The sequence below is a fragment of the Ptychodera flava genome, chromosome 3, assembly GCF_041260155.1.
Source record: "Ptychodera flava strain L36383 chromosome 3, AS_Pfla_20210202, whole genome shotgun sequence".
NCBI lineage: Eukaryota > Metazoa > Hemichordata > Enteropneusta > Ptychoderidae > Ptychodera > Ptychodera flava.
The window spans coordinates 7693998-7831307 of record NC_091930.1 but is presented as its reverse complement, the minus strand read 5'-3'; the positions used below and the strand labels follow the sequence as shown (position 1 = coordinate 7831307).

Genomic DNA, 137310 nt, shown 5'->3' with positions numbered 1-137310 from the left:
TCAAAATATTCAAGTCATATACGTTGACGGCGTGCTCTTTACTACTGCTCTAAATACTGGTATTGGATTTTTGAGGCGTGCTGCAATAACGGTGCCATATATTCCTTTTTAAACATAAAATATGGCACGTTCTAAAACAATCATTAAAACATTTCAACTTCAAAAGTTGAGGAGGCTCCTTATTAGTACTACAAATACTGACACCACGGTTTCGAAGTGCATTACTATCTGCATTGACAACACCCCTGTTTAAACACAAGATAAGTTCTGAAAAAATCATCAAAACATTTAAGCTCTATACGTTGAGGGCGCCCTTTCTATTACTACTTCAATGACTGATACTGGCTTTCTGAATTGTACGACAATCAAGAGGCAGTTGTAGCATGAACGATGATTGTCACAGTACTGTGACTTTTTCGTGACGTAATTATGACGATCAACCTCCAAGGGGATGTAATCACAGCTGTTTACTTGAAAAGTTCGGGACGTGTTAACTATTCACAAAACTGAATGTATTTGAGGTCATGAAACCTACTTTGGAGGGGATTGTGTTTATTGTTCGTTGACAGTAACTGTGTCAGTCACAAAAATAGGTTTGTACAAGGGGGTAAAAAGCAACAAATCAGAAAGGCCCATTATAAGCTCTGTAATTGCTGCTCGAATTTTGACATACTCTTGAAGCATTATTCTTTCGTGAACAGCACAACATAGTTCAATTGCTACTTGGCAATTAAAATGTGTTGACGCGTCCTTGTCAGAAATTCATCCATGAGTTTCTGCATGGAAACTATTAAAATTAAACAGAATTGGAACAACGTATGCTAGAACTCACACAAAACGAGTTTTCAGATTTATAATACCATCAAAGCAACTATATTTAGTTTGACTTAATTGACGCAAACATTAAGGACAGCAGACGAGTTAGGCCAATGGGAAATCAGACCAGGATGACAGGGGTCGCCCCGGTCATTGTCATGAAGAGGGGAAATATGCCATGACACAAAATTACAGTCAAGCGTGAAAGATCGGTTTTGAATTCCTGGTGACCTTGTTTCAACAGTACTTTGCTTATAATCTACGGGATATTTGTCAAAGGTAGCTTGTTGAAGTCCAACGTTCTATGTCACCGGTAGGATAAAAATATTCAAATTTCACTTTTTTTGGCTAGGTCTGCATTACTGAGCAATTTCTGGCAATATAGAAGCACCCATGTATAAGGTTGAGCATTTCTGCTGAGTTAACTGTTGGCACAAAATAAAATTATTTCAACATAGTCCCTTGTGCAGCAACTAAATCAAACGATGGAATTCCTAGTTCAAGTTGACCTGGTTCTGCCGGTATACTGCTAAAACACCTGTCAATCAAGATTCTCAGCATCCAGAGGAGAGTGATGAACGTTGCACAATTGGCCGCCTTTTCGAAAACACCGACTTGTTATCTCTATAATCATTTGATGCACATACAACGTGTATATGCCTACTGCAAATATATACTTGCGTTTTTAAGGTCTGATCACTGTTCGATACACGATCATCAGTCAAGTGTCATGTCTCCATTTCTCGCCCAGTGATCATGCATATAGGTCATCAAAACAGGTCATGAAGGATAAAAACGACCGCCATTACTGAATGTCTAGAAACAAGCCACTCTCGCTGACGTGAATACTGAGAGTCCACCATAGTTTATGAAACCTCAATATTTATTTATTAAACCACACTCGGACAGCATGAGAGTGCGCTTCAATTTGACCTTGTATACAGAAGTCGACAGGAAGTCAGAGCATGGTAACTTAGAATTAAAGTTTGCAGCCGACCAGAAAAAAAGAAATAATACAGTTAAAACAAGAGAGGGACATAAAATTTGGTAATTTTAAGTTGTAAAAAAAGAACGTTTCTGTGTAATTTTCTTTCAGAACTTTACTTTGTTCTTCATATTTCAGGGCAGTCTTGAATTAAATAGAAATACGTATACTCACGCCCTGACCTATTTACATTTACGGCATGTTCCGCTGACTTCATGGGTCAGCGGCGGTCTTCAAAACATGCTGGGCAGTCATTCATGCCTGAGCTGGTGGGAACAAAATATCTATTGTGGCCACTCTGTGAATAGCGCCACAGTACCCGTATCTAACAACACAGGCCGGCTACTTTTCTATCAGCCTCGACTACATAAGCAGCTTCGTTTAACATGCCTTCGCTGGAAACTGGGTGCCCTCTAGGGCTTAAAACACATATGCCTTGCCCCCACATACATGTTCAGGTCCCTACAAATATTTTTAGCATAAATACTCCAATCATCCTGTAAAATAAACCTATTGTCCGTGTAACGGATAAAGCACCCACTACCTTTTCGAGTTTTAAGCATAATCCTCGACTTCGGCATTCTGAAAGACACCGATACTATACACTACATTACCATGCCCTGTCTGTTGCATTTTAGTTGGCCGAGCTGAGTCACGTGACTGACCAGAAATGCACATTAATAGATTATTTACATGCCGGGAATATAAATAATAATATTAACAAAGATTGAAATTAAAAAAATTAAAAAAGATTGTAATCAATCGCTAAAAATCTCCGGATTTGCATATTTCCTACAACGCACGTGACATGGGGTTGTACATCGTAGCGCAGCACGTCACTGTTCAGTGACTTTTTCGTAATGCAAGTTGTGGGGCCTCGTCGCCTTTGACGTCGGAAATTCGTGTAAATTCTGACAGTTTTCTTTGCTTTGCTTATAATCCTGGAAACAAATTCAGCCGTCCTGACCATGCCTCAACAGTTGGTGTTTATCTATCCTCTCAAACCGTTCCCGAAAGGGCATTATGATATTGTTATTGTTTATTTCAGTACTTTGTTAAACGGTCTGTTTACAGGTATTGTATTTGGAAGTACGATTCTTGAATCTCTCAGATAAGGACTGGATGTCTGTCCGACGACATTTTCGATTCCTTTATTTCTTCATCATCTTCAGTATTTCTTCAACATTTTTCTCCATTTTCGATTCCTTGATTTCTTTATCTGACAGCATTTTCAGTATTTCTGCAACATGTTTCTCTACGTTATCCACCCTTTCCTCCACTTAGGTTAACCTGGAAGTACAAATGGAACGAGGAATAAGAAAGAAATGTAAAAGGGAATTCGTAAAACTAGGGAAAGATGTGCATCGAAGGTAGAATACCCCTTATATATAACTTTGGACCCTTAAACTCTACACTAATTTACTAATTTGTAATTGTGTGGCGTTGTCAGAAGCTTCGACATTTGAAGTTTCCAGTGTCTTGTAATGATGGAAATCTCAAAAATTAACATAGGTATATCAGCTAATTTACTTTTATATCAATGTAAATCTCTCTTTGATAATTTGTATCTAAAATAACAGTATGATTAAAATGAGGCATTGGCATAAGGAATTGCCTCTCTGCAGCTGATGTAACGATGCTATGTCTTGATTTCCTGTCTTTAAGTTGTTTCTTGATCAAATAACTCTCCAACTCTTTCCTCTCAAACAAGATAACTTCTTCATCAATGCGGCGACCTCTTCGTAAGTTGACATCTGCACAAAATGCAGTTGCATATTGTCATCGGTCTTAACATCATTCATTCCATATGTACCCGTTAATTGCATTGACATAAATAATATTTGCACTTCCCGACTGCATACTGTTGTATGGATAAGTATGGATATTCAAGGTCTCGTGGTTAGGAGATTATTAGATGTGCATGATATGTAGAGAAAAAAATGGAAAGAGTAGACTTAAACTACAGTCATTAGTGTGTAAATCTAAGACATAGTTTTAAAGTGAAGAATTATTTCATCCATTCATCCTAGTCTGTATGATAGATCGACGAAAAACAAATTTTCTAAAGCTATGCGAATTTTTGTATCTCAGCTTTCCTTAAGCAAAATTTTTGATCTTAAAAAAATATGTCGAAAAGACACTTTATTAATTGTCAAAAATGATTTCAATAATTACGCCTCTGATAAAACTCGAAGGATCCTACTGGCAATTAAAGCTGCACCTGTGACGACAAAACACGACACGGGTATAATTGATGACTCTAACATCTCTGAATGTGGATCTAATTATAACTTTCTTTTGAAAATGAAGCAATACATCCTATTATTCAATAAACAAGCCAAATTTGTCGAACAATAAGACGGAATTTATTTTCTTGTCGTTCTACGACAACTCGCCTCTATGTGGTCAACTTTGGTGCGTCGGACTCTTTTGCGTCGATCTTCAGTATGCTCATAAATGTAAACAGACAGCATGGCGGCCGGTATTTCTCTCACAAATAAAATGTGTTTGACGTGACAATATCGTATAAATTAGTCATGAATATTATTGTGTGACAAATACACCCACTTGGCAAATTTTGAATCCTTGTCGTTTAGTTTTGTCGTCCATATTGGGGTTGGTATTCGTATAGACCCGCCTACGCCTGCACTTTCGAAGTACTGTGTACTTTCATCGGTGGACATACAGTTTCCACTGCAAAAAGAGGGTCAAGTATGTTGTCCAGACCTCCGGACGTTATGAAATGAAATCTATAGTTTCTTATACTGCGACGATGATAATCCAAACAATGAAAACACAATAGAATACCGCCTGTATTTTCCTAAGAAATTGCGTATATAATTTGCTGAAACAATGAACTCGAAGATAATCGCATTGCCGTGGGTTCCGTACTAAGCATTGTAACCAGGGTCGTATAAAAGTCCGGTAATTTATTTATTAAAGTCATATTGAAATATTCACGTGATAAGGCCAAAGTAATTAAATTCTTTGTTTTGCGTCCCCACCCGCTTAGGTTTTTAAGGTTTTCATGAAAAACACACACAGTGTATTTGAATAGGAAATTTTAGGACATGACCGCTTAGCTTTTCTGAACTAAAATTTTGTTACAATTTTTTATTTGCTGCAATCAAATTATATTGTGCTAATTTTCTTGTGTGTGTTTTTTAGCCGCTTAGACGCGTACCTTTTCCCATTTAGAGTGGACGCAAAACAAAGAATTTAATTACTTTAGCCTAATGTGACCGCGCAGCTATCGGCAAATGCCGTATGTGACTCATACCGGCCGTGGGGCTAACATCACATCGGTTGATACCGTGACAAACGATAACTTTAAATGGTACCCTTCGTGGCTTTATTTTTAGGTCACGCGTACGTCAGTCCAAGGCGGAAAACGTTTTCTTCCGCCTCCATGGTACTCATGGAGCCAGGAGGGAGCTAGTACCTCCATGCTATACTGCAAGCATTGTGAATATCTTGGTCAATGCATGCTCACTGTATTTCGAATGTCATTACAAACGGCTTTGCTAGGTCCAACATATTTGTCTTGCTTTATTCGAAATCGCAGCTGTCTTTCAAAGAGCATGGAGCTAGATCCATGTAAAGAGTAATATTAATTGGCTACACACAAATTGATCTAGTGTGTGCGTAAACAAGAAATTTAAGAATTTTAATGGAGGTGGTGGGTATGGCCGATTTGGCCCATACCCACCACCTCCAAATATGTGTGGGGAAAAGCTGTCATGCATAAAAATAGTGTTTATCTTAAAATATTTGGAGGTATTATTAGAAATATGGGTTATTTATAGAGAGATAAAGAAAGCGTACAATAAAACTGTCAGCCTGTCTTGATTGAAATATATCTTGCATGTAATCAAACAAAGACAAAAGAAATTGGAAATGATTGACAATCCAATTCGAAATAGGACAGAAAACGACTGAAAAAGGCTACACACACACGTTTTCGTACATACATACATGTGTAATAGTTTGCCCACTAAGTGGCTGGGTGCCTGCTCTACAAAACGAAAAGTAATGTTTAAAGAAAGAAAAAAGCCACAAAAAATGAAAACATGAACCACCATACGCTTTGATTAATTGTGAAAAAAGAGAGGAAATCTGAAACCAAAGTCGACCGGGATGGCGGTAGATAAAGTTGGTATAATCATTGCGCCTTTTTCAAATCACGCACGGGCGGGTGGGGTCCTCGAACGGGCACAAGCAACTGAAAAGAGAATCCAGAATGCACAATTACACGCAATTATGAACAAACGTCGATGTTCAACGTCTTTCTTTCCTTCATTTGACGAATTTATAACAGCTGTAGTTCTAGGCACGGACGTTTGGATCGTCGCTTCGCAAAGCCATAACAATATAACATATGAAGAAGGCGAGAAAGTGTGGTAGCCATGAATGCTCGAAAACAAATTTCAATAGGTAGTTTCGCGCTGAAAACTCCACGCCACTGCTCAAAAAACGTGGTCGATCAACGTTCAAATAAACATACTTCATCATTGATCCATTAATACTCAAAGTCTACCGTTAAGATCAAAAAAAAAAGATTTTGGGAGGCCTCTAAGCCTTGCCTCCTGACCGCTTGTCAGACAACGACCTGCTGTGAAGAGGTCATAACCATTGACCCCTTAAAGCGATTGGCCACAACGCCAGGTAAAGTAAATTCAAAAGTCAGTAAGCTATCACTGCCCTGAGCCCCAAACTCCGTAATTTTTGCGGTATCTTTTTCTACAATATTTCTTATTGAAAGTGCTTTCACACACATCACTGTGTTACTAGGATGACTGGATGATATTCTTTTTGGCTTCATCAGATTGACAGTTGTAGTAATTGTTAATCAGATTAAAAAAAATAGCAGTAAAGTTTTGGTCCGGATATCTCCTGGAACTAGTAAATTTCGGACACGGTTGCCCTCTACGATTATCTTATAAAAACTTAATTTTGAGCCCCGGACTACAAAGCTCTTTCTACTACTGCTGTTTATTAATTTATGTTTAATTTGTTTCAATGATTTCTGACTGTGTCTACGTGGTTTTATAATGTAAACAGAGCGTACTGATGTAATACCATTGATTGAACAACTCCTACTATACGTTTACGATCACATCATAATATTCCTGAAAAATACAGAAGTTGGGAAACGAAAAGGGGTTTATCGATATTGTTTTTCTGTTGACTTTATCTTGTGGCAAATTTGCAAATATATATAGCTTCACTTTTTTCTCAATTAAATTTACTTCATTTTCTGTCGTAAGTTAATCCAAAATAAGCATGAATGAATGCCCTGTTTAATAAACACTATTTCTATTTCTTCAGCGTTCAACATTGTCGCATGCCACTTTTGACATAGGCGTTATACGATACAGCCCTCCCCTTCTCAAATATTTATTGCCTGCGGTTACTAATAGTGCATGTTTTACCTAGCGTGGTACCTGGGGAGATACCAATACAATAGGGGGGGGGTGAAATAAGCTATCTGTAGATTTATTCCTAGTATTTCCCAGCACTGCCATCGATTCTGACTGTGGTTAAATAAAGGTCAGGCGACAAAGGAACCGTGAAAATGGACCAACATGGAAACAATACTTGCGGCCAAGAAAAGCCCGCCTTTTGCAATCTTGTTAGGTTTTACTTTTTGTCCTGATCTCACCTGATATCTAGAGCGTTCCACAGTTATACGGCCTGTACATCTAAAACCAATCGCTTTCAGGTGCATAGTTTGGGTGCCATTGTGATAAAATACGTAAGCCGGCACGCCAATCTTGACACGTACATACCTGTCGTGCGGAGGACCTAGACCTTTAACATTGTTATTAGAAAAAGGGATTTCAAGATCAACAATAAGAATTTTCAGATTCTTTACACCGTTAAAAAATGATCAATTTAAAAATTATTCAACTGATCTACAGATGGCATTACATGTATTGCCTCTGTAATTGGTTGGTTGGTGATTGCATTGGAGTAGCTAGAGTAGCACTGCAGTGTTGGATAAAGAGACCGTGAGTGCTGCAACTTGAGTTTAGAAGCTAGCTACCGTGGAGCACATCGCCACTCCCCTTGAAAGTCTTGGGCGGGACCAAGGCATGCTCTTGCAAAGTTTACTACCGTGTATTACAAATAACTTTTAATTTCTAGGCTTGCTTCCCAACTATTTATTTAGAACGATAACCAGAGTTTAGCTGAATATCTCGTTCGAGACCCTCAACATACCAGTACGTGATAGAATCTGGTCGCCGAAAAGTATTCCACGTAAGATTTGAAAGTGTTCTACTGTGAATATGATGCAGCGATGTGGAAGATTAACATCTCTTTTGTTAAGTAGTCGGCACAATTTATGATGATTCATGAGAAAGGTGTTTAACAATGTACTTTTTATCAAACGCGGCCGCAAGTGGCTCACTGTACGCATGCGTAGATACAACACGATAAGCTTAAAGTCTTGACGACATGGTCGCTGCCATTAAAATTCCACGATTCTGATTGCATCATTGTACTCCACGGCCAAGCTTCGATAGCTTTCCTATTGAGGATCAAGAATTGCAGGCAGTTAAATAAAACTGCTAAATCAAATTTAAAAATGAATATAAATCAAAAATCGTCCATATATTTTCATTTTGGATAAAACATATACTACTATGCGATAGAGTCAGTCGTGCAGGCGCTCAACCCGCGCTTGCAGTCGTCTTGTGTCAAGGCTCACCTGCCCGCTCAGAGCCGCCGGTGGCACAAAGTACGCTGCAGCGCGGAGTAGTCGGTCTCAGGAGCTGACCGCACGCTGGCTAGTACTAGGCTATTAGTACGTGTGACAAAGAGGTGTATCTTAAAAATAAATTGTTTATCTAAAACCCAAATACTACAAACTGTCACTTTATTGGAATGACAAGGCTGCTTGAGCTTATGGGCTCAGCCCCAGTGTGATGGTATTTGGTGAAAAGAATGTTTAAACTTTTCTGAAAAAGCGTAGTGATATTTTGGTTTCTTTATTGAAAAACTCATGCAAACAGGCATTCTTAAAGTAAATCCCGGAGAACGGTTGCATGATAAACATAAATATAAAACAGGGGCACACAATGGTGTATGGACGTCGGGTTGTGGATATTTGCTCACACCGGCGTGTGACAGTAACCCCCCTACTGCAAACGTCAATGCCTCTTGTTCAAAAACACCATTCTCAGGTAGTGGTTACTAAAATTAAACTGGCCTTTCAGACAATGAGATGATGCGGTAAGAACACAGTATAATTTATGATCACACTGTGAATACGCATTCTCTGTGATATTTGAGGCGTGTTGTCCTGTGGCCATAAAGAGTGAACATTAAGAGATAAAAAGTTAGCAAGGGTTTCGAGCAGAGTTCAGTCATTCTTAAATGAACTTACTATTTTTTTTCTCCCAAAAGAGACTGGCAAACCTCTAATAAGCTCGCTAGTCCATTGTTTTTCATATGGTAAGTACTGTCAATGAACTTCTGACCATTTTTCATCTGGTTACAATGGATGATTTAAAATAAACATCCATTCAGTCACCATTCTAAACCTAGATTGCATCGAGGTCATATATCTGTGTGCGTTGAGTACTGTAAATAAAAGACACGAAGCGTAGCGTAGATGAATATGTAAGAAATAGGTCAGCGTGTATCTACCATTACTCAGAAACGAACTGACAAGACAGTTTACCTAAGTGAAAATCGAAAAGCACCATTGAATCTGTCGGTGTCTTGAGTGTGTTTTTTTATTCCGGCAACGGTAGAAAGGTTTGTTTGTCATTAGCATATTTGTAGCCATGTTGACATCATTTAAACAAATACCATATATCTGATCATACATCTGCCACATACAAAAAGTGAAATGTGCAGCAACCTTTAAGTTTTTAACTCAAGTGTTCACACACGTGAGCTTATGTCGCACATTCTCGGCGAGCCAGAGCATAATTTCTTCTGCGCTGACCTGCGCAAAAATCCACCTCTGGTAGATTACGCTAGGAAACCGCAGAAGTGTGAGTGGAGGTAAATTCATTATTCATGAGAATATGTCATCAGAGTTAACCAATCACGAACATGTTTTACAAAGTCATGTCGGGTCGTAAACGACAGACGAGGTCCTCGTTGTCTGCGTGTACACGATCAATTTATCAGGTTCTGCGATTCTCCGGTTCCGTTGCATCTCTTCCGATATATGTTGCATTAAATCCGACAGTTTTCAAAAGTTTGACAGTTTTTCTGTCATGATCGAGAGCAGCGCCGACACCATGGAATACTATGGCTTTGGTATGAACACAAGAGACGGCTTGCAGCGAGCCCGGCCAGGTCCAACTTCAACGTCGTTAAATTAACATTCCCGTACGCGTACACGTGAACGCATCCGGCTGAACTGCAAACCCATAGAGGAAACTAAATATCTTGGTTTGATTCTGTTGTTAGCCTAACTTTTTAATGAATTAATGATCAAAATAATCAAAAGCACCCTTCTAACGTAGTGGTTACTAAAATTAAACTGGCCTTTCAGACAGTGTGATGATGCGGCAAGAACACAGTATAATTTATGATCACACTGTGAATACGCATTCTCTGTGATATTTGAGGCGTGTTGTCTAGTGCCCATAAAGAGTGAACATTTAGAGATAAAAGTTTAGCAAGGGTTTCGAGCAGAGTTCCGTCTTTGTTAAATCAACTTAAAGCGCAGTGGTCGTCGCGCTGCGCATCCTCCTGAGGGGGTCCCCCTCTGTTGTAAACAAATCCAAGAACACCGCACATGTTACGGGTTGATTGTAATGTTTGCGATATTGACGCTTGTTAAAATGGCGGCTGATCTGTCACAAGTATACCAACTAACCAAATGTAACACGCGATAAAAGGTCAATTAATCTAAGTTAAATATCTGCTGAATATTGAACAATAATTGCACGCTGGATTATCACATTTGCTCATGATTTACTTGAATCAGTTGAATGGGCTCGGCTACTGTTATCGCTCGAGCCATAGAGCTAGACGTACGCATGTACGTATGTATACGCCAACAGACTATCAATGACCGGGCTCTAGTTTTCGACATCGCTAGCAAGGACGAGAGCTTTCATTTCAAGAGGCCCGACAGGAGTACAAAGACAACAACCCAAACTACAGAAATCTACAGCTCGCAGAGCAATGCCCGCTGCAGCAAGAAGCATCTCTGCATGTGTTCCGTTCCGTGGTCTTTATGAACGTCCGTGTCAGACCGGGTATAAGCTTATGGCGCGCTACACTGCTGTGGAGAATCCAACTCAACTACAAAGTTTACCCCGTTTGGGGTGCAAACGAGAATTCCGAGTACAGGTATCAAGTCAAGCGAAGGACCTTTCATAGGTCTTCTTGTTATGTGGGGGTTATCTCACTTGAAAGAGGATTCAGACCTACCCGGCAATCAGGAGGTACAACAACGACGTTTGCCCATCACCGGTAGGCCTACACCAGCTAGCGGTTGGATCACTGCCATGACCGTGCACAGGACCGGGGCACAGGATCTCTCGATACGTCTATGCATGGTGTAGCCGTGCAATTTTCATGCCAAATGCCGCGAAAACCCGCTCGTTTTGTCTATTGTTTCCTGTCATTTTACTATTTCTTACCACGTAATACTAGGAGAAGTAAGACATGGTGATCAACAGTTGGTTGTGGGCCAAGTCGTCGCGGGCCGGTACTTTGTGGGACCGGATTCTCTATATCCGTGTACGTCAACGCGGTGACCGTCTCCCAACAACATCTCCCGTGTCCTGCTCTGGCTTGCCGATCATGGTCTTGAGTGTAATTTTTGTGTAAGGCATTGTGCTTGTTGCTGGTCTACATATATAGGCAATGTTGATCATTTTAGTTATGTATTTTTACTGTGGGGGAGTGCTCCCATCTCACTCCTATTGAAGTTGAGAAGACTTATGTTTACAAAAATTTATGTTTATCAACAAAAAATCACGCACGCGCAGCGCGACGACCACTGCGCTTTAATAATTTTGTTTCTTCCAAAAGAGACTGGCAAACTTCTGATAAGCTCGCTAGTCCATTCTTTTTCATATTGTAGGTTCTGTCAATGAAATTCTGACCATTTTTCATCTGGTTACAATGGATGATTTAAAATAAACCTCCATTCAGTCACCATTCAAAACCTAGATTGCATCGAGGTCATATATCTATGTGCGTTGAGTACTGTAAATAAAAGACACGAAGCGTAGCGTAGATGAATATGTAAGAAAAAGGTCAGCGTCGTATCTACCACTACTTAGAAACGAACTGACAAGAGAGTTTCCCTAAGTGAAAATCGAAAAGCACCCATTGAATCTGTCGGTGTCTAGAGTGTCCTTTTTTGATTCGGCAACGGTAGAAAGGTTTGTTTGTCATTAGCATATTTGTAGCAATGTTGACATCATTTAAACAAATACCATTTATCTAATCATGCATCTGCCACCAAATACAAAAAGTGAAATGTGCAGCAACTCTTAAGTTTTTAACTCAAGTGTTCACACACCTGAGCTTATGTCGCACATTCTCGCGAGTCAGAGCATAATTTCTGCTGCGCTGACCTACGCAAAAATCCACCTCTGGTAGATTACCCTAGGAAACAACAGAAGTGTGAGTGGGGTTAATTAATTATTCATGAGAATATGTCATCAGAGTTAACCAATATCACGAATCTGTTTTACAAAGTCATGTCAGGTCGTAAACGACAGACCAGGTCCTCGTTGTCTACGTGTATACGCTCGAACTTTCAGGCTCTGCGATCCTCTGGCTCCGTTGCATCTCTTCCGATGTATGTTGCATTAAATCCGACAGCTTTCAAAATTTTGACAGTTTTTTCTGTAATGATCGAGAGCAGCGCCGACACCATGTGAATAATATGGTTTCGATATGAACACAAGAGACGGCTTGCAGCCCGGTCACACTTCAACGTCGTTAAATTAACGTTCCCGTACGCGTATACGTGTACGCACCCGGCTGAAGTGTATAAACCCATGGAGCAAACCAAATCTCTTGGTTTGATTTCGTTGTTAGCCTAACTTTTGTAATGAATAAATGAAACCTAATCTGACTTGAACAGCTGTGCAATTTGCCGAGGACTGTGGTTTCAGCTGTAGAGACGATCGGCAGCCTAGCGCACATTTGTATAGTGGAGCAGTTGCACTTGCTCGAATGAAATGGCCCCAATATTTTAGCCTAGATTGCTTTACCGTCCGCTTGCCTCCGTACCTCCGTCCCCACTACCGTCTTGTCTCGTGAGCACTATTTCGAGCTGGAGTTGTAAAAACTGCTCATTTGAATGTCAATGGTCACCAACTGAGACCATGACGTCAACAGCGTCCCTTCTAAAGTCAATCACTGAAAATGACCCTCTCATGATGGCCTATGACTTAGTTGGGCAGAGCTGCAGTGTCTACACAATTACATATTTGACGTCATATTAATTAGCTCTGCCCAACCAAGTCATAGGCCAATCATGATAGGGTCATTTTCAGTGATTGACTTTGGAAGGGACGCTGTTGACGTCATGGTCTCAGTTGGTGACATTGACATTCAAATGAGCAGTTTTTACAACTCCAGCTCGAAATAGTGCACACGAGACTAGACGGTAGTGGGGACGGAGGTACGGAGGCAAGCGGACGGTAAAAGCTATCTAGGCTACCAATATTTATACCATTCGTACGTTTCTAGCTTCCTGTGTACCTACAGCAGGTAAAGAAAGCTTTCAGTATGAACCTGAATGAAGTGATCGATACATAAACGTTATACATAATTTGTAGTAAAGGAAATTTATGATCAATAGTTTTGACCAATGGGTTTTACACAGCGGTGTTGTTCTATGCTGGGTCGGCAATAGCTGTGGGTCAATAGCTGTGGTGTTTTCAGACGAATTCCTGCCTTTTACGGGCTGGTTTTGACTTTTACGATTTTAACCCCGCCACCACAGCTCTGGGATATTCCATAGACTAGCGTCCAAATCCGCCGCAAGCACCCTTTGCGCAAGTTTGTTCGACGATATTTCGAAAAAGTTTCCATCCAAATTACACATTGCCAACACTCATCGACAGCTTGGTTATTAGGGACTCACCACGACCAGAAATCCGCTCAAAATCACTGAAATATTACCTATTTTCTAGCCTACCCGATATGACTACCCGGGACCGCCATTTTGCTAGCGTAAAACTGTTCGTCGAGGCTCCATGCAACACGTCTCTACAGTGACGTAGGCGGTGACCTCTTCAACTTCTTAACGCAAACTGAGAGATTATGGCCGGCACCAGCGCCCATTGAATAATCACAAATCCTAGGACTGAACTTTTTCCCAAAAGTACAAGTTTTGATTTCAGTTTTGTGAGACAGGCAATGTCCATAAGACGAACGATGGTCATCGATATCACACGATGAATCACTCATTAGCGAGATTTACTGGACCAAAGTTGGCAAGCATGCTATGCCAATTGATGATACAAGGTTAAAACAATATTGAAAGTCATTTAGCATTTTTATGTCAGCTAATTTATAATTTGCATCTCTAACGAGCTTTCACTGTTTGGCATATATAGCTTAAAGAACCTGACCAAAGGCAACTTCACTTGCTGTATAAGTGGTGATAAATGAGAGCAGTCAAAGGAATTAAGTATTTCTCCAGACCCTCCAGCTCACCGGCTTGGCCTGTGGGCCAAGACATTCAACCAACGATCTACGCAACAGCCTACCACTTTACGTACGATAGCGCGACGATCAGTTGATGTTTAGTTAGTTCTTCAATTATTGTATGTGTTGATATTTATATGCCCACAGACCTATGGAACAGGTCTAATTGGCCTTCACAGTAGTATGTGCACCTATTTAAGTACTGTTTTTGTGGTCTCGTTTTCTACAATATTCTTACATGGAAGTGCTTTCACGCATTATCACTGTGCTACTTGGCTGACTGCATCATATTCTTTTGTGTCTTCATTAGAAGGACAGTAGTAGTGATTTTTAAGTGGCAATTTGAAAATAGCACAAAAGCTTTGGTCTGGATATCTTCCTTGAACCACTAAATTTCGGACACGGTTACCCACCGCGATTATCTTATAAAAAGTTAATTTTGAGCCCCGGACTACAAAACTCTTCTACTGTTGTTTATGTTTCATTTCTTTCAATGATTTCTGAATGTGTACAACGTTCACGTGGTTTTATCACGTAAACAGAGCGTTCGAATGTAATACAATTGAATTGAACAACGACTACTACTATACGTTGGCGACGACATCATAATATTCCTTATACAAGAAATACAGTTGAGAAACGAAAACGTGTGTCACAATATTATTTTTCTGTTGACTATATCGTGTAGCAAATCTGCAATATATATAGCTTAACATTTTTCTCAGTCAAATTCACTTCATTTTCTGTCGTGAGTTAATCCAAAATAAGCATGAATAATTCCCCATTTAATTAGAAGTATTTCTATTTGTTTTGTTCAAAATTGATAGCGCCTTCAGTGTTCAACTTTGTCGCATACCACTGTTGAGAGAGGCGATAAACGACACAGCCCTTCTCTCCACAAACAATTATTGCCTGCGGTTACTAATAGTGCGCTTTTTTTCCTAGCGTGGTACCTTGGAGATACAATACAATAGAGGGGGTAAAATAAGCTATATGTAGAACTATTCCTAGTATTTCCCTGCACTACCATCGATTCTGACTGCGGTTAAATACAGGTCAGGGGTCAAAGGGAGAGAGAAAACGGACCGAGATGTAAACAATAATCCCGCCTTTGCATGCTTGTTAGGTTTTACTTGTTGTCCCTATCTCGCCTGATGTCTAGAATGTTGCAACAGTTACACAGCCTGTACATCTAAAACCAATCGCTTGCATGTGCGTAGTTTGGGCGCCACTGTGATAAAATACGTAAAACGCCACGCCAATCTTGACGCGGACAGATCTGCCGTGCGATGGACCTAGAGCTTTAACGTTTTTATGAGAAAAAGGGATTTCAAGATCAACAATACAAATTTTCAGATTGTTTACATTGTTAAAAACTGATCAAAATTATTTGTTCTGGTATTACATGTATTGCCATTGTAATTGGTGGGTTGTTGATTGCATTGAAGTAGCTAGTGTACTAGGTTGCACAAGAGACTGTGAGTGCTGAAACTTGAGCTTAGAAGCTAGCTACACGTGGAGCACATCGCCATTTCCCTTGGAAGTCTGGGCTGGACCAAAGACATAATCTTGCAAAGTTGTTAAAGTTTTTGAAAGACGAACAGACAAGCGACCAAAGACTAGCATTGTTGATACCTCATCGTTGTAGACCACAGACTTGTACCAGAACAGCTTATACTTGTTATCCGTGATATTTGCATAGCATTGTAGAGCAAAATATTGCCCTGACAAGCAAGAATGCGGTACTTTGACAGTTATTCTTCGGCAAAATATGAGCCGATGAACGGCCGTTCTCAAAACAAGCTATACAGTGCTCTGTCTCTTGACTTGGAATGATCGAAACACGAATTTTAGTGATATGGTGAGAATGTGACCTATCTCATTATGTCGGAACATATCATCGAACAAAACAGTGAAGTTATAAAAATGCTAAATCAAGTTTAAAATGAAGATAAATCAAAAAGCATCAATATATATTTTCGTTTTGGATAAAACATATCGCATTTTCGATAGCATCAGCCGTACGGGCGCTCCACGCGCGCTTGCAGTCGTCTTGTGTCAAAGCTCACCTGCCCGGTCATTACTGCCGGTTGCACAAAGTACGCTGCAGCGCGGAGTAGGCGATCTGAGGAGCAGGCCGCACGCTGGCCGGTACTAGCTATCAACAATTGTGACAAAGGGGTGTATCTTAAAATTTCTTTCTCTAAAACCCAAATACTACAAACTGTCACTTTAGCCTCTTGTTCAAAAAACACCCTCCTCAGAGAGTGGTTACTAAAAATAAACTGGCATTTCAGAGAGTGTGACGATGCGGCAAGAACACAGTATAATTTATGATCACACTGTGAATAAACATTCTCTGTGATATTTGAGGCGTGTTGTCTAGTGGCCATAAAGAGTGAACATTAGAGATAAAAGGTTAGCAAGGGTTTCGAGCAGAGTTCCGTTTTTGTTAAATCAACTTAATAATTTTTTTTCTCCAAAAGAGACTGGCAAACCTCTAATAAGCTCACTAGTCCATTGTTTTTCTTATGGTAAGTACTGTCAATGAACTTCTGACCATTTTTCATCTGGTCACAATGGATGGTTTAAAATAAACCTCCATTCAGTCACCATCCGAAACCTAGATTGCCTCGGGTCATGTATCGGTGTGCGATGAGTACAGTAATAAAAAGACACGAAGCGTAGCGTAGATGAATATGTAAGAAATAGGTCAGCTTGTATCTACAATTACTCAGAAACAACTGACAAGACAGTTTACCTAAGTGAAAATCGAAAAGCACCCATTGAATCTGTCGGTGTCTTGAGTGTGCTTTTTTTGATTCAGGCAACGGTAGAAAGGTTTGTTTGTCATTAGCATATTTGTAGCCATGTTGACACCATTTCAACAAATACCATATATCTGATCATGCATCTGCCACTAAATACAAACAGTGAAATGTGCAGCAACTCTTAAGTTTTTAACTCAAGTGTTCACACACGTGAGCTTATGTCGCACATTCTCGCGAGCCAGAGCATAATTTCTGCTGCGCTGACCTACGCAAAAATCCACCTCTGGTAGATTACGCTAGGAAACCGCAGAAGTGTGAGTGGGGGTTAATTAATTATTCATGAGAATATGTCATCAGAGTTAGCCAATCACGAAACGTTTTACAAAGTCATGTCGGATCGTAAACGACAGACGAGGTCCTCGTTGTCTGCGTGTATACGATCAATTTATCAGGTTCTGCGATTCTCCGGTTCCGTTGCATCTCTTCCGATATATGTAGCATTAAATCCGACAGTTTTCAAAATTTTGACAGTTTTTCTGTCATGATCGAGAGCAGCGCCGACACCATGGAATACTATGGCTTCGGTATGAACACAAGAGACGGCTTGCAGCAAACCCGGCCCGGTCCCACTTCAACGTCGTTAAATTAACATTCCCGTACGCGTATACGTGAACGCATCCGGCTGAACTGCAAACCCATGGAGCAAACTAAATATCTTGGTTTGATTCTGTTGTTAGCCTAACTTTTGTAATGAATTAATGATCAAATAATCAAAAGCCCTTCTCAGGTAGTGGTTACTAAAATTAAACTGGCCTTTCAGACAGTGTGATGATGCGGCAAGAACACAGTATAATTTATGATCACACTGTGAATACGCATTCTTGTGACATTTGAGGCGTGTTGTCCTGTGCCCATAAAGAGTGAACATTAAGAGATAAAAAGTTAGCAAGGGTTTCGAGCAGAGTTCCGTTTTTGTTAAATCAAATTAATAATTTTGTTTCTTCCAAAAGAGACTGGCAAACTTCTGATAAGCTCGCTAGTCCATTCTTTTTCATATTGTAGGTACTGTCAATGAACTTCTGACCATTTTTCATCTGGTTACAATGGATGTTTTAAAATAAACCTCCATTCAGTCACCATTCAAAACCTAGATTGCATCGAGGTCATATATCTATGTGCGTTGAGTATTGTAAATAAAAGACACAAAGCGTAGCGTAGATGAATATGTAAGAAATAGGTCAGCGTGTATCTATCACTACTTAGAAACGAACTGACAAGAGAGTTTCCCTAAGTGAAAATCGAAAAGCACCCATTGAATCTGTCGGTGTCTAGAGTGTGCTTTTTTGATTCCGGCAACGGTAGAAAGGTCTGTTTGTCATTAGCATATTTGTAGACATGTTGACATCATTTAAACAAATACCATATATCTAATCATGCATCTGCCACCAAATACAAAAGTGAAATTTGCAGCAACTCTTAAGTTTTTAACTCAAGTGTTCACACACGTGAGCTTATGTCGCACATTCTCGCGAGTCAGAGCATAATTTCTGCTGCGCTGACATACGCAAAAATCCACCTCTGGTAGATTACCCTAGGAAACAACAGAAGTGTGAATGGGGTTAATTAATTATTCATGAGAATATGTCATCAGAGTTAACCAATATCACGAACATGTTTTACAAAGTCATGTCAGGTCGTAAAAGACAGAACAGGTCCTCGTTGTCTACCTGTATACGATCGAACTTTCAGGCTCTGCGATCCTCTGGCTCTGTTGCATCTCTTCTGATGTATGTTGCATTAATTCCGACAGCTTTCAAAATTTTGACAGTTTTTTCTGTCATGATCGAGAGCAGCGCCGACACCATGTGAATAATATGGCTTCGATATGACACAAGAGATGCTTGCAGCCAGTCCCACTTCAACATCGTTAATTAACGTTCCCGTACGCGTATACGTGTACGTACCCGGCTGAACTGCAAACCCATGGAGCAATCTAAATCTCTTGGTTTGATTCCGTTGTTAGCCCTAACTTTTGTAATGAATTAATGAAACCTAATCGAACTTGAACAGCTGTGCAATTTGCCGAGGACTTTGGTTTCGGCTGTAGAGACGATCGGGAGCCTAGCGCGCATTTGTATATTGGAGCAGTTGCACTTGCTCGAATGAAATGGCCCCAATATTTATACCATTCGTACGTTTCTAGCTTCATGATTATACCTCAGCACGATAAGAAAGCTTTCAGTGTGAACCTAAGTGATCGATACATAAACGTTTATACATAACTTGTAGTAAAGGAAATTTATGATCAATAGTTTTGACCAACGGGTTTTACACAGCGGTGTTGTTCTCTGCTGGGTCGGCAATAGCTGTGGGTCCATAACTGTGGTGTTTTCAGACGGAATTCCTGCCTTTTACGGGCTGGTTTTGATTTTTGCGATTTTAACCCCAACGCCACAGCTATGGGATATTCCATAGACTAGCGTCCATATCCGCCGTAAGCACCCGTTGTGCGAGTTTGTTCGACGGTATTTCGAAAAAGTTTCCATCCAAATTACATATTGCCAACACTCATCGACATCTTGGTTATTAGGGACTCACCACGACCAGAAATCCGCTCAAAATTCACTGAAAAATTACCTATTTTTTAGCCATACCCGATATGACTACCCGGGGACCGCCATTTTGCTAGCGTAAAACTATTCGTCGAGGCTCCATGCAACACGTCTCTACAGTGGACGTAGGCGGTGACCTTTCAACTTCTTAACACAAACTGAGAGTTTATGGCCGGCATCAGCGCCCAATGAATAATCACAGATCCTAGGACTGAATTTTTTCCCAAAAGTACAAGTTTTGATTTCAGTTTTGTGAGACAGGCAATGTCCATAAGACGAACGATGGTCATCGATATCACACGATGAATCACTCATTAGCGAGATTTATGTGACCAAAGTTGGCAAGCATGCTATGCACATTGATGATACAAGGTTAAAACAATATTGAAAGTCATTTAGTATTTTTATGTCAGCTAATTTATAATTTGCATATCTAATGAGCTTCAACTGTTTGGCATATATAGCTTGAAGAACCTGACCAAAGGCAACTTCACTTGCTTTATAAAGTGGTGATAAATGAGAGCAGTCAAAGAAATTAATATTTCTCCAGACCCTCCATCTCACCGGCTTGGTCTGTGGGCCAAGGCATTCAACCAACGATCTACGCAACAGCCTACGACTGAGCGCGACGATTAGTAGTTGTTTAATTAGTTCTTCAAATCATTGTATGTTTTGATATTTATATTCCCACAGACCGATGGAACAGGTCTAATTGACCTTCACAGTAGTATGTGGACCTATTTAGTACTGTTTTTGTGGTTTCGTTCCTACATTATTCTTACATGGAAGTGCTTTCACGCATTATCACTGTGTTACTTGCTGACTGCATGATATTCTTGTGTGTCTTCATTAGAAGGACAGTAGTAGTAATTTTTAAGTGGCAATTTGAAAATAGCACTGAATTTCGGACACGGTTACCCACCGCGATTATCTTATAAAAAGTTAATTTTGAGCCCCGGACTACAGAACTCTTCTACTGTTGTTTATGTTTCATTTATTTCAATGACTTCTGACTGTGTATAACGATCACGTTGTTTTATCATGTAAACAGAGCGTATGAATGTAATACAATTGATTGAACAACGACTACTACTATACGTTGGCTACGACCTCATAATATTCCTGATAAAGAAATACAGTTGAGAACGAAAACGTGTGTCACAATATTATTTTTCTGTTGACTATATCGTGTGTCAAATCTGCAAATATATATAGCTTAACATTTTTCTCAGTCAAATTCACTCAATTCTCTGTCGTGAGTTAATCCAAAATAAGCATGAATGAATGCCCTTTTTAATTAGCAGTATTTCTTTTTATTTTGATCGGATTGATAGCGCCTTCAGTGTTCAACATTGTCGCATACCTCTGTTGAGAGAGGCGATAAACGACACAGCCCTTCTCTCCTCAAACAATTATTGCCTGCGGTTACTAATAGTGCGCGTTTTACCTAGCCTGGTACCTGGGAGATACTAATACAATAGAGGGGGGTAAAATAAGCTATGTGTAGAACTACTCCTAGTATTTCCCTGCACTGCCATCGATTCTGACTGTGGTTAAATACAGGTCAGGCGACAAAGGGAGAGAGAAAACGGACCGAGATGTAAACAATAATGCCGCCTTTGGCATGCTTGTTAGGTTTTACTTGTTGTCCCTATCTCGCCTGATGGCTAGAACGTTGCAACAGTTACACAACCTGTACATCTAAAATCAATCGCTTTCATGTGCGTAGTTTGGGCGCCATTGTGATAAAATACGTAAAACGCCATGCCAATCTTGACGCGTACAGATCTGCCGTACGATGAGCTTTAACATTTTTATGAGAAAAAGGGATTTCAACATCAACAATACAAATTTTCAGATTGTTTACATTGTTAAAAACTGATCAAAATTATTTGTTCTGGTATTACATGTATTGCCATTGTAATTGGTGAGTTGGTGATTGCATTGAAGTAGCTAGTGTAGCTCTGTAGGTTGCACAAACGGACAGTGAGTGCTGAAACTTCAAGCTAGCTACACGTGGAGCACATCGCCATTTCCCTTGGAAGTCTGGGGCTGGACCAAAGACTAATCTTGCAGAGTTGTTAAAGTTTTTGAAAGACGATCAGACAAGCGACCAAAGACTAGCATTGTTGATACCTCATCGTTGTAGACCACAGACTTGTACCAGAACAGCTTATACTTGTTATCCGTGATATTTGCATAGCATTGTAGAGCAGAAATGTTGCCCTGACAAGCAAGAATGCGGTACTTTGACAGTTATTGTTCGGCAAATTATGAGCCGATGACCGGCCGTTCTCAAAACAAGCTGTGAAGTGCTCTGTCTTTTGACTTTGAATGATCGAAACACGAATTCTAAATATATGGTACAATGTGACCTATCTCATTATGTCGGAAAATATCATCGAACAAAAACAGTTAAGTTATAAAAATGCTAAATCAAGTTTAAAATGAATTTAAATCAAAAAGAATCAATATATATTTTTGTTTTGGATAAAACATATCGCATTTTTCGATAGCATCAGCCATTCGGGCGCTCCACGCGCGCTTGCAGTCGTCTTGTGTCAAAGCTCACCTGCCCGTCACTGCTGCGGGTGGCACAAAGTACGCTGCAGCGCGGAGTAGGCGATCTCAGGAGCTGGCCGCACGCTGGCCAGTATAGCTATCAACAATTGTGACAAAGAGGTGTATCTTAAAATTTCTTTAACTAAAATCCAATATTACAAACTGTCACTTTATTGAAATGACATCGCTGCTCGAGCTTATGAGCTAAGCCCTAGCGTGATGTTATTTGGTGAAAAGAATGTTTACACATTTCTGTAAAAGCGTAGTGATATTTTGGTTTCTTTATGGAAAAAACTGATGCAAGATAGAAATTGCAAAAAGTCATTTTTAAAGTAAATGCTGGAGAACGGTTGCATGATCTACAAAAAATATTTAACAGGGCACACAATGTGTATGGACGTGGGTGTGAATATTTGCTCAGATTTGCGTGCGACAGTAGTCCCTTCACTGCAAAAGTTAATGCCTCTTGTTCAAAAAACACCCTCCTCAGAGAGTGGTTACTAAAATTAAACTGGCCATTCAGAGAGTGTGACGATCCGGCAAGAACACAGTATAATTTATGATCACACTGTGAATAAGCATTCTCTGTGATATTTGAGGCGTGTTGTCTAGTGGCCATAAAGAGTGAACATTAAGAGATAAAAAGTTAGCAAGGGTTTCGAGCAGAGTTCCGTTTTTGTTAAGGTGGAACGCACCTCGGGGACAGACATTCGGACTCTCAAACTTTTACAATTCTCTTCTGATATACCACATGTGGGGGTTCATTTTAAAGCTCTTGGTGAAAGAAAACTTTTCACCGGCTTAGTTTTTCGAAATTCAAATTTTTTATTTTTCTCCATAGAGTTAACACAGGGATGGCGGCCATTTTGAATTTCTAATATCGGTAAATCTTGGGTAATTTGTTTCTCTATTACCAAAATTTGCACGGTGACCCCTATTTTTATTCTTGATTTTGAAAGAGAATGATTGAAAGATTCCTTGAGGAAAGTTAGAGCAAAAGTTTAAGTCTTTCACTTTCGAGGTGCATACTACCTTAAATCAACTTAATAATTGTTTTCCCATAAAGAGACTGGCAAACCTCTCATAAGCTCGCTAGTCCATTCTTTTTCATATGGTAAGTACTGTCAATGAACTTCTGACCATTTTTTTCAGCTGGTCACAATGGATGGTTTAAAATAAAACCCCATTCAGTCACTATCCAAAACCTAGATTGCCTCGAGGTCATATATCTGTGTGCATTGAGTACTGTAAATAAAAAGACACGAAGCGTAGCGTAGATGAATGTGTAAGAAATAGGTCAGCGTGTATCTACTGACAATGAAGACAGTTTACCCATGGATGTAAAAAATAGACATTCATGGCTTACCTAGTGGAAGCGAAGAGCACCCATTGAATCTGTCGGTGTCTGCAATTTTTTGATTTCGACATTGGTTGAAAGGTCTGTATGACATAAGAATATTTGTAGCCATGTTGACTTCATTTAAGCAAACAAAATATATCTGATCATGCATCTGCCACCAAATACAAAAGTGAAATGTACAGCAACTCTTAAGTTTTTAACTCAAGTGTTCACACACCTGAGCTTATGTCGCACATTCTCGCGAGCAAGAGCATAATTTTGCTCCGTTGACCTACGTAAAAATCGAGCTCTGGCAGATTACGCTAGGGAACCGCGGAAGTGTGAATGGGGGTTAATTAATTATTCATGAGATATAGTCATCAGAGTTAGCCAATCACGAATCTGTTTTACAAAGTTATGTCGGGTCGTTAACCATAGAAAAGGTCCTAGTTGTCTGTGTGTATACAATCGAACTTTCAGGCTCTGCGATCCTCTGGTTCCGTTGCATCTCTTCCGATATATGTTGCATTAAATCCGACAGCTTTCAAAATTTTGACAGTTTTTCTGTCATGATCGAGAGCAGCGCCGACACCATTTGAATACCATGGCTTCGATATGAACACATGAGACGGCTTGCAGCAAACCCGGTCCTGTCCCACTTCAACGTCGTTAAATTAACGTTCCCGTACGCCTATACGTGTACGCACCCGGCTGAACTGTAAACCCATGGAGCAAACTAAATCTCTTGGTTTGATTCCGTTGTTAGCCAACTTTTGTAATGAATTAATGAAACATAATCGGACTTGAACAGCTGTGCAATTTGCCGAGTCTGTGATTTCGGCTGTAGAGACGATCGACAGCCTAGCGCACATTTGTACAGCGGAGCAGTTTGCACTTGCTCGAATGAAATGACCCAATATTTATACCATTCATACGTTTCTAGCTCCATGCGTACCTACAGCACGATAAGAAGTTTTCATTGTGAACCTAAATGAAGTGACCGATACATAAACGGTTTATACATAACTTGTAGTAAAGGAAATTTATGAAATTTATGTTTTGCCCGACGGGTTTTACACAGCGGTGTTGTTCTATGCTGGGTCGGCAATAGCTGTGGGTCCATAACTGTGGTGTTTTCAGACTGGATTCCTGCCTTGTACGGGCTGGTTTTGACTTTTACACCACAGCTATGGGATATTCCATCGACTAGCGTCCATATCCGCCCCGCCGCCACAGCTATGGGATATTCCATAGACTAGCGTCCATATCCGCCGCAAGCACCCTTTGTGCAAGTTTCTTCGACGGTATGTCGAAAAAGTTTCCATCCAATTGCACATTGCCAACACTCATCGACAGCTTGGTTATTAGGGACTCACCACGACCAGAAATCCGCTCAAAATTCACTGAAATATTACCTTTGTACTAGCCTTACCCGACATGACTACCCGGAGACCGCCATTTTGCTAGCGTAAAACTGTTGGTCGAGGCTCCATCATGCAGCACGTCTCTACAGTGACGTAGGCGGTGACCTCTCATCTTCTTAACACAAATTGAGAGATTATGGCCGGCATCCGCGTTCGCGACGACATCATAATGTTCCTGAAAAATACAAGAAATACAGTTGAGAAACAAAAACGTTTGTCACGATATTATTGTTCTGTTGACTTTATCGTGCGTCAAATCTACAAATATATATAGCTTAACATTTTCTCATTTCATATTCTGCCGTGTGTTAATTTAAAATAGCATGAATGAATGCCCTTTTTACTTAGCAGTATTTTTATTTATTTTTTCGGATTGATAGCGCCTTCAGTGTTCAACATTGTTGCATACCACTTTTGACAGAGGCGTTATACGACACAGCTCTTCTCTCCTCAAACAATTATTGCCTGCGGTTCCTAATAGTGCACGTTTTACCTAGCGTGGTACCTTGGGAGATACAAATACAATTCGGGAGGGGGGATGAAAGAAGCTATCTGTAGAACTATTCCTAGTATTTCCCAGCACTACCATCGATTCTGACTGTTGCAAATCAAGGTCAGGCGACAAAGGTACCGTGAAAACGGACCGAGATGTAAACAATAATTGCGGCCAAGAAAAGCCCGCCTTCTGCATGCTTGTTAGTTTTTACTATTTGTCCCTATCTCACCTGATATCTACAACGTTGCAACAGTTACAAGGCCTGTAATCTAAACAATCGCTTTCAGGTACGTAGTTTTGGCGCCATTGTGATAAAATACGTTAAACGCCACGCCAATCTTGACGCGTACATACCTGCCGTGCTGTGGGCCTAGAACTCTAACATTTTTATGAGTAAAAAGGATTTCAAGATCTACAATAAGAATTTTAAGATTGTTTACATCGTTGAAAATTGATCAAAACATTCAATCTACAGATGGCATTTTGTACAAAATATTTTGTTCTGGTATTTCATGTATTTCCTGTGTAATTGGTTGGTTGGTGATTGCATCGAAGTAGCTAGTGTAGCTCTGTAGTGATAGACAAAGAGTGCTGCAACTTGAGTTTAGAAGCTAGCTACTAGTAAAGCACATCGCCTTTTCTCTTGAAAGTCTGGGGCGGGACCAAAGGTATGATCTTGCAAAGTTGTTTAGTTTTTGAAAGCTGATCATACAAGCGACCAAAGACTAACATTTCCTTCACCGTAGTAGGCCACAGACTTATACAAGAAAACCTTGTACTTGTTATACGTTATTTTTGCGTTGCATCGTGGAGCAGAAATATTGCCCTGACAAGCAAGAATGTGGTACTTTGACAGTTATTCTTCGGCAAAATATGAGCCGATGACCGACCGTTCTCAAATCAAGCTGTACAGTGCTCTGTCTCTTGACTCTGAGTGATCGAAACACGAACTCTAATGAAGGGGTGAGAATGTGACCTCTCTCATTATTCGGAACATAGGAATAAACAAACTATAACGCCTTATTACCAGCTATGCAGAAGTGTTAAAACTTCAGATCACAATGAAAGCAACAATGGATGAAATTTATGAAACTTTGAAAGCGATCGCTACAGTGCTTACGTTATTGTCATATCATCGCACAGGCTAAACATCAATGAATGCCAGGTTGTCTTTCATCGGGGGATAGTCTCTCCCGGCATTTTCACGCCCGAGTGGGTGTGCATATGAGTTAGACGAGTCCAGCTGACCAATTACCTCCTACACTTTGTATTTCGAGGAAAATTTGAAAACATCTCACTATCAGTGAGAATATATCAACATAAATGCCTACATTTAAGAGATTACCAGTCGAAAGCATGGACATGGAATCAAGGAATTGACGCATATCACAATGTGTCATGAAAAGATTCATGAGTTTTCCCAAACTGTCAAAAGCCGAGCTCTGAGTAAAAATCATTATTCCCTTGTGTTTCCAGCTTTGAGTGGCTAAAATCGAGTTAAGGTGCTAATTACAAACCTTCGTTTTGAATATTTGAATAAAGATAATTTATGATGATTTGTACAGTCACTGAGCTCAAAACCGGTAATTACCGTGTATTGCAAGTAACTTTTAATTGCGAATCTTGCTTCACAACTATTTAGGACGATAACCAGAGTTTAGCTTGTTATCTCGTCCGAGACCCTCAACACACCAATACGGGATAGAAGCTGGTCGTCCTAAAATATTCCATGTAAGATTTGAAAGTGCTCTACAATTAATATGATGCAGTGACGTGGGATATTTACATCTCGTTTTTTAAGTAGTCGGCACTATCTATTCTGGTTCAAGAGAAAAGCATTTACAAAGTACTTTTTTTATCAAAGGCGGCCGCAAGCAGTTCACTGTACGCATAGGAAGGTACAACACGATAAGCTTAAAAGTCTTCATGACATGGTCGCTGCCATTGGAATTCTGATTGCATCATTGTACGCCACAGTGTAGCTTCGATAGCTTATTCTTTTAGGAGCAAGATTTGCAAGCAAGAAAGTTCCTAAACTTCAAAATTCACTTTAAAAATGAATGTAAATAAAAAAAGCATCAATACATATTTTCTTTTGTGATGAAACATATCACAGCATTCGATAGCTTCAGCCGTGCGAGCGCTCTACGCCCGCTCGTAGTAGTCTTGTGTCAAGGCTCACCTGCCCGGATACCGCCAGTGGCACAAAGTACGCTGCAGAGCGGAGTAGTCGGTCTCAAGGAGCTGACCGCACGCTGGCTAGTATTAGGCTATCAAAACATGTGACGAAGAGGAGTATCTTAAAAAATACTTTATTCAAAACCCATCTACTACAAACTGTCACATTATTGGAATGACATAGCTGCTCGAGCTTGCGAGATCAGCCCTAGAGTGATATTATTTGATGAAAAGAATGATTGTTTAAAAACATTTCTGAAATATTTTTGGTTGCTATATTGAACTAAAGTGTTGCAAGATTGGAATTGCAAACAGGCATTCTAAGTAAGTCCCAGATAACGGTTGCATGATGGTAATATGTACTACAATATTCCCTGCTTTATTAGAGAATGCAAAGCTGCAATTTTTAAAAAAATAATGGACATTATCTGGATGGTTCAGATGACATATATGACCAAAACTTACAAGGATGTTGGACGCTTCAATTGATCAGTAACACAGGCTGTAGATTCGATTTAGTACCACGAGAATATTCACGTGTTTTAAGACCGGCCCGAGAGGGCATCCACTTTCCCCGCCATAGCATTTTTAAACGAGACTATAGTCAGGGTTGGTACAAAAGGGTATGATGTCAAATACAGGTTGTCGTGACTCATTGAGTGACCACAACATATATCTATAGTTACCACAAGCTCAGACATACATGGTTGCCCATAGCGTATTTTGTAAACACCCACTGACAGATGAAAGTTAAATGTTAAACAACGATTTTGGTAAGTGTAAAAAGACATTTATATAAGTCACAGAGGACAAAAACGTATATCTATCTGACATTTTAAAATCAGCATTTTATACAGATTTCGCCATTTTTAGTTACACTACCACTTTGAGAATAGTTTGGAATCGGAGTGGATCATTTAGTTCATTCGTGCCGTAAGATTTGCTTCAATAAATTTATTCCCAAAAGTGACCGACAAGCTTTAATAAGCTCACTACTCAATTGTTTTTTTTCATATGATAAGTACTGTCAATTAATTTCTGACAATTTTGTCACCTGGTCAAAACGGATGCTTATAATAAACCTCGATACAGTCACCATCCAAGGCCTATATTGACCCGAGGTCATACATCTGTGTGCTTTGAGTATTGTAAACAAAAGACACGAAGCGTAGCGTAGATGAATATGTAAGAAATAGGTCAGCGTGTATAGACTGACACAGAGTAAGATACACAGAGTGGCAACACCTATTGTTTAAGGCGTGAAGCGGTTACGTAAGCAATCCATGTTTGCCTCGCCTCACGAAGCTCTTGGCTCTCTTTTCCGAAGAGTGCCGACCATGCACCTTTCGGTAATTTTCGGATTTTCACCAATTGTTAAGCGAAAGTATGTTCGACAAAGTTTGTGTTGTTGTTGTCGTGTGGTGCTGATCGGAATTGATGTGCTGGCAAAAACGGGAGTGTTTTGAGCTTCAGGAAAGTGGGTGTCACCGTTTTAAAAATTCCTCTCATATTTTTATGAATATATAATGAGTGTGTTTGAACAAAATTTGAAAGTCTTTTATCGATACTGTCTGGTTTTACTCAATGGCTTACGGTCAGTCATACCGTCTTTTACACGTGCGTCAAAAAAGGACATGTTTATGAAACTGCTGGCGTGTTATGTTTTGATTGGCGTGAAGCAGTGTTTCTGGCCTGAGAGCTCACAAAGTAACTATGGTTGCTACGCGACTGGCAGTACGATGCCATCTCGTCGTATGTTTCGCATAATCTCGTGTAATTATCAACCACAAACAAAGCCTCCAAAAAGTTTAACACCTTTGAAGCTCATTTTAATATGAAAAGCCAATAGTCTACTGAGACGACCATGGAACAAAAGGCATGCAAGTGTTGCCACTCTGTTTATGTTACTCTGTGATACTGACAATGAAGGCAGTTTAGCTAAGTGGAAGCTAAAACCACCCATCGAACTTGTCGGTGTCTTTAGTGTGATTTTCAGATTCGACAACGGTTGAAAGGTATGTTTGTCACAAACTTACACTTTTCTGCTCATTGACATATCTGTGCCAATGTTGGAATTCTGATTCCATCATTAAACGCCCCTTTCCAGCTTCGATAGCTTTTCTTTTTAGGAGCAAAATTTGCAAGAAAAAAGGTCCTAAACTTCGAAATTCACTTTAAAAACAATATAAATAAAAAGCATCAATGCATATTTTCTTTTGTGATGAAACATATCACATATTCGATAGCTTTAGCCGTGCGAGCGCTCTACGCTCGCTCGTAGTAGTCTTGTGTCAAGGCTCACCTGCCCGGTTACCGCCAGTGGCACAAAGTACGCTGCAGCCCGGGGTAGCCGGTCTCAAGGAGCTGGCCGCACTCTGGCTAGTATTAGGCTATCAAAACCTGTGACGAAGTGGAGTATCTTAAAAAATACTTTATTCAAAACCCATCTATTACAAAGTGTCACATTATTGGAATGACATAGCTGCTCGAACTTACGGGATCAGCCCTAGAGTGATATCATTTGATGAGAAAAGAATGATTGTGTAAACATTTCTGAAATATTTTTGGTTTCTGTATTGAACTACAGTGATGCAAGATAGGAATTGCAGACAGGCATTCTAAGTAAATCCCGGATAACGGTTGCATGATGGTAATATGTACTACCATATTCCCTGCTTTATTAAGAAATACAAAGCTGCAATTTGTTTTAAAATAATGGACATTATGTGGATGGTTCAGATGACAAATGTGACCAAAACTTACAAGGATGTTGGACGCTTCAATTGATCAATAACACAGGCTGTAGATTCAATTTAGTACCACGAGAATATTCACGTGTTTTAAGACCGGGCCCGAGAGGGCATTCACTTTCCCCGCCATAGCATTTTTAAACGAGACTATAGTCAGGGTTGGTACAAAAGGGTATGATGTCAGATACAGGTTTTCGTGACTAATTGAGTGACCACAACATATATCTATAGTTACTACAAGCTTAGACATACATGATTGCCCATAGCGTATTTTGAAAACACCCATTGACAGATGAAAGTTAAATGTTAAACAACGATTTTGGTAAGTGTAAAAAGACATGTATGTAAGTCACAGAGGACACAAACGTATATCTATCTGACATTTGAAAATCAGCATTTTATACCGGTACTTAATACAGATGTCGCCAGGTTTAGTTACACTACCACCTTGAGAATAGTTTGGACTCGGAGTGGATCATTTAGTTCATTCATGCCGTAAGATTTGCTTCACCACATTTTGAGTTGGATTTTTTATCTCCTGAAACCAGTCGACTTGCGATTAAACCACGTAAGCTCCCACTTTATATACTTTAAGGTTCCAACACGAAAGAAATGGCTGCTTAATAGAGGCTTTTGTCAAAAGTGAACAAAAATACAACAGAGGCACACAATGATTTAGGGACGTGGAGGTGTGAATAGTTGCTCAGACGGGATGCGACGTTAGTCCCTCTAGCGCAAAAGATAATGACGCTTTTGTCCACAAAACACCCTTCTCAGAGCGTGGTTACTAAAATTACACTGCCCTTTCACAGAGGTGACGATGCGGCAACAACACAGTACAATTTATGATCACATTGTGAATAAGCATTATCTGTGACATTTGAGGCGTGTTATCCTGTGGCCACAAGAGTTAACATTTAAAAACAAAGGTTAGCAAATCTTTCGCAGAGTTCCTTTTTCGTTAAATCAAGTCAATAAATTTATTCCTAAAAGTGACCGACAAAGCTTTAATAAGCTCACTACTCAATTGTTTTTTCATATGATAAGTACTGTCAATTAATTTCTGACAATTTTGTCACCTGGTCAAAATGGATGATTTACAATAAACCTCGATTCAGTCACCATCAAAGACCTATATTGACCCGAGGTCATACATCTGTGTGCTTTGAGTATTGTAAACAAAAAGACACGAAGCGTAGCGTAGATGAATATGTAAGAATTTAAATACGTCAGCGTGTATATACTGACAATGAAGACAGTTTACCTAAGTGGAAGCTAAAACCACCCATCGAACCTGTCGGTGTCTTTAGTGTGATTTTCAGATTTCGACAACGGTTAAAGGTATGTTTGTCACAAAACTTACACTTTTCTGCTAATTGACATATCTGTAGCAATGTTGACCTCATTTAAACAGATACCATACATTTGAGTATGCGTCTGCCACCAAATACAAAAAGTGAAACGTGCAACAACTCTTAAGTTTTAAATTGGACAAGGGAATTCAAGAATAATCATAATATACTCAATGGAGTTTTGAGAATAATACAAAGAAAAGACTAATATCGTTGGGAATGTAGTCATTTCAGCCTTTTTGCCTCTAATATTTTTATTTTCGATCCTCAAAGATATATTTGTAATTTTTTTGCCTTTTTGATTTATTAAAAGTTCTAAATGTTACTTTTCAATAACAAGACAAACCCCTGATATTTTTCATCCTACAAACAGCTGCAATCAAAGCCTCCTCGTCCGTTAGTGACAGTCTTTGACGAAATGTTATTTTTGTGCCGGAAGAACCTGTATGATATTAATAATAAATGTGTAGTTTCTTTTATGAATTGAAAACGAAGAACACCTTAATGAGTTCAAATTAAAGTTACAAAATATACAAATTTCTTAAAATACCGTCAAAGTTAATTTTAAAAAATGTATTTCACAGTGTATTTATCTCTAGCAACCAAATCGATCTTTTTACATATCATACTCAGTCGTTGTACAAGTCATGTACGTTGACACTGAACTGAGCGTTATTTATGTGTATTTCCAGCGAGTAAGTGAAAAAAATTCACAACAAAATTTATTGTGAGTTTAGATATAAGCGGACAATAAACCCAGCTCTTGCTTTTTGTAATAAGTCGACCGTTTAATGGACATGCGCACTAGCGAGACATCGTCAAAATATTTCGTGTTTGTATTTTTGTTTTGAATCAAGAAAAAAAATCCTTCTGAGTATTCTTCTGCTACAATCGCCCATAGTTTAGAATGCGAGTGAGACACCAGCCTGTATCGCTATGCTTCTAGTTACTGACGATGCCCCAGCAATTTGTTGGTGGTAAACACCACTTTAAAGAATTCAGAATGGTTAACGTGACATATCAAGGCTCGAAATTAGTCTTATAGTCTGAGAGGCGATGATTCGTTGGGAACTGGAAGGTGGGTAACATTCATGAGGGTGGTGCTGTTGATAGTTTGTGTGAATGTATCCTTGCAGCATGGTCGAAGGTGTCAGCGGTCTAGGGTCGCCATAGCAACGACCGCTCGGCATCGCCAGACTGCAGCAATAGGAACCTCTGTGTCACAGTGTGAGGCTCTTTCTCTAAAATCCCCATAAAAAACAGGAAACAACAACAACAAACATCAACACCTAAAATAAAATCAAACAAAAACGCGATAAACTATACCGCAGCATTTCCAAAAATCCGACGAATTCCTTTCCCCATTCGGCCAAATACGACCAAGGTTTCACAGGCGAATCACTAGCGACTGTACTGGCATTACTAGCCAACCGAGGAGAGAAACAACAAACAACCGTAATCTTTCTACGCGTATCTCATCATATAACAACAAAATACAACGACACGTTTTAAGTGAATAACGCTTCAAACGAGAGACAGACATGCCTCGTTTGCATACAAGTTGAGAATATTAACCTTTGAAAGAGTGCGAATTCTGAAGTACCAGAAAAAAGTCAGCAAAAACAGACAAGTCCTACATTATTATATTGGCTGCAGTCGAACCCTATGAATGGGCGAACCTATAACTGCAACTGGATTCAACTTCAAACTTTGCAATGCTGCTTCATGAAGAGTTTCTTCCGCTTATCAAGTGCTACGTTCAGCACAGTATTTAATGGCATTTTATCAAATAATCACACTTTCAATTTTGATGTCGACTTTTTCGAATTTTCCCTTAACATCTTTCTTTATCCTTAACATTACACTCATCATTAGTTTGTGATATAGCTAGCTGGCTTAGTCATTATCTGCCACGTTGACGTGACGATTCTTGAGGCGACGTAATTCGTTTTCTTGATTACTATCAGACGACTTGACGGGCCCTTTACTAGCACTATAGTTAATGTCGTTATCTGATTGTAAGTGGTAATCTATGGTAGCGTGATTTGGTTTTGGTGTCATACTTTCTACCTCTTCGTTTGTCTCACTGTCGTTAGCGTCATATCGAATCGACTGGAGTTCTTGAAGTCGGTGTGGTCTCCCATTGTGTGTATTGCACGGTACTCGATTTTATAAACAACCTTGTGATGCTACCTTACATCTCCTAAATATGTTAATCGGTAGTTAACTGGAGAAACTTGCTAGCTAATTCTGACATAGTATCGATATGGATGGGCGAAATTCATATTTTTCCCATGTTTGTCCTTACTTGCAGCCATATTACCTTTACTTTCTAGTAATGCGCCGTATAGTTTACAAAAGGCATGTTCGTGTGCGATTTTTCAAAGAGTGGGCACTGGTGGGGCGGAACAGTCAATCTTTACAGTTGGCGGGCATGAAATTTCAGTGGGCGGAGAGTATGGGAAAATAGGTAGAGGGAGAGGAATGCAGTGGTTGATCTACTGGGTAGATTTAGCGCCTAACATAGAGGGGAGGAATGTCTTAAGGTCACTTGCACAGTTTTGCGGTGATATTGGTTGCCACACACGTACGCCTGATCAAAAGATAGTGCTGCGCTCATAATTGTGTACAATTATTTTTTATGTCGGAATATGGACATCTAGTGATCCCTGGGGAATTTCAGTGGTGTGGAAGGCAGTTGTGAGCTTGAGACGTTGTGGGGAGGGGCAGACCATAGATACCGGTAGACAGGGGCATAACAACTCAGTGAGAAGGCATGTCTTCCGCATATGCCAGTGGAAGGCAGCTACGAACAACTCGACTTTCCCTACAAAATTTAGTCAAGGTCAAAAATATGTAAAATATACAGCTTACGAACAATGTTTTGTGATGATTTTGTAAAACTGAACGAAATTTAAAAGGTGCCAAAATTATCTATTACGTCACATGATCTTGTAACCTATATACATTAACAACCGACAAAAGAAAAATCTTAACTACAGAAGCTACATTAACAAATGCACACAGACAAAAATAACTAAAAACAGTAAAGACTTTACGTATTGAATTTTCACCTTAGGCCCGGGTAAAAACATAAATCCCCCGGGTAATAGAATCACCTTTCAGACAGAAGATAGTGACAGCGCCTCAGAAAGATCGACACAATGGACAAGATTTTAGGTTGGGTGTGTGAAACGGGTTTGAAAAGCTTTCACACGAATCAATTCCGGCGACGTTTTGTTACTATAATAAAACTTTCATTTTAAAAGAGCGTGGTGATGCGCAAGGAACACATAATTTATGGTTGCACTGTGAATGAGAACTCTTCTGCCAAATATATAATTAGCTTCTGAATGGCGTTAAAATGCAGACTTGAGAGACGTCCCGTAACATACAATCTAGTGTTAGAGAAGTATAATGTCAATTTGTCTTCCTCAACGTTAAAACGACATTCATAATAAAATGAAAGAAAATAACAATCATCGTCTTTTTCTAAATCACGTGAGTTCCTGTCATAAGTGTTTAGTTACTATGATCGCGCGTGACGAAGACAGTATAATAAATAGCTGCTCAGCGGATGACTGCAATCCCGCCAAATATCTAATTTGCTTATGAATTGCCGAGATATGTACATAAATAGGTTACGCTGGGTCCATTCAAGTGGCAGAGTGGTACTACAAGTATGATAGCCATATCATCGTAAGTGTCTTACAGAATTCAGAGTGAATATCAGAACATCGATGCTGAGGATGGCTGGACAGCGCACTGTGATTTCTTGATTGCTTAATTTTGAATAAGGTATGCAAATCTCTATCTTCTATCCCAATCAACTGTATTGTTCGCCTGACAATATTGTTGTTTAAGCAAACTCCTGATTAGGCGCCGTAAAATAAATTCTTTGTTTGCCGTCCGCGTGCGGGTAGGTTTTTGGACGAAATATGAAAAACAAACACAGTACAGATTGTATGCTCGAAAATACGACGCGTTGTGTCCTTCCCTTGTTGGCAATGTCGCAGCAATTTACTTAAATGTCGCAAACCGCAAATGTCGTACGATCGTTTCGATACAAATCAGATAATCTATCGTAAAGGGGTACATCAACCGCTGTACGTAAAGTGTACATGTGCACCTCCTGTTGTAGCGGACTGCAGTACACCGTAAGTGAAGATCGATCGACCATTTCACAAGTTTATTTCTCCCTCAAAGTTTCCAAATCGGCGGAAGTGCGCGATATTGGCTTGGTCTCCATACAAGACGGATCGAAAACAATTCTTGACTGGTTTAGCTTCAAATAAGGAACGGAACTGAATTTCCATCAGCTTCTGCGCGTTCCACGATTGATCACGACCTTGGATCTGTACATGGGCAAGCAGTTACCGCCGGTGAAATGTTCGTTGTTGAATGCTCCAAATAGTTCGTACGCAGTATAAGTTGATCTTACTTTGAACATTTTTTGTGCTAAAAACGATGGGTCATTTTATACGTCTGGATTAGAATTCAGTTTTCAAATTTCAAAAATAGCAATGGCCATTCGGCATTGCTGTCTGGACAAGCAGAATATTCAGCATTTTAGTATGATCACTTAACGTCATTTTTCTTTCATTAGCCTAATATGCAAAAATTTGTCTGCGTTTTCGGCAAGAAAGATGAAATTAACACCTGCTAGTGTCATAATGCATACAGAAAATCACACTAATTCATATGAATTTATGGCTCAGACTACAAGTTGTAACAATGAACGCGCATGCAGTAACACAATTTGTCCGATTTTCAGGCAGCGGTGTTCGACGTCGCGCGCGCAGCTATATATAATAACAAACCTGACACCGAGATCAGCGCTATTAGAATTCGGATAAAAGACTAGTTGATACACAAAATTCAGAATAAATAGCCTTTAAAGTTACAGCTAATGGAGCATTTAACTCAACAGAAACAGTGCTCAGGACTTGTATTTATTTGACACTTAAAAAGGTGGATTTGTACTCAAGGCTGTTATGATTTGCTCAGCTACCCACTCTTCTCACTGCAAATATTCTAATTGTATGGAAGAGATAGTAGTTTTACCTTTTATCAAGATGTTTAGCATTTGTTTTCTGAGTGACAACTATACTTTGTTATACTCAGTAACTTTTGCAGTTTAATATGTGGAATTTTCAGGTTTTGCAAGAACACCTTTTTGTTGTAAGCTTACCCCAACATTTCGAAATTTATAGTTTTTCGTTGGTACTATATAGACTTTACTTCTCGGTAGATAAGCTTGACAGATGCCGTCCAAGATATGCTTCTCCGATTGTATAAATGCCCTGGACTACTCTTTGGTCGTTTTGTCCTCCTGCCCTGTCTGTTGTATTTTTCTCTCTTGTCCTTCCCCGTATTATTTTAGAATGGGATTTTAAACTAAGTTTCAAGCTTGGTTTTGATCACATGGGGTGTAGTCAGCTGGCTTAATCTTTATCCGGCGCTTTCACGTTTCTTGAGTCGACGTTACTAGATTTAATGATGATTTTAAGATGCCTCGGGGGAGGGGGGGTCTCATAGCAGTACATTAAATGTTGGTATCTGATTCTAAGTGGTAATCTGTGGTAGAATGATTTTGGCTTGATGTCATGTTGTACACGTCATCGTTTGCCTCATTGTCGTAAGCTCTATATTGAGTCGACTGGAGTTCTAGAAGTCGGTGCGTTGTCTCAATCGTGCGTATTTCACTGGACTTTATGAACAACTTTATAATGCGACTTTGTATCTCCTAGATGATCTAAACGGTAGTTAACTGGAAAAACGTGTGAGCTTATTCCCTAGCGTCTCAATATGGATAGGCTAAATTCGGACTCTTTCTCTTTCTCCCACTACCATTGCTGGATTGTGAAATAAAGTGTATTGCCTACTTTGAACTTGGCAGGCCCGCGCACTTTCTTGTTGTGATTTTCCATTATGTGTTCTATGTGTATTTTTTTGGCATACTGCATTTGGAAAATTGCACTGCATTGCAATACGGATGGTACACTTGCTGAGATGAAAGTAGACTGTAGTACATGATGTAATAATTCTCATTATTATGTATTTACCACATTTTACTTTTATCAGAGTGCGCTTGCTGTAAGTATATAACAAGAGAAAGGGACTACTTTTAATATATGTGTTAATGTGGTTTAGCTTAAGGATGGGTTAATGACGATTCAATGATACGTAACATATATTTTATGGAACTGGTAATCGTATGCAAGAAGTATGTAAAAATAACTTTTGTTAACTCAAAAAGCTATTTGACATGTGATAAATATTGGAAATGTATTCGCGATATTATGTTAACATTGGATTTGTCATGATTGAGAATATTACAGTGTGGGTTACTTAATTAGAGGTTTTTATCAGCTGATGGCATCTGGTCCGATCTTTCCAATATTACGAATGGCTTACACCGGATTGTTGTCAAACAAGAACCTAAGGGCAAAAACTACGATAAAGAGGTTAATAACTCTATTGAGGGTTATAGAGTCGTATGGTTGCTTATCAGCAATTTTCATGATTTTGTTCTTGACAGTAAAGAATGACAACTTGCCATGAAATTATTTGAATCCTTTTCAACTATACTTTGTTATACTCAGTATATATATATGACTCTAACGTTTCATAAAAAGTATATGACATACGTAATAAGCAGACTTCTAATGTAATGAGTAGTACTAGAAGGAATTTCCCTATGGTGACTGAAGCAATTAACAGTTGACATGAAACAGGTGTACTTGATAGTAAATCAGAGATGCTCTCTGTGCAGTGTTTCGGTCAAAAAATGTTATTTTCTCGCGCGCTTGTCCGATGCTTGACACTTGGTATGCTTGTTACCAGGGTGAACCTAGACTCCTAATCTCGTGAATATTATAAGAAATAGTTTCCCCTGTGCGATTGTATTCTATCAACAGTTGACAACAAGCAGGTCAACACTAAACTCCTACCTTTGTGAACACTTGGAGAAAATCAGAAATGTTGTCTCTTATAAAACCACTTCAGAAATAGATTTGAACTGCAAGCATGCTTTAATGTAAACATAACGAAGTTTTGCTTTGTGCAGTTTGAGCTTAAATGTTTCGATTTCCAAACGCCTGTTCAGCTTTCGTTTAGTCACAGGTACTTGTAATATATGTAGTTTTAGATTCCCCAATCAACAGAAATTTCGCCAGAACAGAGAGTTTTATACCAAATATACGACAGAGACACACGCTGGTGCACAGATCTGGATCAATGAATAGACGCTCATGCTGGAGTGGGAGGCTAGTGTCTCGGGTGCAAACAACACCTTAAATGAGAGAATGGTAAAAAATACAGAACGATCATTTTGAGAAATGGTTGCAACGCTTTTCACAGGAAATCGTTAAGACTCGTTCTGAGTTTCTAAAATTAAACTGTCTTTCAATAGAGCGTGATGATGCAGCAAGGAAACGTAGGAAATATGCTTCTACTGTCAATAAGCATTCAATTGAAGTGTGTTTCCCTGTGACTATAAAGTGTGGATTTAGAGAAGTAAAGTACTTTTAAATCCCAATACAACAGAAATTGTTTATACACGAGTGCAAGCATATGGGACAGAGACACATATTAGTGTACTGACGTGGAGGAATGAATAGATACTCAGGCTGGGCTGGGGGGCTAATGCCTCGGGCGTAAACAACAACTTAAATCAGAGAGTGGTAAATCATATAGAGGAATTGGTTGGAACACGTTTCACATGACATTGTTAGGGGTTAAGTTGCTTAAATTAAACTGTCTTTCCAGTGAGTGTAATGATGCAGCAAAGATATAGTGTGAGTTATGATCCCACTGTCAATATGCATTCTCTTTGATTATTTAAGTGTGTTTCCCTGTGACGTATTATTTATCAAGCTGAGTTTGATTCTTCTTTTGACGATTTATCAGTAACGCCTTTTACCTTTTTCAATCAAAATTGATTTTTCATGCTGTTCTTGGTCCTTTATAAGTCTTGCATCGTGATTCTGAACAAAGTCTTAATTGTGTGTCTGTGTAATACCAAATTTGGCCGCCACGGCACATTGTGCAGAGGTCAAAGAAACCCTAGACGGTTTTAAGACTTTAGTGATAAGCAAACAATAAATTAAGATGCAGCCTTTCGGTTTGTCTAGTGACGTTATGGTGTGTGCACAATCCAACATTGTAGGTAAAATGTTTTGTTTGTGTTTACTACTGAGAAAGCGGCTCTGAAGATTGCTGCTGCTAAATAAAGTCACTCAACTGAATATATCCATTAGGATGTGGCGACGGCCTCGGCAGATTAACTTTAGATCATACTTGACGATAAATATTTGCAAATGTTTTAAGCAGCCTTCCATCTACTACATCAAGTCAGTACAGTCATCCTTATATGAGAATGGCAAAGCTCTCAGAAACTGTCTAGGCCACCATTTCTCCTATGAGCGTTTTGTATGAACTTAGGATGATTGTGTTATCTTGTCAGGAAAGAAAACTTCAGAAACCCCCGAATCAGTCACTGCCCTTGGACATCTATTGACCACAGGTCATATATCTGTGCGATTTTTCGGTCAAAAACGTTATTTTGTCTTAAATCGCTTGTCCGATGCTTGCACTTGGTATGCATTTTACCAGGAATGAACCTAGACCCCTAATCTCGTGAATATTATGGGAAATGATTTCCCCTATGTGACTGTATTCTATCAACAGTTGACACCAAACAGGCCAACACTAAACTCCTACCTTTGTGAACACGTGGAGAAAATCAGAGATATTGTCTTTAGAACCACTTTAGAAATACATTTGAACTGAGGATTATAGGATGTTATAGGATGATTTTTTACTATCCGGAAGAGCAGTTTGTCGTAAGCGAAGCAAAAACATTGACAACGGGCGACGTCGACGTAGCCACAGTTACGTGTGGTTCGATAGACGCTACGCCGTGGCCGGCGGCTATCATGTATCGAACCACCGTAACTGTTGGCGCAGGGGAGCCAATTGAATTGTTTACATTTCAGAGACGTTTTGCCAGTAGTTTTCTCACAGGAAATATCCTGTTTAAAATACTTAAGAATATTTAGAAAGTCATTTTGCGTGCAGTTTACTCTGTGCTTGTGTGTCCTACGCGCTACTGATAACAGTGAGCACTTGTGTGCCCCGGTGAACACTGGAATTTGATCGTTCAACAAGTTACGTTTGCCGTATCTTATGGTAAAATCCTAGACTTGGTTCAAGTCTGTGATTTGTGAATGTTTGAGTGGAGTGAACGCAATGATTTGTATTTTGCTTTCATGTGAAACGCGCGCGTGAGTGGACGCGATGAGTAGGGTGAACGCGATGAGTGGAGTGAACACTATACAGCGGAGTTTTACCCGGAATCACAGACTTGGCTTTCTTGCAGGGTTTGCGTTGCTATAAATTATTCATGAGATGACGTTTTCTTTACTCATATATTATTCATAAGATGACATCACTAAATTTTACACATTGGGAGGAGTTACCAATTGACCCAAACGGGACGTGCATAAAACTCAAATGGCGTTGTTGACAAAATGTCGAGTGCGATCACTCCCACAAAAGTCAGCACGACCCCTGTTGTATCACCGAAAACGCGTGAAAATATCTGTGTTGTTTGTGGGGCCCATGTTGCAAAATGCAAAAATCGTCGCCGGTTATTCAAGGATGGAAAAAGACACCGTCCTTACAGTTGTAGCCTGTTCTCTTACGTGCCCAAAGCGATGGAAATCAAAACAATGTGGGGCGACTTCGTATGTCAGTGATTTTCCGCTGCCGGTTGGTGCGCAGACAAACACATCTTTTCCCTCAATGTAACTCTCAACAAGCTTTCTTTGGTAATCTCGCATGATTAGCGATGCATGGTCGACCGATCAGTTGTAAAACGCGGTTGATGTACGAACTTGATGCCATTATTCGCCCAGATATAAAACGTACTCGATGTCTAGCTTTGCACGGAGATGACAACGAACTTTTTAATGCATGCAGAGGTTTATTAGCATGCGTTCTTCTTATTGGCCAGAATAACGGCGGGGCTGTCAATCATTTTGTATTTGCTCTACGTCACTGTGTACACAGTCCGTCTCACCGCCTGTACTTTGCAAGAAGTCCAAGTCGGTGAATCCGGCAGAAACTAACTCACTACTGCGCAGACTCAAACGTGATGCATTCAATCGCTGGGAAAACCTGGCGTGAGCTGCCAAATTCCGGATAGGTTTGTACGAAATAGGAGAGACACAAGAGAAACTATTATAAATGATTTTATTTTTTTGAAATTCACCGACTTGAACCAAGTCTAGTAAAATCCCGTAAAATCTTTGAACTGTTATTTGTATCGATCATTTAGAAGAATGTCAAGCTCAAAAAGTATAAAAAATTAAAGCGTTCCATTTTCAAAGTTCTCTTCGTTTGACTATCTATAGTATGTTGCTACGTATGTGTGAGCGATCGCGAGCAGAGTTTGAGCTCCCCGACGTTACGTTCCTCAGACGTCATACTGGATAAACAAGTAAACAATAGTTATGCCAAGCAAAATAGAGGGTGTGGCGGCGTTGAACAATGAAAAGTGAAAGCTGATTTGGTGCCCCATTACAGCGATGTCAATGTTGTATAACTCCGCAGGGTCGAGCTGAAGCTTTGACGGGACATTCAAGTAGTACGCTCGACTAATCGTCAATTCTCTCGATGAATGATGCAAATAAAGGATAGAACATATGTAATAATAACAGAACCCCATTGCCCATAAGTGCAATCGCGCCGTGCCAACGGTATTTGCATTCGTGTATCTCGCTTCGTTCGTGAAAGGACTGTTGCTGAATACACCGCAGGACTCGTGCAAATACCGCTAGCACGGCGCGGTTGCACTCACATGTCATGGGGTTCTGATATCTCTTTACACGAACTCTGTACTTGAAGGAGTTCGTGGTATTATTTATAACATTCTGCATTTCGCATCGAACACTGTAATTTCCAACGCAGACATTTGTATACTTCGATAGAATCATATAAACATATAATATATAGTCCCGTACTCCCATTTTGTACTACTTACCAGTTTTTATAGTATAGGCCTTTAATCTATCTATCTATCTATCTATCTATAAATATATAAATAAGTATGTAATATACATACACACACATAGACACAGACAGACAGACAGACAGACAGACACATATACATACATACATATATATATATATATATAATATATATATATATATATAATATATATATATATATATATATTATCACCATCATTGTTGATGAAAAAGGGAAGTGTGGTACACAAAATACCTTTGTGTCTATCCACTGAGTTAAATCACAAATACAAACAAGCAGAGCGCGTTGAGTACAGGTCAAAGAAGCTGTTAGACGTTTTTACGACTTTAATTATAAGGAAAAATTAACTCAAATTTGATCATGACCTTGGTTTAGTCGAGTGATTCATGGTTATATGTACAATGAGACATTAGGGACTGGTCAGTTCTTCGGCCTGGGGGGGGGCGGTGGATTCATGGGGGGGGTCACCCTGTTTTTGACTTTGGTGATAGGGGGGGTCACCATGTTTTTGAAATGCCCATAGGGGGGGTCAGTGTGTTTTTGAATTTCGACACAGGCTCATCATTGCCTAAAATGCATCGTGTCAGCCACAAATTTCATCTAGTTGCATTTTTCGGCGCGCCCTTCGGGCGCGTAACTTTAACAATCAGACATATTTTTTAGCAAGCCCAACTTTAACATATCAGGCATACATATATCAGAGATATATGTATGTTCAATATTTTTCAGCGTGCTCTTTGAGCACATTACTTTAATATATCAGACATTTTTCAGCACACCCTTCCTGTGCATTACTTTAATATACAAGACATATATCAGAGATATCAGGATGTTTTATATTTTTCTCCGCGCCCTTCGGGCGCCATACTTTAATAAATCAGAAATATATGCCAGAGATATCTTGATGTTTGCTAAGTGAAAGTGTACTATTATGAAATCTGCATTTCATATGAAAAGCATGACAAATTCCTGATATTTTTCTGTTCTCTCTATGAGAATTCAGTATGAGAAAGCAACATGCACAAATATCAATGTTACAAGAAAAGGTCATCTCAGACTCTGCACACATCAGATTTGGCTAAAATGCCTCTCTATGGTTCCTCAGGAGATTTTGGATGGCTGGCAAGTCTTAACACCCATCAAAGTTTTTGATTTACTGCTTTTTCCTGTTTGATATTAATGATTGACATCCATTTCTGTACAACAGTTCAGTACATCTGGTTAAGCATAGAAAGTGTGAAATACATTCACAGCTCATTCAAAATGTACTGTATTCAAACTTTAAGATTGACACTTTGAAATTCCTATCTTACAACTGACATGCCAACAATTTCATTAAAACACAGAATGACTGTTAAAATATAAATGTATGTAAAATATTATATATATATAATATATATATATATAAATATATATATATATAATATTACATATATATATATATTATATATATATATATATATATATATATATATATATATATATATATATATATATATATATATATATATTACAGTATTATATTATTACATATTACAGTTGTCGCGTGCGGGGGGGTCACCCTGTTTTCAAAATTTGGAATAGGGGGGTCAGCCACTTTTTGACGTCGGCAAAAAATAATCCACCGGCCCCCCCCCCCAGGCCGAAGAAACTGACCAGTCCTTATCAGCAACATTTCTTGATTTGTTGTGTATTGAGAAAAAGATTTCAAAATAGCTCTGCATCTAAATCCAGTTGAAATCCAAATGAAATATCCTATTAAGTGTGACTAAGGACGCAGAACGAGACTGCAAAATCTCTTAGAAACAGGCTAGCCCACTCTTTTGATATGGCAAGTACAGAAAATGAACTTAGAACTTTTTTGTCATCTGTTTCCGAAAGATTACTATAAAAGTCGAGAATCAGTCGCCATCCTACCACCTCGAGGTCATATATTTGTGTGGTTTGAGTGTTTTAGATAACACAAAAAGTGTCATGATCTTCCAAACCGGCGCAAAGAAAATTAATATTTTACGCTCTCGATATATTCGCGTACGTGGACGCGATGAATCCCACGCAATTCCTCTCGACAAGAGCAATGGGGCGCCACGAAATGCCAGCACGGTATCTAAAACATGGTCTTGCTAGTTTACAGATTTTAAAATTTTACTCAGCAACTTATTTTTCTCATGGAGGTATTCTGCGAACTACCCATTTTCTGTGCATCAACCAATCGTAAAATTGAGCTACTAGTGCCGTTTTTATTTATTCCTAGCATGGGTTTAAAACAAAAGAATTGTAGCACGGGCACGTGAATTTGTACTTTTGCATCTGTTCTAATGTTGGTAGAAATCAAAGTATTGTATTTTATCTTTTTGTATTCTCCATGGCGTCTGTATCCGACAGACACGATACTGTATAAATGAACACATAACTCACAGAAAAACAAAAACAAAAAAAACTATCAACGAAGACCGACTCAGGCACGGGCAGACTCACAGACTTATGTATCTATCAGTGGCTAGGCCGTATTCAAGAAACAAGATCAAGTTCTACGTGAACACTAGTCGTCAGTTTCAGCTTCAAGTTATGACAGAAGTGTAGCGTAGATGAGTAAATAAGAAACAGTGGCTTGGTCCACCAATACAAAAAGATAAATGACAGAGACACAAATGTTCTACAGACCCCAAAGGGAATAAGTTTATGCTTAGGCAGTGAGGTGATAGGTGTACAAAATCTTAAGGAGAGAGTGGTTAAGCGTACAGACAGATCATTATGAGAAATGGGTTGGAAGATCAGTCAGGACAGTTACTAAAACTACTTTTCACAGTAAGTGGCGATGCGACAAGCATTCAGTGTTATTTATAATTTCAATGCAAATGTGCTCATTTGTGATAATTGAAGTTTGTTTCCCCTTTGCCATGAAAAACGAAATTAAAATTAATGCTTTTCAAAATCGATGAGCCGCTGTGCCCAAATACCTCATTTGCATGTGAATGGCATGAACATGTACTTAAGAGACGCTGCCAAGGGACGGGAAACATACTGGTGGTAGAGTAGCATACGTGCTTTGGTCCTTACATCGTGCATTTGTTACACAGGTCCGTGCGATTACCGAGACCTCTGTGCTGGGGATTGCTTGACGACTGACTGCGATTTTAAAAACAGGTATGCTAAGTTATTTCTACCTATCAACGTTTGCTAAGGCGCTGAGCACACAATAATTAACTTTACACCAATGTCTATATAATGAGATGTATTTAAAACAAGTTGAATTTGAGTGGCCGAGAAACGTAAGACATCCAGATTTCTAAGTCGACATACAAATAAACTTGAATGTTAGTTTAACCGAACATGAAAGATAATTTCTTTTCGTAACTGACACACCATTATAAAGGTATCACTGCCAAGGTAAACGTGTTCGTCAAGACGCAAACCTAACAAATTTACATGACAGCTTATATTTTGCCACGTACTCTCGTCAAACAATGGCATCTCCTTAATGTTGTCATTTGGAAACTTCTGTAAAGATTCATCCCTAACTTGAATATTTGCATTCACACTTGCGAGCATTTAAGTACATTTTGATTCCTTCAGAATATTGCAAGTACGCATCTAAATAAAGGGGAATTAAGCGATTTCCTGTGGGTGTAACTGAACGCCATCTCCCATGTCTCATTAACTGATGAGAAGTCACCGCAGGTTGTGCTGCTCTGGTAGCCCCTTCATTTTGAATTAAGTATCTTAAGTGTGCATATTTTAACTACTACAATCAGCTTCTCAGGAACAAGCTCCCTTTTTCAAGTTTAACTGAGATGTTTATCAGTGTGTACTTTTGAAATGACGTAGAAGCAAACAAAGGCTTAAAATATAGGCCTATTAATCCATCCAAAGCCCAATATTGTCAAATAATGTTCAAGATATGTGATTTTACTTGTTCTGGCAGTGTGAAACTGAATATCTCTCATTAGGGCCTATCTGTTAAGCATATAACACGTTTACATTTGTCACAACAGACAAAAACACTATCGGAACTAATTTGGGATAATTTGATAGTAAACTGCTGTCGGTTTAATGAACAAATATAAGTTCATCTGTGTTTTTTTTTACTTTCTTTTTTAAGCATGTTAGTAATTTGTAATATGGCAACATTCCCCTGTAGGGCACCAAACACGTTTGAGAAATTTGAAAAATATAAAGACCAATATATCTAATTAGTTCACATCGTGTTTTTTAAAGTTTTTCTTCTTCGTCGGTGAGGTCATGGAGTTTTCGTGAATGGCGTGCTGATTTAAAAAGTGGCGCGTTTCAGTTACAATTCCTTCCCCTACCATAAAAACACTCTATGTGATACCCGAGTGATGTGACCAAAAAACTAACCTATTAAGAATGAGGATATACATGTAGAAAATGAATACGACTAACATCAAGAATCCGTGACAAATCGCGACCAATGTGTTTACTACATCGAGATTTCAAGAAAGGAATTTGAAAATAAATTTTTCTCGTTGATTTTAGTGGTGAGCTACAATCTGTCGCATATTGAAATATACTATATTTCTATTTTCTATTTGCAATATAAATTTATCATTTCGAAATAAGCATATTGGTGCCACTGGAATCCGTGACAAATCACGGCCAATCTGTTTTCAATAAAGGAATTCGAAAATAGATTTTTTGTTGATTTTCATGCTGGGCTAAAATATGTCGCATATTGAAATACACCCTATTTCTTTTTTTCTATTTTCAATATCAATTTATCATTTCGAAATAAGCATTATGGTGCTACTGCGTGGCAGAAAGCGGCCAATCGCCCTTTCCAGTTATTATCAGAGTGGGTAAATTGAAAAATAGGAATGCAGGCTATTTCCTATTTTCAATTTGGTGCAGACATGCGTAATGACATTTAGTGGCGCAAAACCAGGCAGCAGAAGGAGTCCGACGTAATTAGATAATGATTACATTGTAACAAAACTGTATCATGCGAATTGAACAGATTTTGACGTTAAGATACACTGACCCTTGAGGTATGTGATGACGTAATTAGCTCGAAACGAGAGATGGCAGATCCCCTATTCTAACTTGAATGACAGTCTAGGGCACGTGATCTTTTTCCCTCAATGGACCGCCAAACTAAATTTCGTACAGGCATTGCATGCACGAAAAGTAATAATTACGCTACACAATGAAAAATGGACTCCAAAATCGGACATTCTTGAAACGAAACAACGTTTCCTTAAGTCTGAGACCGTCGATAGTCGTTTGCGCCATTTCGTACCCTTTTTTCTCTATTTCACGGACAAGTGATAGGGAATAAAAAACAGTGACTCCCTCCCCGTGATTTTAGACCACGCATGGATAAGCTTACCCATTTCCCCCGACAGTGACACCACCAGGTGCATTCCTGACTCGCGCCTTCGGCGCTACGCTTGCGGCCCAGTCCCGGGCCCCACCCAGACCCCGTATGTGCGAGAGACAACAATAATAGAAAAGGAAAGGCACAATGGGCTATCGATAGTCTAAGTTTTGTTTACCCCGTCCCAAACAGGCCATGACAACAGTTGGGCGCTTTGACAAACTGTACCAAGAAGAAAACATCTCTCCCAGGCATTGTTTGGTTTGAAAGATTTATTGACTCGCACATAGCAGACCATTTTGGTATACGCGTTGGATGTCTCATCTTCGCTTGCCAAGGCCTGCTGTTCGGGCAGCTGGATGCTTCCCGAAATCAGTAGTTAGTGGAAGACTCCTGTCTGGCTAACGAGCCATGCGAGCGGACGATGTGGATGTCTAGGCGCTCACAGGAAAAGCTGGGTAGCTATGCTTGTTACGCAAAATTTCAAAATACTCCTTACTTGGATCTGGGTTCTCAAGAAAAAGACGCCCTTATAATAGTGCGAAATATAGGAGAAATATGAACCAGAAAAACAGTACCTAATTAATTAAGAGTCAGTGAAATAATTGCAGATACAGTTACAACCATGTCAAGACCAATAACATTGTCTTGACACATCAGTGTAATCTTTGTTGTTGTCTGACAGCTGACCACCACTATTACAGTCTTGGGCAACAAGACACCTTACAGAAAAAAAAAACGTGTTCATGATGATGCCCTTATTAAATAGTCACATTTTCACCTCAGCGCTAAAATGGTTGTACGTGTAAGAACATTGTTTACCATATTTCAAAGTGTTATTCTAATCCTTTATTGATAAACCTTTGCAAAAAGTACATGTTTTCACGGGCCTAGATGGTGAACAAAAAACTCACGCTTTTCCACTGATGATTTTGAGAATACGTGTGGGTATCGGAATTTCCACTAGAGAACCACACTAAGGTGAAGAGCAAACCTGGCACCAAATACGAATCCACTTCCGGGCTGATGATTCGATGAATGTATTTACAGTCACAGTCCCTCCGAGGGGCTGTGTTACAGTGTAACAATTACCGTGCGACGCACCCTCTCTGACGTCTGCGTGAGCAACGCAGCATGCCACTGTGCATGTCTGCACCACATTGGAAATAGTAAAATACCTGCATTTCCTATTTTCAATTACGTCGGGCTGGTGAGTGAACAAGGCTTCGCGTTGGCCGCAATCTGCTAGCCGGAATTACCATTATGCTTATTTCGAAATGATACGCTTATATTAGAAATATGAAATAGAAATATGGGTACATTTCAATATTCTATAGATTTTAGCGTACAAGAAAAATCGACAAAAAATCTATTGTCAAATTTCCTTATTAAAATTTCGTTGCGGTAAACAGAGTGGCCGCGTTTTGTCACGGATTGTTTGGACCTTTTAATGTGAAGTGACCGTCGTCCTGCATGTAATCTTGAAAATAGAATTTTGAAACTCCCTTGGGACTGTACGATCAATTTGACAATACGATTTCACATAAAAGTAAATAACGTACGTAATAAGCAGACTCCTAATCTCGCGAATATTATAGGAAAGAATATCAATTGTGTGACTGTATTCTATCAACAGTTGACATGAAACTCTAAGCTTTACAAACACTGAAAGAACTTGAGATGTTGTCTTGTATGGAGAAATAATCTGGAATTGTACGGATCATTTCAGTCAATCGTTCAGGAATATTCGCTTTTTTGCATTTTGATCTACATTTGTTTTCCATTTCAAAATCCTGTCGAATTTTTGTTTAGTCACGGAAACTTGCGATATATGTACTTTTAAATCCCAATACAACGGAAATTGCTCCTAAACAGAGGGTTTATACACGAGTGCAAGCATATAGGACAGAGACACATTAGTGTACAGACGTGGAGGAATGAATAGATACTCAGGCTGGGGTGGGAGGCTAATGCCTCGGGTGTAAACAACACCTTAAACAGAGAGTGGTAAAAGCAAACAAAACGATCATTTAGAGAAATTGGTTGGAACACGTTTCACATGAAATCGTTAAGAGTCGTGCAGTTGCTAAAATTAAACTGTCCTTTCAGTGAGTGTGATGATGCAGCAAAGATACAGTGTGAGTTATGATTCCACTGTCAATATGCATTCTCTTTGCTTATTGAAGTGTGTTTCCCTGTGACGTACAAACAACTTATTTATCAAGCTGAGTTTGATTCTTATTTTGACGATTTATCAGTAACGCTCTTTATCTTTACAATCAAAATTGGTTTTTCATGCTGTTATTGGTCCTTTATAAGTCTTGCATCGTGATCCTGAACAAAGTCTTAATTGTGTGTCTGTGTAATACCAAAATTTGGCCGCCAGGGCACATTGTGCAGAGGTCAAAGAAACCCTAGACGGTTTTAAGACTTTAGTGATAAGCAAACAATAAATTAAGATGCGGCCTTTCGGTTTGTCTAGTGATGGTATGGTATTTGCACAATCCAACATTTAGGTAAGATGTTTTGTTTGTGTTTACTACTGAGAAAGCGGCTCTAAAGGTTGCTGCTGCTAAATAAAGTCACTCAACTGAATATCTCCGTTAGGATGTGGAGACGGCCCCGGCAGATTAACTTTAGATCATACTTGACGATAAAGATTTGCAAATGTTTTAAGCAGCCTTCCTTTCTGCTACATCAAGGCAGTACAGTCATCCTCTATGAGAATGGCAAAGCTCTAAGAAACTGTGTAGGCCACCATTTCTCCTAATAGCGTTGTATATGATTTTAGGACGATTGTGTTATCTTGTCAGGAAAGAAAACTTCAGAAAACCTTCGAATCAGTCACCACCCTGGGACATCTTTTGACCAAAGGTCATATATCTGTGCGATTTTTCGGTCAAAAACGATATTTTCTCTTAAGTCGCTTGTCCGATGCTTGACACTTGGTATGCATGTTTCCAGGGATGACCTAGGCCCCTAATCTCGTGATGTTATGGGAGTTAATTTCCTCTATGTGACTGTCTCCTATCAACAGTTGAAACCAAATAGGTCAACACTAAACTCCTACCTTTGTGAACATGTGGAGAAAATCAGAGATATTGTCTCGTATAAAACCACTTTAGAAATACATTTAAACTTCAAGCATAAATTAATGTAAAAATTAAGGAAGTTTTGCTTTTGCATATAGAGCTTATTTTTTTTAATGTTCAAAAACCTGTCGAATTTTCTTTTAATCACAAGTACTTGCAATATATGTACTTTAACATCCCTGATCAACAGAAATTGCGCAAGGAAAGAGAGTTTTATGCAAGCGCACAAGTAATATACGATAGAGATACACAACGGTGTACAGACCTTGATCAATGAATACATGCTCATGCTGTGGTGGGAAGCTATTCTCTCGGGTGCAAACAACACCTTAAATTAGAGAATGGTAAAAAATACAGATCGATCATTTTGAGAAATGGTTGGAACGCTTCACACATGAGTTCGTTAAGGGTCGTTCTGAGTTTTTAAAATTAAACTGTCCTTTCACAGAGCGTGATGATGAAGTAAGGAAACGTATGAATTATGCTTTTACTGTCAATGAGTATCCTCGGTGATAATTGAAGTGTGTTTCCCTGTGACCATAAAGTGTGAATTTAGAAAAGTGAATTTTTTGAAATCGAAGAGCACAAAAGTATGAATAACTTATTTGTAAAAATTTGTTTGATTATTCTTTTGGTAATTTACCAGTGACGCATTTTTTCTCTTGCAATCAAAAACGATGTTTCATGCCTATTATTATCGGTCATTCAAAAGTCATTTATTACTGCTTGAATAAATACTTAATTTTGTTTACATTAATTCAGTGCAACATAATATAGCAAGACGATATCAATGCTGTTGTATGTAGATTGTATCACTTTAGTTTGATGCAACAGACTGCATTGTGTTGTAATTGTGTTCGTCCATTGCAACAGATGCCAACTCTAATAATTCGACATGGTATTTATTGGACCATGCAGAAGAATTTGTTCAAATGTACCTGAAATTATTCTTCTTTCAAGCTAAGGCCCGTAATAATCATTCCATGTTCTTTTTTGTTTTTTTTTTTTTTGTTTGTTCATTTTTTATTTTTTTGTGCACTCACGCTGGTTGGCCACATCGAACCAAACGAGCCAAGATTTATTGTCGCCATGTTTGACCTTTTAAATGTGAAGTGACCTCCGTCTGCCCGTAATCTTGAAAATAGAATTTTGAAACTCCCTTGGGACTGTACGATCAATTTGACGATAAGATTTAACATAAAAATATATAATATACGTAATAAGCAGAATCCTAATCTCGCGATTATTATAGGAAAGAATATCAATTGTGTAACTCTATTCTATCATCACTTGACATGAAACAGATCCACACTAAATTCTAAGCTTTACAAACACTGAAAGAACTTGAGATGTTGTCTTGTATGAAGAAATAATCTAGAATTGTACGGATCATTTCAGTAAATCGTTCAGGAATATTTGCTTTTTTGCATTTTGATCTACATTTGTTTTTCATTTCAAAAACCTGTTGAATTTTTGTTTAGTCATGGAACCCTGCGATGTATGTACTTTTAGATCCCAATATTGGAATTGCTCCTAAACAGAGGGTTTACACGAGTGCAAGCATATAGGACAGAGACACATATTAGTGTACGGACGTGGAGGAATGAGTAGATACTCAGGCTGGGGTGGGAGGCTAATGCCTCGCGCGTAAACAACACCTGAAATCAGAGAGTGGTAAATCATTTAGAGAATTTGGTTGGTACACGTTTCACATGAAATCGTTAAGAGTCGTGAAGTTTCTAAAATTAAACTGTCCTTTCAGTGAGAGTGACGATGCAGCAAAGATACAGTGTGAGTTATGATGCCACTGTCAATATGCATTCTCTTTGCTTATTGAAGTGTGTTTCCCTGTGACGTACAAACAACTTATTTATCAAGCTGAGTTTGATTCTTATTTTGACGATTTATCAGTAACGCTCTTTATCTTTACAATCACAATTGATTTTTCATGCTGTTATTGGTCCTTTATAAGTCTTGCATCGTGATCTTGAACAAAGTCTTAATTGTGTGTCTGTGTAATACCAAAATTTGGCCGCCAGGGCACATTGTGCAGAGGTCAAAGAAACCCTAGACGGTTTTAAGACTTTAGTGATAAGCAAACAATAAATTAAGATGCGGCCTTTCGGTTTGTCTAGTGATGGTATGGTATTTGCACAATCCAACATTTTAGGTAAGATGTTTTGTTTGTGTTTACTACTGAGAAAGCGGCTCTAAAGGTTGCTGCTGCTAAATAAAGTCACTCAACTGAATATCTCCGTTAGGATGTGGCGACGGCCCAAGCAGATTAACTTTAGATCATACTTGAAGATAAAGATTTGCAAATATTTTAAGCAGCCTTCCTTTCTGCTACATCAAGTCAGTACAGTCATCCTCATATGAGAATGGCAAAGCTCTAAGTAAATGTGTAGGCCACCATTTCTCCTAATAGCGTTGTATATGAACTTAGGACGATTGTGTTATCTTGTCAGGAAAGAAAACTTCAGAAAACCTTCGAATCAGTCACCACCCTGGGACATCTTTTGACCGGAGGCCATATATCTGTGCGATTTTTCGGTCAAAAACGATATTTTCTCTTCAGTCGCTTGTCCGATGCTTGACACTTGGTATGCATGTTTCCAGGGATGAACCTGGGCCCCTAATCTCGTGATGTTATGGGAGTTAATTTCCTCTATGTGACTGTCTCCTATCAACAGTTGAAACCAAATAGGTCAACACTAAACCCTACCTTTGTGAACACGTGGAGATAATCAGAGATATTGTCTCGTATAAAACCACTTTAGAAATACATTTAAACTTCAAGCATAAATTAATGTAAAAATTAAGGAAGTTTTGCTTTTTGCATATAGAGCTTATTTTTTTAATGTTCAAAACCTGTCGAATTTTCTTTTAATCACAAGACTTGCAATATATGTGCTTTAACATCCCTGATCAACAGAAATTGCGCAAGGAAAGAGAGTTTTATGCCAGGGCACAAATAATATACGATAGAGATACACAACGGTGTACAGACCTTGATCAATGAATACATGCTCATGCTGTGGTGGGAAGCTATTCTCTCGGGTGCAAACAACACCTTAAATTAGAGAATGGTAAAAAATACAGATCGATCATTTTGAGAAATGGTTGGAACGCTTCACACATGAGTTCGTTAAGGGTCGTTCTGAGTTTTTAAAATTAAACTGTCCTTTCACAGAGCGAGATGATGAAGTAAGGAAACGTATGAATTATGCTTTTACTGTCAATGAGTATCCTCGGTGATAATTGAAGTGTGTTTCCCTGTGACCATAAAGTGTGAATTTAGAAAAGTGAATTTTTTGAAATCGAAGAGCACAAACGTATGAATAACTTATTTGTAAAAATTTGTTTGATTATTCTTTTGGTAATTTACCAGTGACGCATTTTTTTCTCTTGCAATCAAAAACGATGTTTCATGCCTACTATTATCGGTCATTCAAAGTCATTTATTACTGCTTGAATAAATACTTAATTTTGTTAACATTAATTCAGTGCAACATAATATTACAAGACGATATCAATGCTGTTGTATTGTAGATTGTATCACTTTAGTTTGATGCAACAGACTGCATGGTGTTGTAATTGTGTTCGTCCATTGCAACAGATGCCAACTCTAATAATTCGACATGGTATTTATTGGACCATGCAGAAGAATTTGTTCAAATGTACCTGAAATTATTCTTCTTTCAAGCTAAGGCCCGTAATAATCATTCCATGTTCTTTTTTGTTTTTTGTTTCTTTTTGTTTGTTTTTTTTTTTTGTGCACTCACGCTGGTTGGCCACATCGAACCAAACGAGCCAAGATTTATTGTCGCCATGTTTTGACCTTTTAAATGTGAAGTGACCTCCGTCTGCCCGTAATCTTGAAAATAGAATTATGAAACTCCCTTGGGACTGTACGATCAATTTGACGATAAGATTTAACATAAAAATATATAATATACGTAATAAGCAGAATCATAATCTCGCGATTATTATAGGAAAGAATATCAATTGTGTAACTCTATTCTATCATCACTTGACATGAAACAGATCCACACTAAATTCTAAGCTTTACAAACACTGAAAGAACTTGAGATATTGTCTTGTATGAAGAAATAATCTAGAATTGTACGGATCATTTCAGTCAATCGTTCAGGAATATTTGCTTTTTTGCATTTTGATCTACATTTATTTTCCAATTCAAAAACCTGTCGAATTTTTGTTTAGTCATGGAACCCTGCGATATATGTACTTTTAGATCCCAATATTGGAATTGCTCCTAAACAGAGGGTTTATACTCGAGTGCGAGCATATAGGACAGAGACACATATTAGTGTACGGACGTGGAGGAAAGAATAGATACTCAGGCGGGGTTGGGAGGCTAATGCTCGGGCGTAAACAACACCTGAAATCAGAGAGTGGTAAATCATTTAGAGAAATTGGTTGGAACACGTTTCACATGAAATCGTTAAGAGTCGTGAAGTTTCTAAAATTAAACTGTCCTTTCAGTGAGAGTGATGATGCAGCAAAGATACAGTGTGAGTTATGATTCCACTGTCAATGAGCATTCTCTTTGATTATTGGAGTGTGTTTCCCTGTGACGTACAAACAACTTATTTATCAAGCTGAGTTTGATTCTTCTTTTGACGATTTATCAGTAACGCTCTTTATCTTTACAATCAAAATTGGTTTTTCATGCTGTTATTGGTCCTTTATAAGTCTTGCATCGTGATCTGAACAAAGTCTTAATTGTGTGTCTGTGTAATACCAAAATTTGGCCGCCAGGGCACATTGTGCAGAGGTCAAAGAAACCCTAGACGGTTTTAAGACTTTAGTGATAAGCAAACAATAAATTAAGATGCGGCCTTTCGGTTTGTCTAGTGATGGTATGGTATTTGCACAATCCAACATTGTAGGTAAGATGTTTTGTTTGTGTTTACTACTGAGAAAGTGGCTCTAAAGATTGCTGCTGCTAAATAAAGTCACTCAACTGAATATCTCCATTAGGATGTGGCGACGGCCCGGCAGATTAACTTTAGATCATACTTGACGATAAATATTTGCAAATATTTTCAGCAGAATTCCTTTCAGCTACATCAAGTTAATAAAGTCATCCTCATCAGACACTGATAAAGCTCTAAGTAAATGTGTAGGCCACCATTCCTCTTAATAGCGTTGTATATGAACTTAGGACGATTGTGTTATCTTGTCAGGAAAGAAAACTTCAGAAAACTTCGAATCAGTCACCACCCTGGGACATCTTTTGACCAAAGGTCATATATCTGTGCGATTTTTCGGTCAAAAAAGATATTTTCTCTTAAGTCGCTTGTCCGATGCTTGACACTTGGTATGCATGTTTCCAGGGATGAACCTAGGCCCCTAATCTCGTGATGTTATGGGAGTTAATTTCCTCTATGTGACTGTTTTCTATCAACAGTTGAAACCAAATAGGTCAACACTAATCTCCTACCTTTGTGAACACGTGGAGATAATCAGAGATATTGTCTCGTATAAAACCACTTTAGAAATACATTTAAACTTCAAGCATAAATTAATGTAAAAATTAAGGAAGTTTTGCTTTTTGCATATAGAGTTTATTTTTTTTAATGTTGAAAAATCTGTCGAATTTTCTTTTAATCACAAGTACTTGCAATATATTTACTTTAACTTCCCTGATCAACAGAAATTGCGCAAGAACAGAGAGTTTTATGCCAGGGCACAAATAATATACGATAGAGATACACAACGGTGTACAGACCTGGATCAATGAATACATGCTCATGCTGTGGTGGGAAGCTATTCTCTCGGGTGCAAACAACACCTTAAATTAGAGAATGGTAAAAATACAGATCGATCATTTTGAGAAATGGTTGGAACGCTTCACACATGAGTTCGTTAAGGCTAGCTCAGTTTTCAAAATTAAACTGTCCTTTCGCAGAGCGTGATGATGCTGTAAGGACACGTACGAATTATGCTTCTACTGTCAATTAGCATTCTCCGTGATAATTGAAGTGTTTTTCCATGTGACCATAAAATGTGAATTTAGAAAAGTGTTTTTTTTTTTTTGAAATCGAAGAGCACAAACGTATGAATAACTTATTTGTAAAAATGTGTTTGATTATTCTTTTGGTAATTTACCAGTGACGCATTTTATCTCTTGCAATCAAACACGATGTTTCATGCCTATTATTATTGGTCATTTATAAGGCATTTATTACTGCTTGATTAAATACTTAATTTTGTTAACATTAATTCAGTGCAACATAACAAGACGATATTATGCTGTTGTATTGTAGATTGTATCACTTTAGTTTGATGCAACAGAGAGCATAGTGTTGTAATTGTGTTGTTTATTGCAACAGATGCCAACTCTAATAATTCGACTTGTATTTATTGGACCATGCAGAAGAATTAGTTCAAATGTACCTGAAATTCTTCTTCTTTCAAGCTAAGGCCCGTAATAATCATTCCATGTTCTTTTTGTTTGTTTGTTTGTTTGTTTTTTTTCTTCTGCACTCACGCTGGTTGGCCACATCGAACCAAACGAGCAAAGTTTTCTTGTCGCCATGTTTGGACCTTTTAAATGTTAAGTGACCTCCGTCTGCCTGTAATCTTAAAATAGAACTTTGAAAACTCCCTTGGGACTGTACGATCAATTTGACAATACGATTTCACATAAAAGTAAATAACGTACGTAATAAGCAGACTCCTAATCTCGCGAATATTATAGGAAAGAATCAATTGTGTGACTGTATTCTATCATCAGTTGACCTGAAATTCTAAGCTTTACAAAAACTGAAAGAACTTGAGATGTTGTCTTGTATGAAGAAATAATCTGGAATTGTACGGATCATTTCAGTCAATCGTTCAGGAATATTTGCTTTTTTTGCACTTTGATCTACATTTTTTTCCATTTCAAAAACCTGTCGAATTTTTGTTTAGTCATTGAAACTTGCGATATATGTACTTTTAAATCCCAATACAACAGATATTGCTCCTAAACAGAGGGTTTATACACGACTGCAAGCATATTGGACGGAGACACATATTAGTTTACGGACGTGGAGGATTGAATAGATACTCAGGCTGGTGTGGGAGGCTAATGCCTCGGGCGCAAACAACACCTTAAATCAGAGAGTGGTAAATCATTTAGAGAAATTGGTTGGAACACGTTTCACATGAAATCGTTAAGAGTCGTGCAGTTGCTAAAATTAAACTGTCCTTTCAGTGAGTGTGATGATGCAGCAAAGATACAGTGTGAGTTATGATTCCACTGTCAATGAGCTTTCTCTTTGCTTATTGAAGTGTGTTTCCCTGTGACGTACAAACAACTTATTTTATCAAGCTGAGTTTGATTCTTCTTTTGAAGATTTATCAGTAACGCTCTTTATCTTTACAATCAAAATTGATTTTTCATGCTTTTCTTGGTCCTTTATAAGTCTTGCATCGTGATTCTGAACAAAGTCTTAATTGTGTGTCTGTGTAATACCAAAATTGGCCGCCAGGGCACATTGTGCAGAGATCAAAGGAACCCTAGACGGTTTTACGACTTTAGTGATAAGCAAACAATAAATTAAGTTGCGGCCTTTCGGTTTGTCTAGTGATGGTATGGTATTTGCACAATCCAACATTGTAGGTAAGATGTTTTGTTTGTGTTTACTACTGAGAAAGCGGCTCTAAAGATTGCTGCTGCTAAATAAAGTCACTCAACTGAATATCTCCATTAGGATGTGGCGACGGCCCAAGCAGATTAACTTTAGATAATACTTGACGATAAAGATTTGCAAATGTTTTAAGTGGCCTTCCTTTTTGCTACATCAAGTCAGTACAGTCATCCTCATATGAGAATGGCAAAGCTCTAAGAAACTGTCTAGGCCACCATTCCTCTTAATAGCGTTGTATATGAACTAATGAAGGTCGTGTTACCTTGTACGGAAAGAAGACTTCAGAAAACCTTCGAATCTGTCACTGTCTGTCCTTAACACGATTGGAACTAAATTGGGATAATTGGATTGGCAGAATTTCTCAAGAATTTTAGAAATTTCTCTAATTTTACACCATATTTGCTGACCATCTTTAAAATTTTATACAAAATTTACGATGCTGTTGAAATCTTATGAGTAAGAATCAGTGCATGATAGTATCTAATGCAATATTGTTCAAAACATATGAACAATATTCACATTTGAATGAAAATATGAGAGTTTGTCTGTAGTTTCTTCATTACTGAAACACTAGTAATAATCTCAGTTTGTCATTTTTCCTCGACCAAAATGAAGCTTTTCGATTGATTTACAGTTAAGTCAGTCAGGGTCTTTTAAAATGTGCCCTGACTCAATTTAATGTTTATGAAGCCTTAAATTCATGAAAAAGTCAGGGGCATTTCAAAAGTGCCCTGACTCAAAATTCGTCAATTAGAGAAATTTTAAGCATTTTGTCTCGTTTCTTAAGTACATTTACACAAAAATGAACTTATTTTCATAAAAATGAATCTGATGAAAGGGGTATGCAATAATCGTTGTGTTTTCGTAGTTTTGTCCGATGAGAACAATATTTCAAATTTTGCACTATTCTATCATTTTGTAAAATTTCAGCTGTAAAAATTTCGATTTCGTTACATTTTCCTAATAATTACTCTCATCCAATTTTCCCAAATTAGTTCCAATCGTGTTCCTTGGACATTCATTGGCCCAAGGTCATATATTTGTGCGATCTTTCGGTCAAAAACGCTATTTTCTCTTAAATCGCTTGTACGACGCTTGACACTTGGTATGCATGTTTTCAGGAATGAACCTTGACCCCTAATCTCGTGAATATTATGGGAAATATTTCCCCTATGTGACTGTATTCTATCAACAGTTGACACCAAACGGGCCGACACTAAACTCATACCTTTGTGAACACGTGGAGAAATCAGAGATATTGTCTCGTACAACTGAGGATTATAGGATCTTATAGGACGATTTTTTACTATCCGGAAAAGCAGTTTGTCGTCAGCGAAGCAAAAACATTGCAACGGGCGACGTCGACGTAGCCACAGTTACGTGTGGTTCGATAGACGGTACGCGATTGCCGCCGTGGCCAAGGCGGTTATCATGTATCGAACCACCGTAACAGTTGGCGCAGGGGAGCCAATTAAATTGTTAACATTTTCAGATACGTTTTGCCAGTAGATTTCTCACAGGAAATTTCCTGTTTAAAATACTTAAGAATATTTAGAAAGTCATATTTGCGTGCAGTTTACTATGTGCCTGTCTGTCCTCCTCGCTACTGACTACAGTGAGCGCTTGTGTGCCACGGTGAACACTGAAATTTGATCGTTCAACAGGTTACGTTTGCCGTATCTTACTGATAAAACCCCGTAAAAATCTTTGAACTGTTATTTGTATCGATCATTTAGAAGAATTTCAAGCTCAAAATGTATAAAAAATTAAATACGTTCCATTTTTAAGTTCTCTTCGTTTGACTATCTACAGTATGTTGCTACCATGAGAGAAAATGCCGAGAGAGTTTGACCGGTTGACCTCGCTGTTAATTTTATGCAGGAAATTACAATAACAATGCTTGGTCGAATGACGCAGTGCCTTGAGGGTGGGATCGCCAGTGGTATAGGGGGAGGAGTACCTTCCCGATGGTGATAAGTGGTGCGGATTACCGTCGCCTAGGTGACTGGCGTTGCAAATACCTGGACTGAACCCACGCGTGGACTGAACCATTTGGTTTTTTTTGGGTGTCGATGGTACTTTGACAATAAAAGTAAAGATGCACAGATATCGAGTTTATTGTCTTGTTTATGAGCGGCCAGTATTTCCAACAGCATGAATTACGTGCATTTGCCCTAGAAGAAATAAATAATTTCGAATAAAACATCGCGAATATAACCACATTCCTTAAGCTCGACGTACCCCAAAGAACCATGAAATCGCCCGACTTTCGATTGAAGAGATGAGTTTTGCCAAACCGCGTATACAGAAAAAGTGGCAGATGACTTTATTTTTAGAATCATAGACAGTATAGCGAGATGTAAAAAATGTGAAAGAGGTCCCCATCTAACTATCCTAAATGTTTTTGTGTCGAGTTTGTGTTTGATTCGTTTCGAAAATGTGTTCCTACATTCTTATCCGATTGTGTGTGTTAATAAAAATGTTTGTTTCGCTTTGGATATTTGTAGAGAAGTTTGGATTAGTGTGTACGGTAATGTTTTGTTTGTGTGGGGAAAGCTTATGGCGAGACGCAGCCGGACCTATGTTGTTACAAAAGTTGATAGAGTCGTTTCGAAACCCGGTTGTGGTTTCTCATCAGTCGCGGTGTAGATTCTTTCCTTAGTTTGTGTTTGTGAAAATTTATTTTAATGCATTTTAGTGGTCTTGCTTTTCGATTAGCGAGGCAAGTATATTAATTTTTGGTCACGTTGTGAGTCCGTTTGGTGGTTCGGTTTGTTTGTTCTATGTTTCTTTACTTCGGTAAATTTTGTTTTGACTGGTGTGTCTTTTAGATTTTTGCGGAGGTTTGTGAATTTTTAGGCAATAAGTACCACTGGGGGTACGGATTTTATGTTTATTGGATCAAGATACTCACAAGTATCCTGGTTGATGTGCTTGTTCCCGGGGCTTGTTCTCGTTTACTTTGTTTACTGTTTGTTCTGGCTTGTTGTGTATAATACTGAGCGTTGCGTAATTGCCTTTCGCATTCGAGTACGTAATCGTTTGTGTTGACAATGACGAAAACCCGACCCTTGTCGAGGGTTTTTTTTCCGAAATTGTCTATTGTTTGCAAGCTGGTTTATCGCGATTCTTTAGCACGCGACATGTTTTGTTTCCTTGTTTGAAAGGGTATCTCTAGAAGTGCGAGTTTAGCAGCTTCAGATAGCTTTCAAGTTTTTGGTGTTTGTTGTTTGTTGAGCCCAATTTGACTTTTCTTTGAATTTGTGTTGTTGCGATTGTTTGTGTCTCACGATGTAGCGTAGTCACATTTTACGACTTTATTTGTTGAAATCCTGAGGTGGTTTTATTCTGTTTGGTTTTGTTGGCGTCCGAATTAATTTTAAGGCCTTTGCCTAATACTATTTTTCGGAGTTTCATAGTTTGAGCGATGATAGGTTGTTGTTGAATTTCATGTTGTTGTCGGCTTTTCTTTGGAAATAGCTGATTTATTTCCACGGCCATTTTTTCTGTCACGTTATTTTTATGTGTACGATTTTTGTTATTTCTTTTAAGTGTTTGTGAGTATATATCAAAACTGATAAATGATTTATGTTTTCACATGGGTTCACAAAAAGTTTCGCCCCGGTGTTCATTTTTGGCCCAGGAATTCCATCTACCCACCCTTTACAGAGTAGTAAGCTTATGGGGCAAGTAAATATGGATGCGCCGGTGCGATTCAACGATCAACCTCTATATCGCATCGAAAGTCAACAATTTTCGGCACGGACTATGATTTTATAAGTTTATACACAGTCCCTCGTGGATAGAGAGACTGTTGTTTATATAAAAATTATAAGGCGCGGGTATTATATATTGACTGATTACTGTAGCTATAGATAGGGATGTTAATGGGAGACTTCAATGCTCGCACTGCAGAGCACAATGATTTCATTTCAAATGATACTGAAATGTATGTACCAGTCGGTAATTTATATACTGTGGATGCAGACATAGATGATCGTCATAACTATGACAAAGAAACTAATGAATATGGCTATAATTTACTTAATCTATGTAAATCAGTGTCTTTTAGAATTTTAAATGGTCGTAAAACATCTGATAATGACGGTAACTTTACATGTATAACTCATAACGGTGCTAGTGTGGTGGATTATGTTTTAGTGTCGCATAATATTCTCAATAATGTGACAGATTTCAAAGTTGCTTGTAGAATTGAATCTGACCATATGCCACTAGAAACAGTATTTGTGTTGAATCAAGACATAAAGTGGGATGATACTGATGATCGGGATAAAATGCAACAATATTGTAGGTACAACTTTTCAAGTGCAATGGGTATTGAGTTTAAAGCCAATTTTCTTGCTGGCAATTACGATTCCAAAATCCAAGGCATTTTAACACATCTTGATGAATCGGATGTGGATGGAGCCATTTCAAAGTTCAACGACCTCTTTTATGATTTATTACCAACAAACATTCATTCGAACAGACCAACAATCCAGAAACGTGACAATGACTGGTATGATAACGACTGCAAACGCGAACGAGCAAAACTACATAGACTTTTAAGGCGCTTCCGCCTTACTAGATCCATGCAGGATTTGACAAATTTTAAGCTACAGAAAAAAGTGTATAGAGATATGTTAAAAACGAAAAAAGATATTTATAGAAATAGCAGAATTGTAGAGATAGTGAAGGCTGCCGAAAATAACGATAGTAAAAAATTCTGGGGATTTATCAAATCTTCGAGGTCAACAATTCCATTATCAATTAGTCCTTCTGAATGGTTTGATTATTTTGAGTCACTGTTCAACCCTATTGATGATGGTAATACAACTTTTGAGTATTCTGAATTGTGGGATCATTTCGAAACTACAATTAATAATTTTGCTGGGAATAATTTTGCATCGGTTCAAGGGGAAGATCACGATTATAGTGAAATTTTAAATTCCCCTTTTACTATTGATGAAGTGGAGAATAGCATAAAGAATCTGAAAAGTGGTAAGTCGCCTGGTTCGGACGGCATCCCTCCCGAATTTTTCAAGTATTGTTGTGACGAATTATGTAGTTTATTGTGTAACCTCTTTAATGTTATTTTTAGCTCAGGAAGATTTCCTAGAGCATGGAGGGAAGGCATCATTTTTCCTATTCATAAGAAAGGGTCGCGTGATTCGGCCAGTAACTACCGTGGTATTTCTTTGCTTTCTATTACTGGCAAAATTTTTACAAGAATGCTATTTAACAGGTTATCTAAATGGGATGATATGTGTAATTATAGACGGGAAGAGCAAGCAGGCTTTAGACCTGGTTACTGCACAATAGACAATTTATTTATATTGCATACACTTATTCAAAAGTTTTTGACAACAAAGAGGGGTCGTTTATATTGTGTATTCATAGATTTTGAAAAGGCGTTTGACAGGGTTAACAGAATGGCTATGTTTTACAAACTTTGTAACGCTGGTATAAACGGGAATATGTATCGTATATTGTACTCTATGTACCAGGAAGTAAAATCATGTGTCTTGACTCCTTCGGGTATAACTGACTTTTTCAGTTGTCCCGTTGGTGTTAGACAGGGTTGCATTTTGTCACCTTTTCTTTTTTCTTTTTTCATCAATGACTTGCATGAGGAGTTACGTACAGATCATATTTTAGGAGATGATGTTGGATGTGCAGTCGGTCTTGTTAAACTCTTCTACCTTTTATTTGCAGATGATCTTGTTCTTATGTCCTACAATGCGATTGGATTGCAGAGATTAATTTCAAAGTTGAAAGTGTATTGTGATAAGTACAAATTGAGGGTTAATCTAAATAAAACTAAAGTAGTTGTATTCAGGAACGGTGGCACACTTAGACGTTATGAAAAGTGGTTCTATGGAAACCAGGTTATTGAAACCGTTCCATACTATGTATATTTAGGATTAAAATTATCATCTAGAGGTACTTGGTCAAGAGCTGTAGAACAGCTTTCAGACCAGGCATCAAAGGCTCTCCATTCATTAGTGATTAATTTAAAGAAACTGGGTCATGTTCCAATACATCTGTGTTTTAAGATATTTGATGCAAAGATTATTCCGATTCTGCACTATGGTAGTGAATTATGGGGCTATATTGAAGCACCAACCATAGAGAAAATACACATAAAATTTTGTAAATTTTTACTCTCTTCTTATTCATCACATATCCATGCCTCAATAAGAGGCGAATTGGGTCGGCCAACGTTAAGGGCCATCCGATTGGTTAGAATTGTCAAGTATTGGTTAAGGATTTTAAGGATGCATCCAAATCGCTATGTTGTTCATTGTTATCGTTTTCAATGTAAACTGACTGATGGTAACAAGGAATGCTGGGTAAAGAATTTGAAATCAATTTTATTGTATTATGGATTTGGGGAGGTGTGGTATAATCAAGGGGTTGGGAATGAACCCTTGTTTATTAATTGCTTTCGTCAGCGATGTCTTGATATCGATTTTCAGAACTGGTCTGACGAAGTTGATTCTTATAATAGACTTGTGACTTATAGGTTATTTAAGACAGACCTTGTACTTGAGCCATATTTAAAAATTGAAATGAAAATGGTTTTTCGATTAGCACTTTTGAAATTTAGAATATCTGCCCATTCATTGATGGTGGAAAAAGGTAGACACTTAAATATACAAAGAAATGATAGAAAATGTCCAATATGTCTTGATCTTATGGAAGATGAATTTCATTTTTTATTTATTTGTCCGCTTTATGAAGATTTGAGAGAACAATATATCCCTAAGTATTACACACAGCAACCGTTATCTCAGTATAAATTTATTCATTTCATGAGAAATAGAAAACCAGATGTTATTAGGAACACTGCTCGATATATATTTTATGCGTTTCAAAAGAGACAACTGTTTCTAAATGAGACCGACTGTACTTAAAAACTTAAATACTTAAATATTTTCATATACATTTTGTAGTTCACGTTAAAGTTCATGTTGATCCCCTGACCGTCAGCGTACTAGAATCTTGTATTTTGTTTTTCTATACTGTACATTGGGCCGGTGGCCTGTAGTGCTTTAATAAAGAACTAACTAAAGGTAGCATTCAGGACGGGCAGCGACGGGCAGTAATTAGTAGGCAAAACCACGGTCCCTCCACAGAGGGACCGTGGCAAAACAGGTGGTTTTCACCGTGGGCAGAACTCGGTGCAATGATACTGAACATTAATAGTTAGCCTGTCACCTTGAAGGTAATGCTGTAGGTGAAACAAGTAAGCTTACTTCAAACGCACGATGGTACAAACATTCCTACCTCCATGGTACAAACAACACCACAAGTGAAACGTACACATAGAAATACACGCGTTCCTACGTTGTGCCCACCCGGGCCACGCGATTAAAATATGACTGATACTGCTGGATAGTGTTAATTGGGTCGGTAAACAGTCAATTAATAGTTTAATTGACTACCTGGTGATTGGCAGGTCGTGTCCAACGACGCATATGCAAAGCAGGCCAAAAGACAAAAGCCCCCAAAGTTATTGACAGCTGGCCAGGGGTCACCATGAATACGTAATGAAGCTTCACTACGCAGAAACTGCGTAGTCAAGCCCTTCTTAAACGGTCAAACTCTCTCGGCATTTTCCGGCATGATGTGTGAGCGATCGCAAGCAGAGTTTGAGCTATCCGACATTCCTCTGACATCATACAGGATAAACAAATAAACAATAGTTAAGCCAAGCAAAATAGAGGGTGTGGCGGCGTTGAACAATGAAAAGTGAAAGCTGATTTGGTGCCCCATTACGGCGATGTCAATGTTGTATAACTCCGCAGGGTCGAGCTGAAGCTTTGACGGACATTCAAGTAGTACGCGCGACTAATTGTCAATTCTCTCGATGAATGATGCAAATAAGAAATATAACATATGTTTAATAATAACAGAACCCCATGGCCCGTAAGTGCAAATGCGCCGTACCAGCGGTATTTGCACTCGTGTATCTCGCTTCGCTCGTGAAAGGACTGTTGCTCAATACACGGCAGAGACTCGTGCAAATGCCGCTAGCACGGCGCGGTTGCATTCACATGTCATGGGGTTCTGTCATCATTTTACATGAACTCTGCACTTGAAGAAGTTTGTGGTATTATTTATAGCATTCTGCATTTCGCATCGAACACTGTAATTTCCAACGGATACATTTGTATACTTCGATAGGATCATATAAACATATAATATATAGTCCGTACATCCATTGTGTACTTATTACCAGTAACACGATTGGAAATATTTTGGGTTTATAGGATTTGAAAAGTTTGTCAAAAATTATTGAAAAATAAGGCACCAGACCATAATTTGTTTCTAAGACTAAGGTAAAATTCTTAATTTTGTTCACTCTACTTGGCAACAAAGTTAAGTTAACTGCTTTTTACTAAATCTAGTCAAATTTGCTTTTTTGCAAATGTAAATACAGTGAAATAAACAAAAAATTTGCAAACTGTACTTATCATATAATTCTGCAGAATGTTTTGAATCTTACAAATTTTGATCCTTTACCTGTTTTTGATATATCACGGTTGTCAAATTGCGATTTTTCGAACAGTTATAACCACTACTTTGTTGACTGCTGATAGTACATTGTAAACTCTCCTATTTTGCTAAACTGTCATTTTCATTGTGTGGTAGATGTTCAGAAAACTAAGGTATTTCATACTTTTGATGTTAGTACCTCAATAAGGCAAAGTAAAATAGTTAAAATTGTAACTTTTTTATTCTATCTACTTAAAAAATACAAGGAGTTCAAGTAGCTGGTGAAATATTTGTATAAAAAAGATATTTTGAAATTGAAAAGTTGAAAATGTCTAAAAATTGTTCATGACAACGCTACCTTACATTTTCAAGGCCACCTTGAACATGACCCTCTATTTTTCAAGGCCACCTTGCAATGCCCCTCTATTTTTCAGAGCCACCTTTGACATGACCCTCTATTTTTCAAGGCCACCTTGAACATGACCCTCTATTTTTCAAGGCCACCTTGGACATGACCCTCTATTTTTCAGGGCCACCTTGGACATGACTCTCTATTGTTCAAGGCCACCTTGGACATGACCCTCTATTTTCTCAAATTACCAAAACTTGGGGAATGGACAAAACAATAATGACAATTTCAAAGAAAAACAATATTATCTGTCATTTTGAAATGGTTAGAAATCTATTTATTGTGCAAATTTATCAAAAGTGTCGGGTACCCTATAGCTGAAAGTTACAATATTACAGATTACCCTTAAAAACATGTGAATTGCAAAAACAGAAGAGTAGATGAGCTTAAATTTACTGAATAAACCAATATTACTACAATATCCTATTATCCCAAAATATTTCCAATCGTGTTCAGTTTTTATAGTATAGGCCTTTAATCTATCTATCTATCTATCTATCTATCTATCTATCTATCTATCTATCTATCTATCTATCTATCTATCTATCATCTATCTATCTATCTATCAATCTATCTATCTATCTATCTATCTATCTATCTATAAATAAGTATATAATATGCATACATACACACATACAAACACAGACAGACAAATATATATGTATGTATATATATAGATACATAAGTCTATGTGAGTCTGCCCGTGCCCGAATCGGTCTTCGTTGATAGTTATATATATTATATATATATATATATATATATATAATATATATATATATATATATATATATATATATATATATATATATATATATATATATATATATATATATATATATGTATTTAAACCTTTATCACATGAACTGGCCCGAATTCCCACCTGTGTGACGTAGAACAGGACGGATAAGAAATCCGAATTACCCCTGTTGTACGTCATCAACCGGAACTTTTTTCTTGCATGGTACCGTTCATTCATGCGGGTCGCGACGTGAACATAGACCGATTTGTCGTGATCGATGCCGTGCTCTCATGACACTTTTTCAAAAAGGTGACCCGATAGATCCACACATGGAAACATAGAAGGCATGTCCAGCGAAATTTTGAGTCGCTAAACTATAGCTGTTCCCGAGAATCGAATGGGGATACCGCCGATCCAGTATAGTCGCCACGTAAGGCTCAATGTGGACGTCGTACCTGGCGATCCCGGTTGGCGATAAACCTGAAATCCTCACCTCAACGGTAGTTCAACTGAATAAATGAGTACAGCATAATCTTCGGGAAAGCGACATTCAGGCACAAGCATAACGTTATTCGAATAACAATGATAAATTTCCTTCATCATACAAAAAATTCGTAAATTCTTGCTTGGAATCAAACCTGTAGCGCGGCGTAAGGCTTTAGCGCTATCGAAGACATCAGCTGTTGAGCTGTATCTGCAGTGCAGCGCTGTGGAATCCGATGTACTTCGAAAGTTGACTCAGACAACACTCAAAACAGAGTTTCCGTAGAGTAAAATTAGGATGTATCTACGGGTGAGATATATGTCACTGCAAACATCAAAGTCCTTAAGACAAAAACATTGACGACCGAGATCGGGATTAACGAGTTGACACCGGCATGGCAGAGACCGGTGACGGCAGCGTTGTGGGCATAAACATGCAATGCGGTACACTCAGTGTGTCATCGAACGGAATCTTTCGCGCTTGCCACGGTCGTAAACTTGTGTGATATTTTGAAAAGCCACGGAATTTCTGAGAATGAGAATTACTGTTTCGATCGTGTCGTTTCATTTACTTCATAAATCTATTTGTAAATATTCTGAATAACTCTGAATACTATGGCTATCCGTCGCTAGCACGATTATGTCCACAGTACCGATTGCCGACTTGCCTTGGCATCGGTACAGCGCGAGACAATGATTGACAGGTTCACGTGACAGAATCCGTACGTCTGGTTGGTGGAGACACCATTTTCATGTAGCAAATTTCACCTTGATGGGATTTATGAATGAAAGTATCTCCTGGGTGACGGGCCGCTTTACTCTTTAAATGAAAGTAATCCGCGTAAGTAAAACACAAATCGCGACGAAATTCATGCAATTTGTTACGATAATTTTGATCCATCAGGTCAAAAGAAAAATAAGAAGACTGTTCATGTGATAAATATATAATCCCATGGTATTTTTCTCTGTTTGACGTCATCGTATACTCGTGTTTTTCGCGGAGCCGCACAACTTCTCGCCTTCGGCTCGAAGTTGTACGGCTTCGCGAAAAAACACTCGTATACGATGACGTCAAACAGAGAAAAATACCATGGGATTATATATATATATATATATATATATATATATATATATATATATATATATATATATATATATATATATATATATATATATATATATATATATATATATATAGTATGTCTATCCACTGAGTACAATCACAAATACAAACAAGCAGAATGTTGAGTACAGGTAAAAGAAGCTGTTAGACGTTTTTACGACTTTAATTATAAGGAAAAATTAACTCAAATTTGACCTTTGGCTTAGTCGAGTGATTCATGGTTATATGCACAAGAGATATTATCAGCAACATTTCTTGATTTGTTTTGAATTGAGAAAAAGATTTCAAAATTTATCTGCATCTAATAAAGTTGAAATCCAAATGAAACATCATATTAAGTGTGACTAAGGACGCAGAACGAGACTGCTAAATCATTCAGAAACAGGCTAGCCCACTCTTTTGATATGGCAAGGACTTTTTGTATTCTGTTTCCGAAAGAGTACTATAAAAAGTCGAGAATCAGTCGCCATCCTACAACCTCGAGGTCATATATTTGTGTAGTTGAGTGTTTTGGATAACACAAAAAGTGTCATGATCTTCCAAACTTGCGCAAAGAAAATTAATATTTCATGCTCTCGATATATTCGCGTACGTGGACGCGATGAATCACACGCAATTCCTCTCGATAAGGACAATAACAATGGGGCGCCGAGGAATGCCAGCATGGTATCGAAAACATGGTCTTGCTAGTTTACAGATTTGAAAATTTACTCAGCAACTTATTTTTCTCATGAAGATATTCTGCGTTCTACCCCATTTTCTATGTATCAACCAATCGTAAAATTGAGCTACTAGAGCCCTTTTTAGTAATTCATGAGCACGGATTTGTACAAAAGAATTGTACACGGGCAAGTGATAATTCAAGTTCAACTTTTGTATCTTTTCTAATGTTGGTAGAAATCAAAGTATTGTATTTTATCTAATTGTATTCTTTATGGCGTCTGTGTCCGACATAGGCATGATACTGTATTAATGAACACATTAACTCAGAGAAAAAACAAAACAAAAAAATATCAACGAAGCCCGACTCGGGCACGGGCAGACTCACGTATCTATCAGTGGCTAGGCCGTGGGGCCTAGCCACCGTTCCGTATTCAAGAAACAAGATCACTAGTCGTCAGTTTCAGCTTCAAGTTATGACCGAAGAGTAGCGTAGATGAGTAGGTTACAAATAGTGGCTTGGTCCACCAATACAAAAAGATAAATGACAGAGACACAAATGTTCTACAGACTCCAAATGGAATACGTTTATGCTTAGGCAGTGAGGTGATAGGTGTAAAAACAACATAAGGAGAGAGTGGTAAAGCGTACAGACAGATCATTATGACAAATGGGTTGGAAGATCTGTCAGGACAGTTAAAAACTACTTTTCACAGTAAGTGGCGATACGACAATCGTTTAGTGTTATTTATAATTTCAATGCAAATGTGCTCCTTTGTGATAATTGAAGTTTGTTTCCCCTTTGCCATGAAAAACGAAATTAGAATTAATGCTTTTTCAAAATCGATGAGCCGCTGTGCCCAAATACCTCATTTGCATGTGAATGGTTTTAACATGTACTTAAGAGACGTTGCCAAGGGACGGGAAACATACTGGTGGTAGAGTAGCATACATGCTTTGGTCCTTACATCGTGCATTTGTTACACAAGTCCGTGTGAATACCGAGACCTCTGTGCTGGGGATTTCTTGACGACTGACTGCGACTTTAAAAACAGGTATGCTAAGTTATTTCTACCTATCAACGTTTGCTTAGGCGCTGAGCAGACAATAATTAACTTTACACCAATTTCTATATAATTAGATGTATTTAAACCACATTGAATTTGAGAGGCGGAGAAACATAAGACATCCAGATTTCTAAGTCGACATTCAACTAAACTTGATGTTAATTTAACCGAACATGAAAGATAATTTCTTTTCGTAACAGACACACTATTATAAAGGTATCCCTAACAAGGTAAACATGTTCGTCAAGAGGCAAAACCTAACACATTTTACATGACAGCTTATATTTTGCCACGTACTCTCGTCAAACAATGGCACTCCTTAATGTTGTCATTTGGAAACTTCTTTAAAGATTCATCCCTAACTGAATATTTGCATTCACACTTGCGAGCATTTAAGTACATTTTGATTCCTTCAGAATATCGCAAGTACGCATCTAAATAAAGGGGAATTAAGCGATTTCCTGTGGGTGTAACTGAACGCCATCTCCCATCGTCTCATTAACTGATGAGAAGTCACCGCAGGTTCTGCTGCTCTGGTAGCCCCTTCATTTTGAACTAAGTATCTTAAGTGTGCATATTTTAAACTACTACAATCAGCTTCTCAGGAACAAGCTCCCTTTTCAAGTTTAACTGAGATGTTTATCAGTGTGTACTTTTGAAATGACGTAGAAGCAAACAAAGGCTTAAAATATAGGCCTATTAATCCATCCAAAGCCCAATATTGTCAAATAATGCTCGAGATATGTGATTGTACTTGTTCTAGCAGTGTGAAACTGAATATCTCTCATTAGGGCCTATCCGTTAAGCATATAACACGTTTACATTTGTTACAACAGACAAAAACACTATCGGAACTAATTTGGGATAATTTGATAGTAAACTGCTGTCGGTTTAATGAACAAATATAAGTTCAGCTGTTTTTTTTTTACTTTCTTTTTTCAGCATGTTAGTAATTTGTAATATAGCAACATTCCCCTGTAGGGCACCGAACACGTTTGAGAAATTTGAAAATATAAAGACCAATATATCAATTAGTTCACATCGTGTTTTTAAGTTTTTTTTCTTCGTCGGTGAGGTCATGGAGTTTTCGTGAATGGCGTGCTGATTTAAAAAGTGGCGCGTTTCAGTTACAATTCCTTCCCCTACCATAAAAACACTATGTGATACCCGAGTGATGTGACCAACAACTAACCTATTAAGAATGAGGATATACATGTAGAAAATGAATACGACTTACATCAAGAATCCGTGACAAATCGCGGCCAACCTGTTTACTACAACGAGATTTCAAGAAAGGAATTTGAAAATAGATTTTTCGTTGATTTTAGTGGTGAGCTACAATCTGTCGCATATTGAAATATACTATATTTCTATTTTCTATTTGCAATATAAATTTATCATTTCGAAATAAGCATATTGGTGCCACTGGAATCCGTGACAAATCACGGCCAATCTGTTTACCGGAACAAAATTTCAATAAAGGAATTCGAAAATAGATTTTTTTGTTGATTTTCATGCTGGGCTAAAATATGTCGCATATTGAAATACACCCTATTTCTTTTTTTTCTATTTTCAATATAAATTTATCATTTCGAAATAAGCATTATGGTGCTACTGCGTGGCAGAAAGCGGCCAATCGCCCTGTCCAGTTTATTATCAGGCTGGCGTAAATTGAAAATAGGAAATGCAGGCTATTTCCTATTTTCAATTTGGTGCAGACATGCGTAATGACATTTAGTGGCGCACAACCAGGCAGCAGAAGGAGTCCGACGTAATTAAATAATGATTACATTGTAACAAAATGTATCCCGCGAAGTGAACAGATTTTGAAATCAAGATACACCGACCCTTGAGGTATGTGATGGCGTAATTAGTTGGAAACGAGAGATGGCAGATCCCCTATTCTAACTTGAATGACAGTCTAGGGCACGTGATCTTTTTCCCTCAATGGACCGCCAAACTAAATTTCGTACAGGCATTGCATGCACGAAAAGTAATATTACGCTACACAATGAAAAATGGACCCCAAAATCGGACATTCTTGAAAGGAAACAACGTTTCCTTAAGTCTGAGACCGTCGATAGCCGTTTGCACCATTTCATAGCCCTTTTTTCTCTATTTCACGGGCAAGTGATAGGGAATAAAAAACAGTGACTCCCCTCCGTGATTTTAGACCACGCATTGATAAGCTTACCCATTTCCCCCGACAGTGACACCACAAGGTGCATTCCTGACTCGCTCCTTCGGCGCTACGCTTGCGGCCCCAGTCCCGGGCCCCACCCAGACCCCGTATGTGCGAGAGACAACAATAATAGAAAAGGAAAGGCACAATGGGCTATCGATAGTCTACGTTTTGTTTACCCCGTCCCAACCAGGCCCTGACAACAGGTGGGCGCTTTGACAAATTGTACCAAGAAGAAAACATCTCTCCCAGGCTTTGTTTGGTTTGAAAGATTTATTGACTCGTATATACATAGCAGACCATTTTGGCATACGCGTTGGATGTCTCATCTTCGTTTGCCAAGGCCTGCTGTTCGGGCAGCTGGATTCTTCCCGAAATCAGGAAGTTAGTGGGAGACTCCTGTCTGGCTAACGAGCCGTGCGAGCGGACGATGTGGATGTCTTGGCGCTCACAGGAAAAGCTGGGTAGCTATGCTTGTTACGCAAGATTTCAAAACACTCCTTACTTGGATGTGGGGTTCTCAAGAAAAACGACGCCCTTATAATAGTGCGAAATATAGGAGAAATATGAACCAGAAAAAAGTACCTAGTTAATTGAGAGTCAGTGAAATAGTTGCAGATACAGTTACAACCATGTCGAGACCAATAACATTGTCTTGACACATCAGTGTAATCTTTGTGATTGTCTGACAGCTGGCGACCACTATTACAGTCTGGGGCAACATATGTAACTTTTGGGAAAAGAGTGTTCATGATGATACCCTTATTAAAATAGTCACATTTCACCTCAGCGCTTAAATGGTTGTACGTGTAAGAACATTGTTTACCATATTTCAAAGTGTTATTCTAATCCTTTCATGGATAAACCTTTGCAAAAAGTACGTGTTTTCACGGGCCTAGATGGTGAACAAAATACTCCCGCTTTTCCATGATTTTGAGAACACGCTTGGGTATCCAAAGTTCCATTAGAGTACCATAATCAGGTTTATTATCCCTTTGTGAAGAGCAAATCTGGCACCAAATACGAATCCACTTCCGGGTTGATGATTCGAGGAATGCAATGTACAGTCACAGTCACTCCGAGGGGCTGTGTTACAGTGTAACAATTACCGTGCGACGCACCCTCTCTGACGTCTGCGTGAGCAACGCAGCATGCCACTGTGCATGTCTGCACCACATTGGAAATAGTAAAATAGCCTGCATTTCCTATTTTCAATTACGTCGGGCTGGTGAGTGAACAAGGCTTCGCGTTGGCCGCAATCTGCTAGCCGGAATTACCACTATGCTTATTTCGAAATCATACGCTTATATTAGAAATATGAAATAGAAATATGGGTATATTTCAATATTCTACAGATTTTAGCGTACAAGAAAAATCAACAACAAATCTATTTTCAAATTTCTTTATTAAAATTTCGTTGCGGTAAACAGAGTGGTCGCGTTTTGTCACGGATTCAGCGTATACACTAAAACTAGACTGTAGACATAGATTTTGAAATGTATTAACAATCAATTTTTTCGGCGATTTGACGAGTCTTTAAAATAGGTCAAAGGCAAAAGGCAACACGCGAAAGTAAATTCTGACGCTTCAGGTCCAGAGACTGTGACCGTATACTCCTGAATGGTAGACGGTCATAAGTGTAATGTTGAATCAGATGTTATTTGAATAGAAGAGATTAATAGTGACAGAGAGCTCTTCAAAAACCACGCAATGCACAGACACAGAAATAGTTTCAGTAGGTTGTCATACTGTACGAATTCATGGCTATCCATTGAATACTATGTTAACAGAATACGGAACATTTCGGCAAAATTGGTCGACCCAAGGGCAGACTACGTGACCCACTGCGATCAGTTTGATTCAAAATTATAATTTTTTGCTTTTGTTGAACAAAAGAATTCCGTTGTCATGTAGACATGGTATAAATAGTCTATCTCTATTTATAAGTTTCCTCGGTAACAGAAAACTGACCATTGACATAAAGTTAAACTTTGATCATTACACGCCTTAATAGTCGCGCCAGCGGCTTACTGACTACGCATGCGCTTATTCATAATATACTATGCGAGTAACCGGAAGTGTACCCTTCTTTCATGGGCGCCGCCATGTTTTTTTTTGAGTGCTGGTAAATAAACAAAAACGAAACAAATTACTATTATATAACATGCCTTTTATAAAAATACCTCTTTTATTAGCAGTAAATGTTATTATGCACCTTGTCGCTGATACAAAATATCGTTAATATAGATAAAGGGAGAAAACTGTCGTGCATATGAACGGGGGCATACGCAAAGAATGCTGGGATTGAATTATAGAAGAGCGCCCCCTGTGTCAATAATTAGATTCAAAAATTGCCAGTTTTTAGACGGAACGCTATAGTTTTCAGCTTGCAAGTGGAAGGTGGGCAGTGCGGTTACCATTGAAATGATAATGATTGCATAATACGTCCCTTGTTTATCGCAATAGGCTGTTATCATTGTAAAAATTGCCAATTTTTGTCCAAATTTTTACACGCTACAGAAAATCTATACCTGCCCTGCTGCAGGGTTTGACGTCGTGTACGTACGTGAACTGCTTTCATCAGAGGCAAACTGGGCATAGTTGTCATATAAACGTTTATGAAGTAACAATTACAGTTTATCATGAATCAATACAAATAACATTGCCAATCTTTAATAACCCCTGGCGCGACACCAAGGGCTGAGCCCTATATAATATTAATATCAAGAGATCGGTCGGAAAATGAGTAAGGATCGGATCATAGTCGTGTGCGATTGTAGTAATCACGCCCTTGCACTCGCAGAAAATTCAACTCTATGTTGATGCATGGCATTCACTTTCTCATGCTAAACACAGACGCTTTTTAAGTTTGAAATTAATGTTCTGCCTTAGTTGTCTTAGTGACCAGCAAAACGAGTGTTTGCGTTGTGGCTTGCCAACATCCCGTGCATGTGACTGAAAAACGTGAAATGCATTGCCATTGGACCATGTCAAAATGTCAGAAAATAAAACTTCCAGGCGTAATTTAAACTATTGCGAGTTACTGAAGTATCGCTCAGAGAAGTGCTTAGCACTCACAGCAGATCGGAGTAGATCTGTCAACACTCTTTACTCTAAGGACAGTAAAAATTGCGCACCTGTATATTGCAAGTCATGAGTGAAAATACAGCGTGTCCTCACAATAACTGTAGGAACTATATGGTTTGGGAAATGCCAATTATCTCCTTTTGTACTGTTTAAAGCAACAGGAAACTACCTTCATGTTTAAGTTAACCGTCACTAGTAAAGTCAGCCAAAAATAGAGACGAACTTTATCTCGTACCGCTGTATAAGCCGTTGATGCTATATGTGTACACGGCTAACAGCGTGCGTTTGGGCGTACTTTCCTCGTCAGGAGAACGTCCGATGAGGGCGAGCTTCTCATGAATGTTCTCGTTCTTGACGGCCTAACGACACATCCTCGCTTGGCAGTACTACGAACAAATGTGATTCTAGTCACGTCGACAGCAATTGTCACGAAGGAGATCCTGTTTCTATAGTAGTAGACATTCTAATCATCGTTTATCATAAGAATTACCCAATATTACGATGATAACGTTTGAAGTATTTGTATAACAGTTTAAACTAATAATTTATAATAATAGTAATTATTAATTAACAGCGACTTTTAACTTGACCTAATCTTAAAACTGAAAAGGTCATTGGAAAGTTTAGGTCATCCTTTATATGTCCAGAGTGAGGAGAAAATGTATGTACATTCAAACAGTCGGAGAAATGTACTTTTCCGAAACGCAATAGAAATTCAAAATTAATCCGGAACCTGTTTAATGTACTCTTTCACAGTAGTCCGGCAGCCAGTGGGGTAAACCTTGCTTTGTGGTCTTAAGTTTTTCTTGGTGGATTTCGTTTGTCAAGACCACCACAAAAAGAAATATAATTACTGGCCCTCTGTCAGCATTGAGCAATTGAGAAAATTAGCATAATCAAAATGGCCGCCAGCTTATTGCTTTTTGTATGAGAAAGAAGACTCAAATGGCTTTATACATACTGTAACTTTATTTTTCTCGTTTAATCACCAAGCAGTTGCTGACGGCAAACAGGAACATAAATATTGGCATATATAATTTGAAAGCATGCTAATTTGCATAATTTCAAGATGGCGGCTAGCTGTAAACATGTCCGGCAGCCAGCTGCCAGTGGGGTAAACCTTGCTTTGTGGTCTTAAGTTTTTTTCTTGGTGGATTTCGTTTGCCAAGACCACCACAAAAAGAAGTATAACTACTGGCCCTCTGTCAGCATTAAGCAATTTGAGAAAATTAGCATAACCAAAATGGCTGCCAGCTTATTGCACTTTGTATGAGAAAGAAGACTCAAATGGCTTTATACATACTGTAACTTTGTTTTTTCTCGTTTAATCACCAAGCAGTTGCTAACGGCAAACTGGAACATTAATGCTGGCATATATTATTTGAATGACATGCTAATTTGCATAATTTCAAGATGGCAGCTAGCTGTAAACAATTCTTTGTTAAGCGTAACTCTACATTATTATCATTAACTGTACTTTGTGCAGTTATTTTAACACAGTAGCTTTTACGTCACTGTTTTAATAGTTGCACGTACATAAACTTCTTTTTCTGTTGCAAATTTAATGTTGATAATCAGACATGTAAGCAGCCGACTAGTTTAGCCTTCGTCCATTGTCGAGTACTAGTCTGTTTACTTGTAAAAAGATATAAACTGATGCCGACAGTGTTCTCGTAATTGTGTTTCACTCTGCCAAGAGCCTCTGTTATGTTTCTGAGTAAGTTAGTGATCTTTATGCCTTGGCTAAAACCAACCTGAGTTGTGATTTTCTAACCGAAACAATGATTAAGTAAGGTGGAAACTTTTTCCTAGCTCGACTATCAATGAATTTTATGTACATTTAAGAAAAAAAAACGTTGTGATTTACACTACTTTGAGGTTGATATGGATTTTGCTGACGTCACATTGAATCCATGATTAGTCACACTTTGTGTATCAGAAAAAGACTATGGGTTTGGAGTACAATGACTTATAGAAGATATTTCCAAAGTTACTTGGGTTCTCTAAAGGTAAAAAGGGGAAGGCGGCTCAACACACCATACTATTTTTGAGGATGTTCAGTTTTTTCGTATGTTACTCTTAATATGTGTATTTTGGGGGGGGGGTTAATTTATTTTTGGATGTACTATGACGATTCGTCGTTCGGTCTGTAGTGTCAAAATCATTTGTGATCCATTTTAACGTGCATTTCGAAACTCTTAAATGTGAGTTCTTCTTCAGTCTTTTAATGTTGTTATCCTTATTTTGTTCGTGTATGACCTCTAGAATTACATTTGTTCATTTAGTAACGAAACTATTATTGATATATTTGGATCTGAATCCATCAGTGTGAGATGAGATGTATATTTGTATTGTCTGTGTATGGCCTGTTTTCCTTTTGACGTTGTTGATCTCTCTTGTTCTTTATTTTTGTGTAATTGTTTTTTTTTTTTCTCTTTTCGTTGATCCTTTGCGTTGATTTGGCTATTACTACAAGTAATTCATCTTTTAAGTTTTGTTTCTCTTGTATGCTATTATTGGTTTTTCAGGGAGCAAAAACTGAAGACGTTCATCGCTTTCAATTCTTTCATTTATTTTTATTTATTGTTAGTGCTTTTATATCGTTTGTTCTAATTTGTGGACTGTATTTGGTTGCGTATGTATATTAGTTTTATTATTCTTGATTTTCCCTAGTTTGAGGTACGATTCGCACTTTGTGTGTCCAACTTCCTTTTTCTGATTGTGCGATTTCTGTGGTCTTATAACCTTGTTTTTTTGTTTTTGTTTTTTTTTTGTTGAAAATTCAACTTTCTTGTCAAAGTCTTGGTTATTATTATATGTTGTTACACGGACATATCTCAGCAATTTACCTTAATTAAACCAGTAAAAATACTTTTTTGGGTCGCACAAGTTTCTGGCTAGATATTGAAATGGTCCGTTATTTTGGTGTGAGTTTATGTGTCGAGAATTCTCCCTTTATTGTATCATTGACTTTGTAAATCATTAATGACACTTTGAGGAGAATACTCTATTGTAAATTTGAAAGTTCAGTGTAACTTATTGATGTTAGCCATAAATTCACATTAGCTCAGTTTCTGTTCCCATATAGATCACGAAAACATCATCTCTGAATCGTTTTCCAAAAGGAATGTCTGCTTCTGTGTAGTTTAATGACCTCAGTTTCAAGGTTGTAGAATGTTGTATCAGCCATTTCCGGCGAAAGTGGTGAACCAGGCTATATGCCACAAATCTGTTGGTAGACTTTCTGTTAAATTCAACCGTGTTATGTTGCAGAATTATTGTTGGTAATTCTTTAGTGGAACGCTTCGATCTTTTCTTTATATTTTACAGCTGTAATTGATAGTTGATACTGAATCAAGTGCGTTTGTGACAGCTTGCTTCAGTTTGTGGAGTATTTGTGTACATCGAGGTTACATCCAGAGTGACTACTAATGCATTATATTGTATTGTTATCTTGCTTAGTTTGTTGGTAAAGTCCGTTGCGTCTTTAATGTACATTGGCTGGTTATGTACAATCAGTTTTAAGAACTAGTCTATATTATGTATTCCGATATTTTGTGTGTTGGGCTAGAGCAGCCATAAATAATTTGGACCGTGACGACAAATGAATTTGCTGATGCTGTTGACTTTTTGAATTTGGATACTGCGTTGGTGTGCATATTATGTGTATTCAAGCGATCATGATATTTGAACGTATCTTTTGTCTATTTGTTTATTTTAGTACATGTCCGTGTAGTTTTCTGGTTGTGTTGTTGCTGTCATTTACATGCACTTTTGTATCGTAATCTCTTTTGGCTCAAAAGTCTGTGACTTTCTTCAAAGTAATCTGTTTAACTTGATATTGCTATTCCATTTCCCCTGTCTTTATCTAATGGTTTAATGCTAATGTTATGGTTCAATTTGATAGTGTTTTGATGGCATTTTTTCTGCCTATGTTATGTTAGATTTGGTTGTATTGAAATGCATTTCGGAATTTTCCAGTGATAAATTTTAAGCCTATAGTCAATGTTATTTCAGGAGTTAATAGTTCAACACAATTGGAACTAATCTGGGATAATTGGATGGTGACGTAATGTCGATTTAATCTTCAAATGTAATCTAATCTGCTTTTCTTTTATATTACACACTTGTTTTTATGAGTAATTTGCGATACTGCAACATTCAGCTATATGGCATCGAACACTTTTCAGAAATTCGCAAAATATGAAAATCCAATTATCCCAAATTAGTTCCAATCGTACTGTTCATATTCCGAGAGATATTTCAATACATTTAGAGTTCTTAGGGATTTGTATTTGGTATGCCTGTTTGCGTCTTATTTTTTGTTTGTTTCTTTAATTAATTCTTTTCTTTTGCTTCCATTATCAGAGAAGCTTTCCTCAATCTGTTAAATTTTCTCTGTGTGTATTTTGAATATGATGGCCTGGCCATCGTATTTCAATGATAGTTCTTTGGCTGAAAAATTTGGTGGCCCTGAAAAAAAGCCCTTTGGTTCTGTTTGGGGAAGTATTTTTTTGCACGTAACAACTTATATTTTGAGTTAATGTGTAAGTTGTTATTTGACTTCTTCTTCGAAACGTCCGAGGAGCTTCTTTGCTTGTTGCATTTGGTCTCTTTCTGTTAGAGATTGTATTCCTTGTAAGACTGTTGTGGTATTTTCGTTTGCCAGTTATTGGACCGGTTATATTTATGTTCGGGCATGTGTATTATGTTGAGAGAGCTGTATGAAACACGGAGCCTACTTTTACCTCGTTGTAGACTTTTTGTTTCGCCATAGTATCCCAACACTGTGTCCAAAATTATAGAAGACGAAAATATTAAACATATTACGAGTTACATAGGAAAACAAAGAATATCCGCAAAAATAGTATGGTGTGTGGAGCTGCCTTCCCCTTTGCCGCACCAATTAATTTAGCATTTATCGTAGCATTGTTTATAATCTACTTTAGTACAGTTCAAGCTTTCCTATAAAATATGGTTTATGTGTTAATTTATGTAAATTAGTATTTAAATTTATTCATCTATTATTACTCACCTTTTTTAATTTAAGCACTGATAGAAATGTGCTTTTACTAGCAGACTTTAACAATATAAAGCCTACTTCTACTGCTTCCAATGGTAATTTGTGATAATATTGTATTAATTTATGCAAATTAGTATTTAAATTTATACAGCTATAATTACTAACCTTTTTTTAATCGAAGCACTAATAGAATAATCGCAATCATATCAATCTATAATCCAATGACAGTAGGTCAGAATTTGTAAGACAATAGTTGTAAACATAGACACAAATGTGCTTTTACTAGAAGACTTTAACAACATAAAGCCTACATCTACTGCTTCCAATGGTAATTTGTGATAATTTTGTGTTAATTTATGCAAATTAGTATTTAAATTTATTCATCTGTGATTACTAACCTTTTTTTAGTTGAGGCAATAATAGAAATGTGCTTTTACTAGCAGACTTTCACAATATAAAGCCTACTTCTACTGCTTCCAATGGTAATTTGTGATAATTTGGCGGCCATTTTGTTTATGCTAATTATCTAAAATTGCTCAATACTGACAGAGATCCAGTAACTATTTTTCTCACTTTGGTTATCTTGACTAGCAAAATCCGGTTTAAAAAAACCTTAAGACCCTAACACAAGGTTCAGCACAAAAAGTGGATTTGGCTGCCGGACTACAGCAAGGTCTACCGGTATCGATCTTTTTACTGTGACAGTACCGCAGCCATGCAAGAAACTGTTGTCAACCGCAAACGCTTCACACACTGTAGGTTAACATATCATGGGGCGCATGCAATAATTCATCGTCAATAATCCCATCAGTACCAAAAACTGTGAGCAAATAACTGCATTTACACTTTGCAACGAAATATACACATGTGGCGATTTTTCACAATTGATTAATAGACGTTTATAGGGAATCGGTAAAGTTGTAATTATCTAATTTGAGTGGCAAGGGTTTACAGCAGCCTTGTTTACAGAGTAGATTAGACTGAAAGATCCATCGCTCGATGGCGCTCTCTACGCCCCCTCTTACGAAGGGAGAACGTAGAGAGCGCCCTCTAGCAAGACAGATCTTGCAGTCTCAGGGTCGATGCAGCTTCGCAGAATGATAGCGGTGTGAAGAACAGATCACTTTTCCCGACAAAAAATGCGTGACTGCTAAGCTCCTGAAGATCCTCCTTGCTATTTGATTTTTTTACAAATAAAGTACTTTGCTCTTTATGACCAATGTATTACCTTATGTTTAGCATAGGGTCTACAGAAACATCTGACAATCGTGATCATGAGTAGTCACTAAAATTTAAAAAGTTATGAACACTTGCAAGGAAAGCATAACACTTTGCTCCGTCGAAGTGTTCTAAGAATTATATTTCGAAATGAGATTAAAAAGCATCTTCCATTCCATAAACCAATTAGTCATGGTATTCAGTTTTTCTAGCAACATAATAATACAGATACATTGACATTAATGAGTTGCTTGTATTATAGAAGAATTCACGTGAATTAACATGAATCCACATGAATACAGGCTTGCTGAATACAAGCATGGGATTCTTGATTGTATTCATCTGTTGTATTTGTACTATTCTGCTAAAATACAGGCTAAATCAATGCTGTAATGGCAAGTAGTATAGGGTTTTCATGCAGTGAATCGTATAAATACGAGATAATATAGGTTCACTGATTGCAAGGGTGCACGTACAACAAGAAAATCCTCAGGCAAAATTGACAATTTTGACACCGATATGTATAATTAATACATGACAGACAAATTGACTGTTTAGACGCTGAGAGTTTTATTGGCCCCCGCGAGAGGCCGTTTTGTTTTAAACGTTTGAAATCGAACGCGCGAATATTTTAGGTCTGCCTGGCCGATGCCATTCCACGTTTGCTTTATGCTGGTAACGCATTGAACTCAGAATATATTGTCTGGTGTCGGTTAAACTGTACCACGATCTCCATCTGTGGCAAATCACTGCCGATCGAACATTTATTTTATAACTTACCATTTTCTTTGGTATACAAAATGGCAAAGGTTTTTACTGATTAAAACAACTCTAAAAATCTGATCGGCCACTATGCCTGAACTTTTTGTCTAAGGTATTGGAAGATGGTTAGTAAATTCTGTAATTTTTGTCCACAAATTAGCATGAGATAAAACTACCATACAACTTATAAATTTTGGAAATATATTTTTGATAACCAACGAAATGTTGAAGCTTCAATCAGTGTTTGGGGAAGCGTAAAGTAACAGTGGCCTTACATTTCTCTTTCTTATGCATGAAGAGACTATAACTGTCATGGTCAGCGCCAAGAAAATTCTTGTGGACCAGGTTACTCGATTTATTTATTATTTTTTTTATCAGTCTATCATCCAACAGCCCAATTACAGGATGAGGTATGCATAACCCACTAACCCCCAATGGAGCACTGAGGAGTAAAGTGCCTTGCTCAAGGGCACAACACCGTGCTAGAGTCTCGAACTCACCATCCTCCGACAGTGAGTCCGTTACTCTGGACCTACTGGGTCTTAAACCGGGTCTCGAACTCACCACCCTCTGATAGTGAGTCCGTTACCCTAACCACTTGGCCACGGTGCCTCCCAAATTCTTAACATCTTACGACAATTCGTACTACCTGGCAGTGAAAAATAAAAATGTAAATGTGAAATCCTGTGGGAAAATACAAATCCACGAGAACTTCAGTGAGATCTACAACAAACAACCAGAAGTGATATCCTGGATATGCAATCAAATTCCTTCAGCGAATACAAACATGTAGCCGAAAACGTTTGGCCGCCTTGTTAATGGGACTTTCGAAAATTAATTGTTAAAGGAAGTCAGCTAGATTTATTTATCATACAACGCACTCTGTATTGACTCTATGGTTGAACATGAAAACGATATTATGCCACGTCGTTGCTGGAAATGTGGCAGGCCACAGTCCTTCAACACTCAGGCTGCCGATTGTCACCAACACGTCATCTTCGAATAACCTGGTCCTTATTGGGCCGGGGGGGGGGGGGGGGGTAGTCTACATGATGAAATAAAGTGGTCACTTTTGTGTACTGCAATTATCAGAATGTTGTTATAGTGCGTCTGTATGGGCTAAGGCATGCCCCGAAAGATTCAAGTCCACTGTACGCAATTTCAACAAAATTGAATTCCTTTAGTCTAGAACTAAAATGAAATAAAGTGATCAAACGTTTACGTTAGGTTAAAGATAAAGCTAAAAAAACTGTGGATTGTATAGTACAATTCAAGCGTTCGTTTCTGGTATTTACCGTATATATGATGAGACTGCTCTTCACATTATTAATGGTTCAAGAGCAAACATATATCAAAGACATGGGGATTTTAGCTTTCCTGCCACCAATACCACCATTATGGACAGAACCGCTCCACCTTCAGGCCTAAGGTGAATATTTTTCCACAGGCGAAGCAAACTACGGTCCGAGTTACTGCAAACAGATCGCTACGCATTCGATATGTTAATCAGCTGACAAGAATTGTCAGCTTTCTGAGCAAAATGGTCTCTAATGTGTCTCTTGTCTTTCAATTTTCGGCAAGCTTTCGTTTCTTTCTGAGATACTGTAAAGCTTGTGATTCAGAGGTTTCCCACGTCATCGAATTCGAGTGTTTCTCGCGCAGCCGTACAATTTTGAGCCGAAAGCGAGAAGTTTTGCGGCTCCACGAAAGACACGAGTAAGAATTAAAAATAAAGTTTCACATTGAGCCTGCATTCACAAATACCGAGGGAGGCTGGAGGAATCACCATTGAATTCCTAATTTGCTTTTGACCCCCACCCCCATTGACCTCAAACAATCTAAAAGCCAACCACTCTAAATGACCATTGTTTGTATTATGTTCAGTCACGGTACGTTCTTTACATTTTTATCATTCTGTTTGTATTATGTTCAGTCACGGTACGTTCTTTACATTTTTATCATTCACAATTTTATGAATTTTAGTCTAGACTGTAATTCAATCAAGAATAGCTCTGAACACTAGTTTATACATGGACAGGAAATACAAGAACTGAGAATCAACAGTTGCAGCTTTTGCCTCTTGTTACCGGAGGTATTGTTTGTTTTCTTATGCAAATTCAGTATCATTGATAATAACGTTATTTATTTTGCTAAATACCAGTCATTAAATGCTTACATTGTCATTGAATTTGTTGTTTATTGGTATTAGAGGAATTGGATGACGTTACAATGTCATTCATTAATTTTTATTTAAATGCATTTCAAAAACAAGATATATTTTCTGATTTTTTCAAATCCTTCAAACCCCCCAACCAATTAATCGTGAACGTAGCCTTAACATATTTTGCCAGTGAATGTAGATGGGTTACTAAAGTCACAGACATCAAACCTATCTAAATTTGACCTTTTTTGGGACAATAACACACCCTCTGTGATAAGAATATTTGGAGAGTTTTTAAGTACTAATGCAGACTTTCAACAATCGCTAAACAGTAACATATGAGTTGTACAATTACATGTGTCCCTTCTATAGAAACAGTAAAATTTAACAGATGTAGTGAAATTCCATATACGACAGCAAAATTATAATGGAATTATTTTATAAACATGTCAGGCAGAATTGATCTGTAAGGCTCTACAATGTGAATTTATTCGCCGATTTTTTTTATCAATGACATCTTAAATTCGACATGGGCGATAATATTCCACTTCTAAACTACAGGATGTCATTTAGGCCGTGCAGTATTCCATAGCCCCATTTTGAGAAGAGTGAATCTGTATTGTAAAGTTTCAAAATGCAATATATGCTACAGTTGAAAAATGAGTTACTTTTCCTTTTTGACGCAAGCACAAGTGGTGAGAAATATATTCAGAAGGTAAAAAAAGCCTATGATATAATTAAAGCGACGTCATGTCACAATTGAAACACTTTTCGTTTCAGAATCACAGGAGTGAGATCGAAGTATAAACTAATTATCAAGCACACACGAGTGAAGCCTGAGCTATAACCGCGTTGAACAGTAAAAACAATCATGGGAAACAGTAGTAGGAGACCTGCTGAAGAAGAAATAAAACTTAATTCATCCTCACAGCACAAGGAGACTGAACAAGAATACCAACAGGTAAGCAGATATATATTGTAGAAACAACATTACCATTCATATCTGACGGTAGTTACTTTCCATTTTCATTCACGATGCCGAAATTTGTTGGATTTCGACCTCCACGAAAAGTTGTAGTTTTTTAACACTATTTTGCTTCATACTTATGGTGTACCATAGAATAACAGCGTGAGGGAGAGCAACATACATATGTGTTTCGCCTATCAAACCCGTATGCATACTAACGCCTGGTGTCGTTCATAATGAGGAGGAACCCTAATACTGTATTGGTCAAACAACGTTTTATTATGATACATTATAGCAACAACCTTGTTTAGAATTTGGTAATTTATTTACAAATGATTCTGTGCAAGGGAAATCCGATAACTTTGGTGAGTACAAATGATAGTTGGGAATTTTAACCACTCCATGCACCTCTAAAAACCGTTGGTTGGTGGGAAAAATCCCGTAGTCGACAACTTATCCTACCGTCTATCAAGCGAAACCTGCAAGATCCATAATTGAACACTAAAAGTAGTGGCAAGTGGTCACATCAAGGTATTTTACAGGAAGGCAATGCCAACTCTTTGAAATTGGAATTCTACTCCTCAAATATGCTACATCTAATGAGTAAATGCTTCGGGAATACTTCCGGTTTACGTTAGGCGGATTTAAAATTCCATTTTACCCTGGACAAAAATCGAATTCTCTTGTGGAGGACAGCCAACATCTTTATCATTCTAGTGGCAGCGCAATCGCCGTGTCAGAAGTTCTGATCCGTCGAACCGTAGGCGGAGAAGATTTCGATGTAACTTGTACGTCGTCGTTAGGGAATATACAGGGAAGGCAGTGTTTTTAAAAATGGCACCGCACATAAATAAATGATGCTTCAGAAGTGTTTGCAAGATGACAAGTGACCTTTCTAATTATCGTGCCGACAAAATCAGCGACTCCCCACCTGTATCAAAGTCCATATCTATTATACCTTAATTAACATTATTTCCCATTGTACCTTTAAACGTCCAGGGAACATTTTCTCAGCGTACGAATACTCGCTTTTTGCAAGGTTTCAATAAATGCATTGACAAAAGAAAACATTTCAGAATATTTTATTCTTCCAACTACTTTGCAGTACAATAAACTATTATATATAGAACAATAGCTGTAATGTCTATCTTGATTTACAATTTGTCTTGTACTCGTCTTGAGATCACTAGTCTATTATAGTTTATCAAGAAACTTACTTCAATCTGAAAAAGTCAATATTTTAGACGTTTGCAATGTAAAGTGAATCGGCATTATTTGTGCAATTACAAAACTAAATTTCTTGAACACATATTCACTTGTAACAAATCAATTCTTGTGAATTGCATTTGTATCGAAATGCACATATATTGATAGTTTTTGTATCAGGAAAGCATTACTCATTGTTTTCGCTCAGATATTACAGTGAATCGGGATTTTCAAATAAAGTGCCAAATCGAATTTCTTAATTACATAACTTCTCAACTACATATCTCAAAAACGCCGAAGCGGATTCAAGTCAGATTTGGTAGACAGGTACCACACATACTTCTATATCCCACTTCAAGCAAGATTATTTACACAAATGATCAAACATAGTATTACATAAATGTACCTTTGTCGTTTGTTTTGTATCAGAAAATTGTTGATGTTTTCCCCAATAAACTCCCATGTATTACGATCTGACGAGAGGTCGAATTTAAGCGCTATATCGGCCTCACCTATCCTCTTGATAGTTGAAAATGTCAACCTTCTCCAAAGGGCATACGTGAAATATTGTGACCCTTCATAAATTATTGCAAGACAAATAGCGACCCCCCCTGAAAAATGGCTCTCTCCTTATTTTCAAGTTGCCCTGTCCCTACAGCTATGTAGCTGAGCTATAGACCACCGAAACAGTGCCACTTTTTTACTCAAAACTTTAAGTTTTAGCTCACGAGTTCACACACGTGAGCTAATGTCATAGCGATGCCTGTCTGTCTGTCCGAGTGTGTGTGTTAGTGTGTCTGTCTGTCTGTCTGTCTGTTTACTCTATAACTCAAAAATGCAAGAACGGTTTAAAGTCAGATTTAATAACAGGTACCATATGCTAATTGCTAGAAATGATTAGATTATGGTTAGTGAGGCTTGCATATTAATGAACTAAAGACATATCATTTTTTAACATAATGTTTCCCTATGGCGACAGTAATGACAGAGTCGAAATAAATCAAGCAATGTTGCACAAAATTTCATGAAACTTTTCAAAGATGACAATCTCGGAACATTGTAATGATAATGACAGTGTCATGTCAAGTATCTGCTCATTTGCGTATTTAATGAACTTTTGTAGTTAGTGATAAAACTCTCCAATTTCTTCACCAAATTTGATGATTTTCTGCAACAAATATTGTTCTGATATATATCTAAATGTAATGAGAAGCATTGGGCGATGTCAAGTTAATAAATAGCTCATTTGCATATGTTTACAAAGTTTTGTAATTAGTCACAGAACTCCGAAATGACTGCACCAAATTTGATGACATCTGCTTCTGATACTGATCTGACAGAAATCCAACTGGGGTGTATAAATTTGGTAGTGTTAAGTAATTAAAAGTTCATTTGCATATTTAATGATCTTGTAGTTAGATACTTGTGAATAACTCTGAAATTACAGTACACAATTTGGTGAAACCTGCTACAGATATTGATCTAATAAATATCTAATTGTACTAAGAATCATTGGATAGTACTAAGTTTATGAATAGCTCATTTGCATATATTATGAAGTTTTGTAATTATTCAGGTAACTCCGAAATAAGAGCACCAAATTGTATGAAATCTGCTTCAGAAAATGATCTGACAGATATCTGACTGTGTTAAAGCATTTAGTAGTCAAGAGTAAAGTTAATTAAGGGATGATTTGCATATGTTATGAACTTTGTAATTAGTGATATCACTCTGAAATTACGACACTAAATTTGGAAAAACCTGTCATAGATATTGATCTGATAACTATCTAAATGTCCCATGAAGCATAGGGCAATGTCAAATTAATAAATGGTCCATCTGCATATTTGATGAACTTTGTAATTGGTGATATTACTCCAAAGTTACAGCATCGAATTCAATGAAAAATGCTACAAATGTTGATCTGATAGATATCTATTTGTTTCATGAGGCATTGATCAGCGTCAACTTTATAAACAGCTCATTTGCATATTAAATGTAATTCTGTAATTTGTGATTTAACTCCGAGAGTTCTGTGCGAAAATTGATGAAACCTGCTACATACAATAATATAACAGATATCTGATTGTTCTGCGAAGCGTCACATCCTGATATTAATGAACCTGTTGTACAACACGTGAGCACCTTCAGATCACACCTTGTCTTATCAAAAACATTGAAGTTAACTTTATGAGGATATTCCGGAATCATTTTGTCGTTGGCTAGGGCAGATTTCAGACAACTATTTTTAAAAGCAGTTTTCCTGTAATAAAGTACTACCAAGAATAGGCGTCACTGGACAGGTTTTACTACCCGTTTTACGTGAGTGTATAGTAGCCGCCGCTTGATACCATTTTATTGTTCAAATAAGGGGTTTCGCAGTGTAAAGGGTTGGATAAAGTTGTCGACTAGGGGATGTTTCACGTTTACTGAATTACAAAGCTTTAAGTGGTTCACGGAGTGATTACAATTCCCTACCCCTATGTCAACTCATCACCTGATATCAGTCCTGCGCAACGATACCAGCGAATCTGAGGGTAAATAGCTTTTCAATGCTCTTCGACATCAAACACGACACTGAGTGTTCAAATGGCTGCCATGGACACTATGGAATATCTTGACAATTATTTTGTCTACTGAGCTCCAGCAAAACAAACAGATGGCAACATACCCAGATGAAATATTTTGGCGAAGAACTCTGACATTGGCCTTGAGAAAAGAGATATGATTGACAAAGTCAGCTGCCGGCTTGTGCTGAACACTGATACTGTACATGTGCAAGTAAATCAATAACAGACATACCGAGCTTCAAACATAAACACAAAATAGTATTATATTTAGGTTCCGTTGATGTTAATTTGATAGTTGTTTTTTTCGAATAAAGTACGTAACACAAATCCTCGGCCTGCTCGACGTTCACAATCGTGTCGGTCTACACATCGAACACACATGCAAGTACCTGAATCCCCAGTCCAAATTGTCTCTCGCTGATTAAATAACATATCCTTATAAGCTACTACTGAAGTGCAAAATCAGGAACAAAAGTTATCAATAGGCTTAGGCACCACGCAATTTTGCGATATTGCTATCATTATTTCTGTAAGACGAGAACATGAAGTGTCCAACAATAACGGCAAAGCAATCAACAGAACCAAGTCAGCCGACGGTTTATGACTTGTGCTGAATTTGCAGTAAAATATCTCTGGTGCTAAGAAAAACCCCAACAACAACTGTCATCACCACTCTCAAAAAACAATGAATATAACTGGTAACACGTTAAATGCTGTACTATTTATTTAAAATTCATTTTCGATGTTACAATTGCGCAAATCATCGACCCCTTTACATACCGTTGATATTCATTCAATGACCGTTAGTGAGTATATGCAAGATTTCTGACACACTTAACTTATTTTTAACCCTATTCCCCCTACGTTTGGATGCATGTACTTGCAAATATAAGACATTTTAATTTATTGCATCGATATGCATCGTTTTAATAAATTATCAGATGTTAGGTCGTTTGACGATGTTTCTTTCAAGTTCGCATCGATCCAGTCAAAATTAGCGACCTCATGCAACATTGTTCACTAGTTAAGAACATATACAATTAACACCTGCATCTGATCGCAATTCAATGGTATCACTTTAGTCAATGTACCCGCCAATGTATAGACTTGGTATCACAGAAATGCATTATTCACGTTCAAAGACGTTTTGTTAGTCTCAGATAGTGCATCACCGGGCGATAAGTTCAGCGCGATCTACATTCACACAAAGTACAACGTTTACTTTCGCACAATGCTGGAGATGTCTAGTGATCCACTGTGATCTGTACCATCGGAGATTCCTTAGTGAAGTCTACAGTGTCTTCCCATGGCATGTTCAGGCACATTCATAGAATTTTTTTAGCTCCGCTGTCAGCAACGCGGAGCTTATCAAATAGGTTGATTTTCCTTCATCGTCCGTCGTCGTCGTCGTCCGTTGTCCGTCAACAATTGCCTTCTCCTTTGAAACCGAAAGTCCAATTGCTTTGAAATTTTATATGCAGTTCTCTTGGGTGACTTCACTTAAGTTTGAACAAATCGGGGTGAAATTTGCATATTTGTATTTTTGGGGCATTTTTCGGTGTTTTGGGAAAAAAAATCTTCTTCTCTGAAACCACTTGTCCAATTGCTTTGAAATTTGACATGCAATTTAATTAGGGTGAGTTCAGTCAGATTCAATCAAATCGTGGTGAAATTTGCATATTTGTATTTTAAGGCAATTTTTGGTTATTTTTGGTAAAAAAATCTTTAAAAATCTTCTTCTTCAAAACTACCTGTCAGATAGCTTTGATATTTGGTACATATGTCCCTAGGGATGATCTTTTTTAAATTCGTTCAAATTGTGCAGAAATATGCAAATTGAATTTTTAAGGCAATTTTTGCCATTCTTGATTCCGATAGCTTTGAAATTTGGTAAACAGGTTTCTATAGATGAACTAAGTAATATATATTGAATTTCTGATGAAATTTATTATTTTGTATTTTTGGACAATTTTGCCATTTTGGTCAAAAATGTGTTATTTCCAAAACTAGTCATCTGATAGCTTTGAAATTGGATATGAAATCTGCAATTTTGTGGGCAATTTTTGCCATTTTGATCAAAAAATGTGTTTGTCAAAAAGTACTTGTCTGATAGCTTTGGTAAACAGGTTTGTATAGATGAACTAAGTAATATATATTGAATTTCTGATGAAATCTCTTTTTTTTTTTCGGGCAATTTTTGCCATTTTGGTCAAAAATGTGTATTTCCAAAACTAGTCATCTGATAGCTTTGAAATTTGGTATACAGGTTTCTACAGATGAGCTAAGTAATATATATTGAATTTCTGATGAAATCTGTAATTTTGTAATTTTGGGGCAACGTTTGCCATTTTTGGTTAAAAAATGTGTATTTTCAAAACTACTCATCTGATAGCTTTGAAATTTGGTATACAGGTTTCTATATGTGAACTAAATGATGTTTTTTAAAATAATGATGAATCTGCAATTTTGAATTTTTTGGGCAATTTTTCCGTTCTTTGTCAAAAATGTGTTCCTAAAATGTACTGGTCTAACAGCTTTGAAATTTGGTATACAGATACAGATAAATTTTATCTTTTGAAATTATGATGAAATCTGCAATTTTTATTTTTGGGGCAATTGTTGCCATTTTTGGTCAGAAAATTTTATCCTCCAAAAACTACTCATCAGATAGCTTTGGTTGACATGTTCTTAGGGATGATCCGATGTGATATATTCAAAGTATGATGAAATCTTCAATTGTGTACTTTGCAGCCTATTTTAGCCACTTTTTTCTGCCCACTGCATTGATCTATCAAATATTTCCACCTTCTTCATCAACATGTGTCAAAATAGTTATTCTCTACATAAACACAGCGGAGCTATACCGGCCGCTAGGTCGCTTGTTTTAAATTCTGACAACCAAAATTTAAGCACATCATTTCTTCTTAATTGCATGTTATATAAATTGGAAATTGGAAAATTACAATTGATTGAAAGAGGCTAGAGCAACCTGTATAACTTAGTACTTACTTTCTAGTATGGCCATAAGTAGGGCCAAGGGTGCATGATTTGTAAAGCTATTTAACTTAATAGTAATTTTAAAAATAGGAGCGGTATGTCACAATACATTTTCACTTTCACTTTCTATAGTTTAGCAATTATTTACAAAGGTGCTTGAAATCATTGGTAAGAAACCATGTTTCGGACAAACAAGAAAAAGGGCAAGTTGGCGGGTCAAATATTACAGTGTAAAGTATTTTTAATTTTTCATCATGGTGGCAAAACGTTTCAAAATTTCAAATCCTGTCGTATTCTTATTATAAATACACTTTAAAATATGCTGAAATCATCTTGACGTTTGAACTAAAATTCGCTAAAACATGATCTTGTTACGGTCATTACCAAAGTATTAATAATCCGGATTAAAGTGGAACACCCATACCCGCAACCTAGTGCTACTGCTAGTATCGTCATCGTTTACGACTTTCTAAGACTTACACCAAAGTTTTAATATTTATACCCGTCTTTATTTTTTTGTTTTTCGATTTAGAGAATCTTAAAATTTATCAGAGAAAATGTTATTCAGCAAAGAACAGCCAACGGTAAAGAAGGACGCGAATTCGTTCGGAGAGATCGAATTTGAAGGGTTTGACAAGTTTAAAAACAAGAGAGCACCGGTAAGTTGTTCTTGTTGTGTAAGTGGCGTTAACGACAAGTGTCTACTCTACGTATTAGACGCCACATTTTCCTTTAGATTGTGACGTCATGATGAAAGGTAGATTATTATCATTTTCGTCTAAATTTTTATACAAATGTTTAATATTTAACATGCCATATTCAGTTAGCCTACCGTTTTGTTGGTGAGGACTTGAAAAAATAATTAATTTCGTCAATGGAATCATTTTTGATGGAAATTGTCTGTTTTCTTTTCTGACGCTTTTACGTGAGCGGGAAATTTGATTTTTCCTCCAAAGATATCATGTAAGTGAATCTTAAATAAGAACAAAATCCAATAATTGAATGTATATTGCTCTTGTTATCTCCTTTAGCGCCTTCTTTTAAGTCATCGATGTACACAATATTTACATTTACCACGATATCGATGTATGGTAATGGATTGTCGTTGGATACCAACGACGTGAAAAAGTAGTGAAAAGCTGATTTACAATTTATTGTTCATTTATATTTTCAATCGCACGTGACATCATGATTTAATCAATTAACTATGTAAATAGAAAATTGAATCAACTCGTGATTTCTACCAGTCATTTCTTAGAGAGGTAATCATACAAGACTGATTATAAGTATTGTTTTGTATTACAGTACGTTCGCGTGGCTGATGACACAAACATTGATATCCTCTGGAAGCTTATGATAAAGGAGTGGGAAATTCCCGAACCAAAAATGATTATTTCTCTCACTGGTGGTGCACAACACTTCGTTGGTTGGAATGAAGACAGATTAAAAATATTGTTCAACCAAGGTGGTGAAAGCGGCTATTAATACTGGTTAGCTGCTTTTGTTATTTGTTTAAGGGTGTTACTTCTTACCGGCGATAAAATGGTCAGTGGTGAATTCGTATCCCTTTCAATCTGATTAAAATCAGCTGTAGTGATGTGCTCGGTATTTTCGCCCTTACCGTTGTGGTCGTTTACTTCCGCGTAGCCTCGCCTCACTACATCTGAACCTGTGTCATAGCAAATCTCGTTGAACTCACGCACTTCAAAGTAAACTACTCAACCAATCACAACGCGGCTTGCTTATCGCTTTAGGCTACGCATTCTGTTATGGGCAATCTCATATGCGCATATCACGCAGAGGTAGTACATAGGCAAAATGGCGTTTCAGCAGTCGGCGTCCACATCGTCCTCAGCCGAGCAGGCACGCGCAACTGATTTGGATTTTCGGGTAAGTAGAGCTAAATTATGTTGCGAGACGGTAATTCACAACCACAGGTTCTCGTTACATCTATTGCATAGATGTTCGAGGCGATCGCAGGTCGCCTTTGGCCGCCTTGAACGGCTGTCCGACTAACGTAACAGACGCTCTGATTGGATAGCTGTGAGTGCGTGAGTTCAACGAGATTTGCTATGACACAGGTTCAGATGTAGTGAGGCGAGGCTACGCGGAAGTAAACGACCACAACGGTAAGGGCGAAAATACCGAGCGCATCACTACAGCTGGATTTTAATCAGATTGGTATCCCTTTATGCGATAGTCAAATACGACGTGTCTGGACTACTAAACGTTGACTGTTTCGGCTAACTCAGACTCAGAAGAATAGCTACTGGAATTCTTATGGCGTTAAATTATTCCTAAAATAGCACATTTATTTTTTTAATTGCAATAAGAGTATATATCCTGTGTGAAAGTTTGATGTCAGTTAAGTCACGCAGGGTAATTTGTACTGTCAGACACCCGTATGAATCCCGCAGCACGAAGTGTTAAAGAGGCTAGAATAAAATTTCTTTTCTTTCCTAATCATGGTTATTGTTATTTTGTTCATTAGATGCATGGATCATAACTGGCGGATCTGCGGCCGGTTGATGCAAAAGCTCGGCAAAGCGATAACTGAAGAGAGACAATTGGAAGAAGAAAAGGGAAGAAAGTAGTTGCTTTGGGCATCGCTGACTGGAATAACATAAAGAATAATTACCTTTTGACTAACTCAGTACGTAAAATCTCTAAATTTTAAGTTTAGTTCAAACGTAACATAGGGAGTAAAAATTACTAAAAGTGACATCAATTTAAACTTTTAATATTTACTTTTTGTCTGTTTGTAAATCATTGGTTCCGTTTCTATATAATTCACGGAAGTGTATCCTTTAACTGTCTAGTTCCGTATGAGTGCAATGCTCGATTTTACTTTTCCATTATCATTTGTTCCGGACTCTAATTCATTTTTTACAACAATGCATAGTGTATGTTAGGCTAATGGAAACAATGGTACTCTGGAATTCAACATACCTCACGGAAAAGCAGAAATTACTCTGGATCTCATGTTTTTGAAAAAGATGACGAAAATATTATTAAAACGGTAAAAGTGTCACGTCAGGTATCTTGAAAGAATTGAATAGTACAAGCGATGATGTCTGAGTTTTACAACGTATATGTTGAAAACTTCGGTCTTTCGGAGCAAAACAACTTCATGTAATTTCTATTTGATTTAAGATATAAGTAAGTAATGTTTATTGTATACAGTTGCCATCATGGCCAGGCTGGTATTGATGAAGCAGGATGTTTATCGTAAAGACAAAAAGCTATATCTTCTCTATGCAAAAACGTTGTAATTCAATGCTCTGATAACAAGTATTTTAGAAGGAGCAAGTACCTCTGAGTATTATAAATCGAATGTAACCATATTTCTCACGATGATAAACAGTCAAACGAAGGCCTTTGGGCTACCAAGTACCATGAACATGACATAGGGCCAAAGAGAGATGGTGATGGATTTATGCCAGCACTGGACTGTAACCACACACACTTCATCTTAGTTGACGGTGCTAGAGGGTCTTATTCACCAGATATTACTTTGCGGGCTGAGTTCGAACGATATATACAAAGACATAGCGGTAGGAAACTTGGAAATGTTGGTAAGAGGCTTGAAATACTAACATTATCCGGAAACTAGTGAGAACGGCTTCTGATTCTTCTGACAGCGATTATGATGACAATGTTTTCAGTTTATTTGAGATAAAGTTAATATACTCACTATTTTAAGAAACTTAACAGGGCTTTTTAATTGTGTCCAAACGAGCTCTGCAACGCCCGAATTTATTATGAAACCAGATCGTACAGTTGTTCGATCATTGGGTTATATACAAAAAAAATCTCAATGCATCTCCTTAGGTCATTTCTTTATGAATAATTATAAAGTGTACCATTATTTAAACTTCATCTACAGTAACTGTTACAAATATATGCAAATGAGAGGTTTTGACTTTTCTTAAACTATTTAATTCTTAGACACATACCGTGAATAGTTTTGATTATCATTAGTCTGCCGGTGTCCTCTCAAATGTCAGTGCCATTGAATAATGGCCGTAGTTTTAAGTATTTATTCTCAATTTATAAATACATTGCGGTTTGTAGCCCGTGCAGTCAGTCTTAAACAAACTTGTGTTGCAGATGCAGAAAGCCCCGGGGAGGAGAGAACTGTCAGACCTGTTGTATTGGTGGTTGTGGAAGGTGGCTATGGAACAATAGAAATCGTACACCAAGCCCTTGGGCAAAACAATGGAGACGGAGAAAGTCACGCAGTTGATGGCATACCTGTAGTTATAGTTGGTGGAAGTGGTAGAGCTGCTGACATTATTGCCAAGGCTTTACGTCTAAAGGACAAAAGTGAAACAAAGTAAGACTTTCATACAGTAAGCGACTAACATCTATACAATATGGTTGCTTATAAGTGAGATCGTGTCAGATTTCCGATTTTAGAACGGTGTCAGGCCACGTCACAATGATGTTGTAATTGACTAACCTTGTAATAATTCTGAGTTCTTATGTTCCAATTTAAAATGAAAAGAAACATTTTTGCTTATGAAGAAATATACAGTCGACATATTTGTAAATACAACTTTTAAATTTATAACATACGTTTTAGAAAAAAACTCATGGTATATTATGTGCAGTAATTACTGGCGAATTATTCAACCATAAACTAAATGCCAATAAAAAACGCGTCGATGATCAACATTTTTCGATGCAGAAACAAAATCTTTCGCTTTTCCTGTTTATCAGCGACTTTTTGAAAAAAGACATCAGAGATATACTCGGAGGGAACGAGAGCCAAGTGGATGATTGTGTCAAACTGTTGGAGGAAATCAGATGTCATCGGAATAAAAAACTGGTATGTTGTTCACGCAAAACACCAAATTAAACATTCATTTTGCTTTTCTCTGTTTCCAAGGCATCTATTAACGCAAGAGATGTCGAAACCCATTTGATATGTCAATGTTACTGTTTTTAAAAGCTATGATTATTTAGCCGCAACGATTTTTAGTTGCTCGATCCTGAAAGCGCCATCTCCTCATACAAATAATTGGAAAAAACAGTGCACGACTTCGGGAATTTCACGTAACGGCGACAAATTAATGTTTTAGTAACCATCCGGTTTCTTTGTTGTCTGTCCCGACTAGCTTTCTCAGAGTCCCCAGCCCTATCGTTGATTATGTGCCATTAAAATACCTCGCAGCGTGACAAAGACTGTGGGCATATGAACAATGAGGACATGAAACAGACAACTTAAAAAAACCCACAAAACAATGAGGACATGAAACAGACGACTAAAAAATCACAATTGCATATATGGACTTGTTTTTGAGCGATCCACTACGATTCCTTAAAATTAATAAAAGAAATCAGCCCATTCCAAAATGTTCTTTTTACTCTGACATATCGTTTCAATACCAGTTCTAGCGATGTTGTAGGTGGTGGTGGTTTAATTGAAATACAATGTGCAATTCTTGAACATTTCCTTTAAGGTAACCGTATTTGAAATGGACGATGCCAATTTGGACAATATTGACGAAGCCATCCTTAGGGCCGTGCTAACGATGCCTGGTAAGTTAATTAGTTTTGTATTGACCAAAAACACTAAAGGAATCAATAACAAGTGAAATTGGGGAATGCAAATTAAGTGATTGTGTATCGAAACGCCTTTGTGACCACAGTTACGAAAAATTTGAAATTTTGTCAACTACAATCACTCACAAACATATACATTCATATATAAAGATATTGCTCCAAAAATTAATTATTTGTTACTTTGTCTACCTAAAGCTCTGTCTGGTAAAGTTCAATTGGATTTGGCAGTTGAACTGAATAAGTCTGATATCGCCAGGGATGAGATTTTAAAGCCTGACAAGCTTTCTTATTGGAAGGTACGGGTAATATATGATTACTTTCCTTTTCGTGGCGCTCTCAACGCCGACACGTACAAGTGTTGTTATCCTCTTCAGGGAGAATGGCCGATTATCAAGTATGTACTTTCTGGGCGTATTGCATCATCTGTTTATTGTGTATAGATCTAAATTTGACTTGACTTACTTTTAAATGGTCATGTAGGAGATCAGATGCAGCAATTTTCACATCGGCAGTTTATAAGATACGATGGAAAGGGGAAGAAGGAGTGTACATGTTTATCAATCTACCATATTGTAGTACAGTTTTGTCTGTTTCAGCTCCGTCAATGTTAACATTGGTAGAACAAATTATGAGTAAAACACTGACGAAGACACACTTCAGTGCAGAGTTGATTTTGTTAGACATAGCATTGACCATTGTCAAGCCTTGATATTTCGGCAGATGTGCAAATATTTGAAAAGGTGAACATGTATTGAAGTAGGTCTTCCTCTGTCGATGTCAAAGATAGATGTAATACCCCTCTTGTTTTGCAGCGTTTTTGAAATACATTAACATTGTTAACTGATATAAACTATATATATGAACATTATGTTAATTTTCCAGGGAAAACTCGAGTTCCTGCAAAGAACCATGTTTTGGACGTTAAGAGACAACAAGGCAGATTTTGTGGAGTTGCTCCTTAATTATCTCGTTGACATGAACACATTTGTGGAAAAGAAGTGGTTGGAAGAGTTATACTATGCGGTATCTATCTCTAGTCAAATGATTTTGAGACGAGGTGTCTCGTTATTGGGAATTGATAACATAGGTTTTTAAAGATTTCAAATCATGCCAGTCTCGTCCCTAAAACAACAACAAAGCAAACAAAATATATCAATTTTCCCTATAATTGTCATCCAAAGTTTTTGAGAAATTTTGTTCTCACAAGGACTCAAGGAGACAAGATAGATATTGTGAATAAGATAATGATACTAACATTACTTCTTTCTTAACTTGATATTGTCTTTAAAACAATAAGTGCCTTCAATGGAAAGCAGAACACTGTTGGAAAGAACATGTAAAATAGTGTATGTTGAAATAAAAGAAACACTACAATAAGCCTCAATAAAAATAACACACACCATTAGACTTTCCTTAACAGTAATAATCGTGCCAACATTTTCTACAATGCAGGTTATATATGGGGAAATTAACGATGCCGACAGAATAATTAGCACCCGCCACATCCTACAAGAGAAGTTCGAAGACGATAAAGGGGTAGGTATTGGGCACCATGTTTAGCATACCTTTGACATGTTATCATGTACTTCGGTATCACTTATTCTTTCAGCATCCTGCAAAGGATAGTGTTGGAAAGTCGGGTGTGTTGTTGCACTCACGAAAGCTGAAAAAGATGGATAAAATGTTCCTTGCCTAGTTGATACAGCCAGTCCGATTTAGTATTAATCTATATTTATCTACTCATGATTCGGGGTACGGCTATAAGAATCAAGCGATTAAGTTAGAATGTTCTTAAAAGGTTTCAAAACTTGCCAGTTTTGTCTGGAAAACATGTGGATGATTGTTTTCATTTGTTTATATAATAGCTATTTTATCTTTAATTCGATTATGTCATGAAATACAATTTTGCATGAACTTGGAATTGTTTACTATCAGAAATTGCCTTCCATAAAAAACAGATCACTACAAACACTATTATTTAAAGATAAGGGGTTTTTTTAATACAATGACTGAACAAAACCTACCAAGACAAAGCATAAAACCTTTACAAAAATAGGAAATGCCCCAATGCTTTAATTAGCATCTATAACAATGTCACTTATTTCATGATCAGACTTTAGCAAATCTGACGACAAAAAGGTAGGTATTGGTCATGCACAACATAACTTTGTCATGTTACTTTGTACTTTGGTGTCACCTACCCTTATAGCATCCTTACAAAGGATATTGTTTTGATAAGTCAGGTCGTTGTTGCGCTCGCGAAACTTACAAAAATGAATATGATGGTATTTACCAAGCTACTACATCCTCTCCGATTCGGTATTTATACCTATTTATCATATAATAATTCAAGGTACCGCATCTTAAGATCAAGTGATTAACTGATTTTCTTACATGATTTCAAAACTTGCACTTTTTTTTGGCATGCATGCAATATTTTTTCACAAGTGTACTCTTATAAAGTCATCCTGCTTTTTGAGATACTTGTTTTTCTTGAGAACTTTGAACATGTTGAATGTACAAAATCAAACATGATTTTTCTCAAGGGGATGGTGACATAAAATGAAATTCTGCATGAACGTGGAATGTCACTGTTAAGAATTGTTTTCTATCGAAAACAGAGCACAGCTAACGCGAATATGTATAAGGAGTTAAATTGTGAATTACTAAGACTAGACGCTATTTCTCTGAAAAACACTAACTTCTAAAAAAGTGAGAAACACGATGCGATGTTTACAAAAATGATAATAACCATGTCACAATTTACATAATAATATAGGTTGCATATGGATACTTTGGCTGTGCCGACAAATCAGAATTAGCACTTGGAGCACATTGACACATTGATGGGCGTTTGCTATAACCTTGTCACGTTAAATTACACCCTTTTAATTTACTTTCAGAGGGTCGAGTTTAAAGACGTTAATTATTTGTTCCTGAAGTTAACAAACGACGAATATGGTGAGATCGACAAATATGGTGAACTCGACAAAGAGAAATTCGATCCTTACAAACAGTTATTCCTGTGGGCAATTTTGCTAAATAGACGGGCCCTGGCCATTTTGTTCTGGAAAAAACTGGCAACTGGCAACATAGGTTGGTGGTACCATTTTTTCTGTACTACATGGGAATCTATTTAGTGACACTTGCCTCGAAACAGAAAGTTCAAAAAGACAACAAAATTACTCAACAGGCTTGACAACGGTTTGACATATCAGTCAAAACATCAAAAAATATGCTTCTAAAAATATTGAGTCCGAAAGCTTTGTCCTCGAGATTCATTTTTCGGCAACATGTCAAACACGCCATTTAAGTCGACAAAACGTACTTGTCTTCAATTTCGCTTGCATCGGGGTATCTTTTGGCACCCGGGTGTCAATAACCAAGCGCTGCTCTATGACTTTTGACGTCTCCCGACCCATACTCATATTATTTCAGAATCGAGCAAAGTTACATCGACCATTTCTTGTTTTTAATAAGTTGATGCCATTTTTTCTTGTTTAGAGTTATAATATTGTAGAAATAGATCCCACTGTTGACACATAGTGGTCAATAAACTTTTTATTTAGTTCGTAAAGTTGGCTATTGATACCCCGTTGTCAGGCACCCTACAATGGCACAGACAGAGTGCAATATGATGACCATAGTGTATATATAGAAATAATTCTGGTGATTTACAAATTGAATACACGTTTTAAGAATAACGAATTTGGAGGACAATTAGCGAACATACGGGAGGGTTGTCAGCCTAAATACCAAGGCCAGTTGGGTATTGACATCCTTTTTTATTAAGTAGTAAGGTGGCCTACAGTGGCATGGTATGACTACAATATTATAACTACAGTGGACATATTTAAATAATTATGTGGATTTCTGAATGGAATACATGTTGTTTAGAATAACTAAACTAAGTTTGGACGAGTTTGGAGGCCGGGGATCATTTAGCGGAAAAATGGACGGAGAGTCATTAGTCAGATACGAGGCCAGCTGCAGTTGGCTATTGACTCCATTTGTAGTGGGCCTGCAGTAGCACTGGGGGACTACAATATGATTACCACTGAGGATATACAGAAAGAATTTTGTTTTTTTTTATTTCTGAATAGAATACATGTTGCTAAGAACTGCAAAGCTAAGTTTGGGCGAACACTAAAGTCAACTGGCAAAATAACGGCAGGGGTATCAATAGCCTAAGTACAATGCATTGACATCCATTGATTACTAAGGCGTATTGCAGTGGAATCGTACGATGGCAATATGGCAACAGTGGACACATTGAAAGAAAAAATTTTGTTTCTAAAATAATACATGTTGTTAAGAATAACGAAGCTAAGTTTGGACGAATTTAGAGGCTCAAAATAAGGAGGGGTGTCAATAGCCAAATACAAGGCTAATCGTCCATCGACAGCCCGGTGTCAATAGCCTTGAGAAGCCCTACATGGATATTGACACAAGGGTATCAAAAGTCTTCTGCCTTTGTGTATACCGACTCGTTCGAAGAAACTAGTTTTGACGGAAACGTAATCCACGACAGAAGCAACACAACACATCTAAAACAAACTCAGCAAATTTCCCTAAATGCATAATAGTCGTCAGGAATCAGTAATCATCCACGTAAGCTAGAACGACGTGATTCACTGACGAGGAAGACCTTGAAGATATAGTATAGTGATACACTTTCTTGGGTCGCAGCGATTTGGTGAAAACACTCCTTACGCAATAGGAAATATAGTGTTTTGTCAAGTAAACACGTTTTTGATTGTCTCTCTGCACACGTATTTAACCAATATTATAACTTCGTTTCCCAATCAAGCTGATCATTTAGCTGATCGTTTAAGGTCTGTCTTTCGAACGCCTTGTCATTAAGTTAATTTAAAAAGTCCGTCATGACGTATGATTCTCGGAATAACTCACTATTTGAATAAATTTTCACTTAACCTTGCTAATATCCAGCCTACAAGTCGCAATAAATTTGTGCATAAGGTGTGAGAATTCCCGCATACAGTCTTTGATAATGTAAATTGCCTTCGTCGGTCAACTCCTTTTATGACGTTAATATTTTGAAACTAAAAGCGTCGTAAATGACCTTTTTATTATTTATGTCGTCACAGGTGCGGCTCTGATCGCCAGTAGGATACTCGGAGCCTTGGCTGTCTACGCAGAGAAGATAAAGGACCTCAGACTACAATCTTCCCTTAAGAAACATGCTAAGTAGGTGATCTTAGGAAGTCAAGTTCAAACTGTCTCCAGGAAAGTAACATATTCACATAATAATATGGAATCAGATACATTAGTATCATTAATTAATTATCATCCTTGTTACTCTGATATCACTCAATATATAGTGAACACATGGGAGAGTAGCCAAAAAACGTGCTTATGTGACAAAAATTATATCACTAGGGAATGTTTGGCGAAATCTGTTAAGCTGAAATTAAAGAACTGAATCAGTGCACTGATTTTGTTGCGGCTCTGGTGAGTCTTCCTTTACTGCTATTGCAATTAACACAGTCATTATGCGCTGGACTGTATACGGAAACCAAATGTGAAGTAAATGTGCTCACGTGGTTTACAATACTTCTTTACAGGGTAATACACTTCACAGAACAATCAGATATCTGTCAGATCATTATATGTTGAAGGTTTCATTAACTTTCACACAGTACTCTCGGAGCTAAATCAGTAATTACAAAACTACATTTCATGTGCAAATGAGCTGCTCATTATTTTAAACACTGCTTCAAAGGATAATTAAATGTATATCAGATAAACATCTGTAGCATGTTTCATCAAATTTGGTGCAGGTATTTCAGAGTTATATGACTAGTTACAATACTTCATTAAAATATGTAATGAACACTTACTTAACTTGGCAATGCATAGTGCTTCACGTGACAATTTGATATTTATCAGATCAATATCTGTACCGGGTTTCACCAATTTGTTACCATATTGTAAGAGTTACATCACTAATTACTACGTTCATTAAATATGCAAATGAACCCCTGCTTTACTTAACACTACTAAATACTTCACAACACAAGCAGGCATCTGTCGGATAGCATATTTCATCCAATTTGGTGAAGTAATTAGGAGTTATATGACTAATTACAAATCTTCATTAAACATGTAAATGAACTTTTTATTAACTTGACACTTCTCAATGCTTCATGGGACAATTAATTATCTATGAGATAATTACAACACTTCATTAAATATGCAAATGAGCTGCTTTTTACCTTGACATTACTCAGTGCTTCACGCGACAATTAGGCATTTATCATGTCAATATCTGTAGCAGGTTTTGCCAAATTTTGGTGCCATAGTGTCAGAGATATATCACACATAAAAATGTCATAAAATGCTAATGAACGCTTAATTAATTCCAAACCACTAAATGCTTCACAATACAGTCAGATATCTGTCGGATTAGTATCTGTAGCAGATTTCATCAAATTTTGTGCAATGATTTTGGAGTTATATGGCGAATCATAAAACATTTTTGATATGCAAATGAGCTTTTTATTAACGTGACACTGCTCTGCTTCTTAGTACAATTAGATATCTATCAGATCAATATTTGTATGTGACACCAAAATTTGTTATATGAGTTTCAGAGTTATATCACTCATTACAAAAGTTTCTTACATATGCAAATAAGCAGAATTTGACTTGACACTCAAAGTATCATCATAATTTTCTAAGATTGTCATCAGTAAAAAGATTCATGAAATTGTATGCAGCATATCTTGACAACACTGTCATTACTGTCTACACAGGATACAATTATATGAAACAAAGGTCGTTTCATAATTTCATTAATATTCAAGCAACACTAACGATATTCTAACCATTTCTTGCCATTAGCATATGGTACCTGTCTACTAAATCTGATTTAAATCCGTTGTGGCGTTTTTGAGTTATCGTGTAAACAGACAGACAGATACATACACACACACTGTCACACACAGATACACACACACCGACAGACAGACAGACATCATTACGCCATTAGCTCATACGTGTGAACACGTGAGCTAAAATGAAAACATGTGACAGTATTCTCCCTCTACACACTATTTCCCATAATTGGCATGATTGACATTGATAACACAACCGTGGCCTCTTTACAGTTGACAAAGCCAACTTGATGCAGTCAGAAATTCTGCTTGTATTAAAACAAACCGTGCCAAGGGTTGTAATGAGAGCTAATGATTGGCACCCAGCGTTAAATTTGAGACAAAAGATACCCACTTCCGTCCATTAAAGCCCTTACCGATAATTAGTTTATTAAGGCAGCATACGTTTATGACATCACTGCCATAGCATCAGGCAAACTTGTGTGTCCCATTGCAGATAGTGTGTCTTGGGGAGTTCAAATAATCAAGACTTCCACATTGACTAGTCCATGATAATGTTACATAGTATCTCAATTTTGTACACAGGGTGCCAATCACAAACATTCATTTACAACCAAAGATAGAGCTAGTTTTGCCTTTGCTTAATCAACAGCAAAGTGACCACGAGTGTAATATTCGATAATCGCAGCATTAACTACTAGTATTATTACAATACAAAAATTTGTATGTCCCTAATTGTGAATCAGGTTGGTTATTAGCTCACGTGTGTAAACACGTTGGCTATTGTCATAGCGATGTCTGTCTGTCTGTCCGTGTGTGTGTGTGTGTGTGTGTGTGTTAGTGTGTGTGTGTGTCTGTCTGTCTGTTTACACGATAACTCAAAAACGCCTGAACGGATTCAAGTCAGATTTGGTACACAGGTACCATATGCTACTTGCAAGAACTGATTAGATTTTGGTTAGTGTGGCTTGCATATTAATGAAGTTATGCAATATCGTTTTTTTCCGTACAATGGTTTCCCTATGGAGACGGTAATGACAGTGCAGACATATATCAAGAAATACTGCGCAAAATTTCATGAAACTTTTCACAGATGACAATCTAAGAACATTTTGATGATACTGTGAGTGTCATGTCAATTATCTTCTCATTTGCATATTTAATGAACTTTTGTTATTAGTGAGATAACTCTGAAATTCCTGCACCAAACTTGATGATACTGGCAACAAATATTGATCTGATATATATCTAATTATACTTAGAAGCATTAAGCAGTGTCAAGTTAATAAATAGCTCATTTGCATATTTTATGAAGGTTTGTAATTAGTCATATAACTCCGATATAACTTCACCAAATGTGATGAAATCTGCTGCAGATACTGATCCGACTGATATCTAACTGTAGTGTAAAGCATTTAGTAGTGTGAAATTAATTAAGGGTTCATTTGCATATTTAATGAACTTTGTAATTAGGTATATAACTCTGAAATTACGGCACCAAAGTCAGTGAAATTGGGTACAGATATTGTTTTGATAAATATCTAATTGTACTGAGAAGCATTTGGCAATGTCAAGTTAACAAATAGGTCATTTGCATATTTTATGAAGTTTTGTAATTAGTGATATAACTCCAAAATAACTGCACCAAATGTGATGAAATCTGCTGCAGATACTGATCCGACAGATATCTAATTGTGGTGTAGAGCATATAGTTGTGTGAAGTTAATTAAGGGTTCATTTGCATATTTAATGAACTTTGTAATTAGTGATATTACTCCAAAATTACAGCGTTAAATTTGATGAAACTTGCTACAGATGTTGATCTGATAAATATCCAATTGTACTGAGAAGCATTTAGCAGTGTCAAGTTAATAATTAGCTCATTTGCATATTTCATGAAGTCTTATAATTAGTCATATAACTCCGAAATAACTGCATCAAATGTGATGAAAACTGCTGCACATACTGTTACGACATCTAACTGTATTGTAAAGCATTTATAGTGTAAAATTAATAAAGGGTTCATTTGCATATTTAATACACTTTGTAATTAGGTATATAACTCTGAAATTTCAGCATCAAAGTTTTGTGAAACTTGCTACAGATATTGATTTATTAATATGTAATTGTGCTATGAATCATTGAACAGTGTCAAGTTAATTTAGTGTTTGTTAGCATCTCTAATGAACTATGTAATTAGTGACATTACTCTAAAATTACAGCATAAAATTAAATAAAACGTGCTACAAATGTTGATCTGATGGATATCTAATTGTCCCATAAAGCATTGAGCAGTGCCAAGTTAATTAACAGCTCATTTGCATATTAAATAAAGTTTTGTAATTAGTGATTAAACTCTGAGAGTACTGTGCGAAGTTGAAAAAAACCTGCTACATATAGTGATAACATATATCTCATTGTTCTGTGAAGCGTACTACTATTAATGAATCTGTTGTAAAACACGTGAGCATATTCAGTTCATATCTGGTTTTATTTTTGTTTTCATTTTGTTGTGCAAATTATTTAAAAATCTATCCGTTACTTTACATCTTGTAGGGACATTATCATGAATGAGTGTCAGGTGTCTTATTATATGAACATCAAAATTTGAACATGACGCAAAATTCAATGAATTATGAGTATCGTGGATAAAATGTGATCAGATACCATAAGGCAAAAACTGCAAACACTTCGTAGAAGCGCAGAGTTTTTTTTGCAAAAAGTCCTCTTACGTAAAGACAATGTATTAACACACGCACATAAATGACACAATGATGTAAGGAAAGACTGTAATATAAAATATCCTGTTCAATGTTTTATTAGTTAAAGCTCCATTGTGAATTGAAACATCATATTATTTAATGAGACTACTGAACGGCACATATACCATATCTCATTGAATGAGACAAGCACATATTCTATAGCTCATTCAATGAGGTTAGAACATTAACTGTACCACGTTTAATGAGATGAGCATATATAGACATAATCTCATTCAATAAGAGTGATATATACCATATGTCGTCCTATTAGACTGTTGTGTATAGCACTTATCATCTCATTTAAGAGACCATTGTAGTGGAGATACTGCATTCACAATTCCACACGCTAAAAGAGGAAGGAAAATAAAAAAAAATGTCTAACATTGCCAGTATTTTGCCAGATGCCAAAGGTGTCGAATTGGATGCTCAAATAATTAGGACGACTTTCGGTAGCTATGGACGGTAGATCGTGAAAGACCCTGCGAACGAGTGATTGACTTCACTATTTTTGACGATTTATGGAATTGTTCTCTGTGTTAATAATCTTTAGTTTCGATGAAAGTATTGGTTTCTCCCGGGTATGATTTATTTGATTTATTCTCCACCAACAAGTACGTTTACAGTGACATTGGGCGTTTTTGTCAGATAAACGCATGTTGTGTAATATTCTTGCCTTATGACGATGAAGATAAGTATGAGTGAATACAGTTAAATTGACTAAATTTAATGAAATCATAAAGAGTTTTTTTATATTTCTTTCCCTAAAAATCTTTGATTTTCTGTTTAATTTTATTAGAGAGTTTGAAGATTTGGCCATTCACTTATTAGAGAGTTGTTACGAGGATAACGCAAAGAGGTCTGAGATGATATTGGTGCGCACTCTGCCTGCATGGGGGGAGACGACATGCTTGTCCATTGCATATTCGGCGAAACTTATGAATTTTATGAAATGTGATTGTTGCCAGAGGAAAGTTTATGACGTCTGGATGGGTAACTTGTCGATATATTCATGGAAACAGTGGTTGAAAGTACGTATTTTTTCATTGCAATTTAGTTGATTACATACATTGTTAGTCGTTTTAATCCAATCAAAAGAAAATGTATTCCTCAATTTACCACTACATTAAGCACTTTTGATAAACCAATGGCAAGCAAGTGATACGGCAGCCAAAGAGATTCAATTAATCACTTTTTGAAAGAGAGAGAGAGAGAGAGAGGGAGAGAAGAGAGAGAGAGAGAGAGAGAGAGAGCGAGAGAGAGAGAGAGAGAGAGAGAGGGAACGTAGGAACTTGTAGTTGTCACTGTACTTTACAGGCTGATTCATCCGCTATGCAATCATTAGGAGTGAGGGTTTGACCGGAATGCGGCTGTTTTTATGTGTAGTAGGTGGGTATTCATCTGCGCATAAGCGGTTGCGGCCAATGAAAGGTCAGTTGTTAATCAGGTGAAACAGCCTGTAGAGTGACAACTACAAGTCCCTACATTCAGGAAGTGATATATATATATATATATATATATATATATATATATATATATATATATATATATATATATATATATATATATATATATATATATATATATATATATATATATATATATATTATTATTATTATTATTAATTCTTTATTTCGGACAATATATATATATATATATATATATATATATATATATATATATATATATATATATGAGATTACAGTGCTCAATGCAAAGCAGAGCGTTATAAATATATATATATATATATATATATATATATATATATATATATATATATTATATATATATATATATAATATATATATATATATATATATATATATATATATATATATATATATATCCCGCAACTAGGGATAATTAATGCAAGTGAACGCAGACACTTGCGATCATTCATGTGGAGAATATACCTTAGGTCTGAGAGGAAACAGAATAGGTTAGGTATGTAAATCCTGAAACTCTGCCAATGAACGTTGTTTTTATGAGCAATTGAATTAGCCCAAGATTGAACATTAAGAAATATAATGAAAACGCAATAAAAAACAAGAGAGCATCAAAAAGAAGATCAATACAAACATGAGTTACAGTTAAAAAAAATCAAATGGGATGCAGAATGAAAATCGTAATGACAATCGAAAATACAGCGATTTTAATGTTAAAAGCAAACATAAAATAGATTCCAAACGACAGTGTGTTTATTTATGAAATTAAAACAGAAGTTTAAATTGATGTCAAAACGACAACGAATTAACTTTGCAAAAGAAAGTGAATTTCACTATAAAAAATATACCAAATGGAAAAGTCTTGATTGAAAAATTGAATTAAATCATGAAAACAAAAAAAAGTATCAGAGAATTAATATACAATTTCTTCGTTTCCTTTGTTGCTGAAAGACGTCCTTGAGTCAATACCAATATTAGCCTTTCGCTATTCGACGAAATGACCCGAAATTTTAAGAAACTTTGTTCGTTCATGATAGATTTGAAGGTGTCGAATTTGAGCATCACAATACGAAATGTATTGAATACGACTTTTCAATTGGTACAGATTTATATATTTGCATTGATATAACTGTTTCGGTCTCTTTAATACAGTTTTTCGTTGGAATTATTTTACCTATTTTTCCACTGATGTCGTTCCGTGGCAGAAAAGGAAGAGAAGACTCTGTCATCCGAAAACGAAGAGCTTTGCAAACTACTTTTTGCGATGTGGATATAATTATCGTGATATTGAATTGAAGATTTGCGATCAGGTTTTGGTAAAAAAGACGTGACCTTCTGGGAGGGAATGAGATATTTCTACACAGCACCAATCACCAAATTTGTATATAGCTTGGTAAGAACATGTAAAATAGGCCTAGGATTGAACATCCTTTCCTTAAAGGAGAGGGTGTTGTCGCAACTCTACTCAAAGGTTGCCAGGGACCCCTACGACCAATGTAAACACTGTATATAGTGTACTTTGGTGATTGATGAATGTTAAAAGATGTTTGTTAACAATGAATATCGTAAAAAGTAAATTAATGTTGCTAACTATCATCTAGATACCATGCATGAAATATACTGTTTGTAACAAGAAAGTCGCATACGCGCAGTTCCGGCGACACTCTCCCTTAATATAGTTTCATATTTTTTTATAAACTGCGTGTATTTACGGCATCCCCAAGAGATATGTTGAAATACAACAAATAGTTTTCAAAGCACACTGCATCAGACAAGTATGCAAAGGTGTCAATGAATGAATATCTTACGGCATTCTGTTCTTAGGCATACAATTATTTTAAAAAAAAATTCCATATACCAATATCAAAGTCGAAAAAACTTTGTTGTCCCATAATAAGGTAAATTCCTGAAAATTAAATTCTATTCTTCGGTGCGGCTCCATGTTTGATAAGGTTTGGTACCTAATACTGTTGGTACTGTATGCCATCTTCCTATTGACCGATTTGAGACCAAGTGAAGAAGCAGTGTACCGAGTATAATCGAATTGATTGTTATTTCCTGGATCTGTACTTTGGTTGTTGAAGAAGTCAGACAGGTTAGTGTACGGTTTCTGCATAATATTCATATGCTATACAATTTATCTTAAGGGCGTGTTACAGGACGTGTAGGACCAAGATTTCAATTGATATTGAACTGCGATTCAAAAACAATTTCGTTACAAAAGTGGAATATAATGTACTAATAAAATCTAGGAAACGCTTTTAAATCTTGATGAAGTAATCACTCCAGAACAAAGTTACCGTGTAACACGTTTACCTTTCTTTGCCCTGAATAAAATTTTATCAAACAATTATTGAACACCATTGGAACTAATATAAGATAATGTGATTTCATATTTTTTTTAGATTTCTCAAAGTGTTAGGTGCCGGATAGTTGAATTTTGCAATAATACAAATTACTCATCTAATCAATGTGTAATATTAAAAGAGAAGAAGATGAGATTATATTTGTATATTAAATCGGCATTACTTCACCATCCCATTATCCCAAATTAGTTTTAATCGTGTTATTAGTAAATAATAGAATTCACCATGACAGACAATTATCGTGATAAATTTTGGTAAAATGGCGGTCTTATAAAGCTCACACTGCTTAACTTTATTCAGTGAAACATGTAGGACAATGAAAGAATTAAATCCTTGACCCTGTGTACTTGGCAAATGGCACCAAAATCACTTTCACAGCATCTCATGGAGCTGAGATATTGCCATTTACATGTTTTGCCATCCATCTTGGCGACCATCTTAAATATTTCAAAATGCCATAAAGTGACAGAGCGGCATCATACATATCATGATTCAGTAGGTTTTGAAGATACTAAAACCACCAAGAACCATGTTGGGCCGAATTTTTTGGCTTTTGTCCTCAGGCACCTGACAATAGCCGACACGAAACACAATGCACAAATCAATACACGGAAATAGTCGCCAAGCGATTGCTAGATTAGACTATACCAAAAAGCACTAAACCACACAACTCCTATTATTATTTGGTAGCATAAGTCTGGGGCAGCGTTCACTTATTTTACTCTATTACGAGCTCCTACTTTAGAACCATTGAGAAGGAACTTGCTTTAGCGTGTCAAGCGAAACTTTGTAACTAACTACTTTTTTCTGGCTTAGAACTTATTTATAGCCAACTGGATATCTAACATAAACACCCGACCAGAACACACGCCTAGAAGTCATTACAAATGCTGAGAACAGCCTCTTTATCTAACCACCTACGTTATTAGGAAAGGTATGAAAAACATTGGGCAGATCTAACATTGTATATAAACATCTGGAATAGTAGTGTTAGTGGATGTGTAATAATCCCGACCTGGCCAGTTCCTGCGTTGTGAGAAGTTGGAATGTTAATATTTTCATCCTTTTTCAAGAAAGTGGTTGCATTTACATATTGGTCTTCCAGAGATATGTGGAATGCAAAATAAGTCATGAAAACACACTCCATTATACAAATATGCAAAGGTATCGATGATAAATATCTACGATGTTCTGTTCTTAAGCACACATTGTTTTGAAAACATTAAATACACCATCACAATGTAACAGAAAACTTTGTTGTCACAATGATAAGGTAAGTTCCTGAAAGTTACATCCCACTTACCTGTGCGACCCCTTGTTCGATTCAGGCCTCACACATCATATTGCTGACATTGTTTGCCTTCTTCTTAATGACCGATTTGAGACCAAGTGAAGAATTTAACTCTCCTGGTACTATCGAATGGATTGTTGTAGCTTGGGTCGGTACTTTGATTGGTGAAGAAGTCAGACAGGTCAGTGAGTAGTTTTTGCTCGCCATTTGGATTCTATATTTTTTCTCCTTAGCCACTATAAGAATGTCTACGTGGCAAAATATTTATGAAGTTTGCAATCCGTTTCAATGGAACAAAGTTTCCAGATTAAAGTTGAACACAAATTTTTATATTTTAATCAAAGTAAAAAGCACTAGAAAGTATGGATTGGCTACAAAGCTTAGATATATTCTTAATTGATAAATTAATTCAGCAAAGTCAACGTGTGATAATCTTTCTTGTTTTGCAATTGATAAATTTGTATCGAATGAAAAACTTGCACTTGACAGTCTGAGATAAGTCATCTTTTTGCAATGTACCTTCCTGTAGAACTCAGTTTGATTATGTATCTCTTCAACAGATGTCACGCAGTTTCAAGAAATGGTTTTAGAAGTATGGAATCAATTTGATTTGTTCATGTATTCGATGTTTGCATTGTCTCTTGCATTGCGCTTTTTCCTTCCTCCAAGTGAATTTGGCGCCGCAAGAGTGATGTATACCGTGAATTTCATCGCATTTTGTCTCCGTCTTCTTCAAATGGGCTTTATTTCAAAGAAATTGGACCAAGGATAGTTATGATCACGAAAATAGTAAGCTCTATTTATATGTACACAATATGAAATTTGCGTAAAAGGGCAATGTTATATATAGTTTGAAGTGTTGAATGTTCGCTGAGAGGAAATTGCTAGTCCGTGCATAGATATTTTTGCATGTTGCAAACGATTGTTATAAAATATACTTTCAGATTAATATGGCTTGATTACCATAATTCATGTTGCAGATGGGGGATCTCTTCTTCTTCGTGTTTATGCTGGCACTTTTCGTTGTTTAGTTTCGGCATTGCTCAGGAGGCTATCTTGAATCCAAATGTTAGCCCGTCCTTTCATCTGATGCTTCAACCTTTTTACAAACCGTACTGGCAGCTATTTGGTGAGCTAGAATTGGAAGAAGATGAAGGTAAGCAACCAAATGAATTTCATCATTCCAGCTTTTGCCCATACAAATTCTGACGTGGTGGCTATCCGGTTCAGGCCCCTAGAACAGGATAACCACCACGTCAATGAATATTCAGCGTGAACGAGGGCGATAAAACTACAAAGAATGCTTTGGATAAGGCTGGCAGGAAAGCAAACAAATTATCCCCACTTTACCCCAAATTCTACACTTGGCTCTTCTAAGTATCTATCTGCACTTTCTTTTGATCAGTCCACAGTGACTGGATTTTCTGTAATTGAGAACGGCGACACCAAAACGATGTGTCTATTGTCCATTGAGTTGAAATGGATACTAGCAAACTATTAAAAGTGCATGCTATGTTGTAAAATACCAAAGTCAAAATTGGTAGTCGAAAATGAAAAGATATGCGTTGCGACACACGATAATTTCGAGTATTTTAAGCCCCACAGCCCCTCAAACCACGGCCATACATGAACATACGCCCGAAGCAGACATTATGGGGCATGTACTACATGTTAGCGACGAGTGGTACGCTTGCGATCGTGGCGATCGGTACGACGGTATGACATGTATCAATGGTCCAGTTCAAGTGACTTGAATGACTACAAAACTGATGTTTTCTCCGTTGTTATTGACAAGAGTCTGACATTCACAGACGCAGAACATTACGGCCAATGGAACATAACACTAATACAAAAACTGACCAACTCCGCCTGTTTGTAACCGCTGGCGTTCCCGGCGACAAGGATTCGCTCTGCTCATACCCGGCCCGTGCCTCGATCCAAGCTTTTTACTTAGCCGGCAATTATCTGTTTTTATCTTTATCTAAACTAAGCCTAGTATATCCATGTGAGATATATATGTGGTCCAACTTTGATGGATTGCTAGTCTCATTTCTTATATGCTGATTATTCACTATATTTAACACTTTCACCGCGGGAGGGCGCATTCTCGCGCCAACGGCCAGACTGCGGGAGGCGCGTAAACGCGCCAAGAACGTACGCGTTTATATGCGTTCGATATACGTTGGCTTTGTCTGATCTACATCATGTTTGTTGACTATTTCCTCAAGCCTAGCTGTAGCGTACGAGGTAGAGGTCAAACCTAAATGAGCATGCGCGCCAAATTTGTAAACAAATGCCGCCATACTCGGTCATTTCTCCGCCGTAATTTGTAAGGATCGTGTGATCAGTTGTTATTTTTCTGTCAAGGGGTATTTAAAAATGGCGACGCGGGCACATTTTAACACTGACTAAGCCCTTGAGCATGTTTTTCTGGACAGTGATAGTGGAATTGTCACAGATCGTGAAACTGAACTCGACGGAGATAGCGGAAGTCAAATTTCAAATAATAACTCTAATACCGAACTTGAATATGTTCCCGAACCAGTTGAGCAAAGACGGAGATTGCAAGCAAGACAGAAAGGTAGGCCAGCTGAGCATGCTGAGAGGAAAGTGCTACAAAGGGTCGGTGACCGACGTCACAAATGTCGATGGGGTATCATGTGGATGTTGTACGACATCAATCTATCAGTGACAATTACACATCGGACTAGCTACAAGTATATAAGCATATACCCTATATAATATATCTCTCTTTTGAATGTCAGATGATACCTGTTGTTCGAAGATGAACTAGTAATAAATATGCATATTACCTCCTTTATGTTGAATTTGTTTTAGAGTATGTGTTCCCCTGCTTAATTTGAGTTAATATAATGTAAGTAGAATTTTTTTAAGTGTTACGCTGAGAAATATACATTTATATATTGAAATATCAAAAAATGCAACATTTTTGAATTTTTTTGTCAAATCCAATATGGCCGCCATTATCACGTGACCTTCCAGATGAGTCACGTGACATTTTGTTCATTTTTATGATGCTCTGTCATATTGCAATACTCACTGAAAAAATTGTCCCGAATACACGTATAGTTACAAAGATACAGCTAATGCATGTAAATAAATATTTATAAGGCCATATATCCATAGAAAAGTACGCACAGGAATGCACGTATAAAAATTAATTACGCAGTGAAAGTGTTAAATCACTGAAAACAGAAAATGCTCACATGCCGGCTAGCCTGTGTAACGCCGGGAACACACGGAGGCTGTACGCAACTCACGGCTTACATCGCCGACCAACTTCAAGAATCATGTCTCAATTTCCTCCATTCTCCTCCAATAAACCCGAGACAATTTTACTGACAGTATTACACTATTATAAAATCGCCTTGTTATGAAGGACATTGTATACACTAAAGTTTTCGATTTCATAAACCAGAATTCAAATTCCTTCGTTCAGTTGACGAAGTTTGACGAAGTTTCTCTTAAAATTCAACTAACAAAACTAAAATTTTGATGATCGTTCTTTCTCATATATCGCTGTAGCAGTAGCCATAGCTCTTGTACGTTGCGACGGAAAAACTCTTTTTTCCGTTGCACGACTCTGAGTTTTCCTGTTGCAATCCACATTCGTCCGGGAAAACGAGAGCTACAGCTGAATGCCGCCGCTTCCTTGTTGAATAGGCTTTCTAGTCATATTCGTTCAGCATCAAGTACCAAAGTTGTACGACCTTGACTAAAGACCTGCTTCTTTGAGAAAGCATAGTCATGCGACACTGTGTAAAGCGCCAGTGAAAATTTCTTAATGTTTTGTCCAGAAAACTAAGGTGATTGTGCTCAGCTCACGTCTGAAGTTGTACTAAAATAGCATTTAGAACACGATAAATAGAATGTAACATTTGGTTTTGGTGTTCGTGATAAGTGGAACAGCGTTTCTGACGAATCACTAACTGAGCTTGGTTAGGCGTCAAATCTAAGATTATTTGTTATCAGTGCGTACATATTGACACACACACCAACTAACTCATTAAGCTTGTAAAAGCTCTCACAAAAAATTGAATAGGAAAACTGTCATGATTTAATGTTTCCGAACTTATATAAAGTACTTATTTTTTTTTTGCACTACTATGTATGGGAAGAGAAAGAAACAGTTCTTAATACACAATTAGAAGAGCAATCTAACAAGTAATTAGATCGCATAAAGATCAAAACCGCGCTCGTTGCTCAGAGTTTCACGTATTTCACCGATCTTCAGATGATAAGTTGATTGAATTGAATTACTGTTTTCGGCCCTTTGTTTCTCGTGATTTGTCAAGGATGAGTTGATAGTACAAGAATTAAAAGCACATCTTCACTACAGGTTCCCTCCGAGCTTATTGAGAAGAGTTGACTTATCTGCTTTGAATGTTTACAGAGTTTCAACCTGGCACGGATTGCCATCGCTTGGTAACTTTTGCAAATCCAGCTACATTTAATAGAATAGACTGTTTAATTTCATATTGCTTGTAGAACATTTCCTTTAATTTCTATCTACATTTATTTCGAATATTCTGCAATTCCCATGTTAAGATGATTGAAAGAAAAAATGTGCTTACAGTTCCTTAGTTGGAAGATATTCTTTGTCATTAGGGGATCGGCCGGCACAAACCATGTACCAAGGCTAATCCCCTGAACGCTTAAAATTTCCGCGGTACCGAAATAATGGCTTATGACTCCCAGAGAGTAAATAAACTACTGATCAAGTAGAACAAAAGATCACAATGTTTATGAATATGACATCACCCGTGATATTTGTAAAGCAATCACCGATTGACAGTCAGTTCACACTTCAAGTAAGGTATCTTTTCATATGGAAATAATTTCGAACCTACAGCGTTGTGCCGGGGAATCTTGGCATGGTTACAATCATCTGACAGCACATAAGCCTTGTAAACGATCGTTGGCTTGACAACCCCTGAAGAGCGCAATAATCTTTCGACTGGCCATTTCGAGTTTAAAGGTTTTCTTAAGGTTAATAGGGATTCGGTATTGTGTAGTCGAATTATAAAAGGGTTTGTTTTCCGTACTGCTATAACTGACATTGTCGTTACTCCCGATGACTATCGTACTTAGTACGAGGACGCCCAATGGAAAAAAAAATCAATGTACACAATCACACTTATTTTAGAGTTAGAACAAACGGAAAATGTATAGGCCTATAGAGAGGGATTTTATTATATATTTATTACACCTCACTCATTCAGCGTGCACTGCCATTGGTTAAACACGACTCACGTGACATGTAAAAGAACATGATGATGCCCTCTGCGAATGTGATGATGCCCTCTGCATTTGATATTACATGGATGACGTCATTTTACTTACTGCGCATCCATTCTGCGCCAAGCCAATTGTCGTTCGCTTGTTGTACTTTGCAGATGGCAACTTATGGCTGCAAAACGTCATGCAGAGCTGTCACCGGCACAGTTAGACGATATTTTGATGCAAGTAAACAGCAAACGAACGAAAATTGCAACAATGAATGCAATTTCTGATGCAAGAAACAAATTTGGATACGCCGCCAGTAGTAAGGGATACAGTAGGCCCTATAGCACCGTTGGGTAAGTTAGGGTTTTTTTTTGGGGGGGGGGAAGATATAGAACACTTGGGTAACTTAGGGGGTCTTTTTGAAGATACAGAGCACTGTCATGGCGACTGGTACAAATGTACGTCTCTTTGGTGATGGAAAGATCCCCTAGCCTAGTGAACATAGATATAGACCCCTTTGGAAAGATATAGACCACTTTTTGCCTGGGCTTACCTAGATCATTTTTAAAAAGATATAGATCACTTTTAAAAAGATATAGACCACTTTTAAAAAGATATAGATCACTTTTTGTCTGGGCTTAAATATCACTTTTAAAAAGATATAGATCACTTTTAAAAAAGATATAGATTACTGTCATGGCCGCCTGGTAGAAACGTACGTCTCCTAGGTGATGAAAAGACCCCTAACCTAGTGAAAATAGATGGGCTCGATCACTCTGTGCAGGAGCCTGCTGTAGTGTTTTTTGTTTTTGTTTTTCGCGGAGCAGCACAACTTCGAGTCGAACAAGAAATGTAGGAATGTGGCACGTAGGTTATTTGCTTCAGAAGTTGAAAAAATTGGGAAAGTAGCGCACTACCTGGCCCTCATTTGATGAAGATAAATCCTATGGCTGCTTTTACAGCAGGGTAGTGATGTACACCGTACGTACGACAGTCATATTGGATACGAGCTAGTCTTCCCGACTTTGCTGCAAATAACAGGGAACAATTGACATTCTTTGCAGTCAGCATGGACGATAAAATGTCAAGAGATAATGTGGTAAGTTCATTTGCTATATATTTAATTAATTTCATTTTCTTCGATCTAATATAATACATGTATTTCTTGTCCTCTGTTGATATGCTATATCGACGCGACCTGGCTTCGTCTATTAAACAAGCGGGGGGGGTGCCGGGGCATGTACATTCACGATTTCAACAGTTGTATTGATATATTATCATTCTGTAACATTCGATAAAGGAGTAGGTAGTATGAGAAATGTGAAATTTTGCCTTTAAAATGTAAACTAAAGGAGCGATGCCGTACTGTACCGCATTGTCCAGTGTACGCGGCGGTAGCGCCATGCCACGAGGCATGCAGTACAGTGCATGTTGTCCGTCAACACGTTACACTTAGCGACGAATACGAGTTTGAAGGAAGAGGTTGGAAAACAGTGTTTAATTTTTTAATAATGTTTATAATGTTTCAAGTTCATTGGATCAAATCTATCAATTTTTAAAGAGAACTGACATATCCATTACAATAGTCGATATAATAACATGCAAGCGCTGGAGTAACGCGAGTGATACTGTCCAAGTGTACTTGACTCGCAAGATAATAATACTGTTTGCATTCGATTGTCCGGTAGTGGCGTAAATCATTGAGTGAAAAATGTGATGATTTCTCAAGTATGGTACTAATTTTTATCCTCCCCTTGCCTTCGCAAAAGAACAGCAATGAATCCCTTTTATCGGCGATGATTTAGAATGAAAATTGTCATATGGAATAGTGTTTTTACTGCTTATTTTCATGGAAATAAAATGGTGAAATTTGTCGATCTGCAGTGCATGCAATGCGGTCGACCGCTGCGCTACCAAAATAACCGGCATAGGACAAAAGGTTACCTGTCAATCATCAAGGGGTCTCTGCGAAATTGTTACAATGTTTCAATTGTTCCATTCGACATCACCCAGCTGACATCGCGATCGTTCTGCAATGGGACTTATGCCGAGGTTGTTTACAACTAACTAGAAGGCCCCCATTGGGCTATCTTTCCACTTCTGCAATTCTGTGTCCATAGAAATTGTATAACCATTTCAGTCGGATTGAAAGTTAGAAGTCACTCACAATCTGCAGTATGTTCAACCCGTGAAACAGTGATAGTTTGTATTCAACACCACACCGCACACTGTCTTGGTTACACGTACACCACGGTCCCTCTACTAGAGGGGCCGATCGTGTGGTTACTTGTCCATCAATGCCTCTTAACTACCCTTAGGCTTATAAAACTGCATCGACTATAATGACAGGAAAACAAAATTAATGAAATATCACAGAAGCAGCACAGGTGTCGCTTAAAATGTTTTATTTCGGTGGTTAAACTGTTGGCGTATAACCACTCCAGTGATGTGATTCTACAGGTCATGCCATGTACTACATAACACGCTGCGCCGATGGGGCTACGCTACGGGTCCGGAGCTATTATCGATGTGCAGGCTAGGTCGAAGTCGATGTTCTGTTTTCTGTACCTTTGATGGTGCATATATGAGAAGGTCGGACCTATTTTTGAAAATTGGGTCCTGTTTCGATTCGTGATGTTAAGTTATCGCGGCGATGTTGAAACTTTACAACAGTTTCTTTTGATAGACATGCGGCACGGCACCGCGCGCAGCGAACCTGTATGATCTTGGGCTAAAAGAAAGGGGGGGACCGCTTAAAACAAGCAAAAGAAAAATAAATCTGTCCTCTTCTAATCTTTCTGCTGAGTAGAGGACACGCCCAGCAATTTTCTAAACTGCTTTAAGAAAGAAACTGGAAGCTGTGCATGGGCTACAACTGGAAGCACATACTTTGTAAACAGACGCAACGGGTCACCTACACGCGACTAGGTCAATGTCTAGCGAGGGAGAGAGACTTTGTAACAAATTTTTTGATCGACAGACACTCAGTGTACATGATCGGAAACCTTCTATGCACAAAGTCCGCGTTGTATGCTGTATCTGAGTCTATTGTTTATTATGGCGGTCGGCCGGGGCAATCGACATCGGGCGCTGTTTTGATGTCATTTCAAACGTCTCCTATCTGATCTACCGTCCGGTTATAAATGTTCACAAACTTCGTTTGTTTCTTAAAATTGAATATGTAATCCTGATAAAGTGGTAAACTGTACAATCACAATTTCTTTAACAAGTTACAATGTCAAACGTGATTTTTTTATGCAAAGTAGTAAGCAATAAGCAAACGCCTAGTTACCCAGTTTTTACTTTTGTTCTGCGTTGAGTTCAAAGTTCATTGACTTTAGCACCAAATGTAAGGTGACACTGAAGTCAGAAACACAAAGGAAATTATGCCGTGTTTTGAATGAGAGCTTGCATAGTTAAAAAGCAATTACAACTATATCACCTTGTTTATACTTCTTTTAAATTCTCAGTGTTTCAAACCTGCGTTCCTAAGGTAAAAAAAAATAAACCTATGAAAATGATGATAACTGTGAAAGTTAAAATAAAGTGACTAATCAAACCAAAAAAAAAATCTAAGAGTTGATTGTTTCACAATATTTTTTTCCCGTCAATGAACAAGAGTTTCAAGCAAATCACACCCACTGATGTAAATTGCAAGCAAATTTATATAAAACACACAACAACATTATATATACAATACTTTACATTTATATTGTGCTATTATTTGTATTCAGTATTGTTTGCTTGCTTTAAGTGTTATAGTCACCTTTACTAAATTTGAAATAATTTTTGTTATGCAGTGCCATATTTTTATTTATAATGTCGATGGATTTGTAAAGAGAAAATCACTTCACTGTATTATGTTTTTTTTTGTTTTTTGGGGGGTTTTTTGGTGTTTTTTTTTAATTTTTATCTATTACCTTCTCCACTATACTTATACAGAACCATGGGGGTTAATCACATAATCTGGTGCAGATTGAGATTTATTTTCCCATGCATTCAGCTGTTTAACTCTCCATGAATTTCATTACACTCTTCTGATAATTTATCTTCTTTTCAGGTGGCTGTTGATTCTAATCTGCTGATCGCCAAGAAATAAAGTGGATGACTAGGTTGTACACGTGAGACTTTCATCACTAGAAACTCATCCCTAGGTTGATGCCAGTGAAATAATCGTGTCTCAAGGAACGTACAGGTGACCATCTACTCCACCCCACCCCGATCTGTCCTCCTTCCAGAATACTGTATCTGTGAAACATTCAATATCAAAGTTTTTTCGTCATGGACTATCATTTCTGCAAAAATACTTGACTCATATTTGGACATATTTGAAGGATATTTTCAAAGCTTGGGAGAATAACCGTTTTGTTCGTGAGAAGATACAATCAGTGACTGTGACACAACATTTCCTTGCTTCACAACTAAAATATGATACATCAGGAAAGTAATGTGGATCCATAGTAATATTTGTATGTTCCAACGCAGTCATCGAAGTATTCACGATGGAAATTTAGGTTAAATACCTGAAAGGTACAGTAATTAATTTGCCTCTATTAGAAATTTGGAAATGTTTCAAACAGATATTTATTAAATGATGGAATTGGTCCCCATTCTACCAACACAAGTAAAGAAAAATGTTAATCCTTTTACCCTCCCGATAATTGTAGATTTTACCTGAAACGGTCCAAGATTTGTCTGTTTATTAGAGTTGTATATTTCATTCATTTTTAAATCTTGAAATGCATGTGTTAGAATTTTTGAGAAATGAAATTTGCAAATGAAAGGGATAAGAATGTACATTTTACCACACAAAACTTTAGATATTTACTTCGGAATTAAACACGACAGATCAACAGTTGATTTGTTTTTTTTGTTTGTTGTTTTTTTTGGGGGGGGGAGAGAGAGAGTCAATAATCTGTAGATCTCAACTTTCATCTGTGAAAACTTTTATATGTGAACCAAAAAAAAGTTCCTGATTAATTTTTTTGTAAAGTAATAAACTGACATCAATTTACTTTATTTTAAATGATTCAGAGGCTGGTTTGAATTTATTTGTGAGTGTTTGTGTGTAAATGTTTGTTGAGTGAGGAAGCATGTTTGTTTTGTGTATGTGTGTGTGTATGTGTGTGTGTGTGTGTGTGTGTGTCCCCTTGCCCCAAAGGCCAAAAGGCCACCTAGGAAGATTGGTCTTTGTCGATGAATGAGATCACACTTTCCCCGTTTATGGACTCCCTCCACCTTCTTGACCCTTTGAAGGCCCTCAGCCCCTCGGGCCTTATTTTTCCCTCCCTCTGTCAAGAAATGAGAACATCCTTTCTAGTATAAGCTTGTACCATTTTAGAGTAAGGCTTATTTGACGTTATGGGTCTCATTCTGCTAACACTCTTGAAGCTGATCATCAATAATCGAGATTTCTCCAATCCTATGTTCTTCCTGTATTTGTGTGTGCTGCCATACATCATCTATGATAAATTTTTCAAAAGGAAGCCAGTTTCATGTTATGAAAGCATTGATCTGAGTGGAGAGATTGACTGAAAGGACATCAACCAAAAAAATTACCCTCTCACGGTGAAGATCAAGTTGGCCAACTTGGTATACCATGCCACGAGTGCGAAAGAACTGTCCTTACCCTGGTTGTCATGCAAAACATCTCGTAAGACTGGCAAATCATCTCACACAAGTGCATAATATTGAAGATAAAGTTGAAAGACAGAGATTTTTGAAACTGGCCAGACAATCTGACACTCATCAATTGATGTGCCAGTTGATACGAATCGTTCGTCTACTGTCTGAACAACATCAATCAAGTCAATCATGGATGCAAGACTACAACATCCATTCACTGCTCTCATATGTGGACCCACACAGTCAGGCAAAACCGAATTCGTCAAACGACTGCTGAAGGAACGGGAAACTATGATTTTTCCATCTCCTGAGTGTATTGTCTGGTGCTATGGAGAATACCAACCTGCCTATACGGAACTGGCTGCTCTTATCCCTAGCATTCATTTTGTTGAAGGCATTCCTGAAGAGTTGGACAGTATGTTTTCCCCTCACCAATCCAACTTATTGATTATTGATGATCTGACATCAGAGTCTGGAAATGACAAGAGAATTACCAATCTGTTCACCAAAGGTTCTCATCATCGTAATCTCTCTGTCATGCTCATCTTACAAAATCTGTTTCATCAAGGCAGAGAGACTCGAACCATGAGTCTGAATTCACATTATCTGGTCTTGTTTAAAAATCCAAGAGACGGATCACAGATCACTCACTTAGCCAAACAGATGTACCCAGGACACACCCGTTTCATCCAAGAAGCTTTCACCGATGCCTCCCGTGAACCTTATGGTTATCTCCTCATTGACCTGAAACCCAACACACCGGAAGTCCTTCGCCTGCGCACGAACATCTTTCCAGGAGAGACTGCCTTTGTTTACGTCAGGAAAACATAAAATAGACATGATGACATGAAATGCCATCATTTCATCATGTCTCAGCGAATGAGAAAACATGCTCATTTTCTCTCTGTGTTAGCCAAGGGCAATCCAAAGCAACAGAGGGGAATCATCGAGGGAGCCAGTAACGATTTAATCCATTGCCTCTGTGAATGTTGTCTGAACATTCTTCGGGGAGTGTTCCACTGTCATCAGCTCAAAAGAAGAAATTGAGCAAATACAAACATCATCTTCGCACACTGTCAAATAAAAAGGTTTCAACATCAAAGAAGAAGAAGATACTTGTGCAAAAGGGTGGATTTCTCTCGGCCGTCCTAGGGCCTGTGTTTTCTGTGTTGGGAAGTCTCCTCTTTAAGTGAATTGTCACCATGCCCATGGAACATGCCAAGAAGATGGCACTTGTGCCACAGGAATTACTAGATACCATACAACTACAACAGAATCAAACAACAAACCCGTGACGAAGATGCTGTCCTCTCTGGATAGGGAGATGCAACAAATCTTGGAAAGAACAGACATCACCGATGATGAAAAGGCAAAACTGTACCAACAGACTCTTCAGCAGTACAGGGCTTACATTAATAAAAAGAAGGAACCTGTTAAAATCAGCATCCTCCCCTCTGAAACTTCAACAGGTACAACTACTGCCGTGTCTTCTTCAGGGTCCGCATTAGCTAAGAGCACAGAAGTGGAAGTCACTGACAAGCCAAAGCCCTTGGATAGTGTGGAGCAGGATGTTATGGAAAGTGTGCCAAAATCCCTCCGACGAAAAGCACACTTGCTCCTTCAGAAAGTGAAACAGCATGACTCTGTGGATTGGAATGAGAAAGGGGAATTAATGTACGACAGCAATCCCTTACCTGGAACTCATATAGTAGACCTCATCAACGACACCTTACGTCGGAGGAAAACCTTCACTCCTAGAGGGTGGCAACAATTTGCCCGAGTGCTGTCTGACATGAATGTACCACAAGATCTGATTGGCAACAAGGAAAGATGGAACTGGATTCAGTCTCAGCGAAAATCAAAAGGATTGTTTCAGCCAAGAGGTGATGATGATGATGAAGGAGGTGATCATGGAGTGTTTGCTGGACAATCATCCGCTAAAAAGAAAAAGATAAGGAGGGAGATACATCCTGTCATTTCAACCGTGCAAGACCACAACATCGATCATCCATGACAGGGAATTGGCTCAACTTTTAAAACATCACTCGACAATTTGATGATAGTCATTCCAAAGGAGACCTCTGTCATGGAGTGTTGTCCACATTCTCTATCTCTTGGCAATGTCCTCAAACAGGTGAGGTGCCTCTGTGCTTGCTGTTCTGGATCCATCGTCATCAAACATGAAACCTGTGACCAAATTGACGGACTTGGATCAGCACCTAAGCCAGGTGTATTACGATGCAAGTCATTCTGCAAGTTTTGGAGGAATAGCTACTGTTTACCTTGCTGCAAAAGAGAAGGGAATAAAGACCACCCGCCAGAAAGTGAGAGAATGGATGCAACATCAGGACACTTACACATTACACAAACCAGTAAGGTGGAAGTTTCCAAGGGCTAGAGTAATTGTCGGTGGAATGGATCAACAGTGGCAAGCTGATCTTGCAGACGTCAGTTCACTAGCAAAATACAATTCAGGGTTCCGATACATCCTCACCTGCATTGACATTTTATCCAAGTATGCCTGGGCCATTCCCTTGAAAGACAAACGAGGGGTCACTTTGGTGGCAGCGTTTGAACAGATTTTGAAGACTGGACGAAAACCAGAAAAACTACAAACGGATCAAGGCAAAGAATTCGTGAACCACCTATTTCAGAAATTTCTGAAGAGTGAAGACATTCAATTTTTCACCACCGGAAACAAAACGAAAGCTTCTGTGGTTGAACGTTTCAATCGTACCCTGAAAACTAAAATGTGGAAGTACTTTACCAGAAACAACACCCTAAGCTACCTATCGGTGCTTCCTCAGCTAATGCAATCTTACAACAACACTTGGCATCGCAGCATCAAGAGAAAACCAGCGTCTGTCAACAAGACCAATGAAAAAGAGGTGTGGGATACTCTGTACAGTGACTATGAACAGAAAACGGTGAAATTCAAATTCAGTGTGGGAGAACAAGTGAGAATCAGCAAAACTAAACGTATGTTCAAGAAAGGTTATCTGCCGAATTGGAAGAAGAAATCTTCACTGCATCGAAAAGGATCTTCAGTCGACCACCTCTTTACAAGCTGAAAGATTTTGATGAGGAGGACTTAGAAGGTACTTTCTATGGACAAGAGCTACAAAAAGTCATCAAGAAAGAGGACGACGTCTTCAGAGCGGAAAAAATACTCAAAACAAGAAGGAGAAAGGGCAAGGCCAAATATCTGGTCAAGTGGTATGGTTGACCATCCAAATTCAATAGTTGGGTCAGGGATCTGGCAAAACTATAAGAGGGATGACTCTGTCCGGACAGTCACAGTCTGACCCCCACTTTCATCATGGCTGAACATCCGTTTTTCATGACGCTACCGAGTAATGCATCCATGGACGTTTTCCGAAACAAACAGTGACAGGCTACACTGTGAAATTACCCAAACACATTTCTCTGTGGGGCAACTGGGAAGTGGCTTTGATTGACATACACTACCCTTTTTCTCGGTAACAATGTGGTCGAGGGCAGAAACTTGCTGGCGTACAAAATTCAAGACCATAGAAAAACACTTGTCAAAATACCTGCAGGTTACTACGATGATTTTGGAAGTATACTGACCACTCTGAGAGAGCAAGGTTTACCCGACAACGTCCAGTTGACTTTCGACCCGGTGTCTAGGAAAGTAACCGTTGATGTGAGTGACGGTACCAGCCTCTACTTTCTACCAGGTCTGGCTGAAATCATGGGATTTTATCCCGATACCATCTTGAGACAGAAGAGCGATGCACCTTTCATGTTCAGTGTTCGAAACCTCTCTTCTCTGTGTGTGTATTGCAACCTAGTGGACGACCAGTTGGTGGGAGATACCTTTGCACCCCTGTTGAGAATAGAAAATGTGGAAGGGATCCATGGACAGATGATCAACCGCACCTTCACACGCCATACTTTCTTCCCTTGAGAAACCGCGAATTTGATACGGTAGAAATCTACATAAGAGACGACATGGGTCAGAAAGTACCATTTAAAGGTGGGAAAGTGATCGTGACACTAGCCTTCAGAAAACGACGCCCTACACTATTGTAGCCTGAGCCATGCCGTATAGACGTAAAATCTATGAAAGCAATCCGGCCACATAAAAGAAGTTTTATTTGGATCAGGTGGGAAACGGAGCATCGTTCCAGGGGAGAGCCGTGCAGAGAGGACATGGCTTGGTGGTATTCTGGGAGGCCTCTTCCGTGCAGCCACACCACTGCTCAAACAAGGTGCTAAAGTGCTACGCAGAGAGTTGTTGAAAACGGTACTTGATATTGCAGATGATGAACTCAGTTGATGTTACATCAAGCACTTGGCAAAAAGACGGCTGATTGAAGCTGGGAAACAGTTGATGACAGGCAGGGGTTCAGATACTCAGTTCCCCCCGGCGGTGATATAAAACGTAAAGCACTCCAAACAAGAGTCATTTCCTCAAGCCAAGCGAAAGAGAAGATCTCCTGACATTTTGACTAACATGGCATTTCTTCATGAACACTCCTGCGAGTGTACCAAGAGTGAACTGACTTGTTCACTAGTGTGGAAGAGGGGCAATGGGAAGAAGTGCATCCCCTGACCCACAGTGTGGAATCGGGACCCATCGAATTTGTGATTTCGGGTTCAGGGGAAGACTACATCGATCTGTCCTCAACACTCCTTCTGATCAAGGCCGAGATTACGAAAGTTGATGGTACTAACCTCGGTGAAGATGCAGCAGTGGGTCCCGTCAACTTGTGGCTCCATTCACTGTTCAGCCAGGTGGATGTACACCTCAATGGCAAAATGATATCCAACCCTTCCCTACTTACCCCTACCAAGCGATGTTGGAGACCTTGTTGAATTATGGTGAGGAGGCCAAAGACACCCATATTGCTTCAGCCCTCTTCTTAAGGACGATCACTTGAAAATGGATGAAGTGAACCCCACTAAAGAAGGTGGAGAAGTGAACAAGGGACTGAAAAACTATATGCCTTCACGTCGGGCAGTCAAGTTGTCGATATGGTAGGACCCATCCTTCGGATCTCTTCTTTCATCCAAGTATCTGATGAATGGTGTTGAATTACGTCTCAAACTCAATAGAAGCAAGAATGCTCTCTCCCTTGTGAGCTCTGCAGAAAATCCAGGCTTCAAAGCTGTAGTCACCGAAGCCACACTACTGGTCAGGAAAATAAAACTCAGTCCATCAGTACAGCTGGGCCATGCAGAAGCTTTAAAGCAGGGACTGTCCAAGTATCCCTTACATCGTTGTGTGATGAAGGTTCTGTCTATTCCTGGAGGCACCATGTCCTTCAACAAAGACCACATCTTTCTGGGACAGCTACCTAAACGCGTGGTCTTGGGTCTGGTGGACAACGATGCCTTCAACGGTTCATACAAGAAAAATCCTTTCAACTTCAAACATTACGGCATGACGTCGCTGGTCCTTAATGTGGGTGGAAACAAGTTCCGAGCAAGCCCCTGAAACTGGACTTCACCAAAGCTGGTGGTCAATCATTCATCATGGCCTACTATTCCCTGTTTACAGGGACGAATAAAATAGGCAGGGATGAAGGAATCAACATCAAACGCTATGAATACGACAATGGATACACACTTTTTGCTTTCATCTCACACCGGACTTGTCTGCCTGGGCATGAACTGCAGTTCAGACAAGCTCCGCCAAATACGGTGAATTTACTCGTGTATGGTGAACTGGATAACATCATTGAAATTGACAGAGACCGCAACATCCTCTTTGATTACTGAAGTTGATTCCTCGACTCCAGTGAAAGATGGACACGTTAAAGTTGAAAGAGATCTTGAGTACAGACAGATACACTGCATCATCTTTTGGCGGGGTGAAACCATCAGACCGATTGCCTAAGACCAGACTAAAGTCCTATCCTGCTGCCTTTGTGGCCAATGTGGACCCAAGTACCCAACCAGGGAAACACTGGGTGGCTTTCTACTTTACCGATAGCAACCATGGTGAATATTTCGATTCATACGGACGTCCACCCAACAGGACACCTTTCAAGGCATTCCTCAACAGGAACTCTCTCGACTGGATCTATAACAGACAAAGGCTCCAGGGACCTCTTTCTTCAGTGTGTGGACAATACGTCCTTTACTATCTGTACATTGTTGCCGGGGATGGTCCATGTCGAACATTGTGAAGCAGTTTACTGAGGACTGACTTTTAATGACTTTCTCATTAATGATTTCATTGAAAAATTGACTGGTGTTGATTTTGACATTTATGATGTTAACTTTTTACAGACTCGTTTGACTTAAAAGTCATATTCATTACATTGTTACAAGTTCTTGTGTTGGCTTTCCTGTTGGTGTTCAATAATTTTCAAACTTGTTCAATTGAAAATACAAAGCATATGCGTCTGTTTTTTTTCTCTCAAGGATGATGGGCATAAAGGGGAGGGGAGGGGAGGGGAGGGGCAATCAATATACTCGTTCATAAACAATCATACTTCGCTAGCTGACAAAGAGTATAGAGGGACAAGATATTGGTTTTTCATTTAAACAATAACATTAAATTTTATTTTCTAAAAGTTAACAAAATTTAACAAGGCAAAAAACATGAAACACAACACTTTTTATTGCAAGTGTCCTTCAGTGTCCTTGGCAAACTTGTAAAGTCCGAAGAAAAAAACACATTTATAAATTGAAGGAAATTGAAATGATTAACTGCTTGCAGAACTAAATGTGGAACAAACTGCGGTGATCATGTCGTTGCACAAGACCATTCCATACATAGACAGACTGTCTGATAGTGCTTCAAAACATCTTTCAGGGTCTTCATTCCAGCGGTAGTACAGCAACTCCGAGAGATCATCAAGATCAAGTAATCCAAGGGGGACATTATGATTCAGGGTGATGTAGCACAGTTCAGCCATGACAAGAATAGATTTCTGCACAGCCAGCATGTTGATTCGTTTGGCAGCATCCGTAAAGTACTTGCTGATGACTTCTCGTTGACCTGCAGGGGTATCGCCATAGTACAGGCACTCATGGTCCCTCTGAGATTGGTAGTCTTCTCGGCACCCCTTGCAGTTTTCATTGATGATGGCATTGACTGGTCAGGATAAACTTGGTGTAGACATATTTTGCCACTCTCCTCGCTACTTTCCTGTCTAGTCTGGTGCCGAAACCCTGATTTTTGGTCGAACCCAAAAATTTCGGCCCCACAATGGTTCTCGGTGGTTTCTGTATCCTCGAAGCCTAATGAATCAGGATCTGTTGTTTTTATAATTCAACATACATACACCTTGCTCCTCCAAAAGCAATGTTTTTCACTAGTGCTAATCCACTACCTGACATAAAAGATCTATACTGATGAGCATGTGCATTTTCCTTGTGTCTCGGAGTGAAACCAAAAGTACATTGCATACTAACCTGTACTGTTTTGATGACTTGTACAAGCTTTTATTGGACTATGAAGAGAAACATACCAACAACCAAAGACAAAGACAAAGAGACAAAGAGCTACAACTGCTAGGTGCCCATGTTTTGTTTGGTGTGGTGCAGTGGGCTACATGCTAGCCTTTGAGATGCAACACACTAAAACAGCTTCTAAAAATAACGAGCGTAACAACTGGCACACACACATATATAACTTAGACAAGAAAAAATGAAAAAAATAAAATATTGATGAACATGTAATATACGCATATAGATATTCAGATTTATATATCTCTTTTTTAATACTCGTTTGTTGTTGATTTTGCAAAACCTTTGTTGTACTTTATTATCAAGATCCCAATTTGGATACGACTTCAATAAAGGCTTACTTTACTTCATGGATACGACTTCAATAAAGGCTTACTTTACTTCACTTAACTTTATAAATATAAATAAGGAACGGTATAGTGAACAAAGATCCAAGGTGTCAAACGGATTTCGTGACTTTGGTTGGCTGGAAAATGAATCAGTCAAATCGCTTTTCACTTTAACTTTTAGTCAAGGCTAACCAGCTCCTTCAGATGTGCATAAATTCATTCCTAATGGATGTACAGGTGACCCTCCATATTCAACAGAAAGTTACAGGCGCTCTTTAACTCAACTGGCTGTGACATTTGTATTTTCTGGCAGTATTGTATAGCAAGCAACTGCCAATATAAATGGCCCTGCTAATAACAAAAGCGATGAAGATGATGTTGTGCCAGAATCTTACCAAGTCTTACAGTTCCGGTCGAAAACTTGTAAATGAGTATTTTGGTACATTGTTACAGATAAGTATTATAAAACGTGATAATGATAATATAAGTTAAGGCTACATGCCTGTTTTTCAACTCTTTTTAGGGCATCGATGATGTTTTGACTTCACTTTTGATATATGTAGGATTGTACAGTTTATATGCAATTGACCCTTCAAATGTATCAAAAGACACAAAAGTTGGTCTTGTGAGCTACTCAGTAAATAGAGACATGATGTAATATTTTGACACCATTATTAGCATTATCAGATAAACTCTCTCTTTTTGTAATGTTCTTGGAAGTTTTTTTCAGGTCAGGTAACTGGAGATTCAAATCTGCAAACGGGATAAAGCATGACCATACTCATCAAAATAGGTCTTAAGAATGCTTGATTGGTAAAGATGCAACTCACACCTTACTAATATTGGTGTTTGTAATGCAATTAAACTGCTCAAAGTGCTCTGAATTGTGTCAAATGCAAGAAGTTGGTATTTCTGCTGCCTATGAATGACATTATAGCAGAAACTAGAGACTTGTTTGCAGCATGACGGTTGTAAAGCTTAAGGTACAACGTCTGACGGATGACATTAAAACTGGTTGTCAAAAGTGGCAAAAGACAAGTATCTTCATTGTCAAATCAGAAAACCATGCCTGCAATGATAAAGGTATCCATAAAGGCCTATGCTACACCCACTTGCGGTCATCTGAGTGACTAAGTTGGTGCAAAGATAAACAAGACAGATTACTCAGGTTGGCTCAAAGACGACCAAACAAATCACTTTTATGCAAGTGCGAATGCATTCTCAGCAAATTCGCCTCGAATAATTGAAGCTCATTTATTGTGGTTGATTGGCAAATGATAAAATGACCATTGATGTTGTATGGAAAGATACAGTTCATTATCATTTAATTTAAATGGATGGTTTGACAATTTATGTGGACGGAAATGTAAATTCCATGTCCTCTCAAACAGACTAAAACGCACACAACTTTGTGCCAATGATGCTGGATAAATTAAGATACGGTGTAATGTTTTACGAAACCATTATAGCGGCAATGTGGGATAAAATCCTTCCATTATAAGTAAGATTTTTTCCAGTTCAGAAAACAAGCAATGAAAACCCTGCGGCCAATAAAACCTGACCAAACACAACAAAATAGATCTCAAGAATGCTTGGTGGATTAAGATACGACTCAATGTTTTTGTGGCATCCATTTGTGTGGCCATAGTTGATATTGGGTGGTCATTTTGGCTTTCAATGAAATATTTTACATTTAATATAACGAAAGAAACTTATCCTTCAGCCTTGAACCCTTACTGTATTAGTCTCTAGGATGCAATTTCAGCTAAGATATACCTTGATATATGTTGTGGAAACAAGCTTAGCAGCCATCTTGGATTGTAAGCATCAATTTCAGATTTTCATGGTTGATTTTATAGCAAATATAACAAAAGACCCGTAAAACATTCCGACACCAAAATCAGTGGCATAGTGTATTGCGATATGACTCCTTACACACTGAAACAGGTATTTGGATGTTTATGCAAATTTTTAGGCAAATAAGGGCTGTACATGTCATGAAAGATATGAATTGCTTGACCAAATACACCTGGCAAAGGAGACCAAGATGACTCCAACAGCTTCTCATTGAGCTGAGATATGGCATTTTACTGTTTTGGAGGTGATTTTGGCAGCCATCTTGGATTTTTATGCAAATTAAGAAAGCATATGTTGAGCAATGAAGAAAATGAATTCCTTGGCCCTCTTTACCTGGCAAATGACACCAAAATCACTTTGATAACATTTCATAGAGCTGAGATATTACCATTTACATGTTTTGGCGGCCATCTTGGCGGCCATCTTGAATATATTAAAATGCCCAAGGGTGCCAGGGTGGCATCATGCAGATCCTGATTCAGTAGGCTTTGAAGGTTCAGAAACCACAAGAACTATTTTTGGGCCGAAATTTTTGGGTTCTGTGCTTTGGCACCAGACTAGTCCAAGTCATTCGGCATATCGCTGAAGGAAGGCTCTGAAAAAGGGATGAAAGACAGTTCTGTGAGTACCTGGTCAATTGTACATCAGTGTCTTGGCAGGCTCATCGATACTCTGCGCAGTACTTTTCAGTCGACTCCACTGATCCAAAATCAAATTGATGCCCTTCTTTGTCGGTATCAGTCTCCGGTGTCAGGTTTCTTGAAGAATTCACGTATCCCCACATACACATTTCCCTTGTACATCTGCACACTCACAATCCGAGCTGACGTCTCTGTGTCACACAGAAGAAATCTGAACTGTTTCTCACCTGCTTGACTGGTGGTGCCAGGCTGGGAAGGTTGAGGGACCAAAGCAGCTACTGATGGCTGACTGGGCGGAGTCTGATCAGGCAGGGACACTTCCTGAGAAGGCTCTGGCAAATCAGGGCTCTTCCTTCCTGGAACATCAGCATACCTCTCATCTTGGTCAGAGACTATGGGCATTGTTCAGACACAGGTGTTGGTCTTAACGTTGAAATAATAGGGCCTTTCAGTCTTCACTGAATAAGACTTCCGCTATTCCTCTTCCTGGTGACAGTATTGGATTTTCCATGGTTATGAAGGGTTGAGTTGTTGTTGTTGTTGAGGTTGGGACATCTCAAGCAAGACTTACCCTTGGTTAGCCCTCTCAGAACTAATATACCCTCATTTTTGCATATATTAAGCAACTGACCAATCAGGAAAGCAAAATTGTTATCCCAATATCCCTTGCGGCATTTAAATGAACCAATGGGAGAGGCTGGTAAATGAGGCCCCCTAGCATGTGAAATAAAGTAAAAAAGACCCCCTAACTTACCCAACAGTGCTATACTGTATCCCTTACTACTGAGGAGATCTGCAAACTTTCAGCGGCAACCCTGGACTCGGCACTGACAACATTTTACGCTGTGGTCCGGACTCAGAAGGCGAACTGTATTCGAAGAAGTCTTTGTGTTGTTGTTTCTTTGCATGTTTGCTTGTTCGTTTGTTTGTTCGTAATAAGCCTACGAGCCTACGGCTCGGGTATCATCCGTATTTCGATCATGACCACCATCCCTTGGGCAGGCAATAAATCGTGATATTGTCCTCGCTCGCATATGTTTTATTTAAATAATATAGGATATATATATATATATATATATATATATATATATATATATATATATATTATATATATATATATATATATATATATATATATATATATATATATATATATATATATATATATATATATATATATATATATTATATATATACTAACACCAAGCATGTACGGCAAGAGAGAATTAATTGTCGCAACTAATTATAAGAGAAATTTCATCTCGCTCAGGCTAATTTTGGGACTCGGGCATGTAATTAGCGTAGCCTACTTTGTTCGAAAAGCAGCGTGTCAATTTGGTGGAGGGACCGTGTTTGAGCTGTTTCATTGTTGTTAACCTGAGCACGTCTCCGTTAATTACTGAGTCCTCGGCCAAATCTTGCTCTTCACTACTTCTTGATCGTTGTGGCAGGGAGTATAAGCCAAAGTCGGACTGTTTTACATTTAAATCAACCTTTGCGCACGTTGCCGTCTTTTTTCAGGTTCGCTTTTGTGGACCTCGCTTGCTTTTTCGACGGTACTGATCGCGAGCGCCAGCTTTGGTGTGCTGGACGAGTTTCTCGTACCGATACCAGTGGAGTTCAGAATGCTGAGCATAGCGTTGAAG

General features: G+C 37.9%; 2 protein-coding genes and 1 long non-coding RNA gene across 3 annotated transcripts; all 3 read left to right on the top strand.

Annotated features, from left to right (window-relative positions):
- Positions 1-46006: 46006 nt before the first annotated feature.
- On the top strand, positions 46007-100824 carry LOC139129483 (transient receptor potential cation channel subfamily M member 2-like). Its single transcript, XM_070695120.1, has 10 exons — positions 46007-46136; positions 87274-87454; positions 94766-94892; positions 95539-95723; positions 96725-96886; positions 97598-97808; positions 98344-98569; positions 98956-99064; positions 99699-99777; positions 99997-100824. The coding sequence occupies exons 6-10, from the start codon at positions 97670-97672 to the stop codon at positions 100239-100241; spliced, it is 798 nt and encodes a 265-aa protein (XP_070551221.1). The 5' UTR covers positions 46007-46136; positions 87274-87454; positions 94766-94892; positions 95539-95723; positions 96725-96886; positions 97598-97669; the 3' UTR covers positions 100242-100824.
- A 4083-nt stretch (positions 100825-104907) lies between these two features.
- Positions 104908-112255, top strand: LOC139129482 (uncharacterized). Its single transcript, XR_011551593.1, has 3 exons — positions 104908-105009; positions 110217-110448; positions 112015-112255. It is a non-coding gene; the product is annotated as an uncharacterized lncRNA (long non-coding RNA).
- A 15316-nt stretch (positions 112256-127571) lies between these two features.
- LOC139130314 (uncharacterized) lies at positions 127572-130855 on the top strand. Its single transcript, XM_070696069.1, has 4 exons — positions 127572-128370; positions 128952-129216; positions 129933-130110; positions 130433-130855. Exons 1-4 carry the CDS (start codon positions 127572-127574, stop codon positions 130853-130855), a joined length of 1665 nt encoding a protein of 554 aa, XP_070552170.1.
- Positions 130856-137310: the final 6455 nt, after the last annotated feature.

Excerpts from the sequence above, each read along its gene's own strand:
- LOC139129483 (XM_070695120.1), top strand. The coding sequence starts at position 97,670 with ATGCCAGCACTGGACTGTAACCACACACACTTCATCTTAGTTGACGGT. Across the intron at positions 99,065-99,698 it reads GTCATCGGAATAAAAAACTG|GTAACCGTATTTGAAATGGA; the intron begins GTATGTTGTTCA and ends ATTTCCTTTAAG. Across the intron at positions 99,778-99,996 it reads GGCCGTGCTAACGATGCCTG|CTCTGTCTGGTAAAGTTCAA; the intron begins GTAAGTTAATTA and ends GTCTACCTAAAG.
- LOC139130314 (XM_070696069.1), top strand. The coding sequence starts at position 127,572 with ATGAAACCTGTGACCAAATTGACGGACTTGGATCAGCACCTAAGCCAG. Across the intron at positions 128,371-128,951 it reads GAGAATCAGCAAAACTAAAC|GTTACTACGATGATTTTGGA; the intron begins GTATGTTCAAGA and ends AAATACCTGCAG. Across the intron at positions 130,111-130,432 it reads ACCTCGGTGAAGATGCAGCA|TATCTGATGAATGGTGTTGA; the intron begins GTGGGTCCCGTC and ends CTTTCATCCAAG.